This window comes from Sorex fumeus, unplaced genomic scaffold (genome assembly GCF_029834395.1).
Source record: "Sorex fumeus unplaced genomic scaffold, SorFum_2.1 ptg000034l, whole genome shotgun sequence".
Classification (NCBI taxonomy): domain Eukaryota; kingdom Metazoa; phylum Chordata; class Mammalia; order Eulipotyphla; family Soricidae; genus Sorex; species Sorex fumeus.
Window position 1 is genome coordinate 34,164,270 of NW_026606091.1, and position 126,655 is coordinate 34,290,924.

Genomic DNA, 126,655 nt, shown 5'->3' on the forward strand with positions numbered 1-126,655 from the left:
TGGCCTCACCTTTTTACAAGCTACAAACACTTGGATTAGCACAACAAAGACCTGTCTGCTAGAGCTTGGAATCTATATCTCCAAAATCAGCCAGTTTGGAGCCAGGCATCTACATCCCAAAGATCAGGCCTGCCTTAGCACCTGGGATCTGCATACCTAAGGCCAGCTAGGTTCCTGTGAGACAAGAGAAACTGCCTCAATATACTGAAATCATTTACTGAAGACAGTTTGAAGGGGAGAAAGTTCAGTCTCATCCAAGCTAGTCAGGACACACAGGAAAACTGCTTCTAGGACGTGTTTCTCCTCTCCTTGTCCAACCAACATATAAGCATACATAATATTAATCATTTTGTATGGACACAGTAAGAAATACCTTGAGCTTATAGAATTGCTCTCCCAGGGCCATCTCAATCTCAGACTGCAGTGCTCAGGCCAGGGAGCTTTCCTATTCCTAGCAGCAGGGTCCTAGTCTCATCGTTACTTTTGGATCATGACAGCATTTGCCTATGATCAAACTCTTAACTTATAGTTAAGAATCGTGGCACCTTGGCCTGGCCCATCACGATGCCAGGGTAGCACAAAACTTACCGGCTTGCCCCTGTTCCATCCAGTCCCATGTCGGGACCCGGCCCTTGGGGTGCTAGGAAGTGAGGGCAACTGAGGCTTAAGTTGAGAAGGCAGATGCCCAGGAGTGAATAATATTCTAAGCCAATCAATTCCTAAGTTACAAAGCATTTTAATTAATTGTCTTCCTGTATCTATACAAAAGGACATTGCATTAAAGTAAACTGCTCAAAAGACATAAGGAGAGGAGAAAGGCAATATTAACTTATAGTACAGCTTCAGTGTCTAAGAAGGATGAGACCTTACAGATTGGTTGGGGAAGAGAGCATAGAAGTGATTACAAACAAACAAAGTAATAGGAATGACTCGGGAGCACTGTGATGGGTGCAACCTGATAAACCTAAGCTCCATGTACTCCAACAGGGGACCATATGGGGAGCCAGAAAATCCAACCCAGGATTTTCAACTGTGAGGAGCAGGTCTAGATAGCCTTTTCAGATCCTCTTTACAGGAACCCACATTCCAAAATAAGTTGTTTTTCTGCCCCTGAGCAAGGAACTCGGATACAGGTGCCCCGAGTTGCAAGTCACGAGAAGGAAAGGGGGGATCAGACCAGATAACCTGATGTCTCTCACAAGACCCATGTCACAAGACCCAGGATTGCCCTAAAAACCAGGATGTTCCTAAGCACTGACACAAATGCTGATCTTTAAACTAATAGGCTAAGGAGTGATGTACTTTCAAATGGATTGGTCAGGAAAGTGTGGGTTGTTACAAGTCTATTGGCTATGAAATATGCGGGCTCTGCTTGTAACGGCGGATGAAGGCCTATATAAGATCCCCTTTGGAGAAGCTCAGGGTCTTGCCCAACCTGCTGGACCTGCGTGTCTGCATAGGAGGCTCGACCCTGGCTAGTCAATCTTACAATAAATCCTGCTTGCTGTTTTCAGTCTCTGGAGTCTCTTTGTCGTTAAAGGGAGATTTCAACCCACATCCTAACACAGCCATGTGCAAGGCAAGTCTCTTCCTCCCCTGCTCCCAGTACTATCTTTCAGGCCCCCCAGACCTGTTTAATCCAGCAGTGTTTATTAGCAAAATCTGACACTATTTGGTTTATTTTGATTTGGTTTTAAACCACACAGGACGGTGCTGGGATCCACTGCTGGGATCTACCACAGGCTCCTGATAGTATGCACCAGGACCAGAGGTGCCCAGAATTTCATCCCAACCTGGCCTGTGCTCCAAAACTTGTGTTCCAGCCCTTTGAGAATGGCAAGTTTTAAGGCACAGAATAAAACAAATACAAAGTCACTTTCCTCTTGGAGATTTCATTGCAGTGAGACATGACAGGCAAAGTCAAGGGAGAGAAACTTTGGCGTATTAGAGTCTTGGAACAATTTTATTGTGATTATCTCTACTGGCTGTCCTCGCCAGGGCCTCTTGGAGGGGAGCGGGTTGAGTTTCCCTCCCCACCCCGAGCAGAGCTCCGGCAGCTGAAGACCTCCAGAACCAGCCACAACCATGCTGAGACCACCCTCCACACGCATGAAGGTACTGGCAGAGGAACAAAGGCATGTTGGTCCTGGGGCTGAGATCTCCAAGCCTGCTCAGATTGGGGCTGAGCATCCTCCACCCAGATCCCCCATCTTCCAGTAGGCAGGGGTCACACCCACCAACTGGCCCCCTGGCGCCCTGTTATCCCATCAACAGCCAAGATCCAGAGACTATAAAACCCAGCTCCCCAAAGCAGGCGGCTGCATTTGTGGCCCCGCGCGACATCTTATTATCTCATTTTTACTTTGGACAAACTGGCAGGCTACCGAATGTAACCTGCCCACATGGCAGTCTGGCAAACTCCCCATGGCATACCCAATATGCCAAATACCAGTAACAATGATGGGTCTCATTCTCCTAACCCTGAAAGAGCCTTGAATATGGCACTTTTTTAAAAAATCAGGGCTAGGATGAAGGAGATGTTACTGGGACCTGCTCGAGGCAATCGATGAACTACAGGATGATCGGGATCGTGATCTTTACTGAGTTTACTTAGCATTGGTACCCCTGTCTCGGACACCCTGAATGGGCCACTCCTGGGGACTCTCTCCTGCTAGAGCCGAGCCTAGCCGCCAGGAACTCAGACCAGCTTGGTGTTCGTGAGACAGTGGCCCCACCTCTCTATGCTTCAGTTTCTTGGTCATCTGGGGGAAGGCACAGCGATTCCTCGGTCCCTAGAGAGAATTCCATTGGCCCAGGGGACCGGCGCGCAGACAGAGCATCCCGTTCATTCCCAGGCGGGTGCGCGATTCTTCGCAAAGGTTACATAAGGCCGCCGGGGTGGGAAGCGGCGCCCATTGAAGGGAAAGGGGCGTGGGGAGGCCGGGGGCGCGGCGGGGATCCCCAGGCCGGGAGTGCGCCGCCCCTGCTTCGAGTGGGGGGTGCGGCGCGCGGGGGAGCGCAGGGCGCGGCGGAGTCGAGTTTCAGAGCGCGGGTGAGTCAGGGCGCAGGCCGGGAAGGAGCCGGAGTCTACCCGCGCTGCGCTGCCCAGCGCCGCCTTTGTTCCCGCCGGAGCAGCGAGCCGCAGCCGAGGGCAACGTCCAAGCCCTCGGCGCCCTCGGCGGCTCGGAGCGCGCAGGGCTCTGCATCCCCGCGCCATGGCGCCCAGGTCGGGCCCCGCCACCCTGCGCCCCCGAGTCCCGCGCCCCGCGCCCCGCGCCCTGCGCTCTGCGCCCTCGGCTCATCTTCTCTCCCCTCTGGCCCCTTCTTGCAGGAACATGGGACCGTGCTGGCCACTGGCGCTGGTGCTCTCGGTGTCCGCGCTTTTCCCCGCTGCCGCCCGGAGCCGCGCCGGGACAGGTAAGGACCCGGCTGCCTCTCTGCGCTCCGCAGAAGTTGGTGGGTGCGCGCCGCGGGCGCGGTGGCGGTGCGCGCCTCATTCCTGGACATAAAAGGGAGTCGCGGCCGCTCCGTGCGCCCCCGCGCTCCTGCCCGCCGCTTATTCCCCGCCGTGCGCGGGGCTCCAGAGGAGATCGGAGCTCCGTCTGGGCCCCCAAAGTATCGGGGCTGGGTGCGAATTCTCCAACTCCGGGCGGAGAGGAATTTTGGGGCGCAAGGATAGCGCCCGCTCTCCGGTGGCCACCGCGCTCCGGTTGCGCGTGCTGACCCGCCCCTGGTAGGGAACAAGGCCGGTGCCGTCCCGCGCACAGGTGCGGAGACACCTGGTACCTTTGCTTCTAAGAAATAACGGGAAGGGAGCTGCCTCGTTTTTTGACGTAGTTCAGAACAGGGGAGGCGCCTCCATCCACCACGGGCCGCGCGCTGGCATGATGGAGGCGTCCTGGGCTGGGCGCACCAGGGTCTGTCCCTTCGGTTCTCTGGGCCTCCTTCTCCCCGCTAGGTCTCAGACTTTGAAAGATGAATTAGTGGGGCTGGGCGTTAAAATCGATCTTGGTTAGCGGTGCCGATCAACGAGGCTTCCGTGGCTCTTGGGTTAGGGGACCTTAGTTCAGGAATTCCACCTTTATCCGATTCAGTTTTCTCATCCCACAAAAAGGAGGGTGGGGGCGGAGAGATAGTCAATTATTCAGATTTCTTCTCTGCTATGAAGATTGAAAGAGAGATAGGAGATAATGTGCTTTCCACACCGTGGCACACACTGGGCACTAAAGAAGTGATGGGAATTCCAGCCGCAACCAGGCCAGTTGCTGCGTGGGAAACAGTGCTGGCGCTGTCACAGAAGGGATCGCAGAGGAAGACAAGACTCGGACGGGGCTAGCCCCGAGCTCTGCCCTCTCCCCCAGGGCAGATCTTCAGGATGACCCCCAGCAGGCATCCCAGCCCTGTGGGGTTTAGGAGAACAGTGCACAGCTGCAGTAGAATAATTGGCAGGGGAGAAGGGAAGGCCACCGGTGCCCCCACCACCACAGAAAGGAAATGGGGATTGGGTGGGTGCTTTGCTTTAACCCTCTGAGCCCCAGAGGAAGCCTGGGACAGCCCACACCATTGTCTCCTTGGGAACAGCTTGACGACAGTTTTTCCTGCTCGGGTGCCCAGCCTGGCATTTCTCGCAGATCAAAGGGCAGCTGGAGCATAGTTTTGGCTTCTCAGCTCTATGATCCACGTTGGAACATTGCAGTTTGGCTGTGATACAGGGAACTGCCAACTGGCGGCAGAGGGCAGCTTTGAGTCCTGTCTTTGGGGATCAGCGCTGCAACCCTCCCCTTCTCTCCCCAAGGAAGAGGGATCAGGGAAAGGAGTGCGGCTGCTTCTCTCTCCTCCTGTGGTCCCAGGCACTGCTTATCTATCAGGAATACCACTTCTCATCCTTAATGTAAAAATGGGAGGCCCTAGAAGGAGCCAGAAGGGCCATTGGGCGCTGTTGGCGGATCCGTGATTCCTGAGAATCTTCCCAGACATGTGAATTATCCTCCCTGTTAACCCAGATTTGAACGTGCCTTAATAATGCTCAGGCAAGCTGCTTCGTGTGAGCCATCAGAGAAATGGGCATGTTTCTACCCCCTTTATTCAATTCTCACCAACATTACTCCAGGAAGTTGGCACTTGGGCTTTTAGGATCTCTCTACTTCTGGTGGGGAAACTGAGGTCAATTCTCAAGGCTTCTCAGCTCCTGAGTCTTTCTGTCCTATCTTTGTCACTGGGACTCATGTTCCCCCTCCTGCATTGATCTGGAAGCCCTTAATGGGTCGGGGATGATCTAGCTAAGTCAGTTGAACTAACTACCCTCCGCTTTAGGTACTAAGGAGTCTGAGGTGTGTGTGTGTGTGTGTGTGTGTGTGTGTGTGTGTGTGTGTGTGTAGGGAGAGAGTGGTGTCACCAGTAATTTGTTCCTGATAATAAAGCGCAGATACATTGAACTCAGTCACTGTACCCCAGGAAGCGCCTTCCCACTGAGCTCCCTGGTACTCCTTGGGAACTCTAGGGGTAATCATTGTTGGGGATTTCTTTTGCCCAGCTCTCTCTGGGGATCAATCCCAAGGTCTCCAAATTTGAAGCATGTGCTCCAATTAGAACCACATTCCTGGCCTCCTCACCTTGATTAGTGAAGCTGAGGGGGCCTGGGGAGCCTTCCTGGTGAGTGTTGGCTAACCAGATCAATATGAGGGCCTGTGCTTTGATGCTGCCTGGGTCTTGCTGTGCTAGAGTAGGGGTAGGGGTTCCCTGGGGCAGTGCTGGGGGCCTCTGGGCCACACCCAGTTGTGCTCAGAGGTTCTCAGGGTTGTGCCTTGTGATGTTTATGTTTGGATTCTAAATGATGCTGGGAATTGAACCAGGGGCAGCAACTCAGGGGCTGCAGAGACAACACAGGTGTTAAGGGACTTGGCTTGCATGTGGTTGACCCTGGTTCCTCCCCCGTAACCTCATACTGTCCACTGAGCACTGCCAAGAGTGGCCCTTGAGTATCACTGGATGTGGCCTCCAGCTGGCCAAACAGTAAAAATATGGGGCCAGAGTGATAAAAGGTAAAAGGTAAAGGCCCTCCCGTTGATCGTCGATTTGCTCGAGTGGGCCCAGTAACATCTCCATTGGAGACTTTGTTGTTACTGTGTCTGGCATATCGAATACTCTCGGTAGCTTGCCGGGCTCTCCGAGAGGGGCGGAGGAATCGAACTCGGGTCGGCCATGTTGGCCGCGTGTAAGGCGAACGCCCTACCCGCTGTGCTATCGCTCCAGCCCAAATATATATTTATTTTTGTACATAAAGGTAAAGGTAAAGGTAAAGGCCCTCCCGTTGATCGTCGATTTGCTCGAGCGGGCCCAGTAACGTCTCCATTGGAGACTTTGTTGTTACTGTGTTTGGCATATCGGATACTCTCGGTAGCTTGCTGGGCTCTCCGAGAGGGGCGGAGGAATCGAACTCGGGTCGGCCATGTTGGCCGCGTGTAAGGCGAACGCCCTACCCGCTGTGCTATCGCTCCAGCCCAAATATATATTTATTTTTGTACATAAAGGTAAAGGTAAAGGTAAAGGCCCTCCCGTTGATCGTCGATTTGCTCGAGCGGGCCCAGTAACGTCTCCATTGGAGACTTTGTTGTTACTGTGTCTGGCATATCGGATACTCTCGGTAGCTTGCTGGGCTCTCCGAGAGGGGCGGAGGAATCAAACTTGGGTCGGCCATGTTGGCTGCATGCAAGGCAGACACCCTACCCGCTGTGCTATCACTCCAGCCCAGGGACCAGAGTGATAGTACAGCATTTTGCATCCTTTTCCATATCCAAGTTCAATCCCCTTTACTCTATATGGTCCCCTGAGCACCCCCAGGAATGAACCCTGGGTGCAGAGCCAGGAGTAAAACCAGAGCACCTCCCTTTGGGTATGGCCCAAACAAACAAACAAAAAAGTAAAAATACATACCTCTCCTGTTTCCCTAAATTCTATAGTTGTATTGGACTTGATTTTGAATTTTATGCATGCTGGTTCTATTCTTTGGTGTCTGACTTTAAATAAATGTTGCTTCAGAGATTTGTTTTTGCTGTTGCATATGGCTATAGTTAATTTATCTTTGTTGCTGTGTAATATTCTAAAGTTTAAATACCCAATTTGTTATTTCTCTGTCTTTGACAATATCTGATTCATTTCTATTGAACATTCTGTGTCTTGCATGTATGTACTTCGACCCAATATCCTGAGTGCCCATTTATTCTCCCACCAGCAGCATACGAGCATTCCGACTTTTCTGCATCCTTGTCCACACCTGTTATTTTCTATTTTTCATAGCTACTTTCTCTGGTTTTTTTTATTTAAATGTGTGGGGTTGCAGGAGGCAAGTCCTCCCCCTGAGCTGTTTTTATGACTGTGCCCTGCTCCCCAGCCACCAGCCAGGGGGAAAAGCCCCTTTTCCCTCGCATCCTCACTAGCACTTGGTCTTGTCACAGGGCTGAGCTCCAGCTCTGTAATGGGTGTGTATTACAGTCCCTCTGCACTCGTTTATATTTTCCCATTAGCTGATCATCTTTTCTCATTTATCTGACATCAGACATCTCATTTATCAGACATTAGCTTTTCTTTTTATTAACATGCAACTTGTGTACCACAATATAAGCTCTTTTTATGTGCAGGGTTGTAGGCATTTGGATGTTGATAAAATTGTGCCTTGATGACGTGCTTAGCTCCCAAACACCTTCACTGCTCGGAGGAAAGACTTCTTCGCCTTAAACAGTTGCTCTCTGGTCCTCTCTTCCACATCCCATCATCCTGCCCTCCACTTAGCAGCTGTCTCTGTGCTTGGACCTTGGCCGGACACTTCATCTTAAGGGAATCACATTGTAATGTAAGACCGCTAGTGCCTGGCTTCTTTTGCAGAGCAGACATCGCCCCTCTGTGGGGAAGCCTGCCCCCGCACATCATTTCTTTTCATAACTGAATAATATCCTGTTGCATGGATATACCACAGATTGTTTCTCTATGTTCTGTGACTGAGAAACATTGGGGTTGTTTCCACATTTTGATGATTATGAATAGTGCTACTGTGCATGTTGGTGGACAAGGGCTAGACTGAGTTCTCATTTCCACTTAGTTTGGGTGTCTACCCTGACATGGAAATGCTGGGTCATATGGTAATTCCATGCTTAGGTTTTTGAGGAACACCCTAAATATTTTTTCTCAGTAACTGCCCCTTTTATATTCCTACTAGCAGCGCAGAAACATCCTGATTTTTCTGCATCCTTGTCCACAACTGTTATTTTCTATTTTTAACAGCCATTATCTTTTTTTAATTTAAAAAGTTAGTGGGGTTTTTTTTGAAAAGAAAATTACATTCTGTTGCTTTTGATCTTACCTCAAACCCATGTCTTTAGAAGTCAAGACAGTGAGTTTTATCACAGCAACCTGAAGTATCTGTCCACATACCTCATCGCTAATAGAACAATTACATGTTCACGTGACAATGTGCCAAAAGAACCTTCAATAAAATCAATATCCACTTTGGGTGCAAACTTAGCATTTTTGGAAAAAACTCATCACCTTCAATCTGATAAAAAAGTAACTTTGAAAACAAAATCAGCTAGTATCAGAAAAACAGTATTCACTGCAATCATTTAAGAAAAAGAAGGGGCTGAACAATAGCACAGCGGGTAGGGCGTTTGCTTTGTGCCAGGTTGACCCAGGTTCAATCTCCAGCATCCCATATGGTTCCCCAAGCACTGCCAGGAGTAATTTCTGAGTGCAAAGTCAGGAACAACCCCTGTGCATTTCTGGGAGTGACCCAAAAAGAAAAAGAGGGCACCAAGGAAGAACTAAAATCACCATTGTTTACAAATATGAACCGTCAGTTTGATGGGTAGGAAGTGCTGTCTCTCTGTGGCTTGATTTGCGTTTCCCTAACAACTGATGACATGAAGCATCTTTCCACGTGCTTGTTGGCTGCTTATAGATCTTGGGAGAATTCTGAGCACTAAGCTGAGTGTGCTCAGGTTTTTCATGTCATTGTCTAACTCTTGCTCATGGACAGTTTGAAGTTGTCCTAAGAAAGAAGGAAGTAGGTACGAGTTCCACACAAAAACTTGCCTTCCGCTTTCTTTATGCCCTGGTCTATTGTGAGCGCTTGCCTTTTATGCACGTAAGAGGTGGTGATGAGCTTAAAGGCATGCAGGACTGTCATTTCTGTCTCACTGTGTTTTGACTTTGTTTAAAGTTGGGGTGTGTCCAAAAGGAGAGAGAGAAAACAAAAGGGAATGCCCTGCCACAGAGGTAGGGTGGGATAGGGTGGTGGGGGTGGGAGGGATACTGGGATTAGTGGTGGTGGAGAATGAGCACTGGTGGAGGGATGGGTACTTGATCATTGTATAACTGAAACCCAAGCACAAAAATTTCTAAGTCTACAACTGTACCTCATGGTGTTTCACTAATAAAAATTTTTTAAAAAAGAAAAGAAATCCTATTTTTAAAAAAAAGTTGGGGTGTGTCACATCTGACTTGCCTGCTTTACAGCAGAATGAATTCTGAACCCAACTGGCACACTATGGAACCCATCCCAGCTCTCCAAGCACATCTGGGCTTTTGCTACTTGTCTTCCTGTCTCTTTCAGGCTGAGTCCTACCTACCGGCTCCAGTGGCCTGGCCTCCAGGATGCCTTCCCAGATTTCTTCAGCTGAGCCTTCTCCTCCCTAAGCCCCTCACCACCCTTCATCTACCTTCCTGTGCACTCACCACCATTTTCTCATCTCTGCCAAAATGTTTATTTCTCTCTCTCTCTCTTCTCCTTAAGAGTCTGGGTCAGGCCTCTTTGACCCTGAGTTGGCTGCATGGACTTTGGCTATTTGGTCACTGGGTTGAGCACTGCTGCTTGGAACATCCCCAACAAAGGGCCTTTGTCTTGGTTGTTGGACTCTTTCCTTTCACTGCATCTCTCCAAGAGACCCACCCGTCCAAGTACATAGCTAGTTGGATAGTTGTGGTGACTTAAATGGAGGCACTGACTCATGTGGGCAATCTAGCTTAAGGGCTGTGCTGGGTTCTCATTGCACCCTGGTTGGAGTCGTGATTCTTGCCTCCATAGGTACTTTATGGCCCCCACACTCACAGGACACTCTTGACAGGAGTCTGAGCCTGACCACAGGCAGGTTTCAAAATAAGATAGGTCTTTCCCTTGGGCCACCTGGACTCCCCCCATCCCCCAGCATCCCATAAGGGCATGGGATGGTGTCTTTTTGAGGGTATCCAGGTTCCCAAGAGTGTGTTGGGTGTCTCTCCTCTGGACTCTTATCTCCTTCATCCCTCTATCCCAACACTCCTCAGACTTAAGCTTAACTGCCATGACTCACCTGCCTCCCCTCCCACTCAGGAGGGAATGGAACAGCGACTCACGTTGTCCAACTCCAAGTCACAGAAACCAGGATAGGATCCAGCTCAGGACAGGGTCTGGTGGGGAGAGCTCCCCAAATGCTTTCCGTGACTTGATGGCAGGATGCAGGGGCATAGAGAGGCTCCAGTGACTTCCTGTGTCTGTGATGTGTCTCCCCGATACTCCCATAGCTCTGCTAACTCTGGAGTCAGCCCCACCAAGTAATCAGGGCACATTGTGGGGCTTTTAGTGTTCCTTCCTTTAATAACTAGTTAGGTTGGAATTTGCACAAACGTTACTTTGTTCTTATTCCCCCCATCCCCAACTCCATCTAATTGTATATAACCCGTGTTCTCCATCTTTGCCTTATTCTTCTGATGCCTGATAGCCATCACTACATCTAAAGTCGTACGTTTGTCTTTTCTCTGCTGGCTGAAGAGTTGAGCTTATTTTGCAGCTTTCTTTGAATGTCTGCAGCTTCAACTATTTAAACTGGACCATGAGATTAGGGTGTAATCTGAAGTCAGCTCTTTTCCAAAGTGGAACCTAGGATGCTCCCCAAAATTAATTAAAATGGAAGCTATTTTTGCTTTTAACCATAGCTTAATTCCCACCCTCCCCCCCATCTCTATAGTGCTGATTAGTTTCTTGTGCATGTGTGGGTGAAAAACATTCCACCTGGTCTTGATAATCGTTGTGTTGTGTAATCACGACCATGGTCCTCCCGGTGTTCATCGATTTGCTCGAGCGGGCCCAGTAACGTCTCCGCCGTGAGACTTGTTGTTACTGTGTTTGGCATATTGAATACATCACGGGTAGCTTCCCAGGCTTTGCCGTGCGGGTGAGATACTCTCGGTAGCTTGCCTGGCTCTCTGAGAGGGGCGGAGGAATCGAACCCAGCTTGGCCAGGCCGGCTGCGCACAAGGCAAACACCCTACCGCTGTGCTATCGCTCCAGCCCGTGTTGTGTAATATTTTTAGAAATCTGCTAAGAGGAGTCATCCACTTCCTTAATTAACACTACGCCAGTGTGTGCTGTGTACCACCGGTGCCTCACACTTGGATGTGATTTAATTAAAACACATTGCAGCACTGGCACCAACCTGTTAATCCTTACATTCTTTAGAAAAGGGTGATTCCCCCACCCCCTTTTATAAACACCATGGTTTACAAAGTTGTTCATGATGCCTTTGTTACAGTCATTCAATTAGCATCACCGTGACCTTCCTCCACCATTGTCACCATTATCCCAACCACCCCCAAGCCTGACCCCTTAGCAGGCACAAAATAATTTCTTTCATATTGCTTGTTACAACTAAATGGCTAATGTAATTATCAAAAAAAATACTTCAGTAAAAGAAAATTTGTGGGCATTGTTATATATCTCAGCCTGGGGACATGGAGTCCTTGTCTGAGGGTTTACCAAGCTGATGATGCTTGGTAACAGAAGGTTGAGCTTTCTGTATTAATGCTTTTGTTTGCTGAGTGTAGTTGACTTCTATGTTACTTACCTATCAAATTTGGTGAGATCCCACTGGGATGTTAGCGTTATAGAGTTTGGAGGTGTTGTGCAACCGAGCACTCCAGAAGCTCAGCAATATTTAACTAGGCAATGAACTTGCATGGCAGTGGTTGTAGGGTGTGGATGTAGCTGCCGAGACTTCTGGAAGTAAGAGGGGGGATTGAGGGTACTTCCCACCTGTACTCTGAGAAGACCCCATAGTTCTCTGTCTGGAGACTGGTGTACCTGAAACTTTTGGCAGTTTTCTATCTACAGAGCTCAGTTGTGAGTCCAGTGGAGTCAGGCCATTGGCATGGTGGAAATTATGGAGTATGAGTGCAGCCGCCAGGACTTCTGCAGGGTGGGGGACTCGGCCCTCCCCTCTCCCGAGGGTGCCCCAGACCTTTCAGCTGGGAGAACAGTGTAGCCATAAATTTTTGCAGCTAGTTGCTCTCGTCTGAGATTTAATCATGAATCTGTAAACCTGAGCCAATAAATGAGGGATAGGGGGGCGGTTGTGGGATGTGGGTGTGGCTGCCAGGACTTTCAGAAGTACAGGAAAGTGGTGGAAGGAAGCTGCCTACCTCCTCCACTCCCCAAAGACCCCAGTGTTCTCAGGAAAAGGCTGATTTATTACCTTGCACACTACACATGGCATAGTGGTGGTGGGTGGGTGAGTTATAAAAATGGAGGCAGTCTGACAGTAAGGTTCCATGGAAGACAGCAGTCTCAGAAGAGAGCAGATGCAAAACTGAGGCTTCAAAGTTGAAGCAGCACATCATTGAGTCTTGGCAATGGCTGTTGACACAGAGCCCCTGGGAGCTGAGATTGATCAGGGGTATTGGAAATTTCCAGGGATGTCAACTGATCCCCTGACTCTCATCAACCCCAGATGAGAGGAAAAAGCTAGGATGAGAACCAAACTTCAAAGTCTTCTTCCTGAGGCAAGATTGAATGAGCAAAACGGGAGTCCTAGGTCCCCTAATGGTATGGTGGCTCCTTATTCCCATGGAGACTCGCATCCGCTCAGGTCTATTCAACTTAACCTAACTCAGACTTTTCCAATTTAGTGTAACCCAACTCAACCCAGCCCAACCGAGTCCAACCAATCGAGTGCAGTCAAACCCAATCCAACCAGGTTCACACTTGTTGCACACCATGAGTGACTTAAAGGACTGAACAGGGCAGGAAAATGAGGGTCCTTGTATCTCCTCTCTCTTAGTCTTACCAGGATTCTATCTTCTGATGTAGGGATTCTGTCCCTGAGTCTGGTCTGCAGAGAGCTGCCTTCTCGCACTCATTTCCAGTGGTCACAGTTATCATGGAAAGACTCGAAAGGGTCCAATTAAAAATCCCCTTTAGGGGCCAGATAGATAGTATGGTGCACTTGCCTTACAGGTGGATGACCTGAGTTCCATCCCTGGTACCTTGATCCTCCACCTCCCAGCATAGCACTGGGTGTGGCCCGTGCAACAAAAAAACCCAGGGGTAGGGTGGTGCAGGCACAAAAGAAAGACTTTTTCTGTACATTTGGGTTTTGTTTTGATTTTGGCTTGAGGGGGGACACACCCTGTCAGTGCTCAGGGATCACTCCCTGTGATGCTCAGGGAACCATATATGGTACTGGGGATCCAACCCGGGTCAACTGCATGCAAGGCAAGTGCACTAGCTGCTGTACTATCTCTCTTGCCCCCACAAAAGAAGATTTAAAAGATCACATATTAGTTCTCAATATGAACTCCAGATAACATTCACAAACTCTTCCCCCCCCCACTTTCTTTTGTTTTTGCCTTTGAGTGTACACAGATTGGCCCTTTGAACAAGGCCAGTTTGAGATGTCCAGGCAATGTCCCTCAATAGCCACAGTTTGCCTTCATACCTGCGCTCTCTCATTCACAGATTCCACAAACTGCCCGTGACCATGGGTCCTCTCCATAGAGGAGCCCGCAGAGAGTGGGCTCACTGTTAAGGCCCCGTGCACCCTCAGACTTCAGTGTGTGTGTGGGGAGGGATGTCTTGAAAGTGCGCTTGTCTGGCCCCCACCTGGGTGTTTACACACATGCTCTTGGGGGTTCCATGCTGTAGCTGTGGTGCTCACACAGGCTCTGAGGAATACTGGCCAGGGTGCTCACACACCTCTAAGTTGTAGTTCTCACCGCGAGTTGCACACTTCTGACTTGGGCTTACACATATCTGCCTGCACTTTGAGGGTGGTGGCAGAACTCCCCAACAGCACAGCCACCAGGACCATGCTTAGCACATGTGTGCAGCACTGAGGATTGAACTCACAGCCTCATGCCTACATGACAGGTCCTTTTGCCAGGAAGCCATCCCTGGGGGTCCCAGCTCTCAATTTTTTTTAACTTTTTTATTTTTATTGCTTTTTGGGTCACATCTGGCGATGCACAGGGGTTATTCCTGGCTCTACACTCAGGAATTACTCCTGGCAGTGCTCGGGGGACCATATGGGATGCTGGGGATCGAACCCGGGTCAGCCGCGTGCTGAGCAAATGCCCTACCCGCTGTACTATTGCTCCAGCCCCCCAACTGTCTATTTTTAAGTGACTTGATCATTCTGTGTATTGTGTTTCATGTCTTTGCTTCCCCAACCCCTCAACAATTACCTAAACATTTCCTCTAGAACATTCACTATTCTTCCCTAACATCCTTTGTAATTAAAATAGTATCTCATTGTGTGGGTGTCCCATAATTAAAACCCGGCCCCTTTAGCCTGCAGGCTGTTTCCAGTTGCTGGCTCTTAGGACACTGTGGGGACCCTATTCTTGTCTGTGACCTCTTCCGAGACTATTTCCTAGAACAGACTCCTAAAGCTAATGTTCAGATGATGTGAGGGCCCGGTTTTTCTTTTCAGGCTTTTGTTGCCCTCCCTGGAAAAGCTGTGTTCACTGACCCTTCCCAACAGCATGTGAGAAATCTGTCTGTACTCCTCCCCTCCCCACCCCCACACACAGCTGCTATTTCTGTGACCTGGAGGGAGAATGTGAAAGTAGGTGAAGCCTTGTACATGACTTGACTAGGCTTCAATCCCCGGCACCCCATATGGTCTCCTGAGCACCGCCAGGAGAAATTCCTAAGTGCAGAGCCAGGAGTAACCCCTGAGCATTGCTGGTATGACCCAAAAAGTGAAAGAAAGAAAGAAAGAAAGAAAGAAAGAAAGAAAGAAAGAAAGAAAGAAAGAAAGAAAGAAAGAAGGAAGGAAAGAAAGAAAGAGAAAAAAAGAAAGACAGAGAGAAAAAAGAAAGAGAAAAAAAGAAAGGAAGAGAAAAGAAAAAAAGGAAAGAAAAAAAGAAAAGGAAAGAAGGAAGGAAGGAAGGAAGGAAGGAAGGAAGGAAGGAAGAGAAAGAAGGCAAGGTGCTCCAAATTACACTTCACCAGTGCACCAGGGACCCTCCGCCAGCCTCCCTGTTTTCTTACATCTGTGCATCAGGCTTCAGGGAACAAACGGCTACACTCACTAGTGGCTGGATGCACCAGAGAACGCACTTGGGACTCCACAAGGAACCCTGATGCCCAGTGCTCCACCACTTCCAGGATGTGTCATCTCCTGTTCTCCGGTGGTTTCCAAAGAGCCCGCTGTGATTCTAAGATGCGTCAGAGCTGACACAGGCCCAGGGCATCCTTTCAGAGGCAGCGATCCTGGGTCCCCAAAGGGAAAGTGCCTGGTGACACAGGGGACCCCGGCCATGCTGGTTCTGAACCCTGGGGGAACTTCAGGACCTGTTACACCTGTGCAGTGAGTTTGAGGATCCTGGGCTTGGGGTCTCAAGTCCTCTGCTCTGCAACTTCCTGTCTGATGGATGACAGGGGTCTGGCAGCCCTCTTTTATCTTTCTTATCTGTCGATGGGGACAGTCGCTCCCCCTGTGAGGAGGGGTTAGGTGGCGTCAGCCCTAGGGGATAGAAGCATGCCCTCCCTCCTCCCCTACTCCCCCATCTCTGGCAGTCCTGGAGGGCAAGAACCCTGCCTTATTTATCCACGTTTCCTCTGCAACTGCTACGCACCCAGCGCACACAGTGAACATTTGAATACATTCATGAATGAATCATTGACAGCTCGAGACTGGACCGCTGAGCAAAAAGCCAGTCAGTCGCCTAAGCCCTCAACCCAGCAAATGTGTGGGTGCCCTCTCGGTGGTGCGTCTGAGACCCCCCAGAGGCATCCTCTCAGATGGGCGGTGGGAGACAGCAGGGCCTGGCTGTGATACACGTCGGGGCTGGGAGCCGCCTCGCTGCAGGCACAGCAAAGCTGGGCTGTGCTTCCTGGGAAGCATAAACCCTGCCACCTCGCAGAACAGAGGGTCCAGATGTTGGTAACAAACTAACCTCAGTTCCCGCGCCTCCGCCCACATGGCCCACGGAACTCTGTGCAAAATGAGGTTAGCCAGCTGCTTCTTCCCTTCCGGCCCCCCGCAGTCTCAGTGCCACCCCCTTGGTCTGTTTTCAGCACCCAGGTATGTGTCCCGGCCTCCTTCTCTGCACCTGCCAGCGCATCCCCACCTAGTCTGCATCCTCCAGTGTGCGACAGCCTCACGTGGGAGCTTCCTGCCAATGCAGGCTCTCCTGCCCCGCCCATAGAACCAGCCAATCAGAACCCATATTTAAACCATTCCCCAGGTGATTGACATGCACATCCCTGAGCGGCCAGCACCCGGAAGCCAGCTCTGACTGTGCCATTCCACTTAGCCCCCTTCTCACTGCCCATGCCTTCTGGTTGGTGGGCAGGTTGCCGGCCCTCCAAAGGGGGCTCACAATGCAATCCCTAGAACTTAGTGCCTGTGTTGGGTTATGTGGCAGAGGGGACCAGTGTGGCAGGTGGCCTGGGTGTGGCCACTGCATGCTGCAGTTCAGAGCTCAGGGGAGGAGAGTGCATCGTCCTCTGGACCCCATGCAATCAAGTATTGGGAGAGGGGGGTGTCTGGTTGTTGAGGAGGTCAAAGTGATGGGGTGTGAGGAAAAGCTGACCAGCCAGTTTGCTAGGGTTGACAATGTCGGAAGAGACTGTGGCCCAGGGAATATAGGACACTTCTAGAACCTAGAGAGGAAAAAAGCTGGGCTGGAGCAATAGAGAAGTGGGGAGGGTGTTTGCCTTGCACACGGCCGACCCAGGTTCAATCCCCAGCGTCCCATATTGTCCACCGAGTCCCACCAGGAGTAACTCCTGAGTGCAGAGCCAGGAGGAACCCCTGATCATTGCCCTGGGTGTGACCCAAAAAAGAAAAAAATAGCAAGAAATAAATTTGCCTTTAAAGCTCGCAGGAAGGAGCACAGTCCATTGACATCTCCCCCAGAGGCCTGTGTTGGGTTCCTAACCTAGAGGAGAGCAAGGGATGGGTCTTGGTATAAGTTACCCGCTGTGGTTATAGGTTCTGGGAGCCCTAGGAAGTGATGATAACAGCCTGTAGTGTGGCTAAGGGGACTTTTAGCAGCCCCCCTCCCCACTGTGTGTTGTCTGGCTTCACAACATCCCTCCTTGCAGCCTGGTATCAAGCCATGCACCCCCTTCAGAGGGGCTGGGATGAGGGGCAGTCTCTCCACAAGACTGGGGTACTCTTGCCTGTGTCTTGACACATCCTTGGGCAGTGGTTGTTGGGCGTGTTTACACAGCAGGAGCCTGCTTTCTGCCAGGCATCCCTAGCCCCAACAGGGCCCCAGTGCACAGAGGCCAACAGGGCTTAGTGTCCAGTGCCTCAGCCCTCTCCTGAGTTTCTCATGGGGCTGGGGATCTAACCCAGGGCCTTTGAAACAAGGTGTATGTTCCAGCATGGAGCCACAGAGTCTTGGCACTGATGTTGGCCTGCCTAGGGTGAATCTGACTCTTAGTATGGGATGTGCACCCGGGGAACTCCACAAGCACTGCCAGCTTAAACAATCTAGAATTTCTTTTTTGTTATTATTTTGGGGGGGGGTAGTTACCTTCCAAGTAGAGCATAGGAGACTGGGGACCCCATCTGGCAATTCTTGGCCAATCTGGCCGGCAGTTCTGTGCAATGGCTAGAGGACGTGGTGCTGGTGGGCTCCATGGGGCTGGGGGCTACTTGGGCCACTCCAGAGGTACGGGGACTTTCAAGACCCTCCTGTCTCCTGGATCCACAATCTAGGATCTCTGAAGTCAGTGTGGCTGAGCTTGGCAGCCCTGTCCCTCTTATTGCCACATGTGTCCTTCACGGCCATCTCCCTGTCCCGCCTCAAGGCACACACCTGAGCTGGACAACCCTGAGTACTGGATGCCAAGCAAGTATCACGGTTGCTCTCTCCCCTGTTCCCGTCAAAACGCCAGATTACTCACTCTTCCACAGAAAGCGAAAGAGGGGGAAGGAGAAAGAATGATGTCTCGCTGTGGAGTTTTTTCCATGTGACACATTTGCTAATTTTACTCCACATGTAACTGTCCAGAGGAAATGGCTCCACTGAAGGGTCTTGCCCTCCTTTCCCTTTTTCTGTTTTCTTGTTGGCCACACTTGACAACGCTCAGGGCTCATTCCTGGCTCTGTGCTCAGGGGTCACTCCTGGCTGAGGGGACCAAGGATGATGCCAGGGATCAAAGCCGGGTTGGCCATGTGCAAGGCAAACCCTCCGCTTCCCTTTCTAAAGACACGGGTCCAACTGAAGATGTTTGTGAGTGTGGGCTGGTGGCAAACACAGGCTGCAGATCTTCCTTTTTTCCAGAGGTTGAGGGTGGGGTGCATCTCTCAGGCTTGTAGATGATCCCATGCTGGTGCTCTGGGCAGACAAAGGGAGCTGGACAGGGGCTCAGAAAGGGCCACTTTCCCATGGGCTGTGGGGCTGCACCAGAGGTGGGGGGTTTCTCCTCAGTTCTTGGAGGTGTTCTGCTGTCCAGGGCAGCATTTCTTCCTGCCTTCCGCTTCTATCATCTCTCTTGTTGCTGCTACTTTGTTGCACAGAGGCTGAGAAATGTTTATCCCCCAGGAACACTCTCTCACCTTATTCCAACGCGTCGATTCTCAGATGGTCCTGCCACCCCCGGTGTCCAGGGGGCCAAATGTGAGTCATCGCTCTCTGTGGTGGGTTATGCCAGCTCCTTGCTAAGAGGACCCCCTAGTCTCCATCTTCTCGCTGACCCCACTGAAATCAGAGGGACTTGTCTAAAGCACAGGCCCTGCCAGGCCACAGCCCCTCTAGGGCCTTCCAAGACATCTGCGCTCTCCCGTATTTCAAGCCTCGGGGCTGCTGACTAGTCTGTAAACTCACAGCCTGGGCCCAAGCTGCCTCACAGTCCGTAGGACAGGCTCGCCTTGCCTTATGGAGAGAAATCCCTTTCCACCTTGGTGGAATTGCTGCTTCGTGTGTGGGGTTCCTGTCTGAGGGAGCCGGGGAGACAGGCAGGGGCCCCAGGTCCTGTCCCAGCCCTGCAGGGTCTGTGCCTGCACCCCAGCTTCCTGGGGAGGTGCAGGGCAGTGGGTGACGGGCAAGGCGTGTGGTGGGTAAGTGTGGGGACCATGGCAGGAGGACGGCACCACTTTGGCGTGAGGCTTTACCTGGACTCTGTGGCCCGAGCGGTTAACCGATGTTCCTCTGCAGTCTCAGTCTCTCTGTCTGTAGAGAGGGCTTAACTGTGCTCAGCTCAGACTTCTTGTTTTGTTTTGTTTTGTTTTGTTTGTTTTTTATTTTATTTTATAATGCAAATTTAGTTTACAAGCATGTCATTGTTCATGGGATGTAGGCATCTATTTTTACCACATCTTACCCACTAAAAAATTGCCAATATTCCTCCACCATTGTCCAAAAACTCTATGTGATTAGTTTGTGCCCTCCCCCTCAAATATCTTTTGGTGACCCATATAGGTTTTTTTTATAAAATTTATTTGCATTTCAGTCACACAATGATCGAGTACCCATCCCTCCACCAGTGCCCATTCTCCATCACCAATGATCCCAGTATCCCTCCCCCCATCCTCACCTCATTCCCCCTCCTCCCATCCCACCCTGCCTCTGTCTGTGGCAGGGCATTCCCTTTTCCTCTCTCTCCTTTTGGGTGTTGTGGTTTGCAGTCGAGGTATTAAGTGGCCATCATGTTTGGTCCATAATCTACTTTCAGCACGCATCTCCCAGCCCGAGCGGGCCCTCCTAGCACCCTTTACTTGGTGGTCCCTTCTCTAGCTGAGCTGCCTTTTCCCCCAGCATGTGCAGCTCAGACTTCTTGAGCTGAGGATTGCCGCGTGTCCTGAAGCTCCTAGCACAGGGCCTGAAACATGAACTGAAGGGGTAACTCAGGGCCTCGGTGATGAGGCCACTCACCGCAGCAATCTGTCACTGTCCTGCTCCCCCGGTGTCCCTCCCCGCATGGCAGGGACTCTGGGCCATTCCCACAGAGGTTAGAGTTACGCCGCTGTCCCAGGGGGCCACTCCAAGTGCAGACTGGAGTCCTAGACTGTGGCACGTGCGGGTGCCAGAGTTTAAGGCGGGAAAGCTGAGCAGTGCTAAAACAGGACTCTGCAGGGGTGGGGCAGCGCGATGGAAGGGACCCGAGTTTGTGGCCAAAATGCTCTTTTGACTACTGACCACATCTAAGGCTCTGGGGCGTGGGCTGCTGGGCAGGAAATGAGGAGCACGCAGGCTGACCGGCAGGCAGCCCCTCCAAAGAAGGGACGGTTGGATGGAGTCCCTTTATGACAGCATGCAAAAAAGGCTGATTCCGAAGCCTCGAGGTTTTTCTTCTCTTCCTAGGGGTTGGGAGGGGAGGGGTGACCAAGAGCAGGATACCTGGAAGGTCCAGCGCAAACCCTTTCAGCTATGCTGAGATGTCCAGAGAGTGTCCCCCAAAAGGACATGGCAGGTGAGATCTGAGTGAAGGAAGAGGGCTGGAATATTCCAGAGGGCCGAGAGAATGGAAGAACAGCTGCTGTGTGGCCTGACCAGGGACAGGGGCAGGGGCCCGGGGGGGGGGGGGGGGGGGGGGAAGGGATCTGAGATGGGTCCAGGAGGAGCCTCTGGGCTTCCTGCTCTAGCTGCCCAGAGCCAAGCCTCTGGGAGCTCATGGGAGGCTGAGATGCTGGGAACTGGGGCTTGGGGGTTGTGTTTTATGTTGCGCAAGAGCAGAGAGCCTGGAGGCCGGGAGCTAGAGGTTAGGGGTCCTGGCTTGGAGGGAGCCCAGGGCGGCGTTGCATGGGGTGGGGTGGGGGGGGGGTCCTGGGGCCTGGCTGAGATCGGCAGGAAAGGCAGAAGTGGTGTCTGCAGCTCCACTCCCCTGGGTACTGCCTGCTTGGAGTCACGCTGCACGCAAGGCTGGAACAGCTCTCTGATTCAGAGGGACGGAGGGAGGGAGAAAGGGGGGGCAGAAGGGAAAGAAAGGGAGGAAGAGAGGGAGGAGGGCCAGGGGAGGTGTGGGCACCTGGCATTACCCCGAGCCACTCCTTGAGCCTGCATCCAGATTAGGAAACGGCGCCTCAGGGCAATTTAGGGAACCACCCAAGGTCCAGGGCTGTGAGTAGCCTCGTACTGGGCTGAATTCTGTGTCCTACTGTGGCCTCCCCGGGCCTCCTCCAGACACCCCCAGTCTCCCTCTGGACACCTGGAGGCCATCACTCTGCCCTTCCCTCTCCATCCAACAGGAACCCATTTCAGACGATGACCTCAGAGTCACCATTGGGGCTGATGGTTCCCTTCAGCCCAAGTGTCCCCTCAGAGCCCAAGGGTGCCGCAGCGGGTCGGGCCCAGCTGAATGAACAGCGTGTGCCCTCAGCTAGCTCCAGGGGCCCCGTGGGTCCTTACCCTTCCCTTACACCCCAGTTTCCCTAAGTCTGGGGGTTTGCTTATTCTCTGCAGGTGCACCTAAGTCAAGCCTGCTGGGTCCAGCTCAGGGGCCTGCCCTGAGGGTGCTCTGGGACCCCATTGCAAAGGGAGGGTCCCTCCTGGAGCCCCTTCCTAGGCCAGGGCATGTCCTGCCCGAGCCCGCCCCACCTACGGGGTCCCATCAGCGTTCTGGGCCTCCCTGGTTCTCCCCTTGGAGATGCTGGGCTCAGGGTTCCTTGGGGGCCTCCACAGTTTTTTCCAGTCACCCCAACTCTCTACCCCCCCTGGCCCCCACAGGCTGCCCTGTGGATGCAGCTCTCAGCATCTCTGTGCCCAGAACTCTGTGCCCAGCTGAGCCCCTGGCCCAGGCGGCACGCGCAGGCTCATACCCGGGGGGCGCCCGGGCCTCTCCCAGGACCGCTGGTCCCGCCCAGGGCGCCGCGTGCCAAGTGCCGAGGGGAAAGTATGTCTCCTGTGGCTGCCAGGCGCCCGCCTTCATGCCACATTCCGCATCCCAATCCCACCCTCTTCCCCAGGCAGTGGGCCCTCTGAGGGCCAGGGGTGGTGGGGTGGCGTGGGGGTGGGGGTGGGGTGCCTCCTAAAATGGTTAGCCTCGCCCTCCCCCAACCCGGAGCCTGCCCCATGAATTCTGGTCTCCTTGGCCCGCCCTTAGCGGCTCTCCTCAAACTGGCTGCAGCCTCCCAAGGGAAAATGTGATTCAGAGGAGCAAGAGCAGGAAAGACCTCAGACGACCCGCAAGTGTGTCCCAGACACCCTAGTTACCAGCGCAGGGGTCCCTGAGCACCACTAGTCTCAGTTTGCTCACCTGCTAAATGGGATGAAAGTCACCCCTGTCTTCTGGGACCAACCTGAGATTCGAGGAGCTTAGGCACAAGGGCCTAGAAACTGGGTCTTTCTGAACCCCCAGTTCCCTCCTGGCTGTTTCAGGGCCAGAGATGATCTCAAGGTCCCATACCCGTCCTGCCCATGATGAACACCTTATACCCCTAGTTTTCCTAAGTCCGAGGGTTTTCTTATTCTCTGCAGGTGCACCTAAGTCAATCCTGCTGGGGCCAGCTCAGGGGCCTGCCCTGAGGGTGCTCTGGGACCCCATTGGGAAGGGAAGGTCCCTCCTGGAGCCCCTGCAGACCCCCACCTGTTTTTTTTTGGCTTTTTGGGTCACACCCAGCGATGCATAGGGGTCACTTCTGGCTCATGCACTCAAAAATTCCTCCTGGAGGTGCTCAGGGGACCATATGGGATGCTGGGAATCGAACCCAGGTCCGGTGCGTGAAAGGCAAATGCCCTCCCTACCTGCTGTGTTATTGCTCCAGCTCCCCCGTCCCCACTTCTTGACTCAGATCCCTCCCAGGTGTCAGGTTCTGGGTGCCAATGTCCTGTCCCCTCTCTGGGAAGGCAAACTCAGGGAGCCTGCTCCAGCTCCCTGAGCCCAGGTAAGGCTGAGTCCCGGCTGCTGGGTGTGGACAGGGTCAGACGGCTGGTCAAGGGCCTGGGGAGCAGGAGAGAGAGGGGCGTCTGCTCACCTCTTCTCCTCAGGTGTGTGGTTCCGAAGGTTCAGATGCCACCTCGGGACCCTGCCACTCACTTGCAGTGTGACCGAATGGCTCTGCTTCTCAGACTCCTCCCCCAGAACTGGGTGACACCAGCACCCTCCCTGGGAGATCGGGATGGGAGCAAACTGGGTCAAGGGGATGGACAGGCAGCCTTTGCGAGGGTGGGCTGCTTTCATGGGTCTGTCCCCACTGATGCCTACAGCTGGGTGGCTCAGCGCCACCCAAGTTTGTTCTTGTAAAGGGCTGGTACCCCCAGAGTCCTGTAGGTGTATCGGCTGGATGCTCAGGGAGAATCTTTTTTTCTTTTTCCCTTTTCCTTTCACTGTGGGAGGGGCTCACCACCAGTGCTAGAGATGGTACAAATCTCATTTTCTTCCCTGGCAGAGCCCTGGTTTTTGTTTGTTTTGGGTGATTGTGGAACCATATGGGGTGGAGGAGATTGAACCTGGGTCAGCCTCGTGCGAGGCTGCTGCATTATTACTTTGGGCCCCCAAGTGGAGCCCTTTGCACAAGCTTCCCAAGCCTGCTCTGCCCTCCAGGACACATGGTCTCTACTACATGTCCGGTGGCACCTAGGGTCTTTTTTGAGGACAGCCATCCTGGAACTCAAGCCCTCTCCCAGTTCACCCTCCACCCCCATCATCCAAAACGACCACATCGTCTCAAGATCCTCAATTCTAGATGCAAAAGTGCCCCCAAATAAGGAAGATCCCAGAGCTGAGGACAGGAGCAGGGGGTCCTGATTCATCCAATGGCGTGAGCACGTGCAGTTTCTCTGATTTTCTGCCTCAGCCCCCAGCGTCTTGCTGTGGATCTGGGGGAGATGGAATGGGGTGCAAAGCCCTTGTCTGGTTGGTGCTATGGACCTTGAGACCAGCTGTGCCCACATGCAGATGAAGGGACTCTGGCTCCCCTATAGCATCCCAGCATGGCACTGCAGGGTCTCCCACTGGACAAGAGGCCCCCACAGACACCTGCTCCCAGCCTCTGCCCACACTGATCATGGCTTACACCCAAGCAGCCTGCACCGGGCGGGGCATTTTCCCATCAGAACCCTTGGACACTCCCTGCAGTGAAGGTGCTCATATCATTCAGGAGACCTTGAGGAGGAGCTGCCTCAGGGAACCAACAACTTTAGTGCCAAGTGTGGGGGCTAGAGAAGCCAGCCGGTGTCACTGGCTATGGTGGCAGTGATCACAGCGGTCATGCTTTGTTAAATGTATGTGTTTGCTAGCCCAGGGCGTTCTCTCTCTCTCTCTCTCTCTCTCTCTCTCTCTCTTTCCCTGCAGCCCTTTATTTTATGTCTGTTCCTTTGCCCAGTTCTCAGAGTTCTCTTCCAAGGTAGGAATCCAGTGGGGGCACGGGTCTGCTCTGTGGGTAGGTTTTGAGCGACGGAACCGTTTCTTCCAGGGAGATTGTGATCAGAGCCCGGAGGGCCGAGAGATTATTCAGTCTATGTGGCTTTACGGGACTGTGTGATTGTGGGGGAGCTGAGGTGTGCGCACGTGTTTGCATGACTGTGTCGTGTGAGCATGTGTGAATGCGTGTGGATGGAGGCATCCCTGCGTGCCAATCTGTGGGCCTGCGAGCTGGGGTGTGTGTGTGTGTGTATGTGTATGTGCGACCAGCGGGTGTGTGTGTGTGTGTGTATGTATGTATATGTGCATGTGTGTGTGTTCATGCGTATGTGTGCACATGTGTATTTATACACGCGCGTGTATATGTGTGCATAAGTGTACACGTATGCACGTGCCTGTGCATGTGTGTAAATGTGTGCATGTGTGTGCATGCGTGTGTGTTCATGTATGTGCATTGTGTGCATGTGTGAATGTGTGCGTGTGTGTGCATGTGTGTGAATGTGTGTGCATGTGTGAGTGTGTGCACATACGTATGTGTTGTGCATGTGTGTATGCGCGTGTGTGCATGTGGGTGAGTGTGTGCGTGTGAGCACCAGTGTGAGTATGTGTATGTGTGTGCACATGTGTGTGCATGCATGTGTGTGTGCAAGTGTGTTGTGCACATGTGTATGTGTGTGCATGTGTGTGTGAGTGTGTGTATATTATGTGTGTATAGGTGTACTTGTGTGTGTGCTTGTGTCTGTGCATGCATATGTGCATGAGTGCCTATGTGTGAGAGTGTGTGTGTGTGTGTGTGTGTGTGTGTGTCCCCATCCCTGGGCATGCACCAGGGGCCCTGACAGGCTGTCCTGGTCTCCCTTGCCTGGTCCTGTGTCTCCCCAACCCGCATGCCCACCTGTGCTGCTCTGAGCCCCTCCCCTTGCCCTGCCTGGCAGTGTAGCAGGACCTGCAGGTTACGGGGCTCATCCCCCCTCCCCTCACGTGCCCCTTCTCCCCCAGGCCCGTTTCCCGGGCTCTCTCCTCCCCAGCTGCTGGCTGCCCAGCGTCCTGCGGGAGCAGTGACTCACTTCACTTGATGTCATCCTCAGACCAAGGCCTCACTCTCAAAGGGTCTTTGTTTCCCAAATGGAAACGGGAGGCCCCTGAGCTCGGAGCGAGCGGCTGCTCCCTAATGCTTCCCAGATGCCCGTGCCTGACTGCCCGCTCACACCTGCCGCCTTTGCCCAGCCACCTGGATGGCATGGGAGGGTGTGTCCCTGTGATCCCCCAGACTGCAGTCAGACTCCCAAGACAGGGCTGTGGCGGGACGGAGGGGTATATGGGGGGTCTGAAGACCCTCATCCTTGCCAGACTGCAGCTCTCAGAGTGGGATTCTGGGCCTGGCCCCCTGTTGTATGATAGGTTCCTGGTTAGCAGTCCACGCTGGAGCTCCTTCCAGAGCCGGCCCAGACTCTCTGGGACTCACTCTGGGTAGTGGGTGCCCATGGCCTGTGGCTGACCCTGTGCACCCCCATGACTGGGAGTGACCTCACTGCATCGCTCACCATAGCAGAGGGACAGCTGTGAGTCAGAGAAGGAACTGGCTTTGAAAGGCCACCCACCAGTGAGTGGCAGACCCCTGGGTACAATCCTGGCCCATGTACTAAGTAACCTGCAGCCAGTCAAGCCTGTCTGGTGACTGCTCCCTAGGGTCAGACCTGCCCAGGGAAGCCCTGGGAGCTTTTGGTTGCAGGGGCTGAGCAAGAGGGCTGACCTGTCATTTTCTTTTTCTGTTGTGGCATTTTGGACCACACCCAGCCATGCACAGGGTTCTCCCTGGTGGTGTTGGTGAGGGGACCATGTGCAATCAAACTCAGCCTCCACATGCAAAGCCCATGCACTGGACACTCCCCTAGTGACATGACGGGTGGCCAGGCTGGAATCTCCCACCTGTGCTGTAGCCCCCATGAGCATCCTGACTGCTCATCCTCAGGGCCCTGGGTTGGCGTTCCCAGCTCCTCCCAGACTCAGTGTCCCCACCTGTAAAGTGGAGCAATCCTTTGACCTAACTCTTAGATAAGCAAGTGCCAGGCCCAGGTGCCGTAGGAAAGGGCTTTGCATCTTGCCTGGCCCCTTAGCCCACCCGCAGTAAACTCCTGCTGCCGCTGTTATTATTATTTCTGGTCATTGGTATTCTTCTGAGGTCTCCCACCTCCACCCCGCAGGCTGCTGCTGGGGACCCATATTGAGTCCCATTGGCTGGGCAGTGCCCAGGTGCCCAGGTCTGAGTAGGCAGGGAAGTTGCCACAAGAGAGCAGAAGTGACAGTGTGGGGTGAAGTGGAGCCCTGGGGACCCAGAGCCCAGGGGACTGCCACTTGGGACATCCCTCTGGGGACCTGGCTTCTCTGCCAGCAGAGACATTTGCCTCCCTGCTGTGGGTGCTGCAAAGGACACTGGGCAGATGTGGACCTCTTTGGTCCAGGCTCCTCAGCGCCTTGCAGCTGCGGGCAGGGCAGCCAAGCGGCAGTGCCCCCACCTTGCCAGTGTCTGCCCACCCCTGGTCCCCTTCCACCCATCACTTTCTCAGCGTGGGCCCGAGGCCCGAGAGCGAGCTAGAGAGGGAAGAGGGAGGAGAGCTCACACAGTGGCTGCATTGAGCGGGGACATTCCTCGGCTCTATATGAAAACCGGAAAGGGGCAGGAGGCGTTCTAAGTTTACATGTAGAAAAATGCTCTTCTGTGATTCAGAGAAAGGCGGTCTGTGGCAGTTGCCAAGCCCAGGTCTCCCTTCTAAGTCGGGCCAGGACTGCTTTCCCTGGCAGGGCCGCTGTTCTGTTTCTAAGAAATGCACGCACAGGCCAGTACGTTTGTCTGAGATCCCCCGTGCATCTTTGCTGAGGGCAGCAGAATCCCATGCAGCCTGAAATGGGTCCGTTTCTTGGGGAAGGAGTTAGGCGAGCCAGTGGAGGGGTGGAGGACGACGCTCCAGCCAGAGCAAGGCTGAGTGGAGACGGATGATGTTTTCCTGGGCCTGGCACTCCCGCCACCGGTCAGGCTGAGGAAGTTTGTGGGGAGGGCTGGGTTTGTCCCGGCCCCGTTGGTTGGACTCACTCCTTCCGGGCCGGAAGCTGCGGGCTGCAGACGTTGACCGTGAGGTGTGGGTAGTGGGAGAAATGAGAGCAGATGGACACAGAGTGAACGGTGCCGAGCTGGAGACGCTTGGACCTGGCAGGGGCTTTTGGAAACTGTCTTGTCCCAGCCTGGGTTTCTTGGGTGAGGAATGAGGCTCTGCGCAGAGGGACGGCTCAGCCTCCTGGGCTGGCCTCTATCACCTGGTATAGACCCGCTCGGGGAAGCTGAGGCAGCCTGGTGGGGACGGGTTGGGGTGCACCTCAGGAGAACAGAGTTAGGGTCAGAAATGGGAAGGGGGCAATGCCATGCTCACCAGGACCAGGATCCCTGAAGACGTGGACTTGGGGGCCAGAGGGACACTTCAGGGGCTAAAGCACTTGCTTCTGCTGCAGCCAGTGCTGATTTAGCCCCCAGGGCCACGGGGTCCCCTGAGTACCACCTGGTGTAACTCCAAAGGACCTCCACACCGCCAGAGTGGCCCAACCAGCAGTTGGATTCTCACATTGAACCCCACAACTGGTTGGCCAGGACTTGGCGGGAGGGACGGAGGCCCGAGCACCCCCTTGGGAGTCCCTCTCCTTGAAGGTGTAGATTTGACCATCTGTGGTTCCTAGGGTGATGGAGCCTGGGGTCCCCCGACTGTGAGATGAACACACAGAGAACAGATAGCCTTTTGCAAGGCATGTGGCAGAGGAATCTGTCCCCCAGTGGTGGCCAGCTCCCCCACCCCCTCCTAGCTAGGTTGTGATTTATGGAACCCCCAGTCACCTGTCTCCTAGGAAGATGAGAGGAAAGTCACCCCAGGCAGGCCCACAGATCTCGTTGCTGTACCCCCAGAGCCCTCAGGTGCAAATATACAAGGACATCGCTGTTTCAGACAGCATAACCTGAGGAGGGCCAAGGAGGAGGGGACCTGGGCTCTGACTCCCCCCAATTCCTACCACAGAAGTCAACAGAGGATATAGTGGGGGGGGGGGTCCTCTTTCTCCAGGGGCAGTCTGCGAGGAAGTCCAGGCCAGAGGCCTCTGCTGTGATCCAGGCGCATCTGCCCCTCCCCCCCCCCCATTCTTAGCTGCCCACAGCCTGCAGCCTCCTGGCCCAGAACCCCAGCACTGCGGGCTCTGGACCTCCTGAGTCCTGGCCCCTGCAGGAAGGCACCAGGCAGCTGGAAGGGATGCACCTGTACCCCCTGCTAGCTGGAAGGCCTACCTGTCCCCCAGGAGCTGGAAGGGGTGACCCTCTCCCCCTGGGATCTGAAAGGGGCACCTGTTCCCCTGGGAGCTGGAAGAGGCACCTGTCCCTGTAACCCTGGGAGCTGGAAGGGGTGACCATCTCTACCTGGGATCTGGAAGGGTACCCCTGTCCTCTGGGAGCTGGCTGTAATGTCCCTGGCTCTCACTGCCTGGGAGAGAAAAGGGAGCGAAAGAGACAGACAGGGCCAGGCTGTGGCTTCCTTTCACAGAGGGCGGGGCCAAAGGGTAGAGGGTGGGAGGTGATGTCTCCAGTCTACTCAGCAGCTCACTGTGTGAGCTCACATCTGCCACCTTGAGTCCCTCCCAGTGTCTTTACTCTGTTCTGTGGTCGGGGGTTCCTATTGTCCTACTTTCTGCAGGTACAGGCAGGGAGCCCTGAAACCACAGCCTGAGAAACGGTCCCAGCATTTGTGGAGGGGCACGCTTCCCCCTATGGCCACCAGAGGGCGCTGCCTCACACGTTCCAGGGCATCTTCCTCCTCGTCCCGGAGTCAGAGAAGGGTGCTCCTTGCCCTGGCGGCTGACAAGCACCAGGGTTGGGGCCAAGTCCCAGGGGGCTATCTGGGAAGCTGAGTTTTGCAAAGTTGCATTTAGTTCCCCAGGGAGGCTAAAATTGCATTGGACCTCGCCCAGTGACTCAGCCGGATCGTGTAGGAGAGCCGAGAAGCTGGGGGTGAGACACCAACCCTGGGGTATGTGGCTGAGGAGAGGCGAGGAAAGAGAGGCCGTCAGCATCCCGAGCCAGGCCACATCCGTGCCAGAAGGAAAACCTGCTGACCGCCCTGTTTGTGTCTGTCTGTCCAGGAGACTGTCTGGTTCCCGTGGAAACTGGCTTTGACCCCCAGCAGTAAATTCTCCCTCTTGGTGACTGTTCAGAGTTTCCTCTGCTCGGTCCATCTCTAAGGCCGGCTCCACTGGCTTCTCCTCCGTGGCTTGGGGAAGAGGGAGAGCTGTGCTCTGGGCTCTGAGCCAGATGCCAGGCAGCTTGGCCCTATGCATCTCTTGGTGTCGCTGTGTCTCTGAGTTTCTCTTTGTCTCTGCATCTCTCTGTGTCTCTGTGTTTCTGCATCTCTCTGTGTCTCTGTTTCTCTTTGTGTCTCTGCATCTCTCTGTATCTCTGAATCTCTACATCTTTATATCTTTCTGTGTCTCTGTCTCTTTGTGCTTACCTCTCTCTGTGTCTCTGCATCTCTATATCTCTCTGTGTCTCTTTGTGTCTCTCCATCTTTTTGTATCTCTGTATCTGTGCCTCTCTGCATCTGTATGTCTCCTTGTGTCTCTGTATCTCTCTGTGTGTCTATTTCTACATCTCTGTGTCTCTGCATCTCTCTGTATCTCTGCACCTCTATTACTCTATGTCTCTGTGTCTGTGTCTCTGCATTTCTCTGCCCTTTTACCTGCGGGCCATGGCCATGAGTTTCTGCTCTGTGCCCAGCTCTGATGTGGGCATTGAGAGGCCCAGGTGATGCCTTAATGCTGTGTGTAGAGTAGGGTGTGCCCTTGCGTCTACGGGCTACAGATGGGCAGGCAGAGAGCTTTGGCCATGGAAAGAGGGGCAACAGCATGAGGGGAGGCTGGCCAGGAGAGGAGGGCAGGAGGCGAAGCGGAGGGTGTCTTGTTTGCAATTGCATCCAGTCCCCGAGAGTACTGGAGAGCCACGGGGGGGGGGGGGGGCGTTGGAGTCTGTGAGTGGCACGACCTGACCTCCTGGATCAGCCCCACCGGGCTGCGGGAAAGTTACCCCTTGAGAAATGATGCCGCATGGATCGCAGGGAGGCTCAGGGTAGGCTTTGATCCCGCCATTGGAGAGTCGGGAAGGCAGTGACGGCCCTGGACCAAGTCAGATGCACACCTGTGCTCGCCACAGTGCTTGCTCTGAGAGCCAGGGGATGGAGCCCTGATGCCCAGTGACTCACAGTGCTTGCAGAAACTGCCAGACAGACAGTGCAGCTCGACCCAAAGATGGAATCACGCGGTTGGCCGCAGCGTGGGTATGGCTGGAGGGCCTCAGGTCGAGCCGATGAAGCCAAGGGGAGAAGAACAAATGCTAGCCTCACTCATCTGTGCCTTGTAATCATAGGAATCAAGGGGACAGATAGTAACATGGTAACATTCCCAGTGTGCTGGGTCGCAGAACCAAGAGTCCCAGGTTAGCGGGGATCAGGAGGGGGAAGCAAGGAGGGGAAGTAACAGGTGATGAGAGTAGCACGGGCCAAACCTCCAGGGGATGTCCAGGTGATGCCAAGGACAGGGATGCTCTCACGGAGCGGGGGCCGCCCCCCCTACTCAGCCCTCCCCTCTGGGTCTAGTCCTGGACTGTGGGTGCATGGCTGTCCTGGGAGCCGGGAGCCGTGTCTGTGCCTCTGGGTGGCCCCCTCCCACCGAGAGAGATTTCTGGGCCTAGAGAGTGACCCAAGCAACCCCCACCAGCCTGGCTCTGCGGAGGGGCCCCTCCGGGGTAGAGTGGGGGGCTGTCTCCGCTCCAGCTGTGTTGTCCCCCCGCCTCCCCCAGCCAGAGGCATCTCAGGTCAGGCCCTGGGCCCGAGTGGCTGGGCCTGTTTGTCTTGGCTCCAGGCTTCCCTCTCTTCCCCAGGGGTGGCCAGAGCAGGTGGTCCTCCCGCCAGAGGCAGGGGCAGTCAGCCAGCAGCCTCTGCCGGGGTCAGTCCGGGCCAGGGGTCGTCCCGCCTGGACAATGGAGGGAAGCGGGCGCTGGAGGCCGGGGCTGCTCACTGGGCTCTTGGCTTGGCTCCCGCCGTGGGCTGGCTGGTGGGGACATATGCTGGTGGCCTGTAGCCTGCGCACTCCTCCCTCGGGGGTCCATGGTCTGGGCGACAGGGGTGCAGGCAGTGGGGAAAGGGTCTCAGCTCTGATTGGACCTTTGAACCGGATCCAATGCCAGTCGGCGCTGCCCAGAGTTCATCCCCTGCCTTCGTCTTGGTGGGTTCCCAGTGGAAAACGCACAAGGACACCGCAACCCACCTTGGAGCTGCCTGTTAGGTAAATGCCAGAGCCGAACCCAAGCCCAGGAGCCTCCTGTCTTTCTCTCCAATGGACCATCATGATGGTCTTTGCTGGAGGCCACAGACCCCCAGGGGCTTGTGGGAGGGATTCTGGAGTACCAACACCCCCTGGACCCCTGTCCAGTTGTGCTTCCTGCTCCCAGGCAGCATTCTGCTGCTGTCTCCGCCCCTGGAGCTCGTGTCTTGACCGTCTCCTCTGTAAAGCAAAAGGACATGGGTCAGGCACAGGCAAAGGACTACAGGGTCCCTCAGTGCAGCCCCAGTGGTCCCCACCCGCCACGGGAACTAAGCCTGGACTTTTAGGCCTGGCTAGCCGGGTACCACCAGGAGCGGCCCGGGATCCCCAAAGCGTGGCTTGGGTTCCTCCCCTCTTAAAAAAATGCCAAGTAGGAAGTCGTGAAATGTGATTATAAATGGCTGGACATGGAGAGTATCATGCTGAGTGAAATGAGTCAGAAGGAAAAGAACAGGCAGAGAATGACTGTGTTCATTTGTGGGATATATATATAGACCACCAATATCCAAGGTGAGATAAGCAGGGGCCAGAAGAACTGGTCAGTGATTGGAAGTGTACCACAAGAGTGTGTGTGTGTGTGTGTGTGTGTGTGTGTGTGTGTGTTGGGGGAGGGGGGGCCGAGGTGAAGGACAAGGTAAAGGGATATACCTGACAACCTTTCATTATCTGTATTGCAAACCATAAAGCCCCAAAGGAGACAGAGAGAGAGAGAGAGAGAGAGAGAGAGAGATAAGTACCTGCCATAGTGTCAGGTAGGGCAGGAGGGAAACTGGGGACATTGTTGGTGGGAAATGTACACTGCTGAAGGGACAGGTGCTGGAACATTATATGACTGAAACCCAATCATGAACAACTTTGTGACTGTGTATTATCACTGTAATTAATGGAAAATATACCAAGTAGGGGACTGGAGCGATAGCACAGCGGGTAGGGCATTTGCCTTGCACATGGCCAACCCGGGTTCGATTTCTCCATCCCTCTCGGAGAGCCCGGCAAGCTCCCAAGAGTTTCTCACCCACACGGCAGAGCCGGCAAGCTCCCCGTGGTGTATTCAATATGCCAAAAAAGTCTCAATGGAGACATTACTGTTGCCCGCTCAAGCAAATCGATGAACAATGGGAGGACAGTGCTACAGTCCTACCAAGTAGGTTGGTCATGTTCCTGATGTTTCATCAGAGGACAATCCTTCTGGGGTGAAAAATTCTCAGGGTTGGCTCTGGAGGCCCAGTGCAGCGTGCAAATTGCTTGTCTTGCTTGTGGCCTACCTGGGTTCGATCCCCAGCAATGCTTAGGAGTAAGCCCTGAGCACTGCCAGGTGTGGCCCCAAAGGAAAGCAAAATTCCCAGGGTTGCCACTCTGAGCTAAGTCTGCCATGGCAGCTCTAGGCTTGGGGCTTTCAGCCTGTTCCCTGGCTCCCCACAGCACCCCCTGCCCCAGCTCCCCAAACGCCATGTGGAAACAGGTGGCGGATAGAGAGGCTCCCTGGGGAGCTACACCCCCGATGGGACGAGGCCTGTGCACCAGCTCCCTGAGGGAGACGGGAGCTGGCTGACAGCTTCTCAGGGGCTCAGCCAGGACCCAGAGCCCGGCTCCCTGCAGTCTACGTGCGGCTCTGTTTAGTTTTTATCTTTAAACCGGAGCCGGGAAGAGAAACCTACCTCAGTGGGGGGCGCTGCTCTCCACTCCCGCCCACCGTTTCCCCCTCCTTTTCTGTGCAAAGACGAGGTATATCGGGGCAAGGGAAGATAAGAAGGAAGACGCCATTGTGTCCGGAAGGGGATGGAAGGAGGTGATGTGTAAAAGTACATGAATGTCTGGGTTTGTTTTTTTTACACCAAACACAAGGTATAAGGTTTCAGAAGTACGAGAGCACCCAGAGCAAACAAAAGAACTCACAAGCCTTTCGCCTTTGTCCACAGTCCGTCCACAGGAGAGTCTCCAGCTGTAGTTTCTGCTCTCCAGAGCCTTCTAGTATGATCTAATAGCTTCGTGTATGCATTTCCATCCACTCTGGGGGCTGTTCGTTTTTCTTCCTCATCGAGTGATGTGTGTGTGAATGCGCGAGGGTTCATGTCTGCCATCGCGCCATTGACCAGACCTAGCAGAAGGCATTATAAACTGCCCAACCATCCCCAGGGACGAAGGCTCACAGGTGCTTTGAGCTGTGTTCTGGTGCCTTCCATTTCATGGATGTCACTTTCTCTGCTAGTAGGAACAGTCACAGATGTGTCACCGCTGGGTTGGTGAATACACGTGTACATGCTGCTAACCCAGGTTCAACCCCAGGGATCTTCTACAGTTCTTCCCCAAGCACTGTCAGGAATAAGTCCTGAGCACAGCTGGGTTCGGCCCCCCCAAAAACAGCCCCCAAAACCAAGCTGGAGGGGGAGGGAAGCTCAGATGTGGAAATCAGATCTCCGCCCTTTCCCAGCATCCGGCCGCCCTGCTTGGCTCCCGGCCCATCTGTGGTTGTTTGGTTCACTCAGTGGCACTGGGGACCTTGGACATGATGGGTCCTTTTCCTTCAGGGCCCACTGGGGAGACACAAGTGACCATGTAGGGGTGATGGAGCACTGAGTGTGTCTGGGGAGGTCTGCGGCACCCCAGGAGGGATGAAGGAGGGTAGGGAGGCAGAGGGTGAAATGGTAGGTGCCGTGGCAGGCAAAGTGGGCAGCGTCTGGAGGTACAACGAATCATTTCAGAGGATAGCAGGGTGGGGGCCGGCTGTGGTCCCTGCTTGGGAGGTCACCCCCCAAAAGGGAGAGAAAACCCGTCCTTGGGGTTCTGGAGCACCCCATTCTCAAGCTTTGTGGGACATGTGCAGTGATGCTCCCCCTCTCTGCAGAATCCATCGCCCGGGGCCCGCTGGACCTCACGGAACTCATCGGCATCCCGCTGCCCTCCTCCGTGTCCTTCGTCCCGGGCTACGGTGGCCTTCCCGCCTACAGCTTTGGCCCGGGGGCCAACGTGGGCCGCCCGGCCCGGACGCTCATCCCTGCCACCTTCTTCCGCGACTTTGCCATCAGCGCGGCCGTGAGGCCCGACGGCGCCCAGGGCGGCGTGCTCTTCGCCATCACCGACGCCCTGCAGAAGGTCATCCACCTGGGCCTGCGGCTGTCGGGCGAGGAGGACGGCGGCCAGCGCGTCCTGCTCTACTACACCGAGCCCGGCTCCCGCGTGTCCCAGGAGGCCGCCGCCTTCCGGGTGCCGGTGCTCACGCGGCGCTGGAGCCGCTTGGCCGTGGTGGTCCAGGGGGACCGCGTGCGCCTCCTGCTGGACTGCGAGGAGCGGGGCGCCGTCACCTTCCGGCGCTCCGCCCGCGCCCTGACCGTCGAGCCCAGCGCGGGCGTCTTCGTGGGCAACGCGGGAGCCACGGGGCTGGAGAGGTTCATCGTAAGTCGGGGTCCAGCGCTGCAGGGCGGGCGCTGCTGGCCGCCACCGCCCCGGCCCCCTGTCGCGGTTGCTCGTTTATTTATCCTCAGGGTCCCAGAGAGGCCTGGAGCGGGGTGGGGGGATGGAGCCCTGCCCCCCACACACACACACACCTGGCTCCTGGCCCCAACCCAAGCCCCTGCGAAGCCCGCCCTGGGTTCTCCAGCCCCCGCTGCTGTCTTCTCTGCAGTGGGGCGAAGGAAACCCATCTGCGGGCTTGCGGGCTCCAGTGAGAGGGTGTGAAGGCACTTTGCACATTCGCAGGCATCAGGAGAGAGGAAGGCTTCTTCCAGCTGACGGGTTTATCTTTGGGTGCCGTGGCAGCAGCACTTAGGCGGTTCCTGCCAGGGTGGAATGAGCTAGAATGAGCTGAGTGAGAGGTGGCTGATTTCCTCCTCTCCTCCTCTCCCCACCCCTCCCCTCCTTTCTTCTTTTCCCCTTCTCCTCTCCTTTCCTTCCTTCTCTCCCTCCCTCCTTCCTTCCTACTTCCTTCCTTCTTTCCTCCTTCCTTCCTTCTTCCTTTTTTCTCCTTCCTTCCCTCTCTCCTCGTTCTTCTGTCCTTCTTTATCTCTTTCCTTCTCTCTCTTCTTTTCTCCCTCCCTGCCTTCCTTCATCCTTCCTTCCTTCCTTCCTCCCTTCCTTCCTTCCTCCCTTCCTCCCTCCCTTCCTTCCTTTCTTCCTTCCTCCCTCCCTTCCTTCCTTTCTTCCTCCCTCCCTTCCTTCCTTTCTTCCTTCCTCCCTCCCTTCCTTCCTTCCTTCCTTCCTCCCTTCCTCCCTCCCTCCCTTCCTCCCTCCCTTCCTTCCTTTCTTCCTTCCTTCCTTCTCCTTTCCTTCCTTCCTTCTTCCTTTTTTCTCCTTCCTTCCCTCTCTCCTCGTTCTTCTGTTCTTCTTTATCTCCTTCCTTCTCTCTCTTCTTTTCTCCCTCCCTGCCTTCCTTCATCCTTCCTTCCTTCCTTCCTTCCTCCCTTCCTCCCTCCCTTCCTTCCTTTCTTCCTTCCTTCCTTCTCCTTTCCTCCTTCCTTCCTCCCTCCTTCCTCTCTTCCCCTTCCCCTCTTTCCTTCCTTAATTTTCTCCTTTCTCTCTATCCCTCTCCCCTTCTCTCTTTTTTGGCCACACCCTCTGGATGCTGCGGGTCCCTCCTGGCCATGCTTGGGGGACCCTGCAGTACTGGGGATGGCCCCCATGCCCCACCCTCCATGCAAAGCCTGTGCTCTAGCCCTTTGACCTTTGAGCCCTGGCCCTGGCCCAGAGCTGATTCTTTACCACTTGTAGACAACGTGCCCTTAAACTGAGGTCACCATCTCAGTGCTCCCCTGAATAAGCCTTCTAGAGAAATTCTCCTAGGATCCTAGTTCTTCACAGAGCCCCCACCTGTCCTTAAAGTTACCTGACTGTGGGGCTGAGTGGCGGCAGAGTCAGGGATTATTTGTAGTACGGTTGAAGATAGTAAATGTTAACAAGTTCACATCCAATAAGCAAAATTAAAAAAGAACAAATAGAATTATTTGGGACCAGAGATCTCCAAAGTCTGGAGCCCATTCCCCGTGTGTAGAAGGTCCAGGTCTGAGTGCTGGCACTGCCTGACCGCCCCCCACCACCCCCACTCCCAGCACTGCGGGGGTAGTGCTAACTCAAGGGGCCCTGAGTCTGCAGGGGAGGCTCCGCCAACCCGTTTCTCTTATAGGGCCCTGGGTGAGGAAGGCCAATTAAGAGCCCCTCACTGTCAGCCCAACCACATGTGCTATGTCCCCAGCCGTGAGGGGTTTGAAACACTCCACTTAGGGCTAGTCCGGGGTGCGGGGAGGTGAGGCTGGAGCAAGGCCTTCCAGTTGGGGGTACACCAGTTAGCAGAGAGAAGGACATGTCCAGGGGCCCAGGGCTGGCCACTGCCAGGACAGGGGCCCAGGGAAACCATGACGAGAGGTCCTGAGCTTGTCTGTGCCTTGGACTCAGCACCCTCCAGGACTGTTCCAGCTGTGGGGCTGGGATCGTATTTGCTCAGGGGGGAGAGAACCCTGATGCACCATTCTCACAAGGTCACCGCATTGGGCTGGCCAGTGCAGGGATGGTTTGGTTTCTGTCCCCAGAAACCAAAGCAGCCAGGAGGGGCCTTGGGCTCCTGGTCTCGGCACCTCTGACCCTCTGCTCCTCTCTCCGCAGGGCTCCATCCAGCAACTGATCGTGCACCCTGACCCCAGGACGCCTGAGGAGCACTGCGAGGCTGAGAGCTCCTCGGTGAGTACCCCCAGGGGAGGCCAGGGGAGGGCCTGGTGCCCAGAGACAGGCTCCAGTGCCCACGTCACTGTGTCTGTTGGACCTCGCCTCCGGGCTGCAGCTCCTATTTTAAGCTTCGGGTCTTTATTTTTTTAGGGCCTCTGCCGTCTCTCTGGCGTGGGGTGGGGGCTGTGCTTCTCCCTCCGAGGTGCGAGGTTCTGCCAGGGGGCCGTGCCAGTCCATGCCCTGCTTTCCAGACTTCCTGCCAAGAAGAGGGTGTCAGGCTTTCTAAAATGGAAGTCACAGCTCCACGACATTCCGGGTGTCGATTCCTACAAAAATAACCCTGAAACGCGCCTGCATGCGTGCCTGGCAGTGGAGCCGGCCCCTAAAGAGTGTGTGTGTGTGTGTGTGTGTGTGTGTGAGAGAGAGAGAGAGAGAGAGAGAGAGAGAGAGAGAGAGAGAGATGGGGCGGGGGTGGGGTGGGGCAGGGTTCTCTCTCCCTCCTCCACCTCCTTGCCGGCTGAGTGCCCTGACTGGGGGGTGCTGGAGGAGACAGAGATGGGAGGGGACACTCTATCCCTGCACTGGCCCAGCCCAATGCGGTGACCTTGTGAGAATGGTGGCGTCAGGGTTCTATCCCCCCTGAAGTCTACGGGGTGAGGAGGCAGAGGAGGAAGCAGGAGCAGCTGGAGAAAGGGAGAAGGGTCTGGGGTGGGGCCGAGTTGAGCAGGGCCGGCAGAGGCCAGGTTGTCTGCTCCATTGGGGAGGTTGACACCAGCCCCCACACCAGAGTCGCTTCCATGCCCCAGGAGAAAACATCTCCCTGTAAGAATGTCTGCCTCTCCCAGTCTGCCTCTCCCAGGCCGGGTCCCCAACCCATGTTCACGGGAGCCCCTTCTGCCCCTCTGCCTCATAGTGGAAAAGTAGAATCAAGTTGAGAGAGCCTGGGAAGGTTTGCTCACGTATGCAGAGTCGCCTGGAGCCTGGCTCTGGGTGGATCCTGTGAGGGAATGAGGGACCCGGAGGATTAGGTGCAGCCCGGCCTCTGCCTGGCAGCTCCTGAGGTACAACCTGGGGCCGGTGCAGAGGGGAGGAGCACAGCCTCTGGCAGACGCAGAAGGGGAGCCGGCACAAGGAGGATAGTGGGGGGTGAGCCCGGAAGTGGGAGTGAGCCTGGAAAGGGGGTGAGCCTGGAAGTGGGAATGAGCGTGAAAGTGGGGGTGAGCTTGGAAGTGGGGGAGAGCTTAGAAGTGGGGTTGTTTTTTACCTTTTGCTTGAGTCATAGAATGTGGGAAGAAAGAACAGCTAAACAAGTGCACTGTGCATGAACTGGCTACATCACTTCCCATCCCTTCCTCTCTGTCTGTCTGTCTGTCTCTCTCTCTCTCTCTCTCACACACACACACACACACACACACACACACACACACACTGACTTGCCCAATGGTAAGTGACCCCTGCCTATCACCACCTCTCCCCCGCAGGGGTCGGGCGAGGCCAGCGGGTTCCAGGAGACAGAGGGCGTAGCTGAGATCTTGGAGGCGGAGATGTTCACGCAAGCCCCGGTGAGTGTCACAGTGTCCCCTCGCAGGGGTCAGTGATATTGGGACCGCGAGTTCATGGGCAGCTTCTAGAACCCAGCCCTGGCGTCCCAGCGCTCAGATCTGCACTGGGGAGATCTACAAAGTACTGACCCAACAGCTGTTTGCAACATGGCCAGGGTGTAGAGCCAGTGTGTGGACACGGTCTCTGTCACCCCCCGCTTAGAGTCTGGGCCACGGACGTGGCCCTTCTGGCTTCTCAACCGGAAAACAAGACCCAGAGACCTCCTGACTCAGGGCCTTATTTTCAGGGTCCGTGAAGGCAGGACAGGGCCAGCTCTCAGGAAAGCAGCCCTGACTGGGGGCCGGTGCCCATTGGCTGTGCTGTCACACTCACTCGGGCCAAGAGAAGTGTCCTCCTAGGAGATGCATAGTCCTGCCCCACCAGAGCTGGGCTGTCCCTGTACCCCAGATGCACTCGGTGGTCTCAGAACCCTGAGTCACACTCCAGCTGTGAGACACTGTTTCAATGCAGTCTCCAGCCACAGACAAGGTTCTAATGCAGACAGTCTCCAGCCAGGAGACACAGCTCTAATGCAATCTCCAGCCACAAGACACTGTTCCAGTGCAGACAGTCCCCAGCCATGAGACACGGTTCTAATGCAACCTCCAGATATGAGATACAGTTCTAATGCAGACAGTATTCAACCACGAGACACGGTTCTAATGCAACCTTCAGCCACGAGACCTGATTCTAGTGTAGACAGTATGCAGCCACAAGACACAGTTCTAATGCAGACAGTATCCAGCCGTGAGGTATGGTTCTAATGCCACGAGACATGGTTCCAGTGTAGACAGTCTCTAGGTCCAGCCATGAAACACTGCTCTAATACAGGCGGTCTCCAGTCTGAGTCATCGATGCAGAAGCCCCACCTGTGGCCGTGTCTGCTCAGCAACCAGAGGGTGCAGGAAGCCTCCAGGAGCCAGAGGCTGCCGGACAGGCAGAGATCAGGGTCAGGGGACAGAGACAGAGATAAGGGCCGGGAGACAAAAAAAGAGATAAGGGCCTGGAGACAGAGACAGAGATAAGGACGGGAGACAGAGGTAGAGATAGGGGTTGGGAGACTGAGACGGACAGACAGAGAGATACGTGCCAGGAGACAGAGACAGATGAGACAGACCGTGAGAAGGACACCCTCCTCACCGAGGCATCCAGCAGACAAGAGTCCCTTAGCACTGGGGGCCTCGGCTTCACCTCGGTTCCTGGCTAGCAGTGTGCTGAAAACTGTCCTTTCTACCTGTGGATAAGTAAAGGCCAGGAGGACAGGAAACAACAAGCCCTTGGGGGCCTGGCTGAGTGGAGCCCGGAGTTCAGGCCCTGCCATGACCCGTCCAGTCTTCAGACCATCCCCAGGAGCTGTGGGAGTGGACGTGGGGCAGGGTGCTGGCCAGCCCATGTCCTCTGTGAACACAGAAGGTGGCTGCTTCATGGGGCCCCTGTTGCTGTCATGTCAAGTTCAGTGGCAGTGAGTTGGGGCCGGGGAGTCTCCCACAGCCCAGTAGGTTGGGGGCAGCTCCACAGCCTGACGTTCATTCCTTCATCCCTGGAGCTCACCCCAGGCCTGGCACCCGCATAGCTTCTGAAAATGGGTGTGGAGCGAGTACCCCCTGTGAATGCGTGAGAGGGGGGTGCAGCACGTGGCAAGCTTAACCCTAAAGTGCTACCCGCCACCATTGTCTTATTTGGGGTGCAGAGAGGGAGGCCACACAGGGGCAGCTCGGGACAGTGCTCAGGGGGCCACACGGCAGCAGGGGTCCAACTGAGCTCCTGCAGACAGAACTGCCCCCAGCTGCCTCCTCCACAGCCTCACCCCTCCACACCTTCCAGTCAGCCCACAGTATGGTTCTTTCTTAAATTTAGAAGGCTGGGCTGGAGAGAATGAGCGGTGGGTAAGGCACTTGCCTTGGACGCACCTGCGTCCAGCCAGCACCACTGCGGGGGGTGGGGGGGGGGCACAGGCGTGCTGGGGCTCCGAGAACTTCAGCGGAATAGCTGACTTGGATTGTCACATGTCCTGTGAAGCCAGCTGCCCTGCAGGTCAACTCACAGGGTCTGGGCTTTCTCTGGCTCCCTCGGCGCTTCAGGGCCTTAATCTTTCCTCCCTGACCATCACTGCCATCCTCTACTTTCCTGCCGAGTAAATCCTCAGGGGTCCTCTTCTTTCTCCCTCCAGTCGGGAGAACTCAAAGTTGACCCCATGGACGTCCCTCCAACTCCACCGCCTGCCTCCGACGATGCCGAGTTCTCTGGAGAACCGATGCCTGAGGGGACCCCAGAAGCCTCCAACTCCAGCACAGCAGCCACAGTCACCCCCCACAGCAGCCTTGAACAAGGCAAGTCCCTGAGGTGCCATCATCGGTGGTGCTTTGTGTGTGAGGACGGGGCGCTAGGTCTGGGTGCAGCTGGAACAAAAGGCACCTCAGCTTCAGTGGGATGGCCTCCTCCTGTTCCTCCTCCTCCTCCTCCTGCTCCTCCTGCTCCTCCTCCTGCTCTTCCTCCTCCTCCTGCTCCTCCTGCACCTTCTCTCTCTCTCTCTCTCTCTCTCTCTCTCTCTCTCTCTCTCTCTCTCTCTCTCATTTTGAACATTATGATTTGCAACACAGTGGCTGAAAGGTTATCACGTACATCCCTTTACCTACTTTCAACACACAGTTCTTATCCAAAAGAGTGATCATTTCCAGCTAATGTGTTAAAATGGACTCTCCTCTATCATAACTACCTTCCACCACTCACACCCTTGCGGTAATTTCCAACCATTGACCAGTCCTCCTGGCCCATTTTCCCTGGCCTTGAATATTAGTTTCATATTTTTAAAAATATCCCACAGATGAATGCAGTCATTTAATATCTGTCATTTAACTTCCATTTATAGGAAATTTCATAACCTCATTTTTCCTAACTATGCATCATATTCCACTGTGTAGATGTGCCATAGTTTCTTTATCCAGTCATCTGTTCTCAGGCACTCAGGCTGTTTCCAGATTCTGGCTGTTGTGAATAGTGCTGCAATGAACATAGGCGTGCAGATGGCGTTTCTGCTGTGTGTTTTTTGAGCCCTCAGCGCATATTCCCAGAAGTGGTATTGCTGGGTCAGTTGGGAGCTCAATTTCTAGTTTTTTTGAGGAATGTCCCTATTGTTTTCCCAAAAGGCTGGACCAGTCAGCATTCCCACCAACACTGAAGAAGAGTCCCTTTCTCCCTGCATCCACACCAGCACTGATTGCTCTTATTCTCCATCAGCAAGTGAAAGATGTCAAGTAAGCTTGAGAAGCTGTGGATGAAGGAAGTTCTGAGTAGAAAAAAAAAACCTCTGCAGAAGGTCCAGAGAAATAGTACAGAAGGGAAGGTGTTTTGTGATATATAGCTAGCTCGGGTTCCATCACGGGTACCCCATCTAGTCCCCCAAACCCCACAAGGAGTTATCCTTGCGTGCAGAGCCAGGAGTAAGCCCTGGGCACCGCCAAGTGAGATCCAAAGGAGAAACCTACAAATAATTTAGTAAGTGTGTAATACACATAACCAGGAAGAGAGTTCTATAGGCTGGGTGCGTGCTTGGAATGTGGGAGGCCTGGGTGAAACCCCACATAGCCCCCCAAGGACCTCTAGGAGTGAGCCCTGAGCATCAAGCTGGGAGGAGACTCCCCAGCACCACTGGGTGTGGTTCCCCCCCAAAATAAACCAAGTCATAACACAGGGGTGGGGGTGAGGGTGCTGCTGAGGCCAGGCTGGAGGGCAGCCTTGCTGCCCACCCCCCCCCCTTGCTCTCAGCCTGGGGTCCCTGGCTGAGCTTTCCTGCACTTTGGACTCTCCCTGCGTCTGCTAGCGTGTCAGCTGCCTGCCTGCAAGGGCCTGGAAGGGTGGGCGGAACGGCCTCTTGGATGAGGCTTCTGAGCCTGTGTGCTGTTCTTGTGGGTGGCCTTAGCATCCCCGAATGGGCACCAGGAGCGGGCAGAGGCGGCAGGCCCTGGGCGAGGCCCTCGTCTAGACAGAGGGGTGAGTGCAAAGTAGGTGGATGCCAAGTGGAGATGCCAGGGCTCAGAACCCAGCCCAGCTGGCCCTGCCCCACCATCAGCTAACCTCCACTCCGGCCGACAAAAGACCACACAGAGAGAAGGACCTGACGTATTCCCTTTCTCCTTGCTAGGTGGCAGCCCAGGTGGTGAGGAGAAAGGCTGAGCCAGAGTCCCAGCCCTGTCCCCTGCTTGGGAAAGCCGCTGATAGCTTTATTCCAAGCTTCCCCCGACCCCAGCCTCCAAGAGCAGGAAGGAGTGTCCAGGCATGGGGTCTCTAGAGCTGCCTGCACGGCGCCCCCTAGTGGTGATTTTGGAGAGGATGCAGGAACACCAGGTGCTGGCGAAGGCCACTCCTGGCCACCCAGAGCCTTTCTGGGTGAGAGCCCCTCCTTCCCACACTGTCTTTCTCCTGCCACACATGTGAGCACAGCGTGTGTGAAAGGGCGATGGCATGAGGACCTCCATCTTACCAAGACACTGACGTGGGACCTCCACCTCTGTAAAACCAAGCTAGAAGTAAAGGTGTGATGCAGGTTCAGAGCAGGGTGCAGGCACTGAGGGGGAACTGCATAGAGGAAGCTTGGATTCCTGGTGTGACTCTTCCCGCCAGCTGTGAGGTGGCAGTGGGGGCCTTCGCAGTTGGGGAAGAGGGAGTAGGAGAGTCTCTAGGGATGGAGCTCATGGAAGTTGTTTAAGCAATGCAGTGTGCATGAACCAAAAAAGGTGTGGGGGGGATCCGTCATTCCCTTGTGGAGCCTCTGGAGGAAGCTGATGGCTAATACTGTGGTTAAACACAGCACAGTGACCTCAGTGCCAAGGACTAATTATCACGCATGTCAGTAGTGTCTTTCTTTATAACGATGGTAGCCCTGTCGCACTGTCCTCCCATAGTTCATCGATTTGCTCAAGCAGGCCCAGTAACGTGTCCATCGTGAGACTTGTTGTAACTGTGTTTGGCATGTCGAATACGTCATGGGGAGCTTTCCAGGCTTTGCAGTGAGGGCGAGATACTCTCAGTAGCTTGCCGAGCTCTCCGAGAGAGGCCAACCTGGGTTGGCGGGCCAGCTGCGCGCAAGGCAAAAGCCCTACCGCTGTGCTATTGCTCCAGCCCTATAACGATGGTAGAACCTGTATATTCCTATGTGCTGAAATTGTTGAGTTTTATTTCGGTTCTTTTTTTTTTTTGGTCACAACCAGCTGTGCTCGTGGCTCATTCCTGGCTCTGCACTCAGGGATCACTCCTGGCTGTGCTCAGGAGACCATATGGGGTGCCAGGGATAGAACCCGGGTCGGCTCTGTGCAAGACGAGTGCCCTCCTGCTGTACTATGACACCAGCCCTTGTTCATTATTTTTGGTGGGGGCCACACCCGTATACTCTGTAGTTTTCAAAGGGCATCTACTCATATATCCTACTTACAACTATAGATGCACACTGAGACGAAATATTTATTGGTGGCCAGGGTCTGTCTTCAATGCTTCTCCTGTATTTGTTTATCAGATACTTTTAACACATAATCCTTAAGAAAACCCTAGAGATAGAATTCTCCACTGTTATGGATGATGACCCTGAGCCAGAAGGTACTCAGCCTGTCACAGGTCACCTTCCAAGTGACAAAGCAGGGCTCCCTCCTGGCTGTTAGTGCCAGAGCCAGTGACGGAGTCACAATAATGCTGCTACTGCTTCTTCTGCTTCTTCTGTTTCTCCTCTTCCTCCTCCTCCTCCTCCTCCTCCTTTTCCTGTTTCTCCACCTCTACCTTCTCCTTCTCCTCCTCCCTTTCCTTTTCCTCCTTCTCCTATGCTTTCTCCTCCTGCTCTTTCTCCTCCTCCTCTTGCTCCTCCTTTTCCTTTTCTTCCTTTTCCTATGCTTTTTTCTTCTGCTCTTTATCCTCATCCTCCTCCTCCTCCTCTTCCTTCCCTTCCCTTCCCCCTTCCCCTTTCCCCTTCCCCCTTCCCCTCCTCCTCCTGATCCTCCTCCTCCTCCTCCTCCTCCTCCTCTTCCTCCTCCTTTTCCTTGGTGCTTAGGGTTTCTCCTTGTTCTGCACTCAGAGGTCACCCCTGGAAGGACTCAGGTAGCCACTTGTGATGCCATTGGTGATGGAACTGAACCGGCTGCACCTTATCTGCTGTACCATTTCTCGGGCCCCTAATTCTCCCTTTTGACGCCTGTTTCCCCTCCTAATCCTCAAGCACGGACATCTTTCCTGGGCAGTCAACAACCATGCTGTTTCACAAGGTCACGAAACTGTAGTTGCTCATTGCAGTCTGATGCTTCCCATAGGCTCAGGCGAGATCCTGAATGACACAACCGAGGAGGACCAGGCTGTGGACGGGACCCCCATTCCAGAGGCTGGCTCCGGAGACGGGACCTTCCTGCCCATCACCAAAGAGGTGAGGGGCTGTGTGCAGCTGGAGAGTCAGTAGTCAGTCTGACAGGCTATGGCAGACCTGGTGGTGACTTGAGCTGGGCACTGTGGAGAGCCATGGGTCTGAGCTGCCATGGGCATGTGGTTGCCTCCTCTCTGCCCCTGAAAGCACCATGAGCCCCGACTCAGACTCCCAAAGCTGCCTGGATGGGGGTGCCCAGGCCAGTGCTGAGCCATGACATCTGGAGAAGCAGTTTTCAGGTGCTGGACACTGCCGGGTGCCATCTGATTGCAAATGTGTCTCTCCCCAAGGCCGCCATGGAAACCTGCCACATTAGCTCTTGGTCCCCCTAGCTGGGGACAAAATCTTGGGCACTTCTGGCCTCCCCAGTCCCTCTCTGCTGGCAGTTGACTTCCACAGGGGCTTTAAAAGCCAAGCTCAGAATCGCATGAGCAGAAATACAGAGACCAGGTGTCCCAGGCCCGTCAGCAGCCGGGGCCCAGGCAGAGCTAGGCGGAGAGTTTGCTGTTGGCTTCCCTCCTTCTCCTCCCTCCTCTTCCTCCCCACAGCCACCCACAGAGGTGAGTTCTAACCTCTGCAGAGTCAGCCCCCTGGGTAAAATGGCACCTCTTTAATGTAGCTGGCCAAATTCTGGTCTGGACCTTTTCTGTGGAAGTTTGGGGCTAGAGAGATCGTCTTGGAGTTAAAGCGTTTACAGATGTCATGTCTGCAGCCAACCTGGTTGAGTGAGTCCGCACCCGGAGTGATCCCTGTGCACTGAAGCCGAATAAACCTCTGAGTTACACACCTCCAACATCCCCATGGTCCTCAGACCTCTTCTGGGGCTTTCTTTTCATTTATTCATTCATTTATTTATTTGGGAGTTTTGGACCACACCTGGTGATGCTCAGGGGTTACTTCTGGCTCTGCACTCAGGGATCACTCCTGATGGTGCTCAGGGGACCATATGGGATGCCGGGAATCAAACCTGGTTAGGCACGTGCAAGGCAAGCATCCTACCTGCTGTGCTATCACTCCAGCCGCTGTTCCTTATTTAAAACACCTTCAGGGAGTGGGGGGCTAGAGCCATATCACAGCGGGTAGGGTGTTTGCCTTGCACACAGCTGATCCGGGTTTGATCCCCAGCATCCCATATGTTCCTCCGAGCACCGCCAGGAGTAATTCCTGAGTGTAGAACCAGGAGTAACCCCTATGTATTGCTGGGTGAGACCCAAAAAGCAAACAACAACAACAACAAACCACCTTCTGAAGCCCTTTCGGGGCAAAGATGTTGGGGTGTTCTGGAGATCAGAGGGGCGTGAGGGTGGTCATGGGGTGGGAGAGGGGGAGGGCAGCCTGTGCGGATTGAAGAGCTGGAGCTGCTGCAGTAGCGGGACACAGGAGGGAGTGCGTGGCCCTGTGTGCGCCAGTGGGCTGGAGCACCTGGGCTGACACTCTGCACTGCCCCCCATGGGTGCAGAGAGCGGCACCCAGACATGGAGCCTCCGTCCCCAGGCCCCAACTGGCGAGGGAGCTCTACCAAGCACCGTGGCAGCCCAGGGCACCCTGGAGGTGCCCAGCAGCACTGCCAGGGAACCAGAGCCCAACAGCATGACCCCCGGGACCCCGACCCTCGAGGCGCCCGCTGAGCACTCCGGGGAAGGGCCCACTCCGGTAAGTTGCACATGCTCTGACTCTCCTGCTCCCTTATGCAGTGTCTCTGGCCTCACCTGGTAGAATCATGGGGAGGTCAAGAAGCACACACCCAGGTCCTGGGGCCGGTGAAGTGAGAGGTGCCAGGAGGAGCTGGGGGGGCGGCTCCGGGTGCTCCCCCGAGGGCTGCAGAGCTAGACTCAGTGATGTCCATGAATATGAGACAGTGTTCCAAGAGCAGAGGCTGGAGAGATAAAGGCGGGGGCTGTGGGGGCTGAGAGCAGCAGTGCAGATGGGCAGTTGGGGTACAGCAGGAAAGACCACCCTGAGTTCTGAGTGGGGGGGCAACAGAAAAAGCTGGCCTATGAACGAAGTCAGAACAGGGATGGGCTCACTCGGGGGTGGACCCCTCTCCACCCAGTTCCAGGCCCTGTCTCCAGGGGCCATAGGCTAAAAGTATCCCTTGGATCTGCTCCCATGATTGTTGGGGGGTCCTGGGGAGGGACAGGATGAGGTGTGTGGGGTGTACCAGCGAGCACGGACCCGGAGTGGGTTCACACCTGCAGCCTGGAGCCCTGGGTCCTCAGGCCCTGACTTTTGTCCCAGTGCCATCACTGAGACCTGGGGACAGGGGCTGCTGGTGAGGGTGGGGGGTTCCCGGCCAGCGGCTCCCGCCTGTCCCCCTCCTGCTGAACCCTGACGCGGCCCCTCTGGATCCTCTGCTCAGGACCCAGACCCAGAGGAAGGTTCCGCAGCGTCAGCAGGAGAGGCCGAGGTGCCCATCAGCGCATCCGGGGAGCCAGAGGCCGGCAGCGGGTCCTCCCCGGAGTCCGGGGAGGGAGTCCTGCGGGTAAGGAGCTGAGGCTGAGAGTCCCACAGTGGGTCCATCTTCCTTCCCCTGGGCATGTCCATAGGAGCCGGGAGGGTGTTCAGGGAGAGAGCTGGAATGGAGCGAGAGAGCAGAGCAGTGGGCCAACTGAGGGGTCCCGCCCAACTCCCTGGGCCCAAGTGGAGAGCCTGGTCCCCCTTCCAAAGCAGGACACAGGTGTCTCACGGGCCTCCAACGTCTGTTCCTGCGTGGTCTCAGCCATCCTCATACCCACCCGCACCCCTGACCTCACTTCCTGTCCTTCAAATGTCCAGCCCTGTGAGTTGGGCCGGTTAGGGTCCTCTTTCCTCTGCCTTCCTTCCTGCACACACCACCAAATTGTTGAGTTTCCCACCTATCCATGATGAGAACCAGCCTCCTCCTACCCTGCAGGGAGACGCCTCGTCCCACCCTGACCCTGAACCTCCCTCCTCCTGCACCCCCCTCTCCCCTCCCCTCCCTGTGCACATACCCCACTCCCCCACCTGACTCAAATGGCCTAGCCAGACCTCTTGGGCCACCAGCTCCCAGCCCTTGTCTCTCCCACCTTACTGACCATCCTTCAGTGTCTGGAATCTTCCTCCTTCCCTCTTGCTGCAGAGTCCTCTCTCCTCACTCCCCTCTGCCAGAACCTCCCCTGCTGCTCCCCTCCTCTCACCCCTGCTTCTCAGCTGGGACGGCAATGACAGGCCCCTTCCTGCCATCTCCTCGGAAGGCCTCACAGTCAGTGCAGTGACCAGCACTGCAGTGACCAACACTTCTCCTTCCTGGCACCTTATGGGCTCAGGGGCAGAAGACAGGGGGCTGCACCTCTCTTCTTTGCTGACAAAGCTTCATTCCTGCAATCACAATATACTTGCTGAGTGGATGGGGCTGGAGAGCTAGTATAGGGGATAAGGCACTTGCCTTGCATGCAGCCGACCCAGGTTCAACCCTGGATGTCCCACATGGTTCCCTGAGCTGGCAGGAGTAATCCCTGAGTACAGAGCCAGGAGTAATGTCTGAGCACAGAGTCAGGAGTAAGACCTGAGCACTGCTGGGTATGGCCTTAAACCACCTCCCCAACAACACCCCCCACAACAAAAATGACTTTTGATACACTTGTATATCTGGCCTCACTATAGGACCACCCCGCTATGCACTAACAATTCCCTGGGTTCCCAGAGCAGCCCAGGGGCTATAACTGTAGCTTGTAACTCTAAGTCATGCAGATTTTTTGGGGGGGGGGCTTTTTTGGGTCACACCCAGTGATGCTCAGGGGTTACTCCTGACTCTGCACTTAGGAATTACTCCTGGAGGTGCTCAGGAGACCATATGGGATGCTGGGAATCGAACCCGGGTTGGCCCCGTGCAAGGCAAATGCCCTACCCACTGTGCTATCTCTCCAGCCCCCCACGCAGATTCTTTTATCCACATGACTGCCTCCCTCTTCTCTCTCCTCACTCATCATTCACTCCTCCTTCAGCCTTCTTCATTTTCCTCCTCCTTTGCCAAAGGCAGAATCTTTGTCCCATGGGTGAGAAAATCAGGGAACAGACTGTACCCACCCCACCTTTGTTGTTGCTCTGATCAGTGTCTCAAGGTCTAGAAGTCGCCCATGTGGCCACAGTGCCCAGTTGCACCCCAGGATCACACTCTGGCTTTGGGAATCCCAACCCCGGCCCTGCAGAGCAGGCCGTGGGTCACTGGGTCACATCCCACCATCCAGTTCTACCCTGTCTCAGTGTAGCAGGGATGGGGGTGTCACTTGCAGAGCTGCAGAACTAGGGGGGGCTCCATCGCTGAAGACGCACACGCTAAGTCTGGGCGCTCATCAGGGCCACGCTGCTGAGGCCTCAGGTGTGCACGGGCCTCATGTGGATGGCACGTCCTCACCGGGGCTTCGAGGAGTGTGTGCTGCCATGTGGGCCACCAACTGCCTCCCTCCCCTCAAGCCTCATGCCACTTGAATTTCAGGATCCAACGAGTGAAGCCAGTGTGACCATAGCTGTGACTACCCCGGAAGGGCCCCTCAGCACCGTGGAGGAGGAGGTGGAGGAGGCCAGTGGGGTCCCCACAGAGGGCTTGGCCCCCCTCGAACCCACAGTGGCCCCTGAGCACACAGGCACTGCTGTAAGTGTCCCTATAGGCTCCCAGGGCTCAGAGCAGACTTGGCCGCGCTCAGTGCTAGTTAGGGGAGTGGTCGTTGGAGAGGGCCAGGGTACTAGGGAAGGAGCATGGTGGCAAAGGATGGGCACATCTGGGATTTTATTCCCCTGCTACCTGGTTCCCAGCTGCGTCTAAGGAGAACTTTCTGGAACATGAGTGGTTGGGAGTTGGAAGGGTTGTGGCAGGGAGAAGGGCGGTGGGCATCCTGCCTCAGTGGGCGTCCCTGCTGCTTTGGACATGGGGCCGGCATGCCTGCAGGGAAGCGCCTGGGTGAGATCAGGGCCTGGTGAACGACATCACCTTGTCTCCTGCAGCAACATCACGGGGGTCAGGGAGGTGGGGCACGGGGCACTGGGCGTGCAGCACAGAAACTGACCGGAGTCGTCTGTTGGTTTTGCTTTCAGCATCCTGGTGGTGATGAAGACTCAGCAGCAGCCCCCACAGAGTCGCTCCTCTCCCCAACGAGGGCAGGGGAGCTGGGCCTGGCACCCCCGGAGGGGACTCCGCTCGCCATACCCACCGTGGCACCTGAGGGGGTGGTCACCCAGGTAAGCAGCCCAGAGACCCCAAGGCGAGGGAGGGTCCACTTTGGTTTTCAGGAGGACTGAGCCTGAGCATTTGAGGGTCCTCCAACCTGGAACACACAAGCTGCAGTCTATAGGGAAAGAGCAGGAGGGGGAAAATCTAAATTTGGGGACCCCCATTTGAGTAAGGATTTCCACCTGAGAAGCAGAGACTGTCATTGAGGCTCCCGTTGTGGAGTGTGTGCAGATGCATTCATGGTGTGTGTCTGTGTGTGTGTGTGTGTATGCATGTGTGTGCACATGTGTGTGCTTGTGTACACGGGTATTTATGTATGTGCAGATGTATAAGCAGAAATATATGTGTGTGCACATGTGTGTGCATGTGTATGCATGTATGTATGTGCATGTGTATGCAGGTGTGTGCATGCGAGTATGTGCACATGTGTGTGCAGTTGTGTGCTTATGTGTGCAGGTGTGTGAGTGAGTATGCAGGTGTGTGTGCACGCGTGTGCCTGCTTGAACCAAGGAGCTGGCTTACAGGTCTGGAGCTCATGCCTTACCTATGGGAGCCCTGTGTTCAATCCCAGTCACTGTATGATCTCCCCAACATCCCTGGGAGTGGCCTTCAAATTGAAATAAAATAAAGAGACAGTGTGCATGTGTGTGTGTGCGCATGTGTGTTGTGAGGGGAGGGTCTGCAGTTCCCTCAAGCACAAGTTTCTGGAATTCTGCATGGCAGCTCTGTGCTCAAGCGAACTTTTTGCCTGCTTTGGGCCTCTGTTTACTTGTGAGGTCCATCGAGGGAGCGTTTGCGAGCTCTGTCTCTGCGTGGAGATTCACCCCTTGGCACTGGAATTCCATCTTAGAAATAGGAGGCCCAATGCTGGCCCTTGGCGTGGGCTTGTGGGCATCAGGGAATAGCTCTTCTGATGTCGCTGCCTGGAACAGAAGCAGGCCACCAGACCCACATGCCCTCCCGGAGCTTTGGTCCTAGCACATGCTTGGCACAGAACTCCGAGGCAGAGGGGGAGAGTGGGGCCTCGGGACCCTGAAGGCTAATGGCTCAGGCTCTCCCAGAGGCCTGCTCTCTGCATCTGGATTTAGTGCTGTCCATCCATTTGGTCCCAACCTCGGGGCTGGAGAGAAGCAGGGTCTTGTTCCCAACCGAGCAAGGAAGCACCCTACTCACGGACAGTGGTTCAGCACCTGCTCATACTCACACCTCCACTCTCTTGGGGGTCGGGGAGAGGGAGACCAGGAGGGGGCAGATGCTGGAACCATGACATGCATCAGTGAGGCAGAGCTGGACTGCAGATCTCATGTCTTCAAGCTTCTCAGAAGGGCCCAAACCAGGATCCAAAAGGCCCTCCAGGAGAGCCCCGATGCTCAGTGCATTTGTGTCTGTGAAAGAAGTGGGGTGAGAGGGAGCTCCAGGCCGATGCTGGCTGCAGAGCTGAAGCCACGCTGAGCTCCCTCCTGAGAGCCAGAGATGCCCTGGTGCCCAGCCCAGCTTTCAGGAGACCCTGCAGGGCTGTGGGTGTGGAAGCCACCAAGTGAGCTAGAGGTGCTGCCTGTACACCATCCACATGTGGTAAACACCTAAACAGCCTTCTGCAGACCCCCTCCATATCTCTTCACAGTTACCCCAGGTGGCTCCAAGCAGTGCCTCTTGGCCATCACTTCTACCTTGAGCCATTTCTCCTTTTGCTATAATGTTTTTAAACTTTGGAAGTAAATAATAACAATAATAATAATGCACTGCAGCACTGTCCTCCCATTGTTCATCGATTTGCTCGAGCGGGCACCAGTAATGTCTCCATTGTGAGACTTGTTGTTTTTGTTTTTTTTCGCATATCGAATACGTCACAGGGAGCTTGCCAGGCTTTGCCGTGTGAGCGAGATACTCTCGGTAGCTTACTGGGCTCTCCAAGAGAGATGGAGGAATATAACCTGGGTCAGCCATGCAAGGCAAATGCCCTACCCGCTGTGCGATTGCTCCAGCCCAATAACAATAATAATTAATAATAATAAACAAAAGGACTTAGAATAATAACCCCCTTACCTATTCGTCACATTGAGTTGCTGTGCTAAAGATGGTTTGTCTGACACACCTGCTCTCACCAGCTTTAATTATTGTGAATATTTTTAGTCTTAATGTTTTTGATTATTGTGGGGGCCACGCCTGGCTGTGCCAGGTGCCCCTGCAGTTATCAGGGATGGGACCTGATAACGGTAAAGGCATGTGACCCATCACCTGAGCTGCTCCCCTGGTCCTTGGGCATCTATTCAGAAAGGAGATTTGCACATATGCGTGTATTTACTTGAAAATAGCTGCAGGGCAAGCACCTTACCTGCAATACCACCTCTCAAGGCCCAGGAATATATTCAGACAAATCCCAGACATTATTTAACCTGTAAACTCTTCCATCTGTATTGCAAATAGGTTGATCTAGGACCTTTGATTTTTCTTAGTCAGGGTCCCTATGCGTCTCACAAAACTAATAATGTCCCCTTTGTAATATTCCTCAGTACCCTCATAGTTAAGAAAGGGCCCTTTCTAAGTTGTTGGTTTGAATTTGGATCTAAACAAGGTCTCCACGTCACACTTGTGGATGTGTCTCTTATATCTCTATTAGCCTATGATTGTCTCTGTTTTCTTATCTTGTTTGGTTTTGGTGTGTGACAACTGTGGCCAACTGTCCTTAGAGCCTTTGTCTTTTCTGCAGCAGAAGTTGGTGCTCAGTGACCATGATGGGTTTGCTCCTTCTGGAGAGTTCTTTGTTGACCCATGTTCATGACTAAACAACTGCACATTGTTGACTAGAAACTGCTGTTCTAGAAACCAGTCCTCAAGGAGAAAGCCTGATGTGTGCAATGGTTTTGTGTATAAGGATGTTTATCCCAGTAGTGTCCATCAAAGAAAAACGTTCAGGTGGTTTAACTTTCCAACCCTTGGGGGGGGTAAACTGAGTCAAACTACTATCAACTACTGCCACAGGAGGCAGTGGCCCCCGAATAATCAATTTCTCAGGCGTGCAGGGCCAGGAGGAGAGGCTGAGTCCACTAGGTTTGGACATCAGGGTACCCGAAGGCCCTGGACCAGGGAGTTGTGGATGACTCAGCTGTGCATGTCCCCCGTCCATCTGGCGGTCCCCTCATGTGAATGGGAGCCAGGGTTCCACAGCCTCAGAGGGGATGGGGTGCTCCGTTTTGTCCTGGAAGACCAGAACTTTCTTCTGACCAGCCAAGAGCAGCAGTTGCCAACCAGGAAAGGGGTCAGAGGGAGGCAGTGTCCAGCCACCACTGACCCTCTTGTTCTCTTTAGGGTATACCTGAGGAGTGGCTTTCTGTGTCCCCTGAACCAACTGGAACTGCTGGAACCACGGTGAGTGCCCGGGCCTCACTTGTCACGAGACAGTCACACTGTGACAGAGCAATCACTCGTCAGAGGACAGGGTCCCTCATCTCAGGACAGGGTCCCTCATCACAGGGCAGGGTCCCTCCTCACAGGACAGGGTCCCTCCTCACGGGGCAGGGTCCCTTCTCACGGGGCAGGGTCCCTCCTCATCAGACAGGGTCCCTCCTCACGGGACAGAGTTCATCTTCATGGGACAGGGTCCCTTTTCACAGGGCACTGAAAAGAGACGGGGTCAGAAGGCTGGAAGGAAGGTTGGGAGAAGGTGGGGAGAGGTGGGGTGATCTGGATCTGGCTGGAAAGTTGAAGCCAAGTTGTGGGAATTCTTCTCTTTCCAGATGGGCACGGAGGTGGAGGGCTCTGGCCTGGCCTGGAGCTCTGGCCTGGGCTCTGGCTCTGGCGACCTGGTGGGCAGCGAGGACCTGCTTCGGGTGAGTGGTGTCCGGGACTGTCTCCGCACTGGGCCTGGAGGGCGGGTCGGTACAGAGCCGGGACCAGAACCAAACCCAACCAGGCCTCTGAGATGTTGCAGTCGTGGCGGCTGACGGTGGGTGAGCTCAGGGGTTCAGTTGGACTTTTCTCTCAGTTTTTGTATCCGCATTTTCCACTTTGGTCATGTTTTTGGAAGAAGGTCACTCCCAATGATGCTTGGGCACCACCAGGTGGGACCCACAAACCCCAGAAGAAAGTGTTAAAGTAGCAGGTGATCTGAGAGATATCTCGTTAATCTAAAAACTAAGCAAGCCAAACACATCTAAATTCTGATGCACTTGGGGGTTTGTGTGTAACAAACATTTTGGAGAAAAACCTGATAGAAGGGACTCAGGAAGACCAGGGTGCAAAACCCTGCCCTTCGACCAGTGAGCTGTGTGCGTGTGTTGTGTGTGTGTGTGTGTGTGTGTGTGTGTGTGCGTGTAGCGAGTCCCTTTCCCTGTGTGGTGGGTGTTCACTGTCTGCTCCCCAGCTGTTGTAGAAATGGCGGGCATGAGCTCAGTGTACATCCATCCCCCGCTCTGCTGGTTCTGAGCAGAATAACTGTCTTTTTTTTTAGGGTCCTCCAGGCCCCCCTGGCCCACCTGGCCCACCTGGAATACCAGGAAAACCCGGAGCTGATGTTTTCATGGGACCGCCAGGATCTCCTGGGGAGGATGGTGCTGACGGCGAGCCAGGGCCCCCGGTGAGGTCTTGGCTCCTTGTCATGGTTCTAGTGGGGGGGGGGGCAGAGCATAAACCCCAGAACCGAGGCGCCCCTGAGAACAAATCGTCCCCTTCTATAAGCAGAAGCTCTCGTCCGAGTCCAGGGTACTATTCAGCCCTGCACTTGCGACCTCTTTCTGCTCAACAAGAGCGTCCAGAGGCCCCCAGGGGCCCATCAGCCAGCCTTCTCCCGAACCACTCCCCAGCGCAGAGAGGGGATCCCTGCGCGCAGAGGGCCCTCGGCACACGTGCCAGCCATGCTGGCCAGGCTGCAGCTGGGGCTGACCCTCTGCCCTGGCCCCTCCAGCCTCAGCCACAGGCTCCTCTGGGTCTGCACCTCCTCTTCCACAAGGGGGTGAGGGTGTTGTGTGTGGTTAGGGTCGGGGATGTCAGGGCTGATGGTCACTTTATGCTCCCCAGGGCCCCAAGGGACAGCCTGGACCTGATGGAGAAGCCGGCCTTCTTGGCATGAAAGGGGAGAAGGTAGGAGCGGGGTGGAAGGGTCCTGGCCTCCGGGCCACTCCTCTGGACATTGTTTCTTTGAGGCTAGCTCTCCTCAAGCCCCAGACCTCTCTGCTGGCTGTGTCCACTAGGGGGCTCCGGTGCCCAGGCCCGGCTCAGTGTCTGTCTGCCACCTTTCTTTCTTTCTTTCTTTCTTTCTTTCTTTCTTTCTTTCTTTCTTATTAATTTTGAGTGAACTATAAAGTTACAAAGATATTCATGATTGAGTTTCAGGCATCTAATATTCCAACACCAACCCCTCCACCAGTGTTCCCAGTTTCCCTCCTGCCTCGAGCCTGCCTCTATGGCAGGCACATTTCCCGTCTGCGATTATTCCCTTCCCTAACTTATCCCCCACTACCCCTGCCCCAGTGGTAGGCTTCCCACCGAAGAGGAAAGGGGGGAGAACGTTCCTTCCCCTCCTGCTGGCCTGCACTCTTCCTTCACTATCCTGGCATCTCTAATGCCCACCCTCCAGTCCCCACCCCAGCCTCAGTCTTGCCCCTAGTCATGTAACACCCTCAGGCTACACTCCCACCCCCACCCCAGCCCCATCTCCCAGCACACCCTTCTGAGGCCTCCTGGGAATGTTCTGGATGTGCCCTTCCTCCCTGTCCCCTGGCCTTTGCACCTGCTTTTTGTCTCGGATGTCTGTTCCCATTTCTCCCCTCAGTGCTCTGACCCAGGTGCTCCTCCTGATATTGAGGAGCGGCAGGAGGTCCCCTCCTTCTTCCACTTCCATCAGCACCACAGCATTTATTCTCCTGAGCACCCCCCTCCCACTTCATCAAGGACACTGAGACCCCTTAGCTCTCTTCGTCTGTGCTCCCCACCCCATCTCACCCCATGCCGCTGGGGCCGGAGCCATAGCACAGGGGGCAATGCATTTGCCTTGCACCCGGCTGACCTGGGCTTGATCCCTACCAGCACCCCGTTTGGTCCCCTGAGCACCTCCAGGATTGATCCCTGAGTGCAGAGCCAGCCAGGGGTTAAGTCTTGAGCACCGCCAGGTGTGGCCCCCAAACAAACAAAAATAAACCACCCCACATTGTCAAAGCAAGAGCATTTCTCTGGCTCTGCACCTCACAGACATCAGGGTCCTGCTGGCCACCCATGCAGAAGTGAGGGTCCTCCCCCCCCCCCCCCCAACACACACCCTATGCCTTTCCAGGCTCTCAACTGGGAGGAGAGAATGGCCAGGTCCTCAGCAGGGTGGGGCACTTGGGAAAGGCAAACCTCCTTCTGGGGCCAGGGTGTAGGCAGGCGTTGGATGGGGCTTGGAGGTGGGAGGGTCTTTTCCCCCCGAGACAGGAGCATCCAAGCTGGGGGAAGTCAGGGGAAGTGCCGATGTCCTAAGCCCCACCACTGTCCTCTGAGCTGAATTTCCCGTTTCTGGAGTTCTCGGGTGTGCTCATTATCATTGGAACAGTCCCTCGCATCTGTGCAAAGCTCGTTTCTCAGAAGGAGAAGCCCTTGCCGGGCTTTCCTGTGCTCCTCTGACACGCCTGACTCTTTCCTAAGAAATTATATTTTGCAGGAAGCGTCACAGACTTGTCCTTGTCTTCCTGTTCTTTTTACCAGCTTTGCCTGAGCGCCCCCATGTCTCCTCCCCCCCCCCCCCCCGCCCCGCACACACCCACCCGTCTGGCACCTAAAAATACTCACACCCACCTCTGCACACAAACGCGCACGCAGGCGCACTGTGCAGCTAGCTGCCCGGGGATCAGCCGTTCGGGAGCAGCAGGCTGGCCCGGGGGAATGGGGACAGAGAAATCACACCCTTCCCCTCAGAAAACTGGCTGAGAATTCAAGTTGTGGCACTGTGTGCTTAGGGTGCTTTGTGGTCAAATGAAAGGAGAGGCTCTTGAAAGACTTGGAAATTTGTTTGGGGAGAGCTGAAGAAAAAAAAAAAAACTTACCCGTGACATTTACTTAAAAACAAAACCAAATCAGTAAAGGAGCATGGACTCACATAAACCAGGGATAGCATGCTGAAGAGACGCCCCAGAATCAGGCTGTGGCACTTCAGAGCAGCCACGGATAGATGTGATCCTGGCATCCCTGACTACCACCGTTGTCCAGCTTACATCTCTCAGTGACACAAGTCCTGCCTGGGCATTGCCCTCCATGGCTGGCTGGCTGTTGAGAAGGATCTTCCCTCCTGCTGTGACAATCAGTCTCTCTCCTCACTACAGGGCACGGAGATCCCTCTCAGCTAAAGTGGGGACTTCCCCCCACCCCCCGAAAGAGGATCTGGTCCGGTTCATCTAGTTGGGAAAAATATTAGTCATTTGTGAGATTGTCCTCAAAATGTAAATGATCTTTGAGAATTTGTTAGCGGCAGGGTGGGTGGGGCGGGGGGAGGAATTGGAGTGGGGTGGGGTGAGGAGTTGGTGCAAAAAGGCTTTGCATGCAGAATCCTGAGGTTTAATGATCCCCAGCTCTTCATGGTCTACTCAACTGTGCCAAGAGAGTCTCCCAAGCAATGAAGGGCATACCGCACCCCACGCCACCCCTGCCAAAAAAAAAAATGGTCAGAACTATAGTACAGTGGGTAGGGCGTTTGCTTTGCATCCTGCTGACCCAGGTTCAATTGCTAGCATCCCATATGATCCCCCAAGCCCACCAGGAGTGATCCCTGAGCTCAAAGCCAGGAGTAAGTCCTGAGCACCACCAGGCTAAAAAAAAAAAGGCAACAACAACCAAAGATACATAAAATTGGACATTGCATATGTGAGACCCTGTGTTCCAAACCTGGCACTGACAGCAGCAATAAAATACCAAACTTATTAATTCTATACTTCATTTGATAGAAGTATTTATTTTTGGGGGGGTCACACCTGGTGATGCTTAGGAGTTACTTCTGGCTTTTCACTCAGGAATTACTAATGGCAGTGCTCAGGGGACCATATGGGAGGCTGGGAATTGAACCCAGGTTGGCCACATGCAAGGTAAACACCCTACCTGCTGTGCTATTGCTCCAGCCCCTAGAAGTATTCTTGATTCATGTTCCCCAACGTATGATGAGTAGTTAACTCTGAGGTCTTTGTGGACTATGAAGGACTAGGCAAAGAACTAGCTTGCTTTTCCAGCTATTTAGAAGCTTCCGGAAAGGGTGTTAAGGGTTTGCTGGAGACCAGCCTCCAAAAAAAAAAAAAAAAAACCCAAAAACTTTTTTCTGTTTTTTTGTTGTATTTTCTTGTTCTCCTGAGGACACTCCTGGTGCTGCTTTGAGGGGGCAGCTCCTGATCTGGTGCTCAGAGAACCATGCAGTGCTGGGGCTCAACCCAGGGCTCCCACATGCCAAGCATTTGTGCTATCTCTCTCACACCCTCCTTCTTGTTCTTAGTACCGCAGATCCACCATCCGTTCTTCAGCTCACATGTGGAGTTAACTGCTGTCCTGGTTTCCCCTTCACAATCTGAATTGCACGTGTTATTCTTGCATTCATCAGCCCCAAGAACTTGATTCAGGCTCATCCTTGACCGGAGTCCCAAAGGGCCAGAGCGACAAAGGAATCTGCAGAATCGCTCAGCCCACTGGTTTCCTAACCGTGTCCTGGCAGCACACTGGAATTTGGGAGGGACTCCAGGCTGCTGGGAGGAAGAACAGACCATTCCTCTTGGGTGTTTTACATTCGTTTTGAAAGATAAAGGTCACACATGAGCACATTTTTCATTGCACCACGTGTCCTCTTGCTTTTTTCCTTGGGATGTGTTCTTTAATCATATATTCGCCAGTATCAGGGGGTCTGAGGATATCAATCTTTCCAAGGCCTTGAATACTTAAACAATGTCTTTGCTTTACTCTCCTGGTTGCTTAAAGAATCTGGGTCAGTAGATTTGTTTAGAAGCTAGATCAAGGCCCTTGTCCCGGGCGTTTGAAGGTGATCTCTGCCAGAAACCCAGGCTGCCCATGTAAGTCGGAGAGCGCTGAGCTTTGTGTCTTTGAAGGCCACCTAGCTCGTCTCTTTGAAAGATTTCAGAATTTCTTTTTTTGTTGTTGTTGTTTTGAAATTCTCCTTTATCATAAATGGATGTTGATCCTTTCCCAAATCACCCTTCTCTGTCTCTTAAGGGCCCATTTTTAAAGTGTGTGTGTGTGTGTGTGTGTGTGTGTGTGTGAGTGCACTCAGATGCATTTGATTTTATTTTTACTTAATAGCAACTTATACTATGTGGTGGCCCTAAACTGCAATATTTATGGTTAATTCACATAATTATATAGTTTATTAAAAATAGCATGACTGAGTATTCAAATGTGATAAATCCTAAACAGATTTTCACTTGCTTTTCAAGACTGTCCCTTTTAAAAAAAAATTGGATATGGATAGATAGCTTCAAGGGCTCATGTTCATGCTTCGCCTGTAGGCCTGGGTTCTGTCCCACTAATACAGTTTGCAGAGCATGTGTGGGACTCCTTTTTTTTTATAGGTAGGGAGAAGAGAGAGCTATTTGAGAGACTGAGTTTTCAGAAATGTTCCACTCTCATTTCTTCAAAACTGTTCTGTCTCTATTCCTTTTCCCCTTCCGCCACTCCCCACACCCAGATGTTGGAACTCCTGATCCTTTGTGCCTCTGTTTCGTCATTCTTCTCAGGCCTGCATCCTCAGATGACTCTCTGGAAAACGCCGAGCTGGTTCCCATAGAATTCTCTTCCTTGTGTGTCGATTAGAGTTTTCTCTAGGGTTCTTCCGCCCACCGTTCCATGGTTTCATTCCCTAGCTCTGGTTCCTTTCCATCACCGTTTCCCTTTCACCAGACCTTACTTTTGCTCTTACTCTTTGCCGGTAGTAGCCTCTGTTTGGGACCCGAGAGTCTAGGTCAGCTGCCAAGAACCCCTGGCCGACCATGCCCTCTCTCCCCTCGTGAGGCACCCATAGCCGCCACTGCCCCGTCTTCTTCTCCTCGGTGCCATGCCTCGGCTGCTGCTGTCTCTACTGTGCTTCCAAGACTGCACCCTCTCTGGAGTTTTGGTCTCTGCATTTGTGCAGATGTGGGGGTGGGCAGCGGCTGCTGGAGACACCAGCATGCTTCGGGAAGGGAATGGGAGGAAAAGCATCAGGGGAGCATCATGTGCATGTGGGGTGCTCTCAACCCTGCAGGGTTCCCCAGCTCCCCGGGGCTGGGTGCTGCCCGTTGTACGACCAGACACCTCTGACTGTCCTTGTGAGTGTCAGCAAGAGGAGGCAGATGGGTAGGGCTTCAGGTTCTCCTAGTCAAAAAAAAAAAAAAAACTAGAGGGAGGAGGTGCCTTAAGAGAACTGGGGGCTCCTCCCAGCAGTTCTCAGCCCACCAGGCTGACAGCCCACCAGGCTGAGTGTCCAGGGAGGCACTGTTGGGGGTTACCCCAGCCTGCCCGGCAGTACTCAAAGGCCTTCAGGACTGTACCCAGAGATGCTTAGGAGACCAAGTGGTGCCAGGCACGGGACTCCGGCCAGCCACATGCCAGGCAGGCATGTGCCTCACCCCTGCCCAGTTTGTCCAGAATTTCAGCCGCCTTGCCGGCGGCCAACCAGCAGCCCCGTGCTTGTCCCCACCTGCCCGGAACTCACAGCAGGGGCCTTACTGTAGGAGTTCCATCTGCTCCCCCGGAGCCCCGGGCCCCCCCCCAGGGTGGACATGCAGTCTACTTGTGTGGGCCCCTCCACACTCCAGTTCAGGCCTCACTCAGCCTTCTTTTCTCTTTTGCTGTTTATCAAGAGAACCTGGCATCTTCCACACTGACCTGGGAGTTGGGTCGAGTTCTCAAAGCCTCTCCCTTGGGTCTGAGTACTGGGGTGGGTGGGGGGGTTGGGGAGTCGCTGTGCCCCTAACTGCCCTCAGTGGGGGGGGGGGGGGTGACCTGGCAGCAACACTGGCCTTCGCAGCATCTGTCTCTGGTTGCCTTTAACTTCCTTTGCTCCGGGGGAGGTCAGTGCTGAGCAGATGGCTGACCCCGGTGGTCACAGGCCTTCAGCATGATTCCTAGGACCTGCCGGGGGGGTGGGGGGGGGGGGCATCCGTGCAGGCATGGGAGCTGGATGAAGGTCCCTTCCAGACTCTGGTCCTGGACCCCGAATCTCTGCCAGGCTCACTAACCCACCTTTCCCCTCCCCAGGGAGCAAGAGGGCCTGACGGCTCCGTGGGAGAAAAGGTAAAAACCAGGGAGTGAGCTTTCCCCTCCTTCCTTCTGGGGGGTGGGTCTGAGGAGGGCAGGGGACACCCCCAGGAAGGGAGCGAGGCTCCCAGTCCGGCCTGTTCTAATTTATGCTGAGAGCCATTTCTGACCCCGTGCGTTGGGGCAGGGAGGCTCAGCCGTCCGTCCTCTTCTTTCCAGGGTGACCCCGGCAGCAGAGGCTTACCAGGGCTCCCCGGGAAGGATGGAGAAGTGGGCACTCCTGGGGTCACGGGCCCCCCAGGGCCACCTGGCCCTCCGGGCCCCGGATGCACCGTGGGACTTGAATTTGAGGTACAGTCCCCCTTTCGCTGGCTAGAGGGCTACGAAGGACCAGTGGAGCGAACCCCACCTGGGTGATGTCATGCCCACTGAGCCTCACTTCCAGCCCTGACTCCCGCAGAGGCTCGGGCATTCCCCCAAACACTCCTTCTTCTTTCTTCCCTAGGATATAGAAGGTTCTGGAAACCTCGAGCTACAGGGTGAACCCAGACTCTGCGGACCCACGGCTGCGAGTGTAGGCTGACGTCTGGGCATTCAGGGGAGGCTGCGGGTCTGAGGGAGAGGTCGGAGGTGGGGAGCCTTGTGTCCCACCCCCTAGTTACTGCCCCTCACTCTGCTCTGACCCTCTGACTAGAGGTGGGCTGATCTGGGGCCTCCCTTGAAGAGCTCGTTTTTTTTTTTTTGTTTTGTTTTTTGTTTTGCTTTTTGGGTCACATCCGGTGATGGTCAAGGCTTACTCCTGGCTCATGCACTCAGGAATTCTTCCTGGTGGTGCTCGGGGGACCATACGGGTTGCTGGGAATCAAACCCATGTCGGCTGCGTGCAAGGCAAATGCCCTACCTGCTGTGCTATCACTCCAGCCCCCGAAGAGCCGTTTTTTTTTTTTTTTCAGGAGAGGCACGATCGTTTTGAACACATTGTGTGGAAAACTGTCTCCTCTCTCCCTCTTTCTTCTCTCTCTGTCTCTTCCGTTCCTCCTTCTTCCTCTTTCTCTTCGTCATCTATTTCCCTCTATCCCCGTCTCTTCCTCTCTTCCCTTCTTTCTCCCCTTCTCTCCCTCTTTCTTCTTCTCTTTCCCTCTCTTTCCCTCTCTTCCTCTCTCTCTCCCTCTTCCCTCTTCCCTCTTCCCTCTTCCTCTCTCTCTTTGCCTCTCTCTGTCTCCCTCTCTTCCCCTCTTTCTCCCCTTCTCTCCCTCTCTTTACCTCTCTTTCTCTCTCTCTTTCCCCCTCTTTCTTTCTCTGCCCCTTCTGTCCCTCTGCCCCTCTCTTCCTCTCTCCCTCTTTCTCTCTCTCTTTCCCTCTCTCTGTTCCCTCTCTGCCTCTTTCTCTCCCTCTCTGCCCCCTCTCTCCCTGTCTCTGATCATCCTCTCTCCCTCCCCCCCCCCCATCTCTCCCCTTACAATCTAACTCTTGTATGAAGAGCCAGAGTTTGATTCTAACTCACGCCTGGTCGTGTTGCAGAGCGCCCCTCTCTGGACGAGTCCCTTCCACCTGCATACTAGATTGCCCCCTACCCCTGTGGTCCACTCTTGCTTTGGTGCCCCCCCCCAGACACCCTTAAGTCCCTCCCCCCATCTGTGCTGTGCAGCTTGGCAGTCAGCAGCACAGCCATCACCCAGGCCTAGGTGGATGCGGGGTCTCTGGGATTAGGGTCCAAGGACACAGATACTCACAGAGAGATGGCTTCAGTGCCCAGCTCTCTGCGGGCTGCTTCTGGCCCTGGGAGGCATGTTTGCCCCTCACCCTTTGATTCTGCTCTGGGGCTTGAGGGGTCGACCATGTGCCCTGCGTGTGTGAGATCCCGGGTTCTGCCCCTGTGCCCACGGCCCCCACAGACACAAAAGTGGCAGAGGGGAGGCCGGCGGGAGAGTGAGCCAAGAGAACGGAAGGTAACAAGACCCTTTGCGTTTGCCTTGCCAGAGTCTCAAAGGAGAGAAGGGAGACCGTGGACCCAAGGTGAGGCTCAGATCTTGGGGGGGGGGGCAGGGCATGGGGGTTGGGGGCTGGACACCCTAGCCTGGCCCATGAGCACCGTCCGGGAACAAGAGTCTTTCTGCTTTCTCTGCCTGCCTCAGGGTGACCGAGGGAAGGACGGCACCGGCACCATGGGGCCCCCAGGACCCCGGGGACTGCCTGGACGCATCGAGATTGTACCTATGGTGAGCACTGCAGGGCAGGGGAGAAGAGGGCGGCTCCAGTACAGGGGCCTCGGGGCTGCGGGTGCTGCGGAGGCCTGGGCTGGCCCCTGGCCTTGGCCTTTTCCACTGCCCCCTCCCCTCCCCGCCCCCCCCCCCCCCCCTCCGCCTGCTGCCTCTGCTCTCTCCATGGTCCTGCTGGTGCTCTCTGCTGACTGGCAGCATTGGGGGTGGAATGCCACAGAGCAGCCCGAGCACATGAGGGGTCTGGTGTCTGGGGAAAGGCCCCCATGGTGGTGGCAGCTTCCTCTGCAGGCCTAGGGGCCTGAGAGAACACAGCGGGGAGGGTGCTGGCCTCGCACGCAGCCAACCCAGGTTCAATCCCCCGCAGTCCACTGAGCCCTGCCAGGAGCGATCCCTGAGCGCAGAGCCAGGAGTCAGCCCTGAGCCTTGCTGCATGTGGCCCTAACACAGAAACCACACACACACACACACACACACACGCACGCACGCACGCACGCACGCACATACACACTAAGACCCAGGGCCCTGTGCACTGAATTGGGGACTAGATACTTCTGGTGTTACTTTCCAGTACTAAAAAGTAGAATAATTTCTGAAAGAATATAGGCTTGATTTTTCTCCAAGGCCAATTGGAAGACAGACCCCAAAGCAGAACCCAGCTCTTGAGGTAGCAGACCCCCAGATGCGCCTCCTGTTTGCTGGGGTGCTCCCTAGAGGAAGCCCACCCTAGGGAAGGAGAGGGGGCCCTGCACCAATCATGACTGTGGGTTCCCAAACCGACTCTCAGACGGTTGCCAGTCCCTTCCAGGAGGGAAGCAAGCAGTAGAGAGAAGCCCAGGCTCCCAGCAGATGCATTCCTTAGCTAAAGGAAATCTCTAGCAGGGGGTGGCAGTGAGGAAACCCCTTTCTCTGAGCCTCCTCTTCAGGGAAGGTTGGCGAGGTGGGATTTTTGCCCTCATCAGCAGATCCTGCAGCCTGGGTCCACCATGCCTCGATCACCATGCTGTGCTGGCTATAGGCAGGAGAGAATTAATGTGACTCCTCCTGAGGTGCTCTATAGGGCCATTGTACTCCCAGCACCTAGGACCGCATTGTCTTCCTGGTGGCTGTCACTCTCTATTGATTCTGTGTTCAGAAGCGCCAGGACATACACTGCAGGACCCAGTCTCATCTTCTCCCCCAGCCCCACCCCCACCCCTGTGAAGTCAGGCTGTCACAGGTAAAGAATGTAATTAGAAGAACCTGGGAGAAAAGTCAGTTTGGGATGAGAGAAATCCAGGCAGACTTTCTAGAGGAGATTTCCCCCAAGTAAGGACTTTATCTGCTGAGAAGGTGAGAAAGATTTTACAAGGTAGGCGTCGAGGACAGGGGACTCTTGAATTTAGGCGGTAAACCAAACACAGACTAGAAGAACATGGCTATGTCGAGGCATGAAGAGCTGACAGGCCTGGGGGAGGGTGGAGACAGGTAGAAACCCACCTGAGGACATCACTTTTGTGGACAGTGATGGAAGTCTGAGTAAAGTGATGTGTACAGTAGAAGTCCGATGAAAGGTCTTAAAGGGCTGCATGGAGGATGAGCAGGGAAAATTAAATGTCCCATTTAAAAAGTGCCCAGTGAGCTAAGAAGGACCTCCCCTGCTTCTGGCCGAGTTCGCCGGTCTGACCCGTAGGTGGCTGTTCTGGAGTCTTCAGATGGGACACGCATGTACCCATAGCTGGCAGGCACTCAGGAATGATCTTTGTGCTGGGTGGCTATGGAAGAAAGGAAATGGGCCAGGGTGGAGCAATAGTCCAGCTGGAAGGGTGCTTGCTTTGCTCCCCACTGACCTGAGTTCAATCCCCAGCATCCTGTATGGTTCCCCAAGCACTGCCAGGAGTGATCCCTGCGCGCAGAGCCAGGAGTCAGCCCTGAGCATCACCAGGTGTGGTCCCAAAAAAACACAAAAGAAAAGAAAATGGAAGCTTGATACACACAACCCAATGCCCCTGACAGAGAACAAGCGCATGAATGAATCCACACGGGGACTCCGTGCTCAGCGCACTCTCTCTCCCTCTCTGGCTGGCTCGCTCACCCACTCTCACCCCCACTCCCTTCACCGCGTAGCTTGGAGAAGGCTTTTCTAGAGGAAGGCAGCCAGGCAGCGCAGGGCTGTTAAGTGAGAGGGCGGGAGAGGAGTGTGGCTGGTTCAGTCTGCCCAGATGATGCTGCCATGCGGGAGGATGACGGTTCAAGCTTCGCTGCTGGGTTGCACACACCCCAGCCTCGTTCTCATGGTCTGATGTGTCTCTCTTCAGCCTTTGGTCAACATCACCCACGGACTCACGAATCTCTCAGACATTCCGGAGCTGGCCGGCCCTCAGGTTGTATCCATAGCCCCTGTTTGAAACCAGTCGTGCTGGTATGGCTGCGGGACTAGAGAGCTGGAGAGAGAGAGAGAGAGAGAGAGAGAGAGAGAGAGAGAGAGAGAGAGAGAGAGAGAGAGAAGAGCTGTGTGTTTCCGAGAGGCCACGTGCCATCGCAGGGTAGTTTTCAGATGCAGGGGAAGCCTCTGGCCCCGTGCGTCAGCAGGATGGAAGCCAGGGGCTGGGATGCGTGGAGGGTGGCGTGGTGACTGGAGGCACCTCTCTGGCAAGCACAAAGGCATCTGCAGATGCCTAGATAATTCTGGTAGTCTCAGAGTCTGTAAAAACCCTGGTAAGGGTAAAAAAAAAAAAAGAAAAGAAAAGAAAAATGCACAAACAGTCTAGAAATTGGAGACTCATCAGTTACCAGCCTGTGGACATCCCTGTAGGGCCTGCTTTCATGTGCAGAATCTCATATCCCAGAACAGAAGGAGCCCTGGAGGTCCTTTCCTTGTGCTGATGGGGAAACAGGTGCACAAGGAAGGGGACCAGCTTTCAAACCCCTTGACCGAGGTAGAGAGCACACAGATGCTGTGCTAGCCAGGACAGAGGCAGGCCTTGACACTGAGGAACCAGTGCAGTGAATCCCTGCTGGGTTCTCTGGCACCCTGGGAAGAGCAGCGCACTCAGGTCTCAGCACCTGGAGTGTGTGTAAGCTCCCCCCACCACCTCACCCCCGCCCAGGGCTCTCAGACCCCTGTAGGATGCTTCCTTGCAGCTTCTGAGGGTAGAGAGATGCGAAGCTGCCAGCTGCTGTCCTCCGAGGGAGAGGACATGGGCTAGAGTGCAGGGTATTGACCACTGTGCACCGTCCTCATCCCAGGGATACACACCCCTACCCCAGGCCACCTTCAGTGTCTGCAAATGCCCAGAGCACGCCTAGATCTCTTCCACAGAGTCACTTCTATTGGAGGGTCCTTGTCCTCCTGAGTCTCCTCTGACCCCCCACACAGTGACATCAGCAACTCAAAAATTCTCTCTCTAAAAAAAAAAGAGTCCTCTTTCCTTGCTTGCTCCTTGAATCATCCAAAGTGCCCCCAGGAATCACACCCTAAGGAGCTAACACCAAATTCATCGAGAGAAGTAGCTCTCCCCAAACTATTGGAGGTATTGGGTGTTGGATGGGTTGAATGGCAAGTCAACCCCAGTGGCCTCTGATCTGCGTCCCTCCACCCTGAGTGCCCTGCCTTCCAGTCCGACCCATCCAGACCCTTGAGGGGTTTTGGCCCTGGGGGTTGGGATATGGTGAGGGGTGTTCAGGCTTTTCCTGTTCAGAGGCAGTGGTCCCCATGAGGACCCGCATCCTGGTCATCACCACCATTTCTCCCCTCTTTGTGAAGACAGCATGTGGGGAACTTGGTAGCCAGCTCTTTGCCTGCAGTCATGGGGCCAGACCCTGCTGCCTGCCCAGCCACCTGGGCTCAGGTTGGCCTGCCCAAAGAGTCAGCTCCCTCCCCTATGTCCTGGCCTCAAATGCTGGGCTGGGCCTTTTCCCATCCTTGCTCCCACTTGGGGGGGGGGGGGGGGAAGGGGCGGGGGAGAAGTGACCTAACTTGCCCCCTGCCAGCCCCTTATTTGGTCTCAGGTATCTGTGCAGGTCCCTCTGGGGTCTTCCCTGAAGCCCCTGAAGTAGATCCAAGCCCTGCTATGAGAATCCACAGCTTGGCTCAGCCTCTGGAAGCGGGAGAGGGCTGGCCCATGGGCGGGTCGCAGTTCTCCGTGGCTTCTGACCCACTGCTTTGTTTTTGCATGTCACAGGGACCCGAGGGCGTGCCTGGACTGCCGGGATTTCCAGTAAGTACGACAGCGGTCTCCTCTCTTGGGGCCCCGTCCCTTCTCCATGCACCTGCCCCTCCTTGTTTTGCAGGATTGCTCCAGGCTCTCAGTGCTCAGGAGTCACTCCCAGTGATACTCAGGGGAGAAGTGCCAAGGATCAAGCCTGGGTCTCTAGAAGGGCAGAGTGATAGTACAGTGGGGAGGGTGTTTGCCTTCCACATCCCCGGCAGCCCATATGGTCCCCCGAGCACCGCCAGGAGTAATTCCTGAGTGCAGAGCCAGGAGTAACCCCTGAGCATTGCTGGGTGTGACCCTCAAAGAGGAAACAAAAAAAAAAGCCTGGGTCTCTGGTGTGGAGCGTGTCTCAGCCCTGTGGTCTGTTCTCTCTGGCCCAAGCCTTCCCGCCTGTACGCCTGTGGGGCATCTGTTCCTCCCCTGCCCTGTCCCTTGTGATTGTTCGACGGTTGGCTCGTGCAGGGTGGGCCTCCACCAGGGCCAAGCATTGCTGGGCCTGTGCCCAGAGACTTCTGTGTGCAAGTGAATGCCTCAGGCCTTTCAAATTCATGCAGTGCAGCTGTGCCGGGAGAGAGCCCAAAGAGGTGGTGTGAGGTGGTGTGCCAGGCCCAGCACCCCAGCTCAGCCCGCAGAGCTCAGTTGGGATGGCCCTGGGTTGGGACCACTCCCCCTTGCACTGCTGGGCCCAGGCAGCGCTGCGAGTTGAGCCAGAGCACTGAGTTCTCAAACACATGAGGCCCAATGAGCATTGCTGAGAGTGGCCCCCGGAGCCCCTGAGTGTTGTTAGGGAGTCCCCCTGCTCCACAGATAGCCCAAGGAGATAGCATTGTAGAGGGGACAGCCTGGCGTCATGGTGAGGGAGAAGGAACGGGTGTCTAACCATCCACCCTCTGTGGACACGCCTCTCAGGCCTGCTCCTGGGCGGTGAAGGTGCATTTCTGGGTGCTGAAGCCCAGGGTCTTTTTCAGTGTGAGTCTGCACGGCCGGTTGGGAGGGTGGGTGCCCACACCTGCTTCTAGGAGGAATAAAGGACAGTAGGACACAAGTGGTTCACGTTTGTCCACCATTAAGGACAAACCTTGATATCCACCATTGTGACACCATCCTTACAGTCATGTCTCAGCTTTTGAAGTTTTCTGAAAGCATCGTAGTCCAATGGTGACTCTGAAAATGCTTCTGGGCTGGAGTGATAGTGCAGCAGGTAGGGCTCTTGCCTTGCAGGCGGCCAACCCAAGTGTGATCCCTGATATCCTGTAGGTTTCCCCAGGGCCCCGCCAAGAGTCATTCCTGAGGGGCTGGAGCAATAGCACAGCGGGTAGGGTGTTTGCCTTGTACGCGGCCGACCCAGGTTCGATTCCCAGCATCCCATATGATCCCCCGAGCACCGCCAGGAGGGATTCCTGAGTGCATGAACCAGGAGTAACTCCTGTGCATTGCTGGGTATGACCCAAAAAAAAAAGAGAGAGAGAAAAAAAAAGAGTCATTCCTGAGTGTAGAGCCAGGAGTAACCCCTGAGCTTCACCAAATCAAAACAATGCCCCCCAAAACAAAACAATCCTCATGGGCTGGGCTAAAAAGCAGGGGCAGGGGTGGAGGTTGGGAGTCTCCTGGGCAGGGGGAAAGCAGAGACCACAGCTCAAGCTCCAGCCCCTCCTGAGCTGCAGTCAGTGGGGGCACATCTTCCCGCAAAGTCCCCTCTATATGGCCTATGCTCCCTGGGAAGCCCCACATCTCAGAAGAGCCTTTGGGCCCACTGAGGGGACGAAGTAAGGCTGGGACCCTCCATAGATACACTGTATTTACTGGGCTGGTATTTGCAGGGGCGGGGGTTGTGAAGAAGGAGAGAGCAGCAAGATTCTCACTGCAGAAGATAATCAAAAGATGCAAAAACTTCCCCTCTCATGGGGAAATCACCCTTCGACCCAGAAGACAAGAGAGGACCTTGTGAAAAGCTAAATTGCAATCAAGTGTTGAAACTCCTGCAGGGGGCAGGAGGGATGATTGCGGGGAGTGGGGGCAGATGTCAGGCTATAGGAGTACTTGTCGATGATACTCAGTGAATGTCAGGGCTCAGACTTCTGACCCAGTATGAGGAATTTGGTGCTGCAAGAAGGGGCTGGAAGGGCTTTCCTGCCAGGGAGAACAGCAAGGACAGAAGCTCAGAGACCTTGGGGAGCCGTGAAAGGTGGCAGGTCGTGGGAGGAGAAATAGAAGCTGAGGGTGGAGGCTGGCTGCAATGACTGGTAGGTGCCAAGCACGCCTTGAGCTCTGTCTTTCTGGGTAGCCAGCAGGGTGAGAGTTGGCTTCTGCCTACCAAGGGCATGGCCTACTCTTTTCCCTTCTCGGGAAGAAATACTTGGTTTCGGTTAAAGCATTTTTAGTCTTCCCTAACAGTAAAGTGCTCTCCAATGGTTTCTTCCAGGGCCCTAGAGGACCGAAGGGTGACACTGGCGTGCCTGGATTTCCAGGGCTTAAAGGAGATCAGGTGAGAGGAAGCCTCATGGCTTCGATAGGCTTGTGCTCCAGAATGGGCTGACCTGCAAATGGACTGAAAGTGACCCTTCCCTTTTCTTTAAACTTGAAATAGAATTCACCTGCCATAAAATCCATCTTATTAAATGACAAGCCCTTGTGATTTTCCATATAGTGGCAAGGTTGGACACGAGTCACAACCAGCACCTTCTAGAACATTTTCCTTGGCAGAAATGGGCTCTGTGCTTCCCCGAGGGTCATTCATTAGCGTTTTGAGGTTCATCCAAATGGGTAGGAACATTGGTTTTCTTCCTAGCTTGGAAAGGGGATCCACAGCCACACACCCTGGCATGCTGTTGTCCCATGAACTGTGCATGGTCTGGCTGTCGTGGGCCCCCAGGTTGGCATATGAGTTCTCTGCAGGCAGCCTCTTTTCCATCCCTTCAATCCTGAGCCCTGGGCCCAGGACATAAAGACCCTTGAAACCCTTGTCCAATGAGAGGAGATGTAACTTAGGAACGCAGTGACTTCTCCTGGTTCGACACTGAAGGTTGAGGCATTCTGCAGCTGGTTGATACTCTTGGTCTGAAAAGTTTGCCATATACACAAAGCCTCTGGAGCACTTCCCAAGGATGCCCAGAGGACTGGGCAGAGGGGTCTAACTTTGGCACATGGTGGGTGGGGAGAACACTGTCTTGGGAGGCGTCATTGCTTTTATAAGTCTACAGAAATAAGGTAGGGACAGGGTCGCCCGTAACTCAGGAGAAGGCCAGGTTGGGTGAGAGCAGCTCTCGCTTTACACACCCTTGACTCTGTGGCAAGATCAGAAGGATGTTTCTGGAACGGATCCCCTGCCACCTTCACAACCGGGTCGGGTGCCTGGGCAGCTGCTCCGGCCGTGACAGCTAACGTGCTCTCTCTCTCGCTCTGCCTCTAACGCCTCTGCGCTTGCTCCTTCTTACTGCTGGCCTGCGCAGGACTGTGCCTCTCCTCGCCAGCTGAGCGGTAAGAGCCCAGGACCAGGGGGCGCTGGGGGAGGGAGAGAAGAGACTGTTCTGCTCGCTTTGGCTCTGCCACCCTGGCACCGCTGGCCTCGTTCCTTTGCGAGCTCTAGACCAGCCCCACTGGGACCAGCAGTGGGGTTTGGGACCAAGGCAGCAGGTGAGACCCTCCTCTACCTGGACTTTTCTCCCAACCCCAGACAGTGGCCAGCTCTGTGGAGGACAGGATGGAGGCGGGTGCTGCCTCTTTGCCACTCACCTTGTCCCTGCCCCCAGTAGCTCAGGGGGACTTTTTCTGAATAGTGGAGGGTTTGCATGGAAAGCTGGATTTTGGAAGCAAAGCTCCACATGGGACACAAGGATGCAGCCCCACCCACTGTGTTGAGCAAGACCTTCTCTGTTTGTGGCTTCATTTTTCTTGCCCAGTTTTCAACATCTTGGGGGTGGGAACGGGTCTCATGTGAAGTCAGGCAAGCTAAGCCACCAGATGTGTCAGGAGCCTGCTTGAAGCCAGAGAGGGCAGAGACCTACCTGGGGGCTGGCTCGCTGGGGGTTTGGGGATGCATGACTTGGCAAGCTCAGGAGCAGCATGCAGGAGCCCAGTGAACCCAGTGATGGTGTGTGGGAGAGACCCTTGCTCCTTCCTGAGAGGCTGTTGGAATGTTCTAGCCAGAGGTCGTGTCAGACTGAATTGGGGGGGTGGGGGAAAGAGACTCTCCCTCTGACTGTAGGACAGAGAGGGTTGGGATCCCAACTTTACCTCTGGATTCTCCACATCACAGGGCGAGAAGGGCGAGCCTGGCGCCATCCTGACGGGGGAAGTCCCACTGGAGAGGCTGAGGGGAGAAAAGGTAAGGGTGTTCGCAGGCCCTGGGGAGCACACGTCTGTCTGTGCCATAAGTGGTGGACCTCTGAGTGACAACCCTTATCTCCCCTATCTCCTATCCAGGGTGAACCCGGAGTGCACGGATCCCCCGGACCAATGGTGAGTCCACTCAGGCAGGGTCGGAAGCTTTTCCCACACTGGCTCACAGTTTGATTGTGACATGACATGCAAATTGCAACAGTGAGGAAGACATGGCATATTATGTGTGTGGGTGTTTCTGTCTGTGTGTGTGTGTGTGTGTGTGTGTGTGTTTGTTTCTGTGTGTGTGTAGCTGGATCAAAATTATCAGGGTTGGAGCGATAGCACAACGGGTAGGGCGTTTGCCTTGCACTTGGCCAATGGGGTTCAATTCCCAGCATCCCATATGGTCCCCCATACACTGCCAGGACTAATTCCTGAGTGCATGATCCAGGAGTAACCCCTGTCCATTGCTGGGTGTGACCCCCAAAAAATCTCAGTCATTTAGCACAGATGTCTCAGTGTTCACTCTTGAAAGTACACGGCTCTTAGTTGGACATCACTCCTCTCCACGCAGGGACTGCCTCCTGCCCACTGCCATCTTGCACATTCAAGGTCATGTTGGTATCGGCCGGCAGTGCAGGTGGAGATGGGGATACAAAAAGGCCAGGGAATATGATGAACATCACTTCTAGGACATTCCACTGAGCAGAACTAAGAGAGCAGGTTGCAAAATGTGGTTGTGTTGTATTGTGTTGTGTATGCAGAGAACTGGATGTGGAGTGAGCTATTATAGCACAGTTCTGGCTCAGGGGGTCCCTCAGAGGGACCACACATATTTCTCTCTGGATTTCTGGCTCCTGGTCCAGGATCACTGCTCTTGGGCTCCAGTGAGACCATGAGACTGTGCTCTTCTCTAAGGGTTTTTTTTTCCCCCGCCTGACTTAGGAAGGGATGTGCTGGTGCCTTTTGCCTTTCTGAGCTGGGATATCGTAATTATTGGGCAACAGGATAGCTTGGAAACTACCGGTTCTCTCTAAGAAAGTCAACCCCAGAACAGGACCTCTGAGTCTGGGACTTTCAAGAGATCTGGGAGCCAGACCAGGGATAGTTGCTGAGGGATAGTTGGGAGCAAGGTAGAACCAAATTATGATTATCAGCCAGGCTGTCTCGAGGGATGGAGGGGTGTTCTTTGTGGAGTATAGGAAGCCCTGGAACAGGACTCTGGGGCTGAGATCCAAATTCTGAGTTGGACTGGCCCTGACAACCTGGCTGATGAGGACAGAGTCCCTGAGCACTCTCCCATTGGCCCTGGTGGCCTAGGGGGCTGGTGAAGAGTCAGACTTGGGGCAGAGCCTTGGTGGGTTTTGGCAGGGCAGGGGCTGGGCGAAAACTGCTGCTGGAAGCTGGGACATGCATGCCCAGCAGGTGTGCACCTCCTGGCTGCTCCTCACCCACCTTCCTCCTGCCCACCAAGGCCCCTCCAAGGCTAATCTTTCTCTATTCTCCTGTTGGTTTTGCCTTTAGGGACCCAAAGGACCACCAGGACACAAAGGAGAATTTGGCCTCCCTGGACGCCCTGTAGGTGTGGGGGTCCCTGAGAGGGGAGGTGAGAGGAGACAGGGTGGGTTTGACCGAGGGCCTATGGGTGCGGTATACTAAGGCATCTATGCCTTTTAGGGTCGTCCTGGACTGAATGGCCTCAAGGGAACCAAAGGAGATCGAGGGATCATGATGCAGGTATGTAGTCAGTGCTTTGCAAACTTCTCCCACCTGTGTGGGTGGTCACATCTGTGAGATGTGAAGTCACATCAAATCCATGGGAAGTCACATCTGTGAGAGGTCACACCTTGGGAGGTCACACCTGTGGGAGTCACATCTGTGGGAGGTCACATCTGTGAGAGGTCACACCTGTGAGAAATCACACCTATGAGAGGTCACACCTATGGGAGGTCACACCTATGGGAGATCACATCTATGAGAGGTCACACCTTGGGATATCATATCTATGAGAGGTCACACCTTGGGAGGTCACACCTGTGGGAGTCACATCTGTGGGAGGTCACATCTGTGAGAGGTCACACCTGTGAGAAATCACACCTATGAGAGGTCACACCTGTGGGAGGTCACACCTATGGGAGATCACATCTATGAGAGGTCACACCTTGGGATATCATATCTATGAGAGGTCACACCTTGGGAGGTCACATCTATAAGAGATCACACATGTGGGAGATCACATCTGTGGGAGGTCACATCTATGAGAGGTCACAAAACTATGAAAGGTCACACCTGTGGGAGGTCATACCTGTGGGAGGTCACACATGTGAGAGGTCACAAAATTATGAAAGGTCACACCTGTGGAAGGTCACACCTGTGGGAGGACACACCTGTGGGCCCTCACACCTGTGGGCCCTCACACCTGCATGTGGCCTTAAGCTGCTGCAGACCAACCATGGGAAAACCACTGAGCCTGAGACCTCAGTCCTCCGACTATTGGTCCTGCCTGGGCTTCAGGCTCTGTGACCTCTGAACCCAGCTCTCCCACCCAACATGAACATGGTTATTTTTTTTGTGAAACCTCCTCCCAGGTACCATTCACCTGAAGGATGCTACCCCCACCCCCACCGCCTTCCCCCACGTGGATCCCCAGATAGAGAGGCGATTCATTGACATGAGGGACTGAGCACTCTGGCAGCCAGAATCTGGTCTGGTCTAGGTTGTTGTGACCTTGAGTCAGTCTTTCCCCGCTCTGGGTCTTCTCATCTCCATGTAAAAGTGAGAAAACATCCATTCTGTGCTGTCCAGAGACTGTGGTAGAGACAGGCCACTGAGAGGAGGTGCTGTCTTTCCTGCAGGAAAAGGCTGTTGGTTTGGGAGGACCTTCCTTTCTTTGTTGTGTCCCAGATCCTGGGAAAGGGTCTTGTAGCTCCCTCTGCCCTCACGACACCTGAAACTCGGTGACCCCTTTTCTTCTCTCCCTATAGGGCCCTCCAGGCTTACCTGGTCCCCCAGGCCCCCCTGGACCTCCTGGTGCTGTGGTTAACATCAAAGGAGTAAGTGGGGGGGGGGGGTTCTGGGAGAGTAGGGATTTGTCTGGACAGCCTGACCCACGCCTTCCCTTTCTCGCTTCACACAGACCGTCTTCCCCGTCCCTGCACGGCCACACTGCAAAACGCCGGTGAGTAGCCACAGCCCTGCCCTTGAGAGCACACCAGATCCGCCTTGGGGGGCCTTCTGCTCACCAGCTTTCCTGCCTCTTGTCACCTATATGTGAAATCCTAGAAGCTTCTAGATCACTGTGGTGCTAGCGCATCTCATCTCCTCAGGGTGCACTGTACTGGGGTGTGGGTCTTCGGTCCCTGTCTCCACATCAGCCCCCAGCATGGAGCCGGATATTCGGGGGGGGGGCGCATAGACCCTTTAAAAGATGCAGATGAGAAACCAAAGTAAGCAATTCCAGCTGGGCTCTGAGCACAGGGGCACCCAAATCTCTTCCCTGAGTGTGTGCTTGGTTTTCCCACACGCGTCCAGCCCTCAGGGGCAAGCACACAGCTCCCACCTAGCCACAGGGAAAGCTGCATCTCAGGCCCCCCTGACCTGTGCAAGGTCATGGAAGATGGGCAGCTGCCACTGCAACCGTAACCCAGGCCTCCTCATCACCCCGGACCAGATACCAGCATGGGTCGGGGTGATGGGGAGGTCCCCTCTCTGGATATGGGCACAGACCCCAAAGTCCCCCACATTCAGAGAGTCTTGGTTTTGTGGGGGAGATGCAGGAGGGTGGACCTTTCCTGGGCAAGGATGTTCCTCCCAGTGCTGTGTCTAATCACACCCGTTCAGTCAACAAACATTTAATCAACTGCTCTGAGTGAGAGCCCAGTACTCTGCTGGCTGGCTTCTGGGACAAAGGGGCAGCTGAGTTCTTTGCTCTCAGGAACTTGGAATGACAACTGAGAGCCCTGGCCATGGGTTTTTCATTGACACCTGTTTAGGGTGGCAAAGCTTTGAGGTGGCCCAGCTTTGTGTCTTTAAGTTTGGGGCTTCCCCTCTGCAAAGTTGCTGGGCCAGTAGGTCTCGAGTGTCTCCCCCACACAAGCTACACAACAGACCCCAGTAAGTCCTGGCGTGTTTGAGTACATAGGGAACTTGGAGATTTGGGGGACTCTTGTGCCCCTTCCTCCACAGGTACAACCCAGGCATGGGGGCGGACACCCTCTGACCCTGTTTCTCTCTCTCCAGGTGATCCCCAACCATTCCGACAACGCAGAGCTCATCACTTTCCATGGTATGCAGCCCCTTCCCCGCTGTGTGTCTCGGGGATGTTTCGAGATCCTGGTGCTCTGCAGTGGGTGTTTTCCACTGGTCCCGGGCAGGGCCTGAGCTTGATGATCTGGAAGACGGGTCTGTGTGTGGCTGGACTTTGCCGTACACCGTCTGCTCTGTCCCTCACGGCCAAGCCTCTGTTGAGTGGGGAATAATATGCTGTTTGTCCATCTGGGCATCAGTTTATGTGGGGAGCCCACCTCTCTGCTGAGTGGTGCTGTGCCATGCATGTGTGGCTGAGACATGAATCCTACCTCCCAGCCCGCCGACTCCATTAGATGCACCTAGCTGAAATGTCGGTGAGGCCCCACATGCCAAGAGGTCACGCAGAGAAGCCGTGGGAGCTCGAGGCTTGGCTCCTCAGTGCTCTCAGCTTCTGCCAGGAACAGACAGAACTGCAGAGACTCAGCCAGGCCGCACCGCCTGGATCTCCCCTCTACCAAGCCCCCCTGAGGTGTGAGCCCGCAGCCCCTGGTGTTTGATCAGTGGCCCTCTGCATGGGCAGGACACGTGGGTTGGGAGTGCAGGGACAGGCCCCAGGAGCCAACAGTGAGTGTCACTCTGGGTCCTGGTCTTCACACCCCCCACTCTGCCCTTTGTCTCCCTGCACCCCTGCCTGCCACGTGTGCCTTACTCCATGACGCCTCCCCCCAGGGACTTTTTGGTGTTTTTTTATTTTTGTTTTTGTTTTGCTTTTTGTCATACACGGCAATGCTCAGGGCTTACTCTTGACTCTGCACTTAGGAATCACTCCTGGCAGTGCTCTGGGGCCTTATAGGATGCCAGGGATCGAACCCTGGTTGGCCGTATGCAAGGCAAATGCCCTCCCCATTGTACTATTGCTCCAGCCCTTCCCCAGGGAGGTTCCCCTGGGGCAAGCTGGGGCAGAAGGGGAGAAACTGTGTTTGCTTTCTCCTTCCCTGGGATTCCTTTGGGAGGGCTGGAAGGAGACAGATCTCTCTCTTCTCAGTGAGTTCTGCTTGGTTCCGCTCAGCCTGCATTGATGAGCTTTGTTCAGGATTGGCATCCAACAGCAGGCTGTGTCATGCGCTGACACATCCCTCCCCCAATGCTGGGGAAGCCTGACTATATTCTATGCCCCAACTTTGCACTGGGTAGCACCATCTCCACCAGGTTTATGAACCAGGAATTCAAAGACCTAGTGCTCACCATCCCATCAAGGTGGGGAGAAGGGATCCTCCTTGGTCCAGACTCAGGCCCCACGAGGTTCCCTCTGTGCCCCTTTCCCATGTAGAGAGTCAGGGAGAAGGGAGAGCATGTAAGTTCAGTTGTGTGTGTGTGTGTGTGTGTGTGCACGCGTGCACATGCACACACATGTACATACACGTGGGGGGCATGCAGTTGACACTCTTCCAGCTGCAGAAGTGATCCCTGAATCCCTTTAGTGCATTTGCTCTTGGGGAGTTCCTCTCCCCTCCCAGTCCTCTGCTGGTACCTACTGGGCATCCATCCTGCCCCCTACCACGTGCTGTGTGCTTGTCTGCTGGGAGAACAAGTTCTCAAGAGCAGGAAACAGGTCTGCTCCATCTGCACCCACCCGATCTCTCATTTCACAAAGAATTTTAGAGACCGTCCGTGGGCTTTTGTCCTGCCAGCTGTGCTCACTGGGTTCAGTGTGAAACCGGTCCCAGCACTGGATGGGGAACTAGATGACCAGGTGGGGAGCTGGCTCACGGGGCTGGAGCACATGTCCTGCAGGTAGAGTAAGGTCTGAACCTGACACCACTTGGTGTCCTAAGTACCCCTGGGCCCAAACAGCACCAGGCACCAAACCTGCAGGCCTGCACCACCACACACATCCTGGGAACTGCTTGAGAGATGCCACAAGTAGATGAATTTAAGCAGATTGTAATCTAGAAGGCGAAGCTGGTTTTTAACATATGTGTTTGGTGACAGGTGTCAAAGGCGAAAAAGGATCCTGGGGTCTTCCCGGCTCCAAAGGAGAAAAAGGCGAACAGGGAGCCCAGGGACCACCAGGTATTCCAGCTCTAATTGGGGGGTTTGTGTTTGAGTTTTCTTTTTTCCTGAGACATCTGAGCCAGGAATTAAGACCAAGAATGTGGCCACCATGGCTTGTAGATCCAGACCTAGTCCTGGGCACTGAGCGTCCCAGATGGATCATTGTCAAAAGATGCCAGATATTCCCATTTTTCATGGTGCAGAGAGGGGACGTGCCATGGAACCCACACTGTAGGGCCTATTTGGAGCCCAGAGCAGAGATGGTTCTGTCCCCAAGTCCAAGCTCCCTTTGTTTGCCAACATGAATTGTCCTAAGCAAACATCATGGAAGCCAGTGGGAGACTTTGTTTCTCAATGTCTGAGACTATGATTGTGAATTTCACGAAGCTTTATATCTCCAGGACCCCCCATTGATCCGGTTTACCTGAGTCACTTCATCAACAGCTTGAAGGTACACGTTTCCCTTCAGGATTGACTGCGTGCTTGTAAGTTTTCGGGGTGCCTTTGTCCTTCTCTTATTTAATGTTCTCTGCTTCTAGGGGGAGAATGGAGACAGAGGCATCAGAGGAGAGAAGGGGGATCCTCACAGCGACTTCTTTATGTCTGGGCCTCCAGGCCTGCCGGGATATCCGGGTGCAGCTGTGAGTATTGAGCCTCCTCCCTGTCACCTTCCTCCTTGAGTCACACAGCTTTCCTGGAAGCCCCTGTAGGACCAGACAGTTGGAGCAAGTGTTGGTCTCTGCAGCCTGTACTGACGTCAGGGCCTAACCTGATGGCTTTCACTGATGCAGTATGTGGCCCAGAGGAAGGGAGTGGGCCCAGGCAGCTTCCAGCTCACTCACCATTCTACCATATTATATTGTGTCCTCGATGAGACGTTGTTCACGCAACACAGAGTCAGTCACCGTAGATGCAGTGAAGGCAGAAAGGGAGGTGAGGGAGATGTTTTAAAAGGGGCAATTGGATGCTTCTCAAATTTTGCCAGAAAAGATGCCCTTAGACAGGCCTGGTCTTCTTCAGACAAGAAGTTTCTCCAGGCCCCAAAAGAGAAAATAGAGTTTGACCTCCAACAAGACGATGGCCAGACTACTGACTCTCACAGACAAACCAGGAACATTCTCTGCTCCCAGAGCTCACCCCAGGAGTATTCAGCTACCAAAACCAGGAATGCTTTGTGGGTCTTTGCAGTGAGGCTCTGGGCAAACCTTTTCCTCTCTAGGTCTCAGTTTCTACATCTATGTAATGAAAAGACTGAGCCCTTCTGACTCAGGGCTCTCAGGGACTCTGCCCAATGCCCTTCACTACATGTCAACCTGCTGATCCCTAATTCCTGTGCCTCCCTGAGAGTGTCTGGGACTCAGATGTAAGGACAGCTGGGATTGCCTAACTTCTCTGACTGTCCCCTTCAGGAGAAGGGATGGGACCTGCAGTGACTGACAGCTCTCCTCTCTCCCTCTCTCTTTCTCTCTCTCTCTCTTTCTCTCTCTCTCTCCTCTCTCTCTCCTCTCTCTCTCTCTCTTCTCTCTCTTCTGTCACTATGTGCTTATCTTGACAGGGCCAGAAAGGGGAGACAATCATTGGGCCCCAAGGACCCCCAGGGGCTCCAGGCCTACCTGGACCACCTGGCTTTGGAAGACCTGGTGTCCCTGGACCCCCAGGACCCCCAGGACCGCCAGGTCCTCCAGCCATCCTGGGAGCAGGTGAGTCCTGTGGTTAGCAGCCTTGCCGTCATGCCTGCTTCTGTGCTCATGGACACTGGGTCCAGTGGTGTGTCAGAGCTCCGTGTCTGAGGAGTTTCCTATCTGTCTTTAGGCTGAGATCTGATGTACAGTCCCCCTGTTTGAACAGTACCATTCAGTTTTGGCTTTGTTTTGTAATATATCTTTGTTTTTTAATATATCAGAACCATGGAGATGATGTACAGTCATCGCCATGGTTCTGATTCCAGAACATTCCTGTCACCTCCCAAAGAAACCTGGTACCACTCGACGGTCACTTGCCGTCCCCAGCCATTAATCTTTCACTGTCTGTCTCTGTGAATTTTCCTCTCCTGAGGCTTCCATATGACAGGAATCACACAGCATGGCCTCTTGACTCTGACTCCTCTCAGTAGCATTTTTGGAAGCTATTGTGGCTTCTGGCATCTCATCCTTCCTTTTTTTATGACTGACTGTTGTAAGGGGGTCACACATTTCATTCTTCAGTCAGCAGCTGGTAGATGTTTGGGCTGTTGCCATTTGGGGCTACTGTGAATATTTCTATGCTAAACATTCCAGTTTGAATTTTTATGAGAACCCATATTTTCCATTCTCTTGGGTTTGTGCCCATGAGAGGAATTGCTGGGTCATACATAGAATTATTCCAGACGTTACTTTGAGGGGGGAACCCTTGACTCTTTTCCAGAGTGTTTGTAATGTTTGGCTCTAGCAGTGAAAAAGTTCAAGTTTCTCCTTGCCTTCAGCAGTATTTACCATTTTATCTTTTTCATTCTAACTGCACCCTCATACCTGTGAAGGACTTTCTCATAGTTGCTTTGGGATTTCCCTGCACTGTAACATTGTCCTCCCATTGTTCATCTATTTGCTTGAGCGGGCACCAGTAACATCTCCATTGTGAGACTTGTTGTTACTATTTTTGGCATACTGAATATGCCACAGGGAGCTTGCCAGGCTCTACCGTGCAGGCAGGATACTCTTGGTAGCTTGCCAGGCTCCCCGAGAGGGGCGGAGAAATCAAACCCGGGTCAGCCTCATGCAAGGCAAATGCCCTACCAACTATGGATTTCCCTACAGGATAATAATACTAAAGAGCTTTCCGTGGGGGGTTGTGGGTGGGGGGTGGGGGGGTGGAAGCTTCTTGGCTGCTTTATCCTCGCGGGGGCCTGTGGAGCTCAAGGGTCAGTGTGAACTCTAGCTCTCAGTGAGAAAAGTCTCTTCACCGTTTGGTTCCATAATTCCTCAAATGAAAAGGGGTGACAGGAAAGAAAAATCTCCTTCTGTTGTACATTTACCAAGTGTCAGCTACACTCCTAGATTCTTTTTTACTACCTTATTTTATTAAACTCTTTTGTTTTCCTTTGAGGAAATGATTCACTCCCTCATTTACAGTTGAGACAGGTTTAACCCAGAGACATTTAGGAACCTCTCCAAGGTCACAGAGCTATTCATGGTACTTACAGAATTAAGGCCCCAGTCCATAGTTCCAAGGTCTCTGCTTTTTTCCCTTGTGCCCACACTAGAAAGTAAGAGTAACAACATAACAGTCAGTGTGAGACTTTTTTCTCTAGAGAAGCCTGTTCTCTCTCTCTCTCTCTCTCTCTCTCTCTCTCTCTCTCTCTCTCTCATACACACACACATACACACACATTTTTTCTGAATTTTTATAAATATAACTACTTTGCTTTATACACACACACACACAGCCAGTTTTTCTTCTATAATATACATTTTTTTCTTGGAGCGTGGATATTTGGGCCACAGGGCTTATTCCTGATTCTGTGCTCAACGATCAATCCTCACGGGGTTCAGGGTCCCAGGGATTGGAACCTGGGTTGGCTGTGTACAAGGGAAGCTTCTTCCCCTCTGTGCTATCTCTCTAACCACTACTAAAGACATTCTTACCAGCAAAAATGAACCTTAGTCAGGCCAGTGGGAGAACACCTGGGAAGAGCTGATGTCAGGGCATCAGAGAGAGCCTTCTAGAGAGGTTGGCATTGGGGCTGGGGCTGTAACTTTGCCTTCATTCTTGGCTCTTAGGACTGTGAATGACAAAAGCAAAACTCAACTTAGCACACACTGAAGGGAAATAAGTTGGCTGTGAAGGAGGAGGTGAGCCGTCAGTTTGCATGAGAGGCTGAATCTATATGGACCTCGGGGACATCCTGACACAGGGGCTCACCCCTGTGTGGCCTCCCTGTGCATCTCTGTCAGTTCCTCTCTGTTCTTTAGCTTCAGGCATCTGGTGCTTCTTCACTGCACTTCTTACCTTCATGCTGTAGGATGGAGAAGGATGGGAAGGACAGCAGCTGATGACATAAAGCCTCCTCCATCAGCCAGAAATCTCGGTTTTTTAAGTTTGAGCTGACAGTCCTGGGATGGTGAAAGGCCAGAAAGTTCCTTCGATTTGGCCTGTCTTGGGCCCACTTAGGCCACTCACCTGTAGGAAGTTGAATTACATGAGAACATGGTAGCTCCGTCTGGAGCCAAATGCCTGTCAAAGCGAAAAGGTAGAGTCCAAGAGAAGATGACTATACTAGTACCACAGAAGAATGGAGGTGCTGAGTGAATCAGAACCTGAGGAGCCCAGCTAACTTTTAGGAAGAAATTGGATTTGGAAAAAGTAGGAGGAGACAATGTATAGGGAAGCTGTAGTTTGCAGAGAGTCTGTTGTCCAAAAGAGCCTGACTGTAGGGTCCCATCATGCCTTGCTCCAATGAACTAATATTGCCCTTCACATAATGTATGGCAATTAAGTTTACAAGATGCTCTCTTGCCCGTTATCCCATCTGATCTTCATGATAGCCCAGGGAGGGAGATGAGACTGATAATAAAATAAAACTCGTTTCATGGATGAAAACACTGAAGCTCAGAGAGGTAAAGTGTCTCACTGAAGGTCACACGCATTAGGAAGAGGATGGTAGGGGTCCATGTGAAGTCTGCTCTTATTGACATTAGGACCTGTTATGGACTGGGTTTTTCTTTCTTTCTTTCTTTCTTTCTTTCTTTTTTTTCTTTTTGGGTCACACCTGCCAATGCTCAGGAATTACTCCTAGCAGTGCTCAGGGGATCATATGGGATGCCAGGGATAGAACCCAAGTTCGTCGCGTGCAAGGCAAACACCCTACGTGCTGTACTATCGCTCCAGCCCCTGTTATGGACTTTCACATCTCGTGTTGGAGCTTACTTGCCACAGCCCCCCAAAATCTCATATATAATTTTACTGGGCTTCCTGTAAACATCCTAACCTCTGCTGAAAGTTTTGCAGATTTGGTGAGGAGTATAGCACTTTAGAGAGGAAGAGGAAAGCAAAAGATTAGGTGTTATAATCCTTTATATTCACCTAAAGTGGCAGCTTTTCATTTGGGGAACCATGAACTCCTAGAGAATTCAATAGATCTGCCATCCTGCTAAAGTTATATGTAGAAATTTTCAGGGACAATTTTTCTAGCTAAGAGGGTAATAGCCTTGCTTTGCTTGCTTGCTTTCTTGGTTGGGGAGCGGGGTTGGCATCTGATCATTAATTTTTTTTTGAGGTAACACTAGTTAACATGACTATAATGTTTCTGTGTTTTAGAGGTATTGTGTTCCCTGCCACACCCATCAACAAATTGGCAGTATTTCTTCACCACAGTCCACTGGACTCTAGCCCACCCCCTATCACCCCCCTGGTAACCTCAGTTCTGTGGTCAGAGTGTGAGGGTTTGTTTTCCTTGGATCCTTGTTTGTTTGGTTTCTTTATTTTTTTCTTTTCTTTCTTTTCTTTATTTATTTTTTGGTTTTGGAGTCAAACCCAGTGGTGCTCAGTGTTTTCTCCTGTCTCTGTGCTCAGTGATCAGTCCTGATTGGCTTGGGAGATGCCATGTGAGATGCCAGGAATCAAACCCACATTGACTACATGCAAGGCAAATGTCTTACCCTTTGTACTGTCGTCATTCTGCCCCATGTTTGGTTTCTCTTTATACCAGACATGAGTAAAATGAGTAAGATCATTTAGTGAGTGGTATTTGTTCTTTTCTTTCTAATATTGCTTAGCATGATTCTGTCTAGTTTCATCCATGTTTTTAAAAAAGAAACAGCAAGATTCTATTTTTTATTATAGCTGAGTAGAATTCCATTATTTATAACTCTCATCCACTCATCTGTCATTGGGCATTTGTGTTGTTTCCATATGTAGTCTTTTGTAATCAGTGCTACGGTGAATATAGGTGTGCATACATCTTTTCAAATTTGTATTTGTTTGTGTGATTTGGATTTATACCTAGGAGTAGAATGGCTAGATCAGACAGTAGGTCTAGTTTTAATTTTTTGAGAATTCTCCAAACTGTTTTCCATAGAGGCTGGACCAATTTACATTACACGATGGTTCCTTTTTCTCTACATATACTCCAGTACTTGTTACTTCTGGTTCTATTTTTTTTCTCTATAGGCCATTCTCATGAGGTGATACCTCATTGTTATTTTAATTTTTGCACTTTCCTAATAATAAATGATAATGAACAATTTGTTTTCATGTGCCTATTGGCTATCTGTATATCTTCTTTGGTGAAGTATTAGTTCAGCTTTTCTCACTTTGTTGAGGGCATAGGGGAGAGGGAAGCTCCCAACCAGTGCTCAGGAGGCCCAGAGATTCTTGGTCAATGAGGCCAGTAATCAGTATGGTGTCACCAGGATAGAATGATGATCTTTGAGGGACCAATGACATCAAAACTATTATTTCTAGGAGCTTCTTGGTAGAGGCCATAGAGTTCTTTAAGTGTAGTATCATGTCATCTGCAAATAGTGAGAACTTGATTTCTTCCTTTCCTATATGGATGCCCTTAATATCTTCTTCTTGCCTAATTGCTATGGCAATTACTTCCAGTACTTATTGAATAGAAGTGGTGAGAGTGGGCATCTTTGTCTTGTCCCTGATCTTAGAGGGAAGGCTTTTAGTTTTTCCCTGTTGAGATTAATGCTTGTTGTAGGCTTGTGGCAGATGGCTTTGACTATATTGAGGAAAGTTCCTTCAATTCCCATTTTGGTGAGTTTTCATCATAAATGGGTGCTGGATCTTATCAAATGCTTTCTCTGCATCTATTGATATGATCATATAGTTTTTATCCTTTTTTATTGATATGATGGATTATGTTGATTGACTTGCAAATGTTAAACCATCCTTCCATTCCTGGGATGAATCACGCTTGGTCATAGTGTATGATCTTTTTGATGAGCCATTGGATTCTATTTGCTAATATTTTGTTGAGGATCATTGCATCAGTGTTCATCAGAGATATCTGCCTGTAATTTTCTTTTTTTGTGGTAGTGTTTCTATCGGTTTTTGGTATTAGTGTGATATATGCCTCATAGAAACTGTTTAATATATGCCTCATAGAAACTCGTTAATTTCTGCTCTAGCTTTATTATTTTTTACATGTTTGGAAGTAATGAATCCATCTGAACCTGAGCTTTTTTTGGGGGGAAGATTTTAATTACTTTTTCAATTTCCTTGATAGTGATAGGTCTATTCTGGTATTCCAAATCTTCTTGGTTCAGTCTTAGGAGGTTATAGGAGTCCAGGAATTAATCCATTTCTTCCAGGTTCTCTTGTTTCGTGACATACAAACTTTCAAAGTAATCTTTGATGATCTTTTGAGTTTTTTTGATTTCTGTTGTGATGTCCCCCTTTTCATTTCTGATTCAGTTTATTAGGGTTCTCTCTCTCTTTCTTTGTGAGTCTTGCTAGTGGTTTATTAATATTGTTATTTTTTTTAAAGAAGCAGCTCTTGATTTTGTTGATCTTTTAGGTTGTTTTTAGGGAATCCAGCTCGTTAATTTCTGCTCTAGTTTTATTATTTTTTCCTCCTGCCTGGTTTGGGCTCCTTTTGTTGATCATTTTCTAAGATCTTAAGCTGTGAAGTCAAGTTATTTATATAGACCCTTTCTTTCTTCTTGAGAAACACTTGCAGAGCTAAAAATTTTCCCCATAACACTGCTTTAGCTGTGTCCCTCAAGTTCTGGTAGCTCCTGTCTTCATTCTCATTTGTTTCTAGGAATCTTTTGATTTCTTCCTTGATTTCCTCTCTGACCCACTCGTTGTTCAATATTCAGCTGTTTAATTTCCAGGTGTTTGATTTGATTCCCATTTCTGTGTGTGATTAACTTCAATCTCCAATGCCTTGTGGTCTAAAAAGATAGTTGCTACAATTTCCATCTTTTTTAATCTATTGAAGTATGTTTTGTGTCCCAGTATATGGTCTATCTTGGGAAATGTTCCATGTGCACTAGAAAAGAATGTGTATTCAGTTTTGGGGGGATGAAAAAGCTAATATATCTATAAGTCCTCTATCTTCCATTTCTTCCTTCAGAGCCTGTACTTCCTTGCTGAGTTTTAATCTTGTTGATCATCAAGAGATGATAAGGTGGTGTTGAAGTGTCCAATTACTATTATGTTGCTACCAATGTCCTCCTTGAAGTCTATTAGAAGTTGTTTTAAGTATTTTGCTGGCCCCTCACTGGGTGTATATATATGTAGGAATGAGATTTCTTCCTGATGTACATATCCCTTGTTATTAAAAATGGCCTTCCCTGTCCCTTTTAATATATTTCAGCCTGAAATCTGTGTTGTTGGATACTAGTATGGCCACCCTAGCTTTTTTGAGGGAGTTGTTTGCTTGAAGAACTGTTTTCCATCCTTGACTTTGAGTCTGTGCTTTCTTTGACTGTTCAGATGTATTTCTTCTAGGCAGCAGAATGTTGGATTCAGTTTTTTTAACCATTTTGCCACTCTGTGTCTCTTAATTTGTGCATTTACATTGACATTGAGAGATATTATTGTCATGGGGCTTTGTGTAATCTTTTTGTAGAGGTTTGTTGTGTTTGTAGGGGTTTGTCTTGTCTTCCAGTAGTCCCTCCAGTCCTTCTTCTAAGGTTGATTTTGAGTCTATGAAGTTCCTGAGCTGTTGTTTATCCATGAAGTAGAATATCGCTCCTTTGAGTTTTAGTGAGAGTTTAGCCAGATAAAGTACTCTTGGTGAGGTGTTCATTTCATTGAGTATTTCCACTATATCCCAACACTGTCTTCAAGCTCAGTCGGTTTCCTCTGAAAAGTCTGCTATAAGGGAATCTCCTTTGTATGTGATTTCCTTCTTTGACCTTGATGCTTGCAGTATTGAGTCTCTATCTGCGGTATTCATCGTTCTGATTATCGTGTCTTGAAGTCTTTTTATTAGGGTCTCTTTTAGCTGGTACCCTTCGGGCTTCTTGGAACTGGATGTCTGCATTCTCCAGCTCTGGGAACTTCTCAGCAGTGATATCTTTAACTGTTGCAATTTCATTGATTCTTATGTTGTTCTCTGATGATTCTTATGTTGTTCTTCTTGAATTCATCCCCTAGGTCTCTTATTTATCTTAGCATTATTTTGAGGGTTTTTTTCCATTATATGTTGTTTCCTGTATGCTTTCTGTAGCTCATCTTCAAGCTCACAGATTCTGTCTTGAGCTGTTGTCATTCTACTGTTGAGGGCACTCACTGAGGTTTTAATTTCATCTACCGAATCCTTTATTAGTGACACTCCTGTTTGTAGCTTTTTTATTTCTGCTCTCATTTCTTCCTGTATTTTATTGGCTGTCTGTTCCACTGTTTCTTTCATATCTTCCTTTAATTTACTGGATGTCTGTTTCACTGTTTCTTTGAGCTCATTGAAAATCCTCAACATTTCATCTCTGAATTCATTATCGGAGAGATTGCATATGTGGGTATTCCCTGTTGAGGCTTCTGGGCTCTTTTCTTCACCCACTTCTCGTGGTGGGGATCTTCACTGTTTCTTCATATTGCTGTGGTAGTATGGAGGTGGGTCCCTCCAGTTCACTATCAGTGGCCTCCCTCTTGCTGCGAAGGAGGATTCTAGATGGGCTCTTTTGTGCTCCTCTGGGACTTATGTGAGGCCTCTAGTGCAACTTCAGGGGATGTGTTCTTTTACATGAGGCTTGTTCAGATTTTTGTATTCACTGTTATTTTGGTGAATTTGGGGAGTATTTTGATTGGATAGGCTTTTGGATTATTGGCCTAATGTGTTTGGGATAGCCAGGCTGTTCTTGTCAGAATTTTAGGTACTAGAGGTTGAGATGTGAGTCCAAGGGGCTGGGAAAGGGGAAAATAACTGATACCTCAGGAGCGGCTGCCATCCTGGAGGCCACGCCCCCTGCTGCTGCTTTACCTGTAGGGGAGGAGCTGCTTTGGTGCCTGCCAGGCTAGCAGTTTACTTCTGATACACTTCTAAAACTTGCGGGGTCCCCTTTGGCTCAGAGGGCACCTTGGCAGGAAGGGGGTCTTCAGGTTCCCCGGGTCTTGTAGCTGGACATGTCCACTTTTTATTTTTTTTTTTTTTTTGCTGTATTTTATTTATTTATTTTTGCTTTTTTTGCTCACACCCGGCAATGCTCAAGGGTTACTCCTGGCTGTGCTCTCAGGAATTACTCCTGGCAATGCTCAGAGGACCATATGGGATGCCGGGGATCAAACTCAGGCGTGCCACGTGCAAGGCAATTGCCCTACCCACTGTACTGTCCTGCCCCACTAATTTTTAATTTTTTCCACTTTAGTTAAACATTGTGGTTTACATAGTTGTTTGTGATGGTTTGCTACAGAATTCACTATTCCATACCAATCCCACAACCAGTGTCACCTTCCCTCCACCATTTTCTCCATTTTCCTAACCACCCCTCAAGCCTACCCCTTTAGCGGGCCCACAATAATTTATTTTATACTGCTTGTTACCATTACCATAATGGTTATATGGCTAATGAAATGATAAAAAAAAATACTTCAGCAAAATAAAATTCGTGAAAATTGTTGTATCTCACCATGGAAACATTAAGTCCTCGTCTGAGACTTTACTAAGCTTTTGTTTCTGGTTTAGCTTTCTGTGTTAATGTTTTGTTTGTTGAGCTTAGTTGGCATCTATGTTACATTCCCATTCAATCTGGTATACTGTTAGTATTGTAGAGCTTGGGGATGTCACATTAGTACATTTGCAGCTGCAGTCTACAGTGGCAGACCCCAAAAGCTATTCCTGGCTCTAAGTTCAGGAGTGACCCCAGTGGTCCTCTGGGGACCATCATCCATGCTGAGATTGAACTGGGGTGAGCCGCCTGGGAGGAAATCATCTTACCTCCAGAACTATCTCTGTGGCCCCAGGCCTCTCCTCATTTTGTTGGAGAAAATGCAGTTGGAGAAAAATCAGTCTAGAAAGTCCAGAATATTCAACTGAGCAGTGAACTTACATGGAAGTGGAGGTGGGACATGGGTGTGGCCGCCAGAGCTTCTGGAAGTATGGGAGGTGGGTGGGGGGGGTCATCCATTCCAACTCTAAGAAAGTTTGGAGATTTCAACCCCAAAACCCCTGTGTTCCTGAAATTTTCAGCATGTGTGGGTACAGCTACTGAGGCTTTGGTAGGGCAAGAACTTGTCCCTTCCTGCTCCTGAGATCGCCCCAGAAGTTCTGGCCAGGACTGATATATTCAAGAAATTTTGCGGTTAGTTGATCTCTTTCAAGATTTAATTATGAGTCTCTGGAACAGGATGGGTAGATGACTTTACCTGGCAGCAGCAGTGGGACATGGTTGCGGCTCTCTCCCCTTTTTTTATTGGGGTTATTTGTTTCCTTGTTGTTGTGCTTCACGACATCTTTACATATCTTAGTTATTAGCCCTTTGTCAAATTTATGATGTGAAGAGACTTTCTCTTAGTCAGACAGGTATGTTTTTGTTTTAATGATAATTTCTTTCACTGTATAGAGATTTAGGTTGGTGAACCTTGATCTAATGTTCTGTTCTTGATGTTGCGGTGATGGTGATTGTGCACAATAGTGGCCTTGGTCAGGAATGGCATGTCCTCTACAGCTCAGTCACACCCCTGAGGCCTTCCTCTCATTTTAAAGGACACTGTGACTTTTCAAAAAAACTAAAAACCTCGGAATAATACTATACTGATGCAAATCCCATTCCTGGTTTGCATTTTCATCAGTTCTCACCAAGTCCACTGAAAAGAACTGCCTGCGTACATTTCATAGATGAGGAAGCAGGGATTCTGAGCACTTTTGTTTCTCCAAGATCACAGGAACTGGGAATTGACAGTCGAAGGCCCAAGTTCCTGGCCTCATGGGCTCTTGTCTCAGCACCACCTCAAGCTCTCTCTGCAGCCCAGCCTCTTTCCAAGACTCTCTTCTGTCTTCTGCTTCTCTCATGAGTGAAGTAAGGCTGGGATGCAAATGACAGAGAATCTGATTCAAACTGGCTTATCCACACAGCAGAAATCACAGACAGGCCTCCCCTGGTGGAACTGAAAAGTTCCTTGGCATGACTTAATTCATGGCTGAAACTGAGGTTCTTGTTTTTTTCCCCAAATGGTTCCCACGGCTGCATCACATCCTGGGGCCAGAGCTCCAGAGATGCACCAGCCAAGATTCACTGCTGTGCCGGGCTGTAAACCAGGGTTTGCATACTCTCCCTCCTTTCATAAGTGACCAGCCAACCCCCAAGGCCTCTGTCAGAGCTTGTTGTTGGGGGTAACTTTTCTTCTCTTTTTTGTCTTAGCTGTGGCCCTTCCTGGCCCTCCTGGCCCTCCTGGACAGCCAGGGTTACCTGGATCCCGAAACCTGGTGAGTCTGGCTAGTTTGGCTTTTCGGGTTGGAATTAAGCCTCCAGAACACTAGGATTGGTTTAAGTCCAAAGAAAGGAATGGGTATGGTATAGATACTTCACTGACTTCTTAAGTATAAACCCCAAAATTATGTATGATGTAAGTTCTATTCCCCCCCCTTCCTTAATTGATGATTTGATAAGGACCAATAGAATCACAGATATCAGAGCCAGTAAGAGCCAAGCATAGGACATCAGAAAACATAAGCATGATGTTTAAAGATCTCAGCAGATCCTGTGCTGGTCAGGTCTAGTATGAGGAACTCAGCTGGCTCCATTCTGCCCAAGGAGCTTGGTGCTACTCTCAGTACATTCCAGATCATTGGAGCACAGGGTACAGCACTCCACAGGACAATGGATAAATCCAGCACAAGAATGTCAGGATTCCTAGGAATGTGCTTTGGTCTTTGTGAATTTTAGTGTGTGTAGGGGGGAGGGGGAAGGTGAAGGAGGGGAGGGGAGGATTTGGTGGCCAAATTAAAAGACCTGTCTAGAAGATGATGGGATTTACAACCTTGCGGGGAGAGACTGGCTGAAGCCATTCTAATGCATAAAGTCATTTCTTCTAAGGCCAGGAGGAAAATTAATTTTTTAAATAAAATTTCTCAGATGAAATAAAAAACAAAACAAAACAAAACAAAAGCCTCCCCTGGCTGATGCTTATTTGAAAGATGATGCTTTTTTGATAGGTTTTTTTTTTGTTTGTTTTTTTGCAGCTTTTATATCTGTCCCCGGGTATGCCAAAATAGCTGTCTAATTTTTGGCAGTGCCTTAGATAGAGATGACACACCTCCGTGTCTACCATGTGCTTGCTATTGTAACAATTCAGCTAGGCAAAAATAAATAAATTAAGAGGTACAAGACCCACGCAGAGCTGCTCACTTGCTTCCATTCATTGCCGCACATGTAAACAAACACGGCCACCTTCCAGGAACAGCATGGGAGCGTTAGAAAGATGTAAATGACAGAACCTCCCACTCATTTTGCCAATGCTCAAACCCAAGATATAATTCTGCTCACAGTTTCTGACTGCCTTTGATCCCACAGAAGATTATCTTCCTTGCTTTTATCTATGCATTGTCATTTAAAGTCCTGTTCACTGTAACTCAGAGCTGTGTTCTACCTCTGAGGAACTGTGGATCAGTGTGGTTCTGAATGCCGGTGGATAGTGGCACACTCAGTCCTTTGTGGAATATGAGGGGACTCCTATTTGATGCTGCAGAGAGGCAGCTTCAGGCGCCCCCACCCTAACACAGTATGTGGACCTCTACTCATGTGGCAGGTCACATCCTTCGGCACCATGGGTGACATGCTGCAGAACGCACATTTGGTGATAGAAGGGACCTTCATCTACCTGAGGGACAGCACGGAGTTTTTTATTCGAGTCCGGGATGGCTGGAAAAAATTACAGGTAATTTTGAAACTTCCCTTAACAGAACGCCTTCCCCAACCTTTGAAAAACTATTGATCTTCTCCTGCAGATGCTGTTTTTCTGTTTTGGAAATAGGGGAACCATTTCTAGCGGGTGTTTCAATTTCATTGTACTCTTTTCCTTAAAGCTGGGAGAGCTGATCCCCGTTCCCGCCGACAGCCTGCCACCCCCAGCATTGTCGAGCCACGTGAGTTGTTTCCCAGCCTTACTTCTCACTCCTTCTTTGTTCAGCAGCACGAACTGAGTCCCTCTGCATGTTTCTTCTGACCTCTCCAAACTCTGGATGTCCATGTACCCGTTCTGCTGTCTAAAGGAAACCCCAAGTTTAGCAAGTGCCAACAGAATGTTCTCACCGCAGAATGGAGGGACAACAGGCTAGCGGCTGCTCTTGTGTCATAGTTAAACCCTCCTGGGGCCAGGTTTCTCCTCATGTGGCCTCAGTTTACTCAACTGTGAAATCATTGCTTTGGAAAAAGCCAGGCATGGGGAATATCCAGCCCATACACCATATCGTATAAGACCATTTCCTATGGTCTGGCCTTGAACCATGATGGAAGAGATACGGATGCTTCCTGTCATCTGCCTGCCTGTAGTGAGTGGCTCTCGAATGGTGTTGTAAAATCCAAATGGCCCTTGGCACACACCACACACACACACACAGACACACACACACACACACACACACACACACGGTTCCTCATCCTGATCATAGGTCTAAGAAATCTATTGCTTTTAAGCACTGTAAGAATTCTTTGCCCACTAAACACATCAACCATTTACCTGACCCCTGTTTTAGGCTACCTTCTGAGCCAGGTGCAGTCACCTCCAGGTTGCAGATGGAAAACTGAGGTTCTGAAGAGGTGGCTGCCCTGTGCAGTGAAGTGGTTTACTGGTTTGGAGTGCATTCTCGAAGATAAAGCATAACCACACACACACACACACACACACAAAAGCAGGCATGCACACACGCACACATGCACACACACATACACACACACACAAAAGCACGCATGCACACATGCACACATGCGCACACACACACACACACACACACACACACACACACCATCCTTCCTGGGGCACAGTTTATCATTTGAGCATGAGACTCTTTGCAGTGAGGTGTGGTCCAAAGACCCGGGTGGACCCTGAGTTGCTGTGCTCTGTACTCTGTGTTTGGAGAACAGCTCGGAAGCATATTCGCAACTGCTTGCTCTCCTTTCCTATCCAGCAGTCACATCACGTTCAGCCTCCACAGCTGCCTGCCTTAAGCGCCAACTACGTGAGGCCCTCGGTAAGTCCAAACGCCTTCACTGTGCTAATCCCAAACATGTGTCTCCCATGCGCAGGGCCTCAGGCTCGGGGACAGTTCCCATAGCCTAGGTGGGAGCCTGTAGCCTCGAGCAGGGCTGCTTCACCTTTTCCCCTCGTGACCCTTCTCATCACCAGAGAAAGCATAACCCGAGTGAGCGCTGCCAGAAACGCCCACGATTCAGGACATGTCGGATTTTGAATTTATTTCTGGCGGTGGCACGTTCAGAAACCTTTTCCTGTTGCCACTTTTTTTGAATCCCCCATATCTTGAGCCACAGCTTCAGAAGCAAGCCGCACCCCCATCCGCTGTGCATCACGTCTCTCCCACTGCGGCAGCACTGTCTCCAGACCTCACCCTGGCTGAGTTTAACAAGCCAGATGCTAGAGAAAGGACAGAGGGAGAGGGCACAACAAAGGCCTGAAAGATAGTACAGTGGGCAGGGGGCTTGTCTTGTACAAAGCCGACCCCAGTTCAATCCCCGGCACCTCATAGGGTCCCCCTGAGCCCTGCCAGGAGTGAGCCCTGAGCACCACCAGGTATGGCCCGAAAGTAAACTAAAAGTAGGGAGTAACAGTAAAGTCTACTGATGGATCTCAGGGGCCAGTACAGGGCACTAAGGCTCCAGGACTCCAGGAGAGGTCAGAGAAGTGGGCCTGTTTAGTGCTGCCCCCGCTCTGTGTGACTGGACAGCTGCAGTGGCCAAGGTCAGGCTTGTAGGTCACTTTCAAAGAACAAGGCCTGTGCTGGGCAGAATTCATGTTTCCTCTAGGGCAGCCTTTCCCTGAGTTCTGTTCATAGCTCACAGGCAGGCACAGGTACGCAGGAATCTCATGGCCATGACCTGGAAGGACTTGGGTGTAGAGGTCTGAAAGCTCCCCATGGTCTGGGGCCGGAGAGAGACACTCAGTGAGGGTCCTCAACAGAGGGACAAGATGGCAAAACTCCCAAAGGAGATGCTGTCTGGAGAGAAGAGATGTGACACCAAGCAGCAAAAATTAAAAAGGGGCTGGAAGAAGGACTACTGAGAAGGGAGCTGAGAATCCAGGATGGACAAAGAGGCTACAGAGGATGAAGAAGCCAACCAAGGCTGAAGCCAGAAGCCTTGGGGCTGCCCAGAAGGCAATCAGAATAATGAAGAGGGGAGAAAAGGGAGCTGGAGACATAGTATAGGGGTTAAGGCCCGTGCAAGAGGTAGACTCCATTCTCATCCCCACCTGCCACTGCCAGGAGTGATCCCTGAGCACAGAGCAAGGAGTAAACCCTGAGCACCACTGAGTACGGCCTCACCCGAGAGTCTCCAAAACATAGGAAGTGAAGAAAAGCATTCCCAGAACGCCACCGTGCTTTGGCTGAGGAGCCCGTGGGAAGCAAGGAGGAACAAGACTGGAGAGATTCACCCTTCACAAAGTTTCTCTCTGACAGGAAGATCAAGTAACTCCGGGATTAAAATGGGGGCTTTCAGGAGCTACATCGACACTAAAGGAATCTTTAAATAGCACTTTATAAATTCTAAAGTAATGCATATGCATCAGAGAAAATTTGGAGAGTGAATAAAAAGAACGGAGAAGAAAATAGTGCAGCGCCCATGATTTTACCCAGATGGCAATCTTCCACAAAATAACCGTTTTTAACACTTTGTTATAACACTATTACCTTCCTAAAAATGCCTCGTATTCAATATAAAATCGGGTCAGCAAATAGAGAAAGGCCAACATTGACCAATCACTCCCAACCTCACTGTTTAGAACAACCATCCACATTCCAGACTCTTATCTCTGCTTCTCCTTCAGAATGGTAGGCAGAGACAGGCAGGATCAGGAGTGCATGTAGTCACCCCACACCTCTCCCAGGGGCCCCTGGCAGAGGAACACCAAATTCCAGCCAAGCCGCTCAGTGGCAGCTGCACGCTGTCTGGAAACAGAGGGGCCACAGCCGCTCTGCCCTCCGGTGTCCCAGCGTCCGCATACATGGGCGCCATTGACAGGACCTCCCAGGGCCTGCCCAGCCTGCGGAACTGGAGCCTGGCCTCTGGAGTGGGCAGTGAGGGCACCTCCCATCCTCCCCATCCTCAGGGCCAGGCTGGCAGAAGTATCCACTGCCACCACCAGGAAGGTCTCAGCTCAGACAGAGGAGGGGCTGCTGCGTGATAGGGGTCCCTACTCAGTACAGCCATGCAGGAAGAACTAGGGATGAATTAAAAAAGAGAAATTGGAGGATGTAGCTGACTCCTGTCTGCTCTAGGATGGGAAGGAAAATTGTTGAGATTGAGAAAACATCCTGAGAAGTGCCCTTAGACCGGGGCCAGTCTTGACACTTCAGCTTATGTGTGGCCCTTGGCTGCATTTGTCCCAAGTAGCACTTTTTGTTTGTTTGTGTTTTTTTTTGGGGGGGTCACACCTATGATTCTCAGGGGTTACTATACTGATTTTATACCATTTGGGGCCATGCCAGCAATGTTCAGGAATCACTCTTGGCAAGGCAAACCTCTTGCCCACGGTACAGCTCCCCACCCCCAGGAGTTTGTTTGTAGGAGACTTTACTCCTCTATGGTGCTGAAATGATGACCTCACATGAAGGCTGAAGGTGCTGCCCCCAGTCCTTCCCCCTCACCATCCCTCCGCCCAGGAGTCTAGGGGCTGCTTAGCAACCCCCAATATGGAGTTTGCGTCTAGCTCTGACAGCAACAACTTTTCTCTTGCTTGTTTCAGCTGCACCTCGTGGCCCTGAACTCACCCTTCTCTGGGGATATTCGTGCCGACTTTCAATGCTTCCAGCAGGCCAGGGCTGCGGGTCTGCTGTCCACCTACAGGGCGTTCTTATCCACTCACCTGCAAGACCTCTCCACCATTGTGCGGAAAGCCGAGAGGTTCAGCCTTCCCATCGTGAATCTCAAGGTAAAAACAGGCAGTGCCCCCGGTCCCCTGGAAGTCCTGGCCCCGATGAGGACTGGGGCATTGGCCCTCATCAGAGATGTGAGGGTTCAAGGTATAGCCCGGCCCAACTGACTGTGTGACTGGCAGGGTGGATAACCTCTCTGAGTCTTTGCTTCCTTATCTCAACGCTTAAGATAAGCCCTTCCTGCTTAAACAACTTGAGTCTTGAAGCACAGAGAAGGAATAGTAGTAGCCTATTCACTTCCTTAGTTCTTTGGGGAGTTGAAAAGGCATTGTTCTTCTATTAATAGATGGTTCCAATAAAAGTGGGGTTTTTTTCTCACTTTAAATTAAGCTCTCCAATGGAGACTGAGAGAGAGAAAGCAAGCCGTTTGCTCCAAATCACCATACACTAAGTTTGGCGTCCTTGACTCCTGCCACTGGGGGCTCTAGCTGGCCCACGGATGCCCTCTCAGAGGTACCCACTGAGGGGCCCAGCAGGCAGAGCAGTGGTTGTCCAAATCAGCATCTCTTTGTCACATACTAGCTTTTCAAATCCAGCACATCTCAGCTACCAGGACCTGGCAGATGGTTCTCTGCCCCATTCACAGGGGGTTTCCTCCCTAAGTGAGAACCTGGAAAGCATCCTTCTAGGCAACAGGAGCAGCTCAGATGCTGTTCACACATCTACCCCAGGGGGATGGAGCCATAGTACAGCAGGTAGGACACTTGCCTTACATGTAGCCAACTTGAGTTTGATCCCTGGCATCCATATCTGAGCACCACCAGGAGTGATTCCTGAGTGTGGAGCCAGGAGTAAGTCCTGAACATTGCTGGGTATGATCCAAAAAGAAACAATCTCACCCCCCCCAAAAAAAAATCTAACTAGATCTCAAAGGTACTTAGAGAGCTTTTGTGTCCCTGGGACCCCATCACTCCAGTGGGGAACCCTGAGGCTAACAAGCTCTCTGATGCCTCCAGCCCCAGATCTTTGTATCTTCTCTCCCAAGGTTCTGTCCCCTCACATTCACCCTCTCAAAATATTTGTACTCTTGGAATACAGTAGATAACAGGAGGGAACGGGGCTCATTCTAGGAAAGTAGTCAGAGACACATCAGTCAGAAGCATGAAACTCAGGATCCAGTACCACCAATATCAGAAGGTCAGAAGCACATTTCAGCCAAGGAGGAGACTTTATACACATAAAATAAGAAAAGTGACCTCCAAAATAAAACCAGAGAACTCAGAGGGTCCCAGACTGGATCTACAAACCAAACCGCAAGCTTTGAGTTTCTGCTTTGTGTGGGCTCTGGGGTTGGGGGTTGTGCTTCCACACAAGGGTGGGTGGGGGAGGGGGTACCTTTGCCTTGAAGTAGTAATAAAGAGCTCATTCATCTGCAGGCTGATGGGATAATGATTGTAATGGCACGTTTTGTTTTTGTAGGGGCAAGTCCTTTTTGACAACTGGGACTCCATTTTCACTGGCCATGGAGGTCAGTTCAACGCAAATGTTCCCATATACTCCTTTGATGGCCGAAATGTAATGACGGATCCTTCTTGGTGAGTAGGGCTAAGAACCCTCCAAGGAGATGCATAGGAGACTGTCTCAGGGGATCTTCTAACTAGGGGAGTGTTTGATCAGCTGTCATTCTAGGGTATGGTGAGCAGAAAGCCTCCATGAGGCAGCCAGAACCGATGGAGAATTCCCTGGCCTCAAAGCCAGGACCCAGCTGCCATGTCTGGCTGCCTCATGAGGGGCCTGGCCGCCTCACCTTTCCATGGGCCATATAACCATTACTGTACCCTAGGATGCTGTAAGAATTAAAGGAGCACCATGAGATCAGAGACCATGCAAGAGGCACTTAATACATGGTAAATGTGACTCTTCCTTGGTAGAGAAACAGGATTGCCAAGGCCGTTAACATTCTTATCTAGGGGTGAGAATAAAGAGAACTTCCTGCAGGAGGAGGCATTTAATGTCATCTTTTCAAACAAGAGAAGGAATCACTGGTCTGACCATTAAGAGAGAGGTCATTCCAACTCAGAGGCCCACAGGAGAAGAGACTCAAAGCCATGTTAACAGAGAGTGTGGAAGGAGAACAGGGCAGCTGGATATGGACAAAGATATCCAGAAGATATCCAGAAAATCGACGGAGGTGGTTTGGGGTCAGAGAGTGGGAGTATAGGAGTTTGGCTCCATTCACTGGCTGTCTTCAGTTTTGTTCCCTGAGTTGTGCCATGAAGAAGTACCTAAAAGTTCACAATGACAATTTTTTTTTTAGGCCCCAAAAGGTGGTTTGGCACGGCTCCACCACTCACGGCGTCCGTCTGGTGGACAACTACTGTGAAGCATGGAGGACCGCCCGCGTGGAGAACACGGGCTACGCCTCTCCACTGAGCTCGGGGAAGGTTCTGGAGCAGAACCCCTATAGCTGTGCGAGCAGGCTCATTGTTCTGTGCATTGAAAATAGTTTCCTGACTGATGCTCGGAAGTGATGATCTTCTGAGGCTTCTCATGAGTTTTCGTTTTCCTTACGTGAAGAGTTGACACTGAAACTGAACCTGTTTAAATGTTGTAAATAGTACAGTCTTCAATCCGCTTCCATTGCAAACAACAACCGAAGAAAACATACCTCAGTCACACTCAAAACAGAAGAAATGAGGACTCGGAGGCAAGATCAAATCTGATTCACAGATTGGTGCTAGATCCTGCAGGACACCCCATGCAGTGTGACCATGTCCCCCCACTGACATGGGTAGGAGGGAGTCGAAACAAAAAGCTGAGGCCCCGCCTACTGCATCCTTCAGTCCTTCCCCCTTTGAACACTACATTGAGTGTAAGACGTCCTTCATGTTTTCTTGCAAAGTCAGTGTTTAGAAATGTCGCACCTTCTAACTTATGTACAGACACATGCTTCTTTCTGGAATATTCCACTCATCGTTTGTGACCGCTGTTCCTCCAGAGAAACAGAACCGCTCAAATGATCCTCTTTGTACGTTTCTGATATTAACAACCCTTACTGATTTCCCCACTTAAAGAGTTATTGCCTTCATGCTTTAGGAGTTTTATATTTTTGCACAATCGTATTTCAGAATGGCATCTGTTTATATAAGCCAACTTGCTGGAAAAGTTTAAATGCCAAATAATCTGACAGTAGAAAAGAAATAGCACATAAAGACCAGCTTTCCTTTGAAGGCTGCCCTTCCCACCCCACCCTCACTGCACCCCCTTCCTTCCCTTTGGCAACCCTCAAACTAACTGCAACTGAATGAACAGGCTCACGAGGGTGGATTTTCTGAGAAACATCTCTCTCAGTGCCATAGACTTTGATCTTATTTACTGCGTGAATGAACATTAAAACATCTTTTCCAGGCGCCTCCTTGCCCTATTGTCTTGATTCTTGATTCTTCATTTCTGGTGTGGCTGTGGGCGTATATTTACACCCTGTCCTTGTCCCCTGTGTGTCCCATCTACAGCCCCTGAGAGATGATCAGAGAACAGGAAGATTTTCCCATCATGCCCCTTTGCTCCTGCCTTCATCCCCCACTGGTGAGGGATCTTGGGGGTGGGTGGGCATAAAAAACCCCATGGGGGAAACAGGCTGAACTGTAACTGTTGCCACACGTGACTTTGGGCAAGTCTGCCCTCTTCTCTGCAGGAGCTGGGTCTGAGACAAGCAGAATCTCTGCTCCCAGCTATTAAACATGAGATGAATTACATGCCCCATTGACTTGTCCTCATCGCCCTACAAGGTTGGTATTTTTATCTCTACTTGACAAATGAGACACCAAAGTGGCGGCTCTGAAAATCACTTGTTCTGGGTTGGGCTGATTTTCAGCTTGAGAGACCACTGGACTAGGTGGCCTGTCCACCACCTCTCAACTCTGAGTCTGAAACTTTGGCTCGTGGCTTTACCTGCAGGAAAAACAGAACCAGTGGGCCACTGATTTGCTTGGATATTTCCTCCTGGTCAGCTGAGCTGCTCCAGAAAGTTGAGCAAAGTGAGTTCATCGAAACAATTCTTTTTGGGTTGGAGCAATAATACAGCGGGTAGGGCACTTGCCTTGTATGGGGTTCTATTCCCGGCATCCCATATGTTCCCCCAAGCACCACCAGGAGTAATTCCTTAGTGCAGAGCTAGGAGTAACCCCTGATCATTGCTATGTCCCCCAAAACAAAACAAAACTAAACTAAACAGTCCTTGAAATAGAAAGGAAACTGTGGTGGGGTCAGAGGGAGAGAGACAGCCAGAACCTTCCACTTCTAGATAGAAGAGCAGTGAGGATGGAATGATAAATGGCATGAAGGCAGTGATAGGCTTGTAAACTCCAAGATGGATAGTTGAGGACAAGCACATGGTTACTGGGGGTAGCAAGGGGAGATCCAGAATGGACAGAGCCTGAGAGAGAGGGAGCTGAGGCTCAGAGGTCATGCGATGACCATTAGTTTCTGTCATCATGGCCTTGATGACAGAAAAAAATCATGGCCCACAAAAGGCTTACAGGTGAGAGGGGGAATTGGGGGGCTGAAAGAGAGCAAAAAGGGGAGCCCCTTTTGACTAACTCAAGGAAGCCATTAGGTTCATGTCTACAGGAGGTTATAACCAACAGGAAGAGGCCCTGGACCACCCACCACTTTGTTATTCCTCAGAGCAGTGGTCAGAATCCCAATCCTGCCACTCATGACCTTTCACTGAACATGACCTTTCCTTGACAGAGGCCCTTGCCTGGAATCCACGCGCTCACTTGGGTGCATGACACCGGCCCCCATTCCCGGCTATTGTATGTGCCTCGCCCTATCTCAGGAAAGCCTGATTCACTCGAGGAATAGAGGAACAATTTGTTTTGGTTAGTCAAAATTATTTCCAGAGTATTTCTCAAAACAATCCGGACCATCTCTGGATTAAGAATTAGAGAAACAATGCTCCCTCTTCAAATTGGCCTCACACGTTCCAAAGCAATAAATTATTTCCAATCTCCTGTATAGATCCTCCTTCCCCAACTCTCCAGACCCCTGTCTTCCCAGCAGCTGAAGAAACACCTTTCTGGTTTCCCCTGGAGTTGTGCATTACCACAACGCTGTAAAGATACACTCTGTAAAGTCCTTTGCCTCTGACTTATTTCTCCCTTTGCTTTCCACTTGCTACTCTTACAGGTGGTATAGACAGAGCTTTGTCTGTTTGGATTTGGACTCTGCCACCTACTAGCCATGCGATCATGGGCAAGTTAGAGAAAAGCTGCTAGCTACCAACTATAGTCACACACCCTCAATCCTCTTGCAGCTCAGTTTCTGTGCCAGTGAAACAGTAATAGAAACTCCTCGTTGGAAGTCAAACTATCAAGGGTACTGTCATTGCTGTCCTGAGTCTATGCAAGCATCCAAGAGGCACGCTCTCCTTGACTCACCCCTGTCTCTTAACTGGTCTTGGGGATCCCTTCTCTAGCCTCGCTGGATGATGTTTTCACAGACGTGCGACTTCTCCGCTGGTCTCCGAGCCCAGGGGTGTGGCACAATGTGTATACTAGTGTGGTGATGCCTGTTGGTGAATATCGTTGTCCCAACCCCAGAGCATTCTGGCTGCCTTGCCTCTCTGCCCAGGCCCCATAATCCAATAACTATGTTGTCATCACCCAGCCCTGCCCCCAGCAAGGACTCAGATTCAGCTCTGGCACTGGGACTGGATTCCTTCTGATTGACAGGAGCACGTGCCGCAAGGACTGTGAAAGAGTCTAGTTATTGCCCTGCCTGCGCCTGCCCAGCACCCCAGTTGAGGCAGGATCCAGAGTGTCCTGTGAGCTGTCATGTTCCCAGAGAAGATTCCCGTCCCCCCGGCCCCCACTCTCCCTCCAGTCCAGATCTGCTCCTTTGCCTTTGGTCTTTGTCTCACTGAAGGGCAGCCCCAGCCAGCAAGGAACCTGGGAGTTATGGTTTATGAATCATAATTCATTCACTCATCAACAAATATGGACCAAGTTTTTCCTTGGTAACAGTATAGCAACAACAATAATAACAGTATTAAAAAAATAAAGTAAAATGCTAGAAAGTTCTGCATAGTCTGGATGTTTCTGTGAAAATGTTTTTGATGTCATAACATATTTTAAAATATTGGAGGGTAGTAGAGAGATAATACAGGGGGACAGGGCACATACTTTGCATACAACTGACCCCGGTTTAATCCCCAGCACAGTATATGGTCCCTTGAGTACCACTGGGAGTGATTCCTGAGCACAGAGCCAAGGAATAAACCCAGAGCACTACTGGGTGTGGCCCCCAAGCTAATGAATGAAATATTTGGGGAGCACATTTGCTTTGCTGCGTGTTTTGATCTTCCTTGGAGACAGTTTTGTAGCACTGCTGCTGCCTTCTAACTCCAACTTCTCCCTACCAGTTCATCGTTTATTCTGAGAGAGAGAGAGAGAGAGAGAACTTTCTAGAAAGACTGCCACACTCTGTGAAGATTCATTTATTTGAAAGCAATTTATGCAGAAGGTGATTCCACATCACACTGGCAGGGATATGGGGACATGATGATGCAGTGAAGGAAAGGCAACTGCAAAGGGTGTGTCCGGTCACCACTGTGGGTGACCATGTCAGACTCTCCTCTGCGGGACCCTGGGCATCTTGGGCTTTCCCAGCAGAGACTCAGGGGACCTGCAGTGTTTCCATGCCCCAGCAGCCATTGAGAGGTGCAGGTGATGGAATTCCAGCATGTGTGACCTGCCATGCCCAGGCAGAGGGACTTGGGCTGCTGGAGGAAGCCCTCAGGCAGAGAGTCACGTACTGGAGATAAGAGGTTGGGGGAACTGGGTGCAAGGCACTCCAGAACCGGCTCCTTGGACTCAGTCTAATCAGAAGCCATGCAAATTTCATTTCAAGTTAAGAATTGGAGGTGACTGGGAGGGAGACAGTACAGACAGTGGTTATGTGTAGGCATGCACAGACCCAGACTGCACTCTTGGCATGGCACGGTGCCCCAAGCATCTGTGTCCCAGTCCTGGAGACACTGCCAGGGTGGCCTGGGTATCCCTGATACCTCAGGCCTTAAGAATCCTTAGACCCATAAGAACTGTGTGCTGAAAGCAGGTAAAGGAACAAACACGATAACTTCTCAGTATCTGTATTTTAAACTATAATACCCAAAGGAGAGGGGGAGGGGGAGGTAGAGAGAGAGAGAGGGAGGGAGAGGGAAAGAGAGAGAGGGAGGGAAGGAGAGACAGAGGCAGGGAGAGAGAGAGAGAGAGGGAGGGAGAGGGAGAGAGAGGGGAGAGAGAAGAAAAGTGCCTGCCATAGAGGCAGACTGAGGGGGTGGGGAGTAGCAGGAGAAACTGGGGTCATTGGTAGTAGAAAATGTGCACTGGTGGAGGGATGGGTGTTAGAACTTTGTATGACTGAAACCAACCATAAACATCGTATTAACTGTTTATCTAATGGCGACTCAATAAAAAATAAGTCAAAAAAATTCTTAGGCCCTTGCACTGAACTGACAGCCTCGAAGGCTGTAAATCACCAGGGTGACCCCCAGAGTACCTCCTGAGTATTACTTGAGGGGGGGTCCCCAAAATGTTGGAAAAAAGGAATTTGAGGCGATAACAATTTCCTCAAATAATACTGAAATAATTTCAGGGGAGGAAAAGTGTTAAAATGCTACAATTAAACCACAACACCCAAAAGGAGAGAGAAAAAAAAGGGAATGCCCTGCCTTGCCACTGAGGCAGGGTGGGGTGGTGGGGGTTGGGGTGGGGGTGGTGGGAGGGATGTTGGGAACATTGGTGGAGGAGAATGGGCACTGGTGGAGGGACGGGTAAACGATCATTGTATGACTGTAATGCAAACACAAAAGTTCGTAAGTTTGTAACTAAAAAAAAAAATTTTAATGCTGCAATTAAAAAGGAAGCACATCATTCAGGCAGAAACCTTGAAAACTTTCTGGAAGAAAGGAGCCTGGTGGGATTGGGCTGTCCTGCGGCCACAGTAATGCAGGCCCTGTCTGTGGCAGCTCCCGTGTGGCGCGGGAGGCAACGATCTGCAGGGCATCAGAGGGACTCAGGTCAGGCACACCCCCCTCACCACTGACTCTTCTCAGCAGAGATGCGCCAACCTCTGAACATCAGCAAACATCCACCACGGAGCTGGAGGCAGCTCAGGAGGGAAGCAGGCAGCCTCAGATGGGGAGCCGGCAGCAATCTCACCACCGGTGACATTTATTAACAAGAATGACTCCAGAAACCGCCGGCACCCTTTAGAATATTCACATTTGCTTTTTAGTGAAATGTCAGAGAAGCATGAAATGGAATGCCAAGAGCACAAGCCGTCCCCGAGAATAGAACACATCGCAGCATGCGCCCTGAATCAAACGCAGCTGCAGCCTGTACGCTGGAAAACTGGTTTCAGGGCTTTCCAGGTAAATCGGAGGCTCAAAGAATAGGGATCAAAGAGAAGTTTGTGACATAAATAATAAGGGAGAGGAACTAGAACGTTCTGATACTTATACAACAGGTGCCCTAGAAAAGAGACAGTGGGATTGAGGTGAAGTCTCAAGTGATCAAATAATGGGGAAATATTTCCTGAGCTGAAAATGTTTTAAAGCTACAGTTTAAATGGGTCGCTGTCAGGGTGGGAGAGACATGCTAAAAGTAGTCTATAGACCAAACATGATTGCCACTCAATGCCTCTCTGGCAAAACACAGTACCCAAAAGAAGAGAGAGAGAACAGGGGGGAATGCCCTGCCACAGCGGCAGGGTGGGACGGGGGGGGGGGGGGATGGGGGGAGGGATGCTAGGACCCGTGGTGGGGGAGGATGGGCACTGGTGGAGGGATGGGTACTTGATCATTGTATAACTGAAACCCAAGCACAAAAATTTATAAGTCTACAAGTGTACTTCATGGTGTTTCACTAATAAAAAAAATGATAAAAATAAATAAATAAATAAATAAATGGGTCGCTGGGGGCTGGGCAGAATTGTTGCCAACACCCACCCAATATCGGGGGAAATTTCTGAATTTCAAAGTTAATGTTCAAATCCTATAAACATTCATACAGAAAGAGATTCAGATTGACTTTAGTGTTCTCGATGGAGCAATGTCTGAATCATGTGAATCTAGCAGATTAAGAATTATGATGTAATTCCATGAGTAAAACTGAGGACAAAAGAGAGACTTTTATAAATGTATCAAAAGTATAGCATCCTGGTCCTTTCTGAGAAATTAACTTCGTGGAACGATGATAAAAAAGCATATGAGAATTAAGGTCTCACACAGCAGAGGAAATTATAATACACCAGAAATCTAATGGGAAGAGTCAGGATGGTTTATAGGCATGTCTGAGTCACATTTTCCTGTGTGTGTGCGCATGTGTGTGTGTGTGTGTGTGTGTGCGCACTGCTCAAATGCATTGTAGTGACACTTCTTTTAATAGTTACATATTTATTGTCACATGTGTTAGATAGATATAAAAAGATAGAAAATCCATAATTTCACATGTATCCATGTATGATAGGGAGCCTGAGTCGACTTAAGTTTCTTAAAGTATTTTTGTTTGGGTCCTAGTGATAGTACAGGTGATCAGGCACTTGCCTTTTACACAGCTGTCTCTGGTTGAATTCCCAGCATCTCATCTGTTCCTCTGGGCACTACCACGAGTGACTCCTGAGTACAAAGCCAGGAGCAGACCCTGAGTACTTCTAGGTGTGGCATCTGAAAATTAAACAACAGCAAAACGGAACATCATTGATTCTAATAGGAAAAAATGTGGGGGACTTGGGTTGGGGGGATAGCACAAGATCCTGAGTTCCATCATCAGCACTGCATGGTCCTTAGCTAGTGGCCTCCAGTACTGTTAGATCTTTTCATCGTACTCTCCAGCCAGGTTGGCCAAGTTTATCCAGGATGGTGTTCCCAAAGGCCCTGAGCAACTCTTAGGAGCTTCCCTCCACCACCACCAAAATGGAAACTCCAAGATGGGCCTGGCATTGGGATCACTGTGTCCAGATATACAAGTTGTGTCCTTCTCCTTCCCATGTCCATCCTTGCCCACCACTACTCATCTTCCCTTTTCTCCTTGTTCTGCATCATTTTTCTCTGGTTGAACAGGCTTCATCCTGGCTAGGATGGGTCACTGGAAGCCCAGCACCCGGATGCTCCTTATCTCATAATCAGGTCAGTGAGGCCCAGCAATGAGCCAGCTTCTCTCTCCCTGTCTGCAGGACTCTCCAAAGTCCCTGCTGATGGCCCAGTTGATTAGTTTCCTCCTTCCACCTCAGGCTAGGAGGGCTGGGAGCCAGAGACTGGTTGGCCTTAGGTTACAACACCATATTTGGGACTAGATGTCAGCAATCATGATTGGCAGTATCCCGCTCCCCCCACCACACACACACTGCCCAGAATCCATAGCCTGACGAACAAGGGAGGATCAGATCTCTGGAAGATGAAGAGCTGGATAGGTCAACAGAACAGATCCAGTCTCTTACAGGAAATCAAACTCCATGTCCCGGAGAAAAGAAAAAGGGTTCACACTAAGGCTGGCTTCTTTTTTCTTTCTTTCTTTCTTTTTGTTTTGGTTTTGGGGCCACACCCAGGATGCTCAGGGCTGACTCCTGGCTCTGCACTCAGGAATCTATCCTGGCGGTGCTCTGGGGCCCATATGGGGTGCCAGAGATCGAACCCAGGTCGACCGCATGCAACATAAGTACCTTTATTCACTGTACTATCTCTCTAGCCCCACAGGCTTTGTTTTCAGGTTCTCTTTTCTGTTTTTGGTTTTGGGGCCAGAACCAGCAATGCTATGGGGCTATCCCAGGCTCTATGCTCAAGGGTCACTGTGGTGCCAGAGACTCAACTCAGACCTCCTGCATGTAAAACACACACTCAGCCCCGTTGAGCCATCTCTCCACCTCTGCACTTTTGTTTTCTGACTTAGACCAAAGTTTTCTGGAACTATCCTCGGAAGTGAATGCAAGCTCTTACTCTGACAGCCAGTCTTGGATGGGGGAAGTGGTGAGAGGGGACTTCCCCCCACCCCTCACCCCCATGCTTCCCCGTGGTTCTTGGAGCAGGAAGCAGAAGCAGTGTCAGTGGGTGATGACTCAGTGTGGTGTAGCCACCTCCCTCCCTCTAGCTGTTCAGTTCTCCAAAGCCAAATAAAGAGGAAGTGCAACAGACTGGGTTCTTTTAAGGAGTGGGACACTTGGGTTTGTTTTCACAAGCATGACTCCACGGGAAGGCAATGCTTTTCTTTGGCCTCTTGGCCACATCAGAGAAATGGAACCATTTTAAAGAGAGATTTCAAAGAAACAGTTTTAGTTTGTTCTTTTGTTTGTTTTTGGTTGGAGGGACATACCAGGAAATACTCAGGGGTTATTCCTCTGAGTTCTGTGCTCAGGAATCACTCTTGGCGGTACTCGGGGGACCATATGGGATGTCAGGGATTGAACCTGGGTCGGCCATGCACAAGGCAAACATCTTAACCTCTGTACTATCCTTCTAGCCATCTCAAAGGAACAGTTTTGAAGCTGGTGAAAATGGAATCGCAGAGTGACTGCCAAGTTGTCGAAGTGTCATGGTTTTTTTTCCCCTTTAGGACAATTGAACTTGTCTAGGGTGTACATGTGTCACTATGCAGACTGATATAGTGAAATCCTCACTACAGATTGATAAATATTTCCATTACAAAGTGATTGTGTGGGTGTCTCTGTGTGTGCATGCATGCCTGCATGCATGAGCATGAGAAGATAATCCCCTGACATCAACATTCAGCATGAGATTATTACCAAGGCCGCCACACTGCACATTTGATTGCTAGAAGTACTCGTCCTCCAGAACTTTAGCTCTGTGTTTGACCCCACCTCTCTGTCTCTGGTGATGGCCATGCAACTCTCTGCTTCGTGAGTTTGACTATTTTCATTTTTCCACGTCAGTGGGATCATGCCTGGTTCATTTCACTTCACGTGATATAGTCCAGGTTCGTTCATCCTTGCTACAAATGGCAGGATCTGGAGCTGAGAGATAGCTCAATGGGCTGAGGGCATGGTTTCCTTGCAAGAGATCTAGGTTTCATCCCACGTACCACATTGTCCTCCAGATCTTGGCTCTTGTGAATAATGTTGCAATGAACATGGGGGCATAGATTTCCTTCAAGGTTCTGACTTCATTCCCTTTGCATACATCTCCAGAAGGAAGACTGCAGGATCATGTGGTAGTCCTATTTTTACTTTTCCGAAAAAACTCTAGACTCTCTTTCTTAACGGCTATACATGCCTATCCTCAGTCTGCAAGGGTCTACCATGCTTCACATCCTCTCCAACACTGGCCATTTCTATTTGGGGGGAGGGTAAAGGGTGAGGGGAGAGGTCGTATAATTAAAAACAATTGTGCTCAGGAGTTATTTCTGGCTCTGTGCTTAGAGATCACTCCTGGTGGGACTCAGGGGCTGCTATGAAGCTTAAGGTTGGCTACATGTAAGGCAAGCACCTAATCCCATGTACTATATCTCTCTAGAACAACATTGGTCATTTCTGGTTGCCCATTCAAACAGCCACGCAGGCTTAGCTCACTGCATTGTCAGTTGGTATCTCCCTGATGAGTGAAGAGGGTGAGCACTTTTTCAGGTACTTTTTGGCCATTTGCACATCTTCTTTGGAAGCAGGCTTGTGCAGTTCCTTTTAAAATGAGGTTATTTGTTTGTTGTTACTCTTTTATTATTGAGTGTCTGAGTTTCTTAAGCATTTTGGATGTGAATCCCTTATCAGACAGTTTGCAAATATTTTCTCCTATTCCAGTGATTGTCATTTCATGTTGTTTACTGTTCCCTTCACTGGGCAGAAGCTTTTTGGTGTGTTCTCATCCCACTTCTTTATTTTTGTTTTTGTCGCCTAAGTTTCTAGTTTCATATGCCCCCCAAATCATTGCCAAGACAAACGTCATCGCTTGATCTGTTCATATAATTTCTATTTAAATCTGAACACACTGGAATTAAAGAGATCTTAGAGCTCATAGGCAGTTCTCTCATACTGCAGAGGGGAAAAAAAAACAAGGTTCAATGGGGGAAAGGAAGTGATAGCAGACCCAATAGGTTGCAGGACAGTGAAGTTGCATGCTGATTGAGGCTTTCTGAATCGTTGTCCATTGTACAGCCTTGCCATTAAGTCACTCCTGGATGCTTCATAAAGTTCATAATGAAGAGTCTGTTTCAGAATCACTTAGAAGTGTCCTTGAAAGCAATTAATGGGAAATTTCAACTTGCTGCTACAAGTGAAACTGGTAAATGAATTAGAGCCTTGCATGCCAGAGCTATCTCTGTGACGATGTTGCTTAGTCTTGGTTGAAACCCAGAACAGAATACAGCCAGCAAGGGCAAGCCTTTGCCTCTCGGGGCCTCCTGTAGTTTGAAGACTGGCTACCCAAATACGACTATTGCATTGCCTGGGGCACCTCTGGGACCTTCTGGACAGCCTCAACTTGACCTGAAGTCCAGTCCCTCAGAACCCACACCACGTCTTCACAGTGAGTCTGGTGTGAGTTAGCAGCTCCTCCAGACCCACCTGGCTCTGCGCTCTGCCGCCTGATGCATCCAATCACCGCACTGAGGACCCTTGGTCTTTGGCTCTCAGCCTGGAGCGGCCAACAGAGATGAGAGGGAAGGAGGCAAGAGAGGTGGGGTTACTCGCTCCATTCCCTCTCAATGGAACCCCTGAGATTTGACTGCTTCCCTTCACTGGATGTCTCAGCTGCTTTCAGATGACCCCTTCACAGAACTGTATCCTGCACAGGAGTTCCTCCCTTACCTTTTCTCCTCTCTTCTTCCTCTCCTCTTCCTCCTCCTCTCCCTCCTCTCTCTCTCTTCCCCTCCCTTTCTCCTCTCCCCTTCCCTCTCTTTTCCTCTCCCTCCTCCCCTTCTCCCTTCTCCCCTTCACCTCCCTCTTCTCCCCCACTCCTTTGGGGCCAGGCTGGCAGCAGCACCTGTGGCCATTAGTGCCTCAGGGTTCTGCATGCTCTCTTGTGGTTCCTCTCCTCCCTGTCTTCCTTTAGAAAACAATCCCTTTGTTAAACTTGCCTTAAATCCCTTTGTTAAACTTGCCTCAAACCCCTTTGTTAAACTTGCCTCAAATGACTCTTATTTCAGTGTATCACCTGCAGATCTGGGACAGTGTTCCCTGATTCCAACTGGGATCTCAGGCTGCCTCCACTCTGTCTCTAGCACATTGTCTATGGGGGGAGGGGGGTGCAGTGAGGGGAGCGGGGCGGGATAGCCTTAGCAGATCCTTGGTTCCAGTCAGTTTGTCCGCAGGGTCCTTGAACCAGGCCTCTGTGTCTTCCTGACAAATTTGCTCCACACCAGGCCTCACCCCCGAGCATTTCAGGCTGCAGGTGAAGTCTGTGGAGTCAGATGACAAGGAGCCTGCAGGGCATGGGGTGTGGGACTGTCTATAGGGTATGAGGCTGTCTGTGGGGGTTGGAGCAGTCTGTGGAGTGTGAGATGTCTGTCTGTGGAGTGTGGAGCTGTCTGTGGAGTGGGGATGTGCGTGGAGTGTGGGAATATCTGTGGGGTGTGGAATGTCTGTGGGGTGTGGAATGTCTGTGGGGTGTGGGGATGTCTGTGGGGTGTGGAGATGTCTGTGGGGTGTTGAATGTCTGTGGGGTGTGGGACTGTCTGTAGAGTGTGGAATGTCTGTGAGGTATGGGGCTAGTTGTGGGACTGACTGTGGAGTCTGGGATGTCTGTGAGATTTGGGGCTAGTTGTGGGACTGTCTGTGAAGTGTGGGATGTCTGTGGGGTGTGGAGATGTGTGTGGAGTGTGGGTATGTCTGTGGGGTGTGTGGATGTCTGTTGGGTGTGGGGCTAGCTGTGGGGCTGTCTGTGGAGTGTTGGATGTCTGGGGTGTGGAATATCTTGGGGTGTGGAATGACTGGAGTGTGGAATGTCTTTGGAGTATGGGATCTCTGTGCAGTGGGGGGATGTCTGTGGAGTGGGGGATGTCTGTGAAGCATGGGCCTGCCATGCTGGTGATGATCTTGTGCTTTCTCACCTGGACAGATGAAAACTGGAAGAGGGAAGTGGCCATGTTTAGGACAATGTCTGAAAGAGGACCCACCTGGGCCAAGGTCCCAGCATGGCAATAGCAAGGGGGTTCTGCTGGCAAGCTGAAAGAGCCCCTGGGGAGAGTAGCATCTCCCTTCATCACTGCCCCCCATAGTCCACTCCATATTCTCCAGTCTGACCATCCCACGGGCCCCAAAAGCACCGTTCTGTTCTAGCCATCCCGAGCTATTTGGGGGTAGCTGAGTCTCCTTTATTTCTATCCCTCACTGTGCTAGACACAAAATATGTTTCATTGGGAATAATTTATAGACACTCACAACCACTTCCTTCAGACTGTCACTTGAACACCAAACTGTGGGGTAGCAGTTTCACAGAAGAAATAGACAGTCGCAAAGATGCCTGAAGTGATCATATGATCTCACACTTTTTACAGCATTTCACAGTTTGTCAGATGTCCGCTCGTGCATTACATATCAATGGAATCTCACAACAAACTTATTAGAAATGTGTGCATGTGTACGGCCTGCTATGTCTCATGTCTGTCTCTGGGTGTATCTGAAAAACCTGCGGTGTGTGAAGAAACAATATTGACTGAGGTCACCTAGCCAGAATGAATTATCTCTTAATATTTCTTGTGACTTCATCAGGTAATATTTGATTTGTGATACATCTGTACCCCTCTGCGCCTGGGGGTTCACTTCATATAATTCCTGTATAGAGCCCAACAGTTATGTGTGTGACTTCAGAGTGAGAACTTTTCCTTTTTTCATCCTTGATGAATAACTATAAACGACTGACCATGAATACACCACTTGATTAGGAAATAAAGGTCTGAGGATGGAGCACAGAAATGGAGCACTTACCTTGCATAGGTGAGGCCCTGAGTTTAACCCCCAGCACCTCAAGATAATAACAATAATGATAGTGATTTAATAATAACATAACAATCATAAATAAAATGGCATTGCTATGGAAGGCTCTCTTTGTATGCCATCCTTCTCCATCTCTTCCCTAGCCCATCCTGTGAGTTTTCCTTCTATTATATGTCCGTTTTCTTATAAAGAAAGTGTTAGACACCTGTTTGCCACCTTGTTCAAATGTAAATGTTTCCTTATGTTTTTGAAAAGAAGTTAAAAATAAAAGGGAAAAAAACACGTGGGGCCAAAAGATAGTACCCAGCAGTTAGGGTGCTTGCCTTACATGGGTTCGATCCCTGGCACCCCATATGGTCCCCGAAGCCCAACCATGAGTGATTCCTGAGTAAGCCCTGAGCACTGCTAGGTATGTCCCAAAAATGAGAGAGAGAGAGAGAGAGAGAGAGAGAGAGAGAGAGAGAGAGAGAGAAACAGAGAGAGACACAGAGAAAGAGGGGGGGGGGAGTTTGAGCATTTGCTTGTGCATGTCATTTACCTTTCATATACCTGAATGGGGACACGGGGACACGGGGTCTTAGCTTATGGCACTTCCCCTCAGGTCCTTCTTGTACACAGACGCTGGCCTGCACCATTTGTGACCCCAGAGTGTCTCTGCTCACAGCCAGAAGGGTAGAAGGCCTTTTTCAGAGAATCACTGAGGCCTGGATCCTGCAGCCTTGTGAGCTCAACACAGCCCAGCTCCGTAGAGCCCTGAAGACTAAACAGCGCAGACAACCTCGCCTGTCCTGCCCACAGAACTCCGGGGACAGGTGTGGCTCCAGCGTCTCTGCTCTGTCCATGCTCTAATGGTCACCACATGAGAAGCTGCACTTGCCCTGGTCATAAGTTGCCCACAGGCCCTCCTGTCTCTTGCTCCATCTTGCAGGTTTCTGAGCTGGTGGGGCTGCTGGGGACAGGGAGAACCTGGACTTGGAGCCTAAAACCTCAGGAGCATGTGAAGAACTCATACAACAGGTAACAGGAGGGCCTCCATGACGGTGTCTCAGGATTGGTGTGGACTTTGAGTCTTGGGGTGCTGAGCGGCTGAGGCATGGAGAACAGTTGTTTGGCAGGGAGGGTGGAAACTTTCCCTAGGGGAGCTCTTACTTTACCCTTGGTGTCGGGGCCACAGCTGTCTGTCTTTACACACCAGCCAGTCTGCTAATGGGGCCTGGTGATGGTGCCCTGGGGACTCCTCTAGCACCTGATGGCCCTCGTGGGGGAGGGAGGGGTTCCCAAGCAGTGTCCTGTTCCTCCTGGTCTCCAGTGCAGGAGGCAGGGGATGGAGGCTCAGCAAATCACAGTGCCTCGAAGCCTGGCTTCAGCGACTTGGTTACATGTGAGGAGGCGTGGAGGAGGGGACAGTTTTGTCTCTTAATTTCTTTTGTCTTGGGCTCCTTTCTCTTGCAACCCAGATTCCCCATCTGTTCAAAGTTTCCAGGACAATGTTCTTCTTAACTGTTCACTGATAGAGGTTCAGATGGCAGCAAACAGGGGTCACTGATTGGGGAACATTTCTGACATTCTCAAGGACCCAGTTCCAGTAATGCTAAGGTCTGGGGTGGTGGTCAGGGGTCACCAAGGCTATACCTGGTAGTGCCAGGAATGGAACTGAGGGCCTTATTCAGACCAGGCACAAAGGCATATGCTGTCTACTTAGCCACATCGCGGCCTCACTTGTGAGGTAGAGGGGGCTAAGAGTTAGCGGCTCTTTGGCCTTTGTCCCAGGGAAAGGAATTGTCCTACCCTGAAGGTCAGTACAGCTTCTCTGTGGAGAAATCCTGACCCATTCTTGTTTAAGAATGTCTTCAACGGGGCTGGAGAGATAGCACAGCGGGTAGGGCGTTTGCCTTGCACGCGGCCGACCCGGGCTTGATTCTCAGCATCCCATATGGTCCCCTGAGCACTGCCAGGAGTGCAGAGCCAGGAGTAACCCCTGTGCATCGCCAGGTGTGACCCAAAAAGCAAAAAAAAAGGAATGTCTTCAGGGATGGAGAAATAATATAGAGGGTAAGGTGCTTGCTTTTCACACAGCCAACTTGGGTTTGATCCTTGGAATCCTATAGAGTCCCCTGCATCTCCCCAGGAGTGATATCTGAGTGCAGATCCAGAAGTAATCCCTGAACACTGATGGCCCCAAAACAAAACCAAAGGAATTATTGTAGAAGTCTTGGCCAACTGCTCTAGGCAAGAGATATGCAAGAAACAGTCGGAAGGAGACAATTAGGACTGAGTGACACCTAATGATATCAGCTGCCTTTGTATTTTTCTTTAATAGCAGGGTTTTTTTTTTTGTGTGTGTGTGTGTGTGTGTGTGTCTCCTAATTTCTTTTGTCTTGGACTCCTTTCTCTTGCAACCCAGATTCTCCATCTGTCCAAAGTTTCCAGGACAATGTTCCTCTTAACTGTACACTGACAGAGGTTCAGATGGCAGCAAACAGGGGCCAGAAAGACAGTACAGAGATTAACATGCTTGCCTTGCTCACAACCAATCCTGCTTCAATCCCCCATAATGCATATGGTCCCCCAGCGCTGCCAGGAATGATTCCTGAGCACAGAGCCAGGAGTCAACCCTGAGCAAATCTGGGTTTGGTCCAAGAAAACAAAAACAGAACAAAACAAAATAAAACCCAGATGGTTGCAAACAACAACTTTAATTTTCCCTCTGTTCTTCCTGAATCTCCTTCATACTTTCTACAGCTCAGAAAACAAGTCCAGAGAAGAGTCACAAAGCAGACTGGTGACAGAGATCAGACTAAAGTTAGGTCTCTGACCTCGCTGCTTGGAAAGAGCCGTCTACTCTCATTTAACAAAACCACATGTGAGTGCTTTGGGCTGGCATTGGAAGGGGGAAATGTCCTCAATACGCTACTGGGCACCCAGGGGACAGTTGAGATATACTCAGGCTATGTTCAGAGTACTCCCCGAGTTGGTGGGGGTTACTGTGGCAACCTAGTCCTGGTTAACTTGGTTTTAAAATATGATATTCAATTAGAATTGGGAATATAGGGCACCCAATTTAGAGGGCAGAAATCTCAAGTTTTCTCCTTTCTAGTTGTGCTGGATTAGGGACAATGATGATTCTGCTTCTCCCATTTCATCTACAAGACTGTCAGGAGCCATTTAGCATTCCTTTTTGGCCAGAACAGTTGGGGACTGTAGGACCACACCCAGTGGGGCTTAGGGGCTATCCCTGGCTCTATACTCAGTGATCAGTTTTGGCTGGACTCAGAAGGGTGCCAGGGACCAAACCTGGGTCAGCCTCATGCAAGGCAAGTGTTCCTAGCCCTGGCCAGAAAATTATGAGAGGCCCTTGGTGGTCAGAACACTAAAGAAGACCAGATTCTTTGTCTGTCTCCTATAAGGAGGAAGGATTTATACGTGGCTGGGGCTTGTCTGATTGATACAGGGTGGCAGTTACACTGGGGGTGCCAGGGAGCCCATTTTGCTTGAAGTGTTGCCTTTGATTCTGAGCTGCCAGGGACCCCCATCCTCTATAATTTTTTCCATGTCGCCCCTTTCCAATGCCCCCCTTCTCCACCACCCTGCTCCCTCCCTCCTTGACATCCCCCAAGCACATAGTCACTGTCCCTCTTCCCCTGTAGTCCATCCAGTCTTCATGCTGCAGGTATGAAAGGAAATCCCAATAAAAGCAACTGGTAGTAGGCTCCCAGGAGACTTGGAGGCAGGTTTTATCCCAACTTCTCCTGTGATTGGATGAATGTTCTTCCAGGCGCTCTCTCTCTTTGAAGTCTCCACACACTTTTCTAAGGGTTACTTTGTAGAAGAGTTCTTCAGGGTTTTGAGTATTTCCTTTTCACTTTGTGACGAGTGTTCAACTTTAAACATAGGGGATGCAGGAATTGTTCTCTACTGCTTCATTTTGGGATGAGTGTTTTCAGGTTTCTCAATATATGGTCCATCTTGCAAATATCCTAGGGACTGGAAACCAGAAGTGGGCACACCTCTGTGTGTGTGGGTGTGGGGGGGGCATGGATGTAAATTTTGTTTTGGTCAGTCCTTGATTTTGGGTCATGTGATCTGCTGGGCAGAGACTCTCCCTAAGGCCAGCTGCACCTCTGCTAGGCTCTGTCCTCAGCAGAGATGGATGCTGTGTTCCGTCTTTTTAGCTCTACATACCCACGAAGCTTCAGGACGGGGGTGGGGGGTGGGGGGGGAGGGTGCTGGTCTCCCAGCAAGAGGCCAAATGGACTCCTTGCCTTTGTACTTTCCCTTTGTACTTTTCTCAAAACACAAGATTAGAGGGAAATTTGAGTCAAGGGAAAGGGATAGTGGGAGCCAATAGAAAATCCTTGATTGGTCTTGGCCGCCAGAGAATTGTCCCAGGAAGAAAGCCAGGGTCCCTCTGGGATCAGGCAGTGGGATAGGGCAGACACCCCTGTGGCAAAGATATGAGCACTGGTTAGACATTGAGTCCATTTAGACAGGTCAGTGACTCAGGGACCAATGACACATGGCAAGCAGGCAGTCAGCTCCGAAGAGTCCAACAAGAAGCCAGCTGTTTTGGGAGACAAAGAAAGAGCAGCAAGGGGGCTTGGAAAGCAGTGACAACCATACTAAGTTAGCCCTACCGGTCTGCAAGAGGCAAGCACGCTTCTACCGATCTGAAGTGTGGAGAGAGAATAACAGGGAGCTGGGGAGGGCCAGGTGATAGCCCAGAGATTAGGGAACATGCCTGGCACCACCTGGTCCCCTTAGCACTGTTATGTGCAGCCCTGGAGACACGCTCTAGCACCACTGGGGTACCTGAATAATGAGCAGCACCACATCCTCAGACCCTTGGCCTTATTGCCTGAGAGTCACCAGTGAGGGCTCCAAGAGGCCCTCCAACCCCTAAAATAGAGAAATAAATCAAACATTTTTCAAAGGGCACTGGGCCTGACAGAGACACGGTGGATTCGGCACAAGACAGTGAGCAAGTCATCAGTTGGAAGCCGAGTGGCAGGGCGGAAGGTTGGGACTGTTGAGGATGAGCTGTCCAAGCACTGCTCTGGTGTGGCCCCCAGAGCCACGAACTGCAGCCACGGAACGGCTTCAACAGGTCCGAGAAAAACCACTCAGCCTAACTTGGAGGGGCAAGGAAGCAGACAGTGCTTTTGATCCTATAAACAGGTAGGGAGGATGGTGAGCTGGAGGCTGGAGGATTTGTCTAGTGAACAGGAAATGCAGAAGGCATTTCTCTCCTTATGCAGATTGGTCCAAAAGCAGCAAAGATTAAACCAGGGTTAAACACACACACGGACATTCCTGTTCACTGATTCTCAGACATCCAAGAATCCTCTTCTTTTCTCCTAGCTGTGGTCCATTCATCAAATGAACCCCAGATGAATAGATAAATTCCCTGAAGCAGAGAAAGTATTTGTTTTTTTCTGTAGGACAAATTCTTTATCCACAGCGTGTTTAAAATTAGACATTCATAACAAAAGTCTAAGCGCAAAGAAAATATACCAAACACAAAATAAAAACATTTTCTAAAAAGTAATCTGAGCATTTGGGGAGACCAGCTTGACAGTGGCAGTGAGGATAGACAGGCTGTGAGCATATTTTGAATTTTAGAGGAGCAGGGGAGACAGTGCCAGCAGCTGTCTTCTCTGACCAGATTGGCAAATAGCTTTGTTTGAGTCCCCTTGGATACTTCTAATAGTTATGACTGTATTCTATTGTAGCAGGAAACGTGACTGTGATTTTTTGTTTTGTTTTTTGGGTCACACTTGGTGATGCACAGGAGTTACTCCTGGTTCATGCACTCAGGAATTACTCCTGGCGGTGCTCGGGGGACCATTTGGATGCTGGGAATCGAACCTAGGTCGCCTGCGTGCAAGGCAAACGCCCTACCCGCTATGCTATTGCTCCAGCCCCATGACTGTGATATTTTTTAAGATGTTTGAGTCATGGAGTGGGCTAGGCATTAGAATTTCATTCCTAAACCTGATACAGTGACCTTTCCTAGGATAGGGGTTACTGGGGAAACACAACTACAAGTTCAGGGTGGAGAGGTCTGAGTGATGATACAGTAGGTAGGCTGCTTGCCTTGCATGTGGCTGACCTGGGTTCCATCACATATGGTCCCCTGAGCCCTGCCAGCATGAGCACAGGTCGCTGAGCACAGAATAAGGAGTAAGCCCTGAACATTGCCCCCAATTTTTTGGTGTGGCCTCCAAACCAAAACAAACCACAGATGTGCAAGATTTGCAGAAAAGTGTCTTTCCTTTATGAGCTTACAAGAAAGTCAAAGATTTTCAGTCCAAAATACTAAGCATAGGAACGAATACCCCCTTGGCAACTAACTGGGCATCACTGCTGAAAATGCCCAGTCTTGGGACACTGCAGTATTTTCAGGAGCATTTTTTTAAGTGAACCAGAAGTACTTGAGCTTCTGCAGTCTGACCTTGCAGTGCACAGAGACAAGAGCCATGCAAGTCTCCTGAACACCGCCATATAAAGGTGAGACCCCAAAGACCCCCAGTGAAAGTGTGAGCCAAAAAGAACTGTGAGCTGCTGGTCCTCCAAGCATCTAAGTGATGTGTGAAAAAGGAACAATGAACGTCATTACTGAAATCGGGAGACCCAAGTTGTCACTTCATGTACCAAGAAGCCCAAATTCATAGCGCTTATGCACTCTAAATAAATCTTTCCCCAAATCCAAGGGGATTTACATTTGAGTCATCTGAAACTGGTAGGGGTGCAAGTGGCAAGAAAAATGCAGATTCCCAACAGCAGCACCATTTTTTTTTTTATCTCAGAGCTTAGATTCTTCACAAATAAAAATCTCAAGGAAGATGCAGAGTCTTGAGTGAAAAAGGAACTTTGAGGTACTATAAATGAGAAACAAAAGACAGCAGAAATGTGCTCAGAAGAATTCAAATACTGGCAATACCATGCATAAAAACAAATATGAAATAACTATGACTGATAAGTTATTAAAGTAATCAAATTGAAGACTGTGTATGAGGAAACAAAGAGCTATGAAGAAAGATCAAGCTTGGGGCCAGAGCTTATACAGTGGGTAGGGCATTTGCCTTGCACAGGGATGACTGGGGGTTCAATCCCCAGCATCTGATATGGTCCCCCAAGCATTGCCAGGAGAAAATCCTGAGTGAAAAGCTGGGAGTTACCCATGACCATGGCCAGGAGTGGCCCAAATCACCATCCCTTAAAAAATCTAAAACTAAAACAAAAAGTTACTAGACATGTGAAGCAACAAGGAAAAGCAAGTCCATAATATCAGTAAACTGTAAGTCTCAGAAATGACAAAGATGACAGAATTTTCTGAGAAACACATCAAAACAACTATTATCTCTGAGTTCCATATGGTTTGAGATGTATAGAACAATGAAAGAAGAAATAGAAGATTTAAAAATTAAGTGAGGGGCAGGGATGTAGTACATTGGTAAAGCTCATGTCTTCCATGCAGGAGACCTGTGTTTCAATCTTTAGCATTGCAAGAAAAGAATGAAAAAGGCAAAGAAAAATAGAAAAAGGCAGGAGAGATTGGGCAAGGGTTAAGGTATTTGCCTTGCATGTCAGATCCCTGGTATCATATAAGGTCCACTGAGAACCACAGCAAAGACTCGAGCACAAAATCAAGAGTAAGCCCTGAGCAAAGCCAGGTGTAGCACAAAAATGAGAAAGAAAGGAAAGAAGGAAGGGAAGGAGGGATGAAGGGGTAGAGGGAGGGAGGGAGGAGGGACACAGGGAGGGAGGGAAGAAGGAGGAAGAAAGTAAGGAAGGGAGGAAGGGAAGGAGGAAGGGAGGGAGGAAGAGAGGAAGGGAGGGAGGAAGGAAGGGAGGAAGAAAGGGAGAAAAAAATCAAATAAAAAATTTGGAGATAAAAATTAAAAAATAAATCAGATATAGAGCAAGAGGAACTTTTATTCAGTGCTAGTGGCAATGCAAAACAGTACAGCTGCTTTGGAAGATAGTTTGGCAGTTTCCTATAAAATGAAACATACTCTTACAATATAATACAGCAGTTATGCTCCTCAGTATTTACCCAAATGAGTTAAAAACTTATGTCTACATAAGAACCTGCATACGGGTGTTTATAGTGGTGTTATACGTAAGTGTCCAAACTTTGAGACAATCAATATGTTTCTCAGTAGGTGAATAGATAACTAAAGTGTAGTAAATCTGCACAATGAAGTTTTAGCCAAAGCCAAGAAGTGAGCTATCAAGTCATGAAAAGACTGGAAGAAAATTTAAATACGTATTACTAAGTGAAAGAAGCCCATCTGAAAGGTATTTTAAGATGGTGTGATGTCTGGCAAAGGCAAAACTTGGGAGATAAGAGAAACATCAGAGGAGAGTGGGTTGTGGAGTTCAGAGAAAGGACTCAGTGGAACATACCCTAGTGGCACAAATGCATTATTAAACATTTGTCAAAGCCTATGATACAGCACCAAGAGTGAATTCTGATGTAAACTATGGGCTTTGGTGACAATGATGTGTCAGTGTAGGTTCGTGGATGGTAACACATGTGGGGGATATTTGTAAGGGATGATGATAGTGGAGGAAAAGATATATAGAAAATGAAATTTTCCACTCAATTTTTCTGAGAATCTAAACAATTTTAAATTATTTATACAATTTTATTTATGTATAAATATTGGTATTTCTGAAAAATAAAGCCTTGAATAAAAACAAAGCAAAGACAGATTACTTACAAAGGAGAGAAAGATTAATATATGATCTCTTATAAACAACAATGAAAACCAGAGACAATGGAATGCAATTTTTAATTGTTGAGAGAAAACAATTCTCAACTTAGAATTCAACTTCCAGTGAAGACGCTTTAAAAATAAGGACTAAACTGAACAATTTTCGTCAAGCCAAAACTATGATACTTGCCCTTAAGATGCTTCCAGTTCTTACCACTGGGAATTTTCTTCAAGTAGCACGAGGGTGACATGAGTTGGAAAGTCTACAGGTGAAAAAGATAAAGACTTTCAAATAAGTGGTTCAGAATGTTGGCAAAAATTACCGCACTTATTCAATTCTTGGTATTTCTCTTTGTGTTATGATTTTGCCGTTCCTTTAATCAAAGGATGGAAACCATTTCCCCAACTTTTGAATATAGGCTGGGTCTGACTCAGAGCAGGACCTGGGACATGTCAAAAGGATATGTTTTGCCAACTTCAAACTTTCACTCATGATCTTGGGGGCCTGAACTGTCATGTTAACAGGTTTGTCTGGGGAAGATGCCGATTAAACCCCGATGGAACCGTTCAGCTCCATGTTATCCTGCCCTCTGACAGCCAACTCACATAGTATCAACTTAACTTGCCCTAGCCCAGGAAAGTGACCCAGCTCACCCACAGTCTCATTCGAAATATTTACATGGCAATTATTCTAATTCATTAAATCCATGAGGTGATTTGTTTATTTTGGGGCCACATCCAGAGATGATCAGGAATTACTCCTGGCGGTGCTCAGGAGACTATATGGGATGTTGGAGATTGAACCAGGGTTGGCTACATGCAAAGGCAAGCATCCAATCGGCTGTACTAGCTCTCCAGTCCCTAAGAGGTGATTTTTAAAAATTCATTAGAAGTAGAAGTGAACAGGGGCTGGAACGATAGAACAGTGGGTAGGGTGTTTGCCTTGCACGTGGCCAACCTGGGTTTGATTCCCAGCATCCCATATGGTCCATATGGTCCCCTGAGCACTGTCAGGAGTAATTCCTGAGTGCAAAGCCAGGAGGAACCCCTGAGCATCGCCAGGTATGACCCAAAAAGCAAAAAAAAAAAAAAAAAGTAGAAGTGAACAACTAATAGTGTTATAACTGCATAATATCATGGATTTAAAAAAAGAAACTAATTAGGGGTAGGAAAGATCTTAGAGAGGGCAAAGAACTTACCTTGCATGCCCTCAACCCTGGCTTAATCTTTGGCATTGTATAAGGTCCTCTGAGCATTACCAGGGGTCAACCTGAGCACAGAACCAGGAATAACTCATGAGCACCTCTGGGTGTAGCTCTCAAATCCAATAAGTAACTAAATAAAGTATTGGATGGGCATATGGCTAGAATCAAAGTAGTCTAAAGTTGAAAAAAAAGTAAAGAGAAAGGTTTCTTTTTCTCATTTGCCAAGTAGTTCAGGGGTAAGCTATTTATAGCTGGTCTAGTTGCTCAAGGAATTTTTCAAGATCCCCACACTTCTGTCCATTTGTCTCTCTATTATCCCTAGTTAAGACCAATCATCCTTACATTCACAAAATGGCTGCTTACACATCCAGACATTGCTATTGTATTCCAGGCTTAATGGTGGTGAGATGCACTCTCTCTCTCTCTCTCTCTCTCTCTCTCTCTCTCTCTCTCTCTCTCTCTGTGTCTGTCAGTGTGTCTGTCTCTGTATCCCTGTCTCTGTCTCTGTCAGTCTAAAGATTAAGAAGTGGAATTTTACAGGGGCCAAGGCCCTGAGATAGAGTCTCCCAGTCCTGCCTCTGCAGTTGATTTGTCAGGGAACAAGTCTGCAGTGTTTGCTTCTTCATTCTACCCCCTTACTCTTCTTGTTTTAGGACCATACTAGTGGAGCTCAGGGGCTATTCCTGGCTCTATTCTCAAGAGTGGCCCCTGGCAGTGCTCAGGGGACCATATAAGGCGTTTGGGGATCCACCAAACTTTGCATGCACAACGGCATGCAAAGCAAGCGCCTTGACTCCTTTGCTCTCTCTCCCATCCCAAAGCAATCTGTGTGCCATCTTGAGACTCCATAGAGGCTGTAGAGGGAATGACCATGGCTCAAAGGGTCCAATGTAGTAGCTCTTTAGACCTTGCAACAAATACATCATTTAATGCTGATGCACGTGGAGTTTCAGAGAGAGAAAACATTGTGTGCACACACCATACACCCAGCAAGCAGCAGAATCCCAAACTAGATCTGCAGGCTCTTCTTTCCATTACACACACTTTCTCAAAAAGTGAAATAAGTGGATGTTTTTTATTTACTGCATTTTAAGCACACAAGTTCTAAACCAGTTTTTTTTTTTTAAGAGTAGGCTGGTGCTACCTGCAGTAAAAACACCTGGGGTGTTCACTACAAATGCACATTGCCCAAGGTGCCTTCCCACTAACCTAAGCAGATGCTCCAGGATGGAACACAGGAAGCTGCATTTTAAAAAGGCCCCTTACCTTCCCAAGAAGAAAAAAGAATTTTAAAAAAAGATAAAGAAAAAATAATTTTAAATATATATTTTTTACATTAAAAATACTACTCCTAGGAAATTAGGAGACACTTTAAACTTTGAGAACTGTGATTTCAAACTCCTAGTTTAAAAGGTTATTTAGGATCTGTTACATGGAAATTTTTTACAAATATCAGGAAAAATATTAAAAATAGGTTGCTTCTCCTTCCTGCTCCTCAACTTCCTATGAAATATGCTCAATTCCATGGAAAATGTTAAGGGGCTGGGACAGAAGATATCCAGGCATGGAATAACTGAGGCTCTGCAAGGGAAAAGCACGTAGCAACATGAACACGAGCACTGATTAGAATCCTACAGAGCTGGAAAGGGATGGGCAGGGGAAATGACATTAACTAAATATTTACTATGTTCCCGATGCTGTTTCAGACACATTACCTCATTTCAGAGGCCCAAGACATGTGATTAAGTCCTTTTATAAATAGGACAGTTCAGTATTATTAAATTTCCATTTTAGAGACAAAGAACCTAAGGATGGAAGAAACATTTTAATCACTTATCTGAAAGTGAATCACTCATTCATATATTAATTCATACAACGAATATCCTGCTAATTCTTTACCTTGTGCAAGACACTGAGAATAGAGGCACAAAAACAGTTCAGAAATAATAGCACAAGGTGCTAAGGTGAGCGAGCAGGCTGGGCCTGGACTCCGTCTCTCCTGGCTTGGTCTACTTGTTCCAGGCCTGGTGGTCTCCAGTGGCCTTCAGAGCTGTTGCTGCCCCATGGTTAGAGCTGTGTATGGTGCTAGGCCCTTACCTGTCAGAGAGGAGCAGGTGGAGTCTGGAGAGGAGCCTGGAACTTCCTTAAGGGTGAAGTTCCTCAAATCGTATCACATCCTGCCACCTACCTTGGGGTGTAGCTATTGTTTTCCCAGGCAGGCCAGCAACAGGACTGGTTTTAGATCCCAGTTCAGCACCCCATCACCACTCTCCCCTTTCGGGGGCTTAAAAGGGGGTGCTCAGGGGCTATTCGTGGCACTGTGCTTGGGAGTGATCCCTGGCGGTGCTTGGGGGTACCATTTGTGGTGTGCAGGGGGGAACCAGTGTCCCTGCCTCTTAGCTCCTGTACTATCTTTCCCTCCCACCCATTGCTTTGCAGCCCAGCCCCCTGGATGACTTCACTGGCAGGTGCAAAGCTCAGGAGCCAGCGCTAAAAGTCATTTGCAAATTATCCTGGGGGCAGGTTCTGACTCCTGCTACCAAGATTTATTTTAATTTTCCTGGCTCAGATCACACAGAAGATGACATCCCCTCCATAAAAGATTCAGGAGGGGGTGGGGGTGGGTGAATGTTCTCTGTGCTCTGCAACAGCCTCCTTTGCTGTGTTTGTGTCTGAAAGAGGACTCGTCTGACAGGAAGAATTACAAATCTGGAGCTCATTTTGGCCTCCCAGAGGGAAGGTGGGTGGAGCGTCTCACAGTAAATCAGGGATTCAGAATGAAAACGCAGCCGAGTTTATTTGGGTTTCTAGTGACACCTCGGAATGACTGTGTGGGCGTGTCGGAAGCAACTTAAAAGTTAAAACTGCTCCCCCTCTGCCCCAGAGGTAGTGCTTGCGGAAATTGGGGGGCGGGGCGGGGATCCTTTGCCGTTGGGGTGGCGATGGGGACCTTCCTTCTTTTCCACCTGCATCAGGTGGAAAGTCAAGAGGCCAAGAGGGAAAGTGAGTGGGTCGGAGCCAGCTCCGAACTGGGTCAGCTCAGAGAGTGTGGAATGAGGTGGGAAGCTATTTGGGGGTGGGGGTGGGGGGGCGTGTCTGAGCTCCGGGAGCTGAAGCTTCCATCCGAGACTTCGACGCGGGTGAACCTAGAAGTAATAAGAGATTTAAATTTATTTTTTAAATTTCGTCAGCTTCGGGGTGACACCCGGTGATGCTCAGGGGTTACTCCCGGCTCTGTCCTCTGGGATCCCTCCTGGCGGCGGGGCTGCAGGGGGCCCTCTGGGGTGCCGGGGATTGAACCCGGGTGGACCACATTCAAGGTAAGCGCCCTGCCCGTCGTACTGCAGCTGCCGTCCAATGGGAGCTATATTTGGGGGAGTCGAGGGGACGGGGGAGGTGGTGAAAGGGTCGAGTGGACGCTGGCAGTGAGGCGGGAAGGAGACCCGGTCGTAGGTGACAAGGTCAGTCGGGAAGGAGCCTGGGAAGAAGTTGGGGCGTGGTGGGTCTGAAGCAAGCCCGAAGAAGACTGCGGATCTGCGCGCATCTGGGGGCACGCGGAGTGCCGAGCTGTGGCTGGGGGACGTAGCGGGGCTGTCGGGGTGGCAACTCGAGTGAGTGCCCGATCTGGGATGCCGGGGGAAGGGAGAGTCGAGCGGGCCTCCGTCTCTCTGATCGACAGCTCCTCGCACGCCGGGCCGCCGAGAGCTCAGCCCCGGGGCAGACGGCTCCGCTAGACTGGGACTGTCTGCACCCCGCCCAGCCCCGGTCAACATCG

General features: G+C 51.6%; 1 protein-coding gene across 1 annotated transcript; it reads left to right on the forward strand.

Moving 5' to 3' along the window:
* Positions 1-3,334: 3,334 nt before the first annotated feature.
* COL15A1 (collagen type XV alpha 1 chain) lies at positions 3,335-100,417 on the forward strand. The gene is made up of 40 exons (XM_056117135.1): positions 3,335-3,417; positions 34,809-35,356; positions 37,556-37,630; positions 39,097-39,177; positions 41,388-41,547; positions 45,508-45,617; positions 47,109-47,267; positions 47,974-48,096; positions 50,071-50,226; positions 50,667-50,810; positions 54,112-54,171; positions 54,540-54,632; positions 55,253-55,378; positions 55,819-55,881; positions 61,999-62,034; positions 62,218-62,349; positions 62,504-62,572; positions 63,979-64,014; positions 64,134-64,217; positions 66,515-66,580; positions 68,381-68,416; positions 70,836-70,898; positions 72,669-72,737; positions 72,836-72,871; positions 74,258-74,311; positions 74,411-74,470; positions 75,718-75,786; positions 75,870-75,911; positions 76,973-77,018; positions 78,974-79,054; positions 79,438-79,487; positions 79,576-79,677; positions 80,592-80,736; positions 91,327-91,391; positions 92,714-92,842; positions 92,991-93,050; positions 94,092-94,154; positions 96,884-97,069; positions 98,493-98,608; positions 99,331-100,417. The coding sequence occupies exons 1-40, from the start codon at positions 3,336-3,338 to the stop codon at positions 99,542-99,544; spliced, it is 4,089 nt and encodes a 1,362-aa protein (XP_055973110.1). The 5' UTR covers position 3,335; the 3' UTR covers positions 99,545-100,417.
* Positions 100,418-126,655: the final 26,238 nt, after the last annotated feature.

Excerpts from the sequence above, each read along its gene's own strand:
- COL15A1 (XM_056117135.1), top strand. The coding sequence starts at position 3,336 with ATGGGACCGTGCTGGCCACTGGCGCTGGTGCTCTCGGTGTCCGCGCTT. Across the intron at positions 74,312-74,410 it reads TTGGCCTCCCTGGACGCCCT|GGTCGTCCTGGACTGAATGG; the intron begins GTAGGTGTGGGG and ends TATGCCTTTTAG. Across the intron at positions 79,488-79,575 it reads ACTTCATCAACAGCTTGAAG|GGGGAGAATGGAGACAGAGG; the intron begins GTACACGTTTCC and ends CTCTGCTTCTAG.